Here is a 121,896-nt window from a genome sequence, read left to right as displayed (position 1 = left end):
TCCTCAGCCACTTGTGGACTTCAACTCCCAGAATTCCTCAGCCACTTGTGGACTTCAACTCCCAGAATTCCTCAGCCACTTGTGGACTTCAACTCTCAGAATTCCTCAGCCACTTGTGGACTTCAACTCCCAGAATTCCTCAGCCACTTGTGGACTTCAACTCTCAGAATTCCTCAGCCACTTGTGGACTTCAACTCCCAGAATTCCTCAGCCACTTGTGGACTTCAACTCTCAGAATTCCTCAGCCACTTGTGGACTTCAACTCCCAGAATTCCTCAGCCACTTGTGGACTTCAACTCTCAGAATTCCTCAGCCACTTGTGGACTTCAACTCCAGAATTCCTCAGCCACTTGTGGACTTCAACTCCCAGAATTCCTCAGCCACTTGTGGACTTCAACTCTCAGAATTCCTCAGCCACTTGTGGACTTCAACTCCCAGAATTCCTCAGCCACTTGTGGACTTCAACTCCCAGAATTCCTCAGCCACTTGTGGACTTCAACTCTCAGAATTCCTCAGCCACTTGTGGACTTCAACTCTCAGAATTCCTCAGCCACTTGTGGACTTCAACTCCCAGAATTCCTCAGCCACTTGTGGACTTCAACTCTCAGAATTCCTCAGCCACTTGTGGACTTCAACTCCCAGAATTCCTCAGCCACTTGTGGACTTCAACTCCCAGAATTCCTCAGCCACTTGTGGACTTCAACTCTCAGAATTCCTCAGCCACTTGTGGACTTCAACTCCCAGAATTCCTCAGCCAGCTGCCTGGGGGATTCTGGGAGTTCAAGTCCACAAGTCTTAAAGTTGCCACAGGTGGAGACCCCTGATCTAGAATAGAGTCCTTGACTTACAGCAGTTCCTTTAGTGACTGTTCGAAGTTACAACAACACTGAAAAAAATGACTTATGGCCTTTGCGGCATCCCCATGATCATGTGATCAAAATTCAGGCGCTTGGCAACTGGTTCTTATTTATGACGGTTGCTGTGTCTTGGTGTCATGTGACCTTCTGGGAAGCCAAGTCAATGGGGAAGCCAGATTCACTTAACAACCAAGTTACCAACTTATCCACTGCAGTGATTCCCACCCCACTCCAGAGGAAGGATGCTGCCAAATCCCCATTCCCACCCCACTCCAGGGGAAGGATACTGTAAAATCCCCATTCCCACCCCACTCCAGGGGAAGGATACTGCAAAATCCCCATTCCCACCCCACTCCAGGGGAAGGATACTGCAAAATCCCCATTCCCACCCCACTCCAGGGGAAGGATACTGTAAAATCTCCATTCCCACCCCACTCCAGGGGGAGGATACTGCCAAATCCCCATTCCCACCCCACTCCAGGGGAAGGATACTGCCAAATCCCCATTCCCACCCCACTCCAGGGGGAGGATACTGCCAAATCCCCATTCCCACCCCACTCCAGGGGAAGGATACTGCCAAATCCCCATTCCCACTCCACTCCAGGGGGAGGATACTGCCAAATCCCCATTCCCACCCCACTCCAGGGGAAGGATACTGCCAAATCCCCATTCCCACCCCACTCCAGGGGGAGGATACTGCCAAATCCCCATTCCCACCCCACTCCAGGGGAAGGACACTGCCAAATCCCCATTCTCACCCCACTCCAGGGGAAGGATACTGCCAAATCCCCATTCCCACCCCACTCCAGGGGGAGGATACTGCCAAATCCCCATTCCCACCCCACTCCAGGGGGAGGATACTGCCAAATCCCCATTCCCACCCCACTCTAGGGGAAGGATACTGCCAAATCCCCATTCCCACCCCACTCCGGACAGGGCCGGATAGCTCAAGCTGGTAATAGCCTGTTATTAAGAACACCGAAGCCTGCAATTATTGCAGGTTCGAGCCCGGCCCAAGGTTGACTCAGCCTTCCATCCTTTATAAGGTAGGTAAAATGAGGACCCAGATTGTTGGGGGGGCAATAAGTTGACTTTGTAAAAATATACAAATAGAATGAGACTATTGCCTTATACACTGTAAGCCGCCCTGAGTCTTCGGAGAAGGGCGGGGTATAAATGTAAACAAAAAAAAAAACTCCAGGGGAAGGATACTGCAAAATCCCCATTCCCGCCCGATCAGCTGGGAGAATAGATGGGGAGGGGGGCCAGTCAAAATTTTTACTACCGGTTCTCCCAACTACTTAACATTTCCGCTACGGGTTCTCTAGAAATAGTCAGAGTTGGGCTGTGGTAGCTCAGGCTGGTAAGAAGCCTGTTATTAAAACACAGCTGCCTGCAATTACTGCAGGCTCGAGTCCCACCAGGTCCAAGGTTGACTCAGCCTTCCATCCTTTATAAGGTAGGTAAAATGAGGACCCAGATTGTTGGGGGGGGAATAAGTTGACTTTGTAAATATACAAATGGAATGAGACTATTGCCTTACACACTGTAAGCCGCCCTGAGTCTTCGGAGAAGGGCGGGATATAAATGTAAATAAATAAATAAAAAAAGAACCTGCTGAAACCCACCTCTGCCTCCCCCTCCCCCGCATTCCCTCCTTTGCAAGCCTTGCCGGTTTTTCTCTCGCCCGAGTCGCTTTCGCTTTCGGTTTTTGAGTGTTAAAGATAATGGACTTCCCTCCAGGGCGGAGCAACCTAAATGTAAACCAGGTTGCAGATTTCTTTCCCCCCATCTCGCCTCTGTCAGTCTCTCGGAGCAGAAGGAGGAATCCGCGCTTGGGATCGCGATGGGGCTTTGGCGGGGGTTGCTCGCGTTGCTCCTGGTGGGAGCCTCCTCCGGTAAGGAGTTTTTTGGGGGATGCGCGGGGGGGTTCGCAGACCCCTTGATTTAGCTGGCTGGGATTTATTCAGGGAATCTCTCCCTCCCCCTTCCCCGTTATTGAGCGATCGGGTGAATGCAGGTGAATATCCCGCAGAGAATCCTCTCCTTGGATCGCCTTCCTAAAGGAGAAGCGCTCACGTTTGCCGTCCTCGGATGCGAGCCTGCTTGTTCCTATGGATCCCATTCTTCCCCCCCAGCCCTGGATTCTGGAATAAAACCATTTTATTTGCCTCCAACGATGTTGGATCGTCTTCGCCCATTCCGGATCCACCTGGCTCCCGATCCGGGACCGCCTGTTATAATAATAAACAGATCCAAGACAAAGTTAGAACAGCTGATCTTGTGACATTGTGTACTTAGCTAGGTAGGACTCTGGGGGAAAAGGGAGCGGGGGGGGAGGGGAAAACGGTGTCATTAACCCCCTCCAGATACAGGATCAAATCTCCCTTTGGCTTCCAGTGATTTCCTAGGGCAGAGGTCTTCAAACTTGGCAGCTTTAAGACTTGGGGACTTCAACTTTCTTTCTTTCTTTCTTTCTTTCTTTCTTTCTTTCTTTCTTTCTTTCTTTCTTTCTTTCTTTCTTTCTTTATTTTGTCACAACAATATATGTAACTATCAGACAGAAAGGTTATATAGTATATAAAGGTATAAGCATATATATATATGTATGTATGTATGTATGTATGTATGTATGTATGTATGTATGTATAAGCATATATATATATATATATATGAAGAAGAAAAGAAAAACAATAGGACAGGAACAGTAGGCACGTTTGTGCGCTTATGCACGCCCCTTATGGTCCTCTTAGGAATGGGGTGAGGTCAATAGTAGAAAGTTTTTGGTTAAAGCTTTTAGGATTATGAGAAGAGACCACAGAGTCAGGTAAAGTATTCCAAGCACTGATGATTCTGTTACAGAAGTCATATTTTCTGCAATCTAGATTAAAGCGGTTGACATTAAGTTTAAATCTATTGGTTGCCCTTGTATTATTGCAATTAAAGCTGAAGTAGTCTTTGACAGGAAGGACATTACAATAGATGATTCTGTGAGTTAAACTTAGGTCTTGTCGAAGGCGACGGAGTTCCAAGTTTTCTAAGCCTAGGATTTCAAGTGGTGGGATAAGGTATTTTGTTGTTTTCAGAGGAATGGAGAACTCTTCTTGTAAAATATTTCTGGACACGTTCAATTGTATTGATGTCAGAGATGTGGTGAGGGTTCCAAACAGGTGAGCTGTATTCTAGAATTGGTCTAGCAAATGTTTTATATGCTCTGGTTAGTAGTGTGGTGTTTTTGGAAAAGAAGCTACGCAAGATTAGGTTTACAACTCTTAGAGCCTTTTTTGCTATGTATTTGCAGTGGGCTTTGGCACTTAGATCATTTGACATGAAAACTCCAAGGTCTTTAACGGGATGGGGGTCATCTGTGAGGTAATGTCCATCAAGGTGGTAATGTCCATCACCAAAATGTTGGATAACCATCTGTCTGAGATGGTGTAGGGTTTCCTGCCTGGGCAGGGGGTTGGACTAGAAGGCTTCCAAGGTCCCTTCCAACTCTGATGTTATGTTATGTTATGTTAAGCGAGAATTCTGGGACTTGAAGACCCCAAGTCTTAAAGCTGCCAAGTTTGAAGAGCCCTTGTCCTAAGGGCATTTCCCTCTGGTTTTCCATGGTTTTCTTCAGAGACTATGTTTGGTTTCCTCAGCTTCTGAGAGAGCCAGGGTGATCTAGTGCAGGGATCTCCAAATGTAGCAAACTTTTAAGACTCGGGGACTTCAACTCCCAGAATTCTTCAGCCAGCCATGCTGAATTCTGCAGAATTCTGGCTGAGGAATTCTGGGAGTTGAAGTCCCCGAGTCTTAAATGCTGGCTGAGGAATTCTGGGAGTTGAAGTCCCCGAGTCTTAAATGCTGGCTGAGGAATTCTGGGAGTTGAAGTCCCCGAGTCTTAAATGCTGGCTGAGGAATTCTGGGAGTTGAAGTCCCCGAGTCTTAAATGCTGGCTGAGGAATTCTGGGAGTCGAAGTCCCCACGTCTTAAAAGTTGCCAAGTTAGGAGACAGACCCCTGTGGTGAAGGCACCAGGCTAGAACCTGGGAGGCCACATGTCCTGCCTCAAGGTTGCTTGGATGCCTTTGGGGGCAAACTCTTCTTTCCCAATCTTAGGAAGAAGGGAGGCAAGGGCAATCCACTTCTGAAAATGTTATCTGCTGTCATGGCACCTGGACTTTAATAATGATAACAGTAACAGTTGGTAGGTACCTTGGAGGTCATCTACTCCAACCCCCTGTTAACGCAGGAGACCTATACTAGGGACTTGAACTTGAATTAGATTCGAATCTTAGCCACATTTGCTTTTCCTTTTGGTTGGAAATGTTTCCCTGCTTTTCCAAGCAAGCTTCTTCAGTGAAAAGAAAACGGACGCTCTTTTGAGGACCATAATGTTCACATTTTCGGCAGGGAAGGTTTGGGAGAGGAGTGGAATCCATTTACGCTGAAATGGGAAGCTTTTCCCTCAATAGAGGGACGTGGGGGGGGGGAGGCTTCAGACATGAGCTGCTTCCCCACTTTTTAACGCTGCTCTCGCGTCAGTCCCCAGGAAGATTTATTTATTTATTTATTTATTTATTTATTTATTTATTTAATCATATTTTTATACCGCCCTATCTCCCAAGGGACTCAGGGCGGTTTACAGCCAAGTAAAATATACACATAAATACAAGTTAAAACCCCAATTTAAAAAACTTATTAAATATGGCCGAATATTAAAACCCCAATAAAATAGTAAAACCCCATTAAAACTGTTCTATCCTTAGAACAATTAAGGAGGGTCTGAGGCGTGGTCATTAACAACCCTTTTTATTTAATACGGAAAGGAAACAGCGAACAAGTAGAACGAACCAAAATAGGCAACTGAACTACGGCTGCCTGACAGCAGCTTAAATTCTGACAGGCGAGCCTGGCGGGCCAATCAGGGTGAAGGCAGGTTCCCGCTTCTTTAGCCAGCCGCGTCTTATCCAATCGCTGGCGGCTAGCAACAGGCACGCTTTTCCCCGGGTCGTATCTCCGAGGACATAACACCCCTCACCCCCCAGACAGCGCAAGCGTAATCATCCAAATACGCCGGACGACGTCGGCTCCGCCCCGATCTTCTCAGTTCAGGGGCGGCTGCCGTCAGGGTAGGAGGAGCAGGGCTGTTCTCCCTGTGCGCCGTAGGGGACTGCGCAGATGGACTCAAAGGAGGCCGGGACATCGCTGGAGTGCCTGGAATTGCAGGTAAGGTGGCCGTCGAGATCGCTCCGGGTGTAGAAGTTTGTGTGTGTTCCGGCTGGGCCCTCAAGCCCCCTGGAAGGGCGCCATCTGCTGAAGTGGCGGACTGTCGGCCAGGGGTTGGATTGGCCGCCCCGGGTGTTGGATTGGCAGACTCTCGGCCAGGGGTTGGGCTGGCCTCCCCGGTGACTCTGCGGCGCAGCTGATTCACATGGCGGCGCCAGTGACGACCGTCTTCCAGTTGGACCCTATAAGAATAGGGTCCGGTTAGATGTGTGATGCGTCCTGGAAGCCACCTGTTGTCGGCCCCGAAATTCTCTGCATAGATTGAATCCCCTACCTGGAACTCTCTGTGGCGAGGGCCCACTGCTCTGGGTGTTTCGGGGGTATAACTTGGGTGTAGGCGATCTAGGGTGGTCCTCAAGCGCCGACCCATTAACATTTCGGCCGGGCTGCGGTTAGTTACTGGGCACGGGGTGGTGTGCTGCGCCAAAAGGTATTGGCATACCTTTTGGTGCCAATTGGAGGACCCCAGGCGGCTCAAAACTTCCTTGGCTGACCTGACTGCCCTTTCAGCCCGGCCGTTCCCGGCCGGGTGGAAAGGAGCCGTGGGGGCATGGCGGATGCCAAGCCGCGCCAAAAACCCCTGAAAGTTTGCCGAGGTGAATTGGGCTCCGTTATCGGTAACGATGACGTCGGGTAGCCCGTGGGTGGCGAACAGGCCATCCAAAATTCGAATAACAGCCCCTGCTGTGGGGGAGGGCGTTAAGGCGATGTCTACCCACTTGGAGTACGCATCGACTAGGATTAAGAAAGTTTGGCCCAAGAAGGGCCCCGCGAAGTCCACATGGACTCGAGCCCACGGGCTCCTGGGCATTTCCCACTCTCTCACGGGTGCAGCGGCCGGTGCGGATCTGGAGGACTGGCATTGGGGGCATTTTGCAACCCAGGCCTCAATCTCCTGATCCATGGCTGGCCACCAGACGTAACTACGCCCCAAGCCCTTCATCCGCACAATGCCGGGGTGGGCATCGTGCAGGCAAGTTAGAATGCGGCGCCTAAGCTCGGGGGGAACTACCACTCGATTTCCCCATAAAAGGCAACCCTTGAGCACGGACAACTCATGCTGTCTGCGGACAAATGGCTGGAATCCGGGGGCCACAGGTCCCCGTGGCCACCCCCTGCGCACCCAGTCCAGGACTAAGGAGAGGACTGGATCTTTTGCAGAAAGTGTTGCTATATCGGTTGCGGAGATGGGCACATCCCAGTCCTCAATAAGAAGGACAGTGGAAGATGGGGCCGGGTCTGATTCAGCGACAGGGAGGGGGCAGCGGCTGAGCGCGTCAGCGTGCCCAATAAACTTCCCTGGCTTGTACAGCAGCTGGTAGGAGTAGGCTGCTAGAAACTCCACCCAGCGGGACATGCGCGGGGATAAGATCTGGGGGGTCTGTCGGTCCCCGGCTAGCAACCCCAATAACGGCTTATGGTCGGTGATCAGTGTAAAAAACCGACCATAAAGGTAGTCATGGAATCTCTTGATTCCGGCTACCGCGGCTAAGGCTTCCCGATCGAGCTGACTGTAATTTCGCTCGGAAGCCGACAAGGTGCGAGAATAAAACGCGATAGGGGCTTCTGTCCCATCCGGGAGTAGGTGGCTTAAGACGGCACCCACGCCATAGGGTGATGCGTCGCATGTCAGGGAGAGAGGCAGACACGGGTCGTACTGTATCAGTACCGCCGCGGATGACAGGGTGTCCTTGACCGCCCGGAAAGAAGCGGCGGCCGCATAGTCCCATTTCCACGGGGTTTTAGACGTCAAAAGCCGGTGGAGGGGCTCAGCTAAGGTGGCCTTATGGGGCAGGAATACTGAATAAAAGTTAAGTAGCCCCAGGAACACTTGTAATTCCGCCTTGTTTTTTGGCGGCGGAGCGTTCCTGATAGCTTCGACTTTGGATGGGGCAGGGTGGATTCCCTGAGAATCTACCAAGAAGCCTAAAAATTCTACCCTTGGCACCCCTAAGCGACATTTGTCCTTCTTTAACTTCAATCCGGCAGCCGGAACCGGGCGAGCGCAATCTTCGGCGAGTTCTGATCGGTCAATGGCGAGATCAGAACATCGTCGAAATAGGGCACAACTCCGGAGCCCTGTAGCACCCCCTCCATTAGGCCCTGGAACAGCCCAGGGGCTATACTGACCCGGAACTGCAGGCGGTTGCACTTGAAGGCGCCCCGGTGGGTGACAATCGCCTGCGCCATGGCAGTCGAGTCCTCTACTGGAAGCTGTTGGTACGCCTGGGCGAGATCTAGCTTAGCAAACACTCTGCCTCTCCCTAACGAGTGAAGCAGATGTTGTACCACCGGAACGGGGTAGGGGTTTGCCTGCAGGGCTTTATTAATAGTGCACTTGTAATCGGCACAGATCCTAATGGATCCGTCCGGTTTCATGGGTATTACAATGGGGGTCTCCCAATTTGAATATTCAATTGGCTCAAGTACTCCCTGGGCAATGAGTTTGTCTAGCTCTTTATCCACTTTGGGACGGAGCGCTAGTGGCACCCTCCGCGGCTTAAGGCGGTGGGGCTACCTGGGGATCCAAATTGAAATTAATTGGTCGACCTGTATATTTGCCCAAGCGGCTGTCAAACACATCAGCAAATTCGGAAAAATGTGAGCCGGAACATCGTGCTCTGTAGCGTGGACCCCCGATACATCAAGGTGCAGGGCAGCAAACCAGTCCAAACCCAGGAGACTTGGAAGGTTGTCCCTGACAACCACGATAGGCAGGTGACCTTGAAATGAGCCATGTGTGACATGAACGGAGGTGCAACCCACGATTGGAATTGGGTTACCCTGATAATCTCTTAAGTTAATAGGGCAGGGCTGGAGGCGACGCTTGGGAAACCCTGGCATCATGCGTCGCAGGGTAGGCCACGCTAAGAGTGACTTAGACAAGCCGGTGTCCACCTCCATTTTGAGGGGGACTCCTTCGATCTTCACTCTGAGGTAAATTTTGTTGGCGGGAACTCCGGTGAATGCGTGGCTGACGGTGACAGCTGCGACGCTCTCCTCCTGGTCAATGGCACGGCACTCCTCGCGATAGTGTGGCGGATTTTTAGCCCCCATCTTTTTCTTGACTTGGCCCTGGTTTCCCTGGTAGGCTGGGAGGGATGCCCGGCAGACCCTTGAGAGGTGGCCCTTCCGGCCGCAGCGGCGGCAAATAGCCGTTTTAAAACGGCAGTCTGAACGGTGGTGATTTCCCCCGCATCCCAGACAATTCCCCGGGGGGGTGCTCTTAGAGTCCTTGTCCCACCTCTTTTTCTGGGTCGTCTTGAGGCGGCTCACGTTGTCATCTTCATAGGATGGCACATCTTCTTCATCCTCTCCGTAGTGGACTGTTTGCGTCTTGCCTTGACAGCGGTTCCTGTGTTGAACGCTGGATCTCTAACGCTGACTTCTCCGACATTTCGGAGGCTCGCGCTTCATCCATGGCCACTTTCAGCGTCACGTCCGTGCGGGCTAGCAAGCGGCGCTGCAGTCGCAGGTCTCGGACCCCGGTAACCAGCTGATCTAATAGCATTTCGTCTAGGTCGTGAAACTCGCACTGCAGCGCGGCGACACGCAGGGAGGCCATATATTCGTTGATAGATTCCCCCTCTCTCTGGAACATTTGTCTAAACGTGTGTCGCCTCGCGATGCGAGAAGGTGCTGGGGAATAGTGCCCCTTTAGCTTCTCCAGTAGCGTCTCCCATGTAACAGAAGCTACTGGTTGTGGGGCCGTAAGGGCTCTGGCTGTGGCAAAAACCACCCTACCACAGGAGCTCAAAAAATAGCCCCGTTTCCTGTCGCTTGAAATATTGGAGAGATCATTCGCCTGCAGGAAGCAGTCGAACCGCTCAATGTACTCCTCCCAAGGTTCGTTAGCCGGCTCGAACGGCGAGAACGTGGGCATTGGATTTGTCATGGCAGGCTGTCAGGCAGCGTGAAGGGTTGTCCGGCAATTAAGCTGACCGTTGCCTCAGGCAGTGGATCCCATCCTCGTCGCCAGTGTTCTATCCTTAGAACAATTAAGGAGGGTCTGAGGCGTGGTCATTAACAACCCTTTTTATTTAATACGGAAAGGAAACAGCGAACAAGTAGAACGAACCAAAAAGGCAACTGAACTACGGCTGCCTGACAGCAGCTTAAATTCTGACAGGCGAGCCTGGCGGGCCAATCAGAGTGAAGGCAGGTTCCCGCTTCTTTAGCCAGCCGCGTCTTATCCAATCGCTGGCGGCTAGCAACAGGCACGCTTTTCCCCGGGTCGTATCTCCGAGGACATAACAAAAACCAACTTTAAAATTTTAAATTCTAGCCCAGTCCTGCGCAGATAAAAAGATGTGTCTTAAGCTCGCAGCGAAAGGTTCGAAGGTCAGAAAGTTGGCGAAGTCCTGGGGGAAGTTCGTTCCAGAGGGTGGGAGCCCCCACAGAAAAGGCCCTTCCCCTGGGCGTCGCCAGCCGGCACTGCCTGGCTGACGGCACCCTGAGGAGTCCCTCCCTGTGAGAGCGAACGGGTCGGTGGGAGGCAATCGGTGGCAGTAGACGGTCCCGTAAGTATCCCGGCCCAATGCCATGGAGCACTTTAAAGATAATTACCAAAACCTTGAAGCGCGCCTGAAAGGCTACAGGTAGCCAGTGCAGTCTGCGCAGGAGAGGTGTCACATGGGAGCCACGAGGGGCTCCCTCTATCACCCGCGCAGCCGCATTCTGGACCAACTGGAGCCTCCGGGTGCTCTTCAAGGGGAGCCCCATGTTGAGACCCCAGGTTCCCAGTTTCACCAGGAAAGCTTATACTTAATAAGGAGAAGGAATTAGGACTTCAAACTTCCCCAATATTCTCTAACTCTCTGCCTACTCATCAGCCTATTCGCCCCGGAGGATACTTATGGAAGTTTATTCATTCCAAAGCACATATATGGAGTCGCACAACCATCCGGCTCAGATGGAAGAAGTTACTTGTGACAAGATTAGAGCCGTGATGGTGAACCTACGGCACACGTGCCACAGGGGGCACGCGGAGCCATATCAGTGGGCACGTGAGCTCAGCTCTGGCATGCATTCACTCACTGGCCAGCTGATTTTTGGGCCTTCTGGGCCCACCAGAAGTCAGGAAAAAGGCTGTTTCCAGCCTCTAGAGGGCCTCCTGGGGGGAGGAGGCCGTTTTTCACCCTCCCTAGGCTCCTAGAAAGGCTCTGGAGCCTGGGGAGACCAAAAAATGGGCCTATCAAGCCCACCATGCCAAAAGCGGGGAGGGGGGAGTGCGGGGGGTTCTCGCATGCATGCGTGGGGGTTGGGGTGCATAGAATTATAGGTGTGGGCATGCATGCGCACAACCCCCCTGCACTCCCCCCCGCTTATGGCATGCGATGGCAAAAAGGTTAGCCATCACTGGATTAGAGCATGTAGAGAGTGTTAGCCTAACTCAGCTTTTGATTCTCTGCAGAGCTGAGCTCCATAATGCACAACTTGCAAAGATAAAGCCTCCAGGCTAACTGCCAAATAGCCTAGCTAAAGTGAAATGCAAAATGTCAATTCTGCCTGTTGTAGATTAGATTAGATTAGATTAGATTAGATTAGATTAGATTAGATTAGATTAGATTAGATTAGATTAGATTAGAATTCTTTTATTGGTCGTGTGACGGGACACGCAAGGAATTTGTCTTGGGTGCGTATGCTGTCAGTGTACATAAGAAAAGATATATTCGTCAAGAACCATAAGGTATAACACTTAATGATAGACATAGTCATAGGGTACAAATAAGCAATCAAATCATATTAGGAAGCTATCAGTATAAATAGTAAAGATACAAGCAATTAAGTTAAAGTCATACAGTCATATGTGGGAGGAGATGAGTGATGGGAACCATGAGAAGATTAATAGTAGTGCGGATTTAGTCAATAGTTTGACAGCATTGAGAGAATTATTTGTTTAGCAGAGTGATGGCGTTCGGGAAGAAACTGTTCTTGTGTCTAGTTGTTCTGTTGTGCAGTGCCCTATAGCGTCGTTTTGAGAGTAGGAGTTGAAGCAGTTTATGTCCAGGATGCGAGGGGTCTGTCAATATTTTCACAGCCTTCTTTTTGATTCGTGCAGTATACAGGTCCTCAATGGAAGGCAGGTTGGTAGCCATTGTTTTTTTCTGCAGTTCTAATTATCCTCTGAAGTCTGTGTTTTTCTTGTTGGGTTGCAGAACCGAACCAGACAGTTATAGAGGTGCAAATGACAGACTCAATAATTCCTCTGCAGAACTGGATCAGCAGCTCCTTGGGCAGTTTGAGCTTCCTGAGTTGGAGCAGAAAGTATCTTATTTGAAGATAGCAAAGCTCTGGGCTAGATACCAGAAAATCTCATTCCTTTCCGTAAGACTCATTGTTTTAAGCGCTGAGAAAATCATGATTATAATCCGTAGGGATTAGATTTCTAACACAATGACGTTCTATGCAAGCTGTGTGTAAAACTATAAGAGGAAGGAAAAAGTTTTTTTCACATGTACCTGCGTTTCTGTTTACACGACTGTTTAAAGTGAGAAAGAGATAAGGTTGCCCAGTTTTGCGTTGGCCAAAAATAAAACTGGTTATCAGTTGCCTCGTGTTCAGAGTTTCATTGGCTTTATCGGTTTCTGAGCTGCACGAAAACCTTAACACTTGCATAAGCAGCAAACATTTCTAACCAATTGGAAAATAAAAGAAGACCAGTTGCCATGACTCCACTTCCCAACAACTCTACCTGGATAACTGAGAATCTTCAGGAACATTATTCTGAAACGATTGTAACAGAACAACAGTTGAAAGGGACCTTGGAGGTCTTCTAGTCCAGCCTCCTGCTCAGGCGGGAGACCTCATACCATTTCAGACAATTCCTGTCCAATCTCTTCTTAAAAAGCCTCAAGAATGATGAAGCACCCAGAATTTCTGGAGGCAAGCTGCTAATTGTTCTGACAGTCAGGAAATTTCTCCTTAGTTCTAGGTTGTTTCTCTCCTTAATTAGTTTCCCTCTGTTGCTGCTGCTTCCGTCCTCAGGTCCCGCTGGATCTCTTCCAAACTAATTAATTGGTTGATTGATTTTGCGTGATCAGTTTTGTTGTTGACTCTTAGCAACCGCGTCTCCATGACAACCAAAACTGACTCTCAGCATGTCAGCCTCTAGCCTTGAGATAGCCAATTGGCCTGCCAATCAGAACTAGGAAAAAGGTCACTGCTGAATTTTTCAAGGTTTGCCAAGGTTGGTTTGGTCTTTCTTCAGGATCAAATATCCATTTCAAGCCAAGCTCAACTCCTCATGTCCTTATGGACTTAACCTTGGGGGCAAAAAAACAAAACAAAAACATATTGTGATCTGCTGCTTTTAAAGTGAGATTGTGTACTTTCATTTCAGAGTATTTTCATGGAATTATGGGTTTGATTTATTGCCTTTTTTGGTTGCCTTTTAAATTCTTTTAACAATAAGCGACTTAAAAATTCATAGCTGGATAAAGGTAGTCCTGGACATAGCTAGCGTCACTTAGTGACCATTCAATTTTACAGTGACTTATGGCCGTTTTTCACACTTAGCCACCATTGATCACTTGATCCAAATTAAGAGGCTGGTTGCAGTGTCCTGGGATCATGTGATCCCCTTTTCTGAAGTCATCGGGGAAGCCAGTTTTATTTAAAAACTGCATTATTAACAACTGAAGTGATTTACTTAACAATGGTAATAACAGAGTTGGAAGGGACCTTGGAGGTCTTCTAGTCCAACCCACTGCCCAGGCAGGAAACCTTACACATCTCAGACAAATGGTTATCCAACATTTTCTTAAAAATTTCCAGTGTTGGAGCATTTACAACTTCTGCAGGCAAGTTGTTCCACTCATTAATTGTTCCGACTGTCAGGAAATTTCTCCTTAGTTCTAAGTTGCTTGTCTCCTTGATTAGTTTCCTCCCATTGCTTCTTGTTCTACCCTCAGGTGCTTTGGAGAATAGTTTGACTCCCTCTTCTTTGTGGCAACCCCTGAGATATTGGAATACTGCTATCATGTCTCCCCTAGTCCTTCTTTTTATTAAACTAGACATACCTGGTTCCTTCAACCGTTCTTCATATGTTTTAGCCTTCAGTCAAGTGGTGGCAAGGAAAGTCATAAAATGGAACTAAACTCACTTAACGAATGTATCATTTAGCAATAAAAATCTTGGGCTCAATTGTGGCTGTAAGTGAAGGACTATCTGTAATAGCTTTGGTCATTTGAACCTTGTCATTTGTGACTGAGATCCAAAGGTTTGGTGGCATCTTAAATATCAAATAATAGCAATAGCACTTAGACTTATATACCACTTCATAGTGCTTTTACTAAGTGGTTTACAGAGTTAGCATATTGCCCCCAACAATCTGGCTTCTCATTTTACCCACCTCGGAAGGATGGAAGGCTGAGTCAACCTTGAACCGGTGAGATTTGAACTGTTGAACTGCCATTAACAGTCAGCTGAAGTAGCCTGCAATACTGCACTCTATTGCACTTTCAATACTGCGCCACCTCGGCTCTATTCCAATAGTAATATTGCACAAGTTTTTGTGGCTAATATTTCAGTTCACCAGAGCCATAGACCAGAAAGGGATGATTTTGGGTTGATGCTAAACCGTGGGATGACCGTGACCAGCACGTGACGCATCCGGCCGATGGGCTGAGAGTTTGACATCCCTGCTCTAAGCGGTTTACAGAGTCAGTCTCTTGCCCCCAACAATCTGGGTCCTCCTTTTACCCACCTCGGAAGGAGGGAAGGCTGAGTCAACCTTGAGCTGGTTAGGATCTAACTCCTGGAAGTTGGCAGAATTAAACTTGCATTCTAATGACGGGGCCACCCACAGTGTGGGATGCCAGAATGAATGAGGTTTCAAAGGAAATCATTAAGACAGGTATTGGTTTCCACCGCAGACATATCTGGATTGATGAACAGTTTTGAGATGAATCAACATTTTGAATCATTAGGAAGAAAATAGTATTGTGAATTGAGTCAGGATCTTTCTTTCTTTCTTTCTTTCTCTTTCTCTCCCTCCCTCCTTCCTCTCTCTCCTCTCCTCCCCTTTCTTTTTATTTTTCATATGTCTTTTCAATGTGAGCCAGCTATTGATCACTTTTGATACTTTTTTTTTTTTCTGCAAATGCTTCTGGCTGTATCTTGTGATCTTGTCCACATGTCTTAAAAGTTGTCGTTTGAGAAACACTGTTTTGAAAGATCCTGAATGTTGAAATCTCCGTGCATAGGGAATCCAGTAAACTCCTTCCATCCTGCTCCGATCTCCTTTGAAGCGGTTACTACGGGTGGCATCTGTTAACATACTAATTTGAGTTTGGGTCATCCTTTTCAATCCCCTTGTAAGGCAATCCTTGTTTTTCCATGTCTAGAATTGTAATATAGATTTGCATTTCTGGGAAAAGAGAAAATGAAGAGTTAAACCTTTGACCCTGCTTAGAGTGTAAGAATTGACAATGCTCATGTTGGTGCTGCCATCTTGTGGCGGGAAAGAGGACCTCTGTTGTTTCGGTGTCACAGTTAAGAATTGTGTACTGAAAACACAAAATGGGCTGAAACTACGTAGAAATTCCTCCCACCCCACTTCCTCAAGGCTCAACTCATTCTTTCCCCCAGAAGGGACATTCTGAGGGTTTTTCTTAACACGGTACAGAACATAGACACAAAGACTGCATTTATTTTCCTCACATAAAGCTGTTTTATTGTACAAAATTACAAAATCCTATGAGGAACAGTTGTGGGTATTGGGTGTTTCTAGCATTTGCGAACTGGTAGCAAAGCAGGGGTGAAATGCTCCTGGTTTGGACCGGATCGCCTGATATGGTAGCAATGGCGGCAGGTGGTTCGGAGAACCGGTAGCAAAAATCTCTCCCCCCTCTTTCCCCCCACATGCCCAGCTGAGCTGCGCGAACATCAGAGGTTTTTTTTTTTTTACTTTTAAAAGCATTTTTTCTTCGGCCGAAAAAAATGCTTTTAAAAGTAAAATTAAAAAAAAGCCTCCGTTGATCACGCGGCTCAGCTGGGATTGTCAGAACCTTTTCAAAGCATTTTTTCTACAACTTCTTCGGCCAAAGAGGCTGTAAAAAAAAAAATTGCTTTGAAAGGGTTCTGGTGATCAGGCAACTCAGCTGGGATCGTCAGAGGAGCCTTTTATTTTTTTTATTTTTTTTGGTGTTTCTGACTTTTATTGTAAAATAAATGCATATAGAATAGAATAGAATAGAATAGAATAGAATAGAATAGAATTTATTTTTTTTTGGGGTGGAAGAATTATTTCTTCCAGGGCAAAATTTTTTATTTTCCATAATAATTCCCACAATTTGACCAGTGTACAATACAATCACTTATCCAACAATCGATCCTATACTCAAATTATACTCAATCAGGGCTGCTCGACCGCCACTCCCTCCCTTAATCCTTTCTTCCCTTCTCATCCTTCTTCTACTTTCCCCACCATCCTTCTCCTCGCTTTCCTACTTCCCCTCCTCTTTCCCACTTCTCACTTCCATCCTTTCTAACCCTCTATCTTCTCCTCCTTCTCCTCCTATCCTTTCTTCTCCTCCTTCTTTCCTACCTACCTACCTGCCTACCTACTTTCTTCCTTCTTTACTCCTCTTTCCTTACCCTTTCCCTTCGGGAGTGGTTACCGAGCAGTCCCGACTTTACACCATTCCAACTTGTTTAATTCTACCATTATTCCTGTACAATGGCAATCAATCAATTTATAATCTTCCCCTCCCCCCCCCCAGACTTCCCAGAACAGGATACAGGGTATTGTAACTAACAAACATAATCTAAAATATAACATAAAACATATTCCATTTCACACCATCACACCATCACACTATCAATTCCCTTCTTTCTTAAACTCTAATACATAGCAATTCCTAACTTCACTCAAAAACTAATTGATATTTTTTAATCTGATACTTATTTTGAATATAATCAATCCACTTTCTCCATTCCAAAATATATTTTTCTTGTGTACAGTCTTTCAAGTAGGCAGAAATTTTTGCCATTTCTGCTAAATTTGATACTTTACTAATCCATTCTCCAATTGTAGGTAAGTCTTCTTTCTTCCAATATTGTGTAATCAATAGTCTTGCGGCAGTTATTAAATTCAAAATCAGTTTGTCAGAGGAGCCTTTTAAAGGAGCCGAAGAGGTTGTAGAAAAAATGCCTTTAAAAGTTAAAAAAAAAAAGTTGGCCACGCCTACCTAGTCACATTACCCCCCCCACCAAGCCACGCCCACAGAAATTTTACATTTCAACCCTGTAGCAAAGGTAAGTGAATATCACCCCGAGTCACACCCACCTGGCTGCAGTGAGTTGTCCCATTCCCACCTCAATGATGTTACCTAGTTTGTTTAATGAAACATCTGCAAGAAATCAACCAAGCTCAGAGAGCACCAAGGACTCTCATTTTGGTACAGGGGTGAAATGTAAAATTTGTTACTACCGGTTCTGTGTGTGTCGCTTGGTGGGGGGGGGTGGTAATGTTACTGGGTGGGCGTGGCCAACTTTTTTTTGTTTTAACTTTTAAAAGCATTTTACTGACTCGAGTCGGCTTAGCTTGGCTTTACCATCAGCCAAAATCTGCATGTCCCAGATTCAGAGGCAGAATCATAAAGCATTTGAAGCAGAAAAATGACGGCTTTCTGGTTTGAGGGTCACTGTGTGAAGATTGGAGGAATCTGTCAGGTCTACCATCATATTGTAAAGGGCCTCTGTGGTTCAGACTGCTAAGACAGTCTGTTATTAACAACAGCTGCTTGCAATTACTGCAGGTTCAAGTCCCACCAGGCCCAAGGTTGACTCAGCCTTCCATCCTTTATAAGGTAGGTAAAATGAGGACCCAGATTGTTGGGGGCAATAAGTTGACTTTGTAAAAAAATATACAAATAGGATGAAGACTATTGCTTGACATAGTGTAAGCCACCCTGAGTCTTGGAGAAGAAGGGTATAAATGTAAACAAAACAAAAAAATCTGCAAGAAAAGCAACCAAGCTCAGAGAGCACCAAGGACTCTCATTTTGGTACAGGGGTGAAATGTAAAATTTGTTACTACCGGTTCTGTGTGTGTCGCTTGGTGGGGGGGGGGTAATGTTACTGGGTGGGCGTGGCCAACTTTTTTTTGTTTTAACTTTTAAAAACATTTTACTGACTAGAGTCGGCTTAGCTTGGCTTTACCATCAGCCAAAATCTGCATGTCGCAGATTCAGAGGCAGAATCATAAAGCATTTGAAGCAGAAAAATGACGGCTTTCTGGTTTGAGGGTCACTGTGTGAAGATTGGAGGAATCTGTCAGGTCTACCATCATATTGTAAAGGGCCTCTGTGGTTCAGACTGCTAAGACAGTCTGTTATTAACAACAGCTGCTTGCAATTACTGCAGGTTCGAGTCCCAAAAGGGCCAAGGTTGACTCAGCCTTCCATCCGTTATAAGGTAGGTAAAATGAGGACCCAGATTGTTGGGGGCAATAAGTTGACTTTGTATATAATATACAAATAGCATGAAGACTATTGCTTGACATAGTGTAAGCCACCCTGAGTCTTCGGAGAAGGGCGGGATATAAATGCAAATAAAATAAATAAATAAAAATAAATATTCTGGTGTCTGGCCATTATGCTGGGGCGGGTGGGTATACCTGGGATTTTTCCACTTCTGCTCTGTGCCTGGGAATTAGGGAAGGGGACAGTCTTTGGAGACGGGATAGACTCCTTCCCGGCAGGTTTTTGCCAGGTTCCAAGGGCCTCATGCCTTGAGTGTGCCTGACACCTCAGCGTTCTCAAAACATCTTCTCAGCATCACATTGGCTGCCGGTGGACTGGTCATGGGGTGGGAGGGGGTTGGGATTGGGAAACTGAAAGAATTGCTTTTGCTTTGTGTGGGAACTTCAGATTCTGCCTGATTTTACTGCAGTAAACGTTCTTTTGATTTAATCCAAGAAGAATTGTTTTCCTGAGGGGGCCGACTGGGGCAGGCCTGAAAGAATGTCCAGAACTGACGATCCCCTGTTTTCTCATTTTCCCTCTTCCTTGTTAGTCTCTGTCAGACACTCTCTCCTCTATCAGTACGTGGTGGTATCTGAACCCAATGAGGGGCTGCCCCAGTTCTTCACGGTGGGCTATCTGGATGACCAGATCATCACCTACTATGACAGCCGGAAGAAGAAGAAAGAGCCAAAGGTGTCCTGGATGGAGGAGGTGGAGAAGGAGGATGCCAACTATTGGAAGGAGGGAAGCGAGATCTTGGACGCCACTCAGCAGGTGCTCCAAGAAGACCTGAGGCATGTTCAAAACCGCTACAAGCAGAATGGAGGTGAGCCAAGGCGGGATCGACATTTGGGGCCTCTGGGGTGTGGCGGTTGATAAATAAATCGTGCATGCAGAAATAATCGGTCTGCAAGACCTGTATTCATCAATTGGATTAGAACAGGGGTCTCCAACCTTGGTTCCCTTTAAGACTTGTGGACTTCAACTCCCAAAGCTGGCTGAGGGACTCTGGGAATTGAAGTCCACAAGTCTTAAAGCAGCGGTTCTCAACCTGTGGGTCGCGACCCCGTTGGGGGTCGAATGACTATTTGCCAGGGGTCGCCTAAGACCATTGGAAATATGGGAAGTATACTTGCGAGTCGAAGAATCGCACTCCAATGGTTTATTTATTTATTTATTTATTTATTTATTTAAATTTTTATACCGCCCTTCTCCCGAAGGACTCAGGGCGGTTCACAGCCTGATAAAAAACACAAAATAATACAATATAAATACGATTAAAATATAATTAAAAAACTTATTAAATTGGCCATGATTAAAATTTAGAATAAAACCCATTAAAAACCCATAAGTTTAAAAACTAACCCAGTCCAGCGCAGATGAATAGGTGAGTTTTAAGCTCGCGACGAAAGGTTCGGAGGTCCGGAAGTTGTGAGTCCTGGGGAGTTCGTTCCAGAGGCGGGAGCCCCACAGAAGGCCCTTCCTGGGCGTCGCCAGGCAACACTGTCGCTACCGACGGCACCCTGAGAGTCCCTCTCTGTGAGGCGCGCGGGTCGGTGAGAGGTATTCGGTAGCAGCAGGCGGTCCCGTAGATAGCCCGGCCCTATGCCATGGGCGCTTTGAAGGCGTTCACCAACACCTTGAAGCGCACCGGAAGGCCACAGGTAGCCAGTGCAGCCTCGCAGGATAGGTGTCACGTGGGAGCCACGAGGGCTCCCTCTATCACCAGCGCAGCTGCATTCTGGACTAACTGAAGCCTCCGGATGCCCTCAAGGGAGCCCCATGTAGAGCATTGCAGTAATCCAGGCGAGGCGTCACAAGGGCGTGAGTGACTGTGCATAAGGCATCCCGGTCTAGAAAGGCGCAGCTGGCGCACCAGGCGAACCTGGTGGAAAGCTCTCCTGGAGGCGGCCGTCAGGTGGTCTTCAAAGACAGCCGTTCATCCAGGAGAACGCCCAAGTTGCGCACCCTCTCCGCCGGGGCCAATGACTCGCTCCCAACAGTCAGCCGTGGACTCAGCTGACTGTGCGGGATGCGGCATCCACAGCCACTCCGTCTTGGAGGATTGAGCTTGAGCCTGTTTTCTCCCCATCCAGACCCGTCGGCTTCCAGACACGGGACAGCACTTGATAGCTTCATTGGGGTGGCCGGTGTGGAAAAGTACAGCTGGGTGTCATCAGCGTACAGCTGGTACCTCACACGAAGCCACTGATGATCTCACCCAGCGGCTTCATGTAGATGTTGAACAGAAGGCGAGAGAATCGACCCCTGCGGCACCCACAAGTGAGGCGCGCGGGCCGACCTCTGCCCCCGTCAACACCGTCTGCGACGGTCGGAGAGATGGGAGGAGAACCACCGATAAGCGGTGCCTCTCACTCCCAATCGCTAGCCCAATCTGGCTTCAGGCGCGATAAACTTAATAGGGGAGGAGTTTCCGCTTTAATGTCTCCGTCCTCAAGGCAATTGCAAGCAGTTCAGATCACTAGCCAATACGGCTTCAGGCGCGATAAATTCAAAAAAACAGTTTGCCGCTTTTTTTCCCCTTCTGCGGCTGCTGAGGCGCACTGAGGTCGCTGCCTATCACTGCGATATGGTTGGGGGTCGCCACAATTGCAATTACTACAAGTGCATGTCCCACCAGGCCCAAGGTTGACTCCGCCTTCCATCCTTTATAAGGTAGGTAAAATGAGGACCCAGATTGTTGGGGGCAATAAGTTGACTTTGTATATAATGTACAAATGGATGAAGACTATTGCTTGACATAGTGTAAGCCTCACTGAGTCTTCGGAGAAGGGCGGGATATAAATGCAAATTAAAAAAAAAGTATTTTACATTTTTATTAGGTTTTTTTTTTTCCATTTTTAATCATGATCCTTTTTGTGTTTTAAAATGATTATTGTCTGTATCAAGGGTCTCCAAACTTGGCACCTTTAAGACTTGTGGACTTCAATTCCTAGAATTCCTCAGCCAGCCATGCTTCAATTCTGGGGGTTGAAATCCACAAAGCTGCCAGGTTTGTAGACCTCTGGTCTATATATTTGACTGATTGTTGTATACTACCCTGAGTTGCTTTGTGTGAGAGAGGCGGCTGGGTGAACGAATGAATGAATGAATTCATTTATTTATATTTCACATTTCTTAACTGCCTGCCTCTTTCATGAAGAATGGTTGCAGGATTTAGGTTTGGCTAGTCTAGAGAATAGATAGTGAAGAAATGGAGGTAGTGACAGATTTTATTTTCCTGGGCTCCAAGATCACCGCAGATGGGGATTGCAGCCAAGAAATTAAAAGACGCTTGCTCCTGGGGAGGAAAGCTATGGCAAATCTAGACAGCATACTAAAAAGCAGAGACATCACCCTGCCAACAAAAGTGCGTATAGTCAAAGCTATGGTTTTCCCAGTTGCAATGTATGGCTTTGAAGGTTGGACCATAAGAAAGGCTGAGCGCCAAAGAATCGAGGCCTTTGAACTCTGGTGCTGGAGAAGACTCCTGCGAGTCCCTTGGACTGCAAGGCGAACAAACAAGTCAGTTTTAGAGGAGATCAACCCTGACTGCTCTTTAGAAGGCCAGATCATCCAGGAGAACGCCCAAGTTGCGCACCCTCTCCATCGGGGCCAATGACTCGCTCCCAACAGTCAGCCGTGGACTCAGCTGACTGTACCGGGATGCCGCATCCACAGCCACTCCGTCTTGGAGGATTGAGCTTGAGCCTGTTTCTCCCCATCCAGACCCGTCGGCTTCCAGACACCGGGACAGCACTTGATAGCTTCATTGGGGTGGCCGGTGTGGAAAAGTACAGCTGGGTGTCATCAGCGTACAGCTGGTACCTCACACGAAGCCACTGATGATCTCACCCAGCGGCTTCATGTAGATGTTGAACAGAAGGCGAGAGAATCGACCCCTGCGGCACCCACAAGTGAGGCGCGCGGGCCGACCTCTGCCCCCGTCAACACCGTCTGCGACGGTCGGAGAGATAGGAGGAGAACCACCGATAAGCGGTGCCTCTCACTCCCAATCCCTCCAGCCGGCGCAGCAGGATACCATGGTCGATGGTATCGAAAGCCGCTGAGAGGTCTAATAGGACCAGGGCAGAGGAACAACCCCTATCCTGGCCCTCCAGAGATCATCCACCAACGCGACCAAAGCCGTCTCAGTGCTGTAACGGGCGGAAGCGGACTGGAGCAGGTCTAGATAGACAGTTTCCTCCAGGTACAGGGGAAACTGATATGCCACCATACTCTCTACAACCTTCGCCGGGCGGGTTGGAGACCGGACGATAATTACCTAAAACAGCCGGGTCCAGGAAGGCTTCTTGAGGAGGGCCTCACCACCGCCTCTTTCAAGGCGGCCGGAAAGACTCCTCCACCAAAGAAGCGCTCGTAATCCCCTGGAGCCAGCCTCGTGTCACCTCCTGAGTGGCCAGCACCAGCCAGGAGGGCCACGGGTCCAGTAAACATGTGGTGGCATTCAATCTACCCAGCAACCTGTCCATGTCCTCGGGAGCCACAGGGTCAAACTCATCCCAAACAATATCACCAAGACCGCCCTCAGACGCCCCGTCCGAATCGTCACAATTTTGGTCCAGGCCGTCCCGAAGCTGAATGATTTTATCGTATAGATAACCGTTAAACTCCTCAGCACGTCCCTGCAACGGGTCATGCCGCTCCCCTGGTGAAGGAGGGAGCGGCCACCAAACAGGGCAGCTGGGCGGTTATCTGCCGGCGCAATGAGGGAGGAGGCGTAGCGCCTCGCTTCCTCAGTGCCACTAGGTAGGTCCTAGTATAGGATCTAACTAGTGTCCGATCAGCCTCTGAACGGCTGGACCTCCAAGAACTCTCTAGGCGTCTTCTCCGGCGTTTCATCCCCCTCAGCTCCTCGGAGAACCAAGGAGCCGGTTGGGATCTGCGCCGGGTCAGAGGCCGCAGAGGCACGACACGGTCTAAAGCCCCAGCCGCAGCCCGTTCCCAGGCTGCGGCTAGTTCCTCTGCCGTGCCGTGAGCCAGACCCTCAGGGAATGGCCCAAGCTCCGTCCGGAACCTCTCTGGGTCCATCAGGCGCCTGGGACGGTACCAACGTAATGGTTCCGTCTCCCTGCGGTGTTGGGTAGCGGTCAGAAAGTCCAGGCGAAGGAGAGGGTGATCTGACCATGACAAAGGCTCTGTGACTATATCTCCCAAGTCCAGATCCTTCAACCACTGACCAGAGATAAAAATCAGGTCCAGTGTGCCTCCCCCGATGTGAGTAGGGCCATCCACTACTTGAGTCAGGTCCAGGGCCGTCATGGAGGCCATGAACTCCCGAGCTACTGTCGATGACGAGCCAGCAGATGGCAAGTTAAAGTCCCCCATGACTAAAAGTCTGGGGGTCTCCACTGCCACCCCGGCAAGCATCTCCAGGAGCTCGGGCAGGGCCGCTGTCACGCAGCAAGGAGCCAGGTACGCGACCAGCAAGCCCATCTGACATCTATGACCCCTTGTTGACTCCACAAGCCAGCTGCAGGCTCTTCAAATCGCTGGCCGAATTCGGCTTCAGGCGCGATGAATTAAAAAAGAGAGAAATCTTTGCTCTGATATCTCCCTCTCAAGCCAACTGCAATCACTCCCAATCGCTAGCCCAATCTGGCTTCAGGCGCGATAAACTTAATAGGGGAGGAGTTTCCGCTTTAATGCCTCTGTCCTCAAGGCAATCACAAGCAGTTCAGATCACTAGCCGATACGGCTTCAGGCGCGATAAATTCAAAAAAACAGTTTGCCGCTTTTTTCCCCCTTCTGGGGCTGCTGAGGCGCACTGAGGTCGCTGCCTATCACCGCAATACGGTTGGGGGTCGCCACATCGTGGGGAATTGTATTAAAGGGGTCGCAGGACTATAAAGGTTGAGAACCACTGTCTTAAAGGGACCAAGGTTGGAGACCCCTGGATTAGAACAAGGATGAACAGCTATGGCGTCTTTACAACCTGTGGACTTCAACTCCCAGAATTCTGGCTGGCTCAGGAATTCTGGGAATTGAAGTCCACACGTCATACAAACGACATAGTTGCCAACCAGGCATTAAATGAAGAAGGAAGTGGGTAGTGGTTCCTCCTTTTTTTTTTAATCTCTTGCATATTGGAGGCATGTGGGGTCTCGGGGTGGGGAAGCGTGAGGGCAGCCCCACATACAATAAGACACACCAACATTTCCACCCTCTTTTGTGGGGGGGAGTGCATCTTATACTCGGAAAAGTACAGTACCTCTGGTGGCTCAGACTGCTAATACAGTCTGTTATTAACACAGCTGCTTGCAATTACTACAAGTGCAAGTCCCACCAGGCCCAAGGTTGACTCAGCCTTCCATCCTTTATAAGGTAGGTAAAATGAGGACTCAGATTGTTGGGGGCAATAAGTTGACTTTGTATATAATGTACAAATGGATGAAGACTATTGCTTGACATAGTGTAAGCCTCCCTGAGTCTTCGGAGAAGGGCGAGATATAAATGCAAATAAAAAAAAAGTATTTTACATTTTTATTAGGTTTTTTTTTTTCATTTTTAATCATGATCCTTTTTGTATTTTAAAATGATTATTGTCTGTATCAGGGGTCTCCAAACTTGGCACCTTTAAGACTTGTGGACTTCAATTCCTAGAATTCCTCAGCCAGCCATGCTTCAATTCTGGGGGTTGAAATCCACAAAGCTGCCAGGTTTGTAGACCTCTGGTCTATATATTTGACTGATTGTTGTATACTACCCTGAGTTGCTTTGTGTGAGAGAGGCGGCTGGGTGAACGAATGAATGAATGAATTCATTTATTTATATTTCACATTTCTTAACTGCCTGCCTCTTTCATGAAGAATGGTTGCAGGATTTAGGTTTGGCTAGTCTAGAGAATAGATAGTGAAGAAATGGAGGTAGTGACAGATTTTATTTTCCTGGGCTCCAAGATCACCGCAGATGGGGATTGCAGCCAAGAAATTAAAAGATGCTTGCTCCTGGGGAGGAAAGCTATGGCAAATCTAGACAGCATACTAAAAAGCAGAGACATCACCCTGCCAACAAAAGTGCGTATAGTCAAAGCTATGGTTTTCCCAGTTGCAATGTATGGCTTTGAAGGTTGGACCATAAGAAAGGCTGAGCGCCAAAGAATCGAGGCCTTTGAACTCTGGTGCTGGAGAAGACTCCTGCGAGTCCCTTGGACTGCAAGGCGAACAAACAAGTCAGTTCTAGAGGAGATCAACCCTGACTGCTCTTTAGAAGGCCAGATCATATGCACCAAGACAAATTCCTTGTGTGTCCAATCACACTTGGCCAATAAAATTCTATTCTATTCTATTCTATTCTATTCTATTCTATTCTATTCTATTCTATTCTATTCTATTCTATTCTATTCTATTCTATTCATTCTATTCTATTCTATCCTGAAGATGAAACTGAAATACTTTGGCCACCTAATGAGAAGGAAGGACTCACTGGAGAAGAGCCTAATGCTGGGAAAGATTGAGGGCAAAAGAAGAAGGGGACGACAGAGAACGAGATGGCTGGATGGAGTCACTGAAGCAGTAGGCATGAGTTTAAATGGACTCCAGAGGATGGTAGAGGACAGGAAGTCCTGGAGGAACGTTGTCCATGGGGTCGCGATGGGTCGGACACGACTTCGCAACTAACAACAACAACAAGAAAAGAAAAACTGGGGCGGACATGATAGCAGTATTACAGTATTTGAGGGGCTGCCACAAAGAGGAGGGAGTCAATTTATTTTGCACCAGAAGGCAAAACCAGAAACAATGGATGGAAACTAATCAAGGAGAGAAGCAACCTGGAAAAGGAGAGACTTCCTAACAGTGAGGACAATTAAACCAGTGGAACTGCTTGCCTCCAGAGGTTGTAGGAGCTTCGTCACTGGACGTTTTTAAGAGGACGCTGGACAGCCACTTAACTGAAACGGGACTGGAAGTTGGCAAACGGGCTGTTTTCGGCCTCCAGAAGATCTCCAGGAGGGGGTAGGGAAGGCTGTTTTTGCCCTCCCCAGACTCCTAGAGAGGCTCTGGAGCCAGGTGAGAGAGAAAAACAGGCCTCCCACCCGAGGCCCTCCAAAGGCAGGAAACAGCCTGTTCCCCTGCGCACACCGGAGCTGAACTCGCGTGCCCACTGATATGTCTATGCGTGCCACCTGTGGCACGTGTGCCATAGGTTCGCCATCACGCGTATAGGATCTCCTGCTTGAGCAGGGGGTTGGACTAGAAGACCTCTAGGATCCCTTCCAGCTCGATTCTGATTGATTGACTTCAGATTAATAAATAAATAACATTAAGAAGATGTAGATTTACTCTCCATAGTGAAAGTAGGATAAGATCCAAAGTGTGGAAGCTTTACAGAAGGCCAGCCAATCTCAGGGAATGGAAAGTCTTGACTGTCAATAAGTATTTAGCAATGGAATAGCTTAATAGCTATTGGTGGTGGTGTTGCCCACTTTTGGTGGGATGAAAGGAAAGTGAGCATCTACAAATAGGTAGTAATAAACTTAGTCCGTGGAAAAACAAACTTTATTCGAACAGCTGGGTATTATTTCATTCCCAGCGTCATTCAACTCAAAGTAAAACAAATGCCTCCCAAGACAAGTTCCTCAGTTATCTCACGAACCTTCGTCCAATTAGGCAAACTGCCAAAAGCCCTTCCTGGCAAACGTCCAGAAGCCACAAAAACAAAGATGTACATGAAACAGAAGACGAAGTAGAAGACGCAGCTACAACCTTGTTTTCTGGCAAAGCTGAAATACCGGTGCTGGTCTGTTTTAAGCTTATGGGAGGGGCCAATCATCTCTTGGCCCTACTCCCGAGTTGTCCTCTCTGCTTGAGCTGCTCTCTTCTGGCAGCTCTTCTCATGCGTGCATTAGGAACAGGCTCCTCCTGTTCCTCTGCCTCACTACTATCAGTCTCTGGAGGCTCTGGAGTCCGCACCTCACTTCCCGATGGCCTTGGCCTCACCTCAGCCTCATTGCTGTCCAACTCCGTTGCCAGCTCCGTAGGCTGCTGATGGACCACAACAGGGGGTTTCTGGGGTGGGGGACACCCAGAACCTTCCTTACCCCTTTTTGTACTTTTTTTTTCAGGGTTTCACACATGGCAGACCGCTTATGGCTGTGAACTCCAGGGAAACAGGAGCAAAAGAGGTTATTCACAATATGGCTACGACGGGAGGACCTTCCTCTCCTTCGATAAGGAGACCCTGACCTGGGTGGCTCCTGACCCCCTCGCCCAGATCACCAAGAGGAATTGGGATTCTAATCATCAGTGGTCCCGGAGAAATAAAATCTACCTGGAGGAGGAATGCATTGAGTGGCTGGAGAAGTACCTGTCCTATCGGAAGAAGGCGATGCTGCCGAGCACAGGTGCGTGCCCTGGGGCAGGAGAAATAACAGTGCTGGATTTATATTAGATGAGATGAGATCCTAAGCCACTGTTTCGTAACCATAGCAATCTGAAGATGTGTGGACTTCAACTCCCAGAATTCTGGGAGTTGAAGTCCACACGGTGTTGTGACCCAGGCCCGAGTAGGTAGTAGGAAACTCAGTCAGGAAAGTAGTAGGAAACAAACTTTATTAGAACAGCTGAGAATTAACTCACTCTCAGCGTAGTCCAACTAAATTAAAGCAAATTCCTCCCAACACAATTCCTCAGTCCTATCACCAACCTTGGTCGAATTAAGCAAACTGCCAAAGGCTTTTCTTTGTTCAGTTCAGAAGACACCGATATGAAACAAATGCAGCATGACAAAGCTATCAACATTGTTTTCTGGCAAAGCCCAAACGCCATTGCTGGTCTTTTAAGCCTTATGGGAGGGGCCAATCATCTCTTGGCCCTATTCCTGAGTCGTCCTCTTTGCTTGAGCTGCTCTTGCCTTCTGGCAGCTCTTCTCATGCATTATGAGATTCTTGTGCATTATGCATTCTCGTGCATTAGGAACAGGCTCCTCCTGTTCCTCTGCCTCACTGCTGTCAGCCTCTGAAGGCTCTGGAATCTGCACATCCCTCCCCGATGATTGGCCCCTCCCATAAGGCTTAAAACAGACCATCACTGGGGTTTGAGCTTTGCCTGAAAACAACGTTGGTATCTGCGTCCTCTGCTTCGTCTACATCTTTGTTTTTGTGGCTTCTGGACGTTTGCCAGGAAGGGCCTTTGGCATTTTGCCTAATTGGACCAAAGTTTGCAAGAGAACTGAGGAATTTGTGTTGGGAGGCATTTGTTTTACTTTGAGTGGAACGCACTGGGAATGAAGTAATTCCCAGCTGTTCGAATAAAGTTTGTTTGTTTTTCCATGGTGTCGTGTCCCACTCCTCCGCTGACGGCCGGGTCAGGGAAATCCGAATCAGGCGTGCCTCTGCAGCTCTGCCAAAGTCCTTGCAAAGTTCTCAAGGCAGGCAGGAGACCAGAAAGTGATTTCAGCAAGATAAGGTAGACTTTGCCTGACTCAGAGAATGCCAGAAAGCAGATCCTTTATATAGGCCATGGGGTGTGGCTCCATGACTCAGCACTTATCCCGGCCTGCCCCTCCCTTCCTTCTGTTGATGCCGCCTATCAATTCTCCTGAAGCGAGGGTCACTCCAGTTTGCAGCTGTTGGTAATTGACCTTCCTCAGGCTCACATGCTGTGGGGGAGGGGTCGGGGTCTAGTTGCTCCGTTTGCCTGGGCATGGAGCCAGGGCTGGGGGCTGGAGGCGCTTCTTCTTCCTCAGCCTGTCTGGGCATGGAGCCAGGGCTGGGGCCGGGAGGCATGCTAGGACATTGCTCAGCGTTCGGAAGCAGATAAGAAGGCCCCGGCTGCGGGGAAAGCGGACGAGGCACAACACATGGACTCAGTTTATTACTACCTACTTGGGCCTGGGTCACAACAGGGTCACCTGAGTAGAGAAAATGGGTGTGGAGCCCAAATCCTTCGATTCCCCACCATCCAAAGAAGCTCCTTGGCTCAGAAGTGAAACCTCTTTAAAGAAAAATAAGAAAGTCCAGTTGCCTCTTGGGAAAAAGCACTTTTTGGGTTGCAGACCGAACTTACAAAGAACGTCTTCTAAGTTGCTCACTTGCCATCTCTTTCCTTTCCCAGCCTCTTCCCCAAAGCCCTCTTCTAGGCAGCTTTTACGAAGATCTTGCACTCAGTGTTAAACCTCTGCTCCTAAAATCACAGGGTAGCACCGTGTAGCATTTCAGTTCCAAAGGCGAAGAGATGCCTTGAGTAGTGGTGTGGCCAACATTTCAAGCCGCTGTCAGATCCATGTATCTGCCATTCTTCGGAGGAAGGGGGAGAGAGTTTGGATTTTGATACATTTAGTTTCTCTTTTCTTTCTACCTGTCCTATTTCTTGCCTCGTCTTTTTGTATAATCTTTCACCTGATTTATAACCGTTGCCTGGCGCCTTAGATGCCTGGAAATTTCTCACCTCCTGGGCAGTGGTGAAATTCATTTTTTTAAATGACCGGTTCTGTGGGCGTGGCTTGGTGGGCGTGGCAGGGGAAGGATACTGCAAAATCTCCATTCCCTCCCCGCTCTTGGGACCAGCCAGAGGTGGTATTTGCCAGGTTATTTTTATTTATTTACATTTATATCCCGCCCTTCTCCGAAGACTCAGGGCGCTTACACTGTGTTAAGCAATAGTCTTCATTTTATTTGTATATTTATATACAAAGTCAAGTTATTGCCCCCAACAATCTGGGTCCTCATTTTATTTACCTTATAAAGGATGGAAGGCTGAGTCAACCTTGGGCCTGGTGGGAGTTGAACCTGCAGTAATTGCAGGCAGCTGCTGTTAATAACAGACTGTCTTAGCAGTCTGAGCCACAGAGGCCCCAAGGTTCTCCGAACTACTCAAAATTTCCACTACCGGTTCTCTAGAACCTGTCAGAACCTGCTGGATTTCACCCCTGCTCTTGGGGAATGTAAGGGGAAGATGGGCCATGTGGATTGCAACGCCCGGAAGATGGCCCTGAGAAAATTCTCTTATCTCTTTCTCAGAGCGGCGGGTAGGATAGCAACTTCACACCTGCGGATTGGCTGAATCCACATCCGGACTGTTGGCAGAGGTTCCTAATTTCCTTTATCCTAGTTGCATGCCCTGGGGGACCTCAGAGCCTGCTTTGATTCTGTCCTGCTTTCACCTCTTTTCAATAAAAGGTTCCTTTTGAAATACAAAGTTTCAAGAATCTTAAATAACAGGGAGAAGCTGGACCTTACAGCAGCTCCAGAGTTTTTGGTGTTTTTTTTCTTTGCTAAAATTGTGTACATTTTCCAGGCAGTCCTGGAAAAAGACACAAATCAAAGACGAATTTACTTATTCTGCCAGCTGTTGTGGAAATTCAGTGTTCATTCTGGCCGTGTATTTTCTGCAGAGACCCCAAAGGTGACAGTGACCAGAAGGAAGGAGTTGGAGGATGGGATGGAGACGCACATCTGCCATCTCCACGGCTTCTACCCCAGGGAGATCGATGCCTCCTGGACGAGGGACGGGGAGGTCTGGCTGGAGGACACCTTCTATGGGTCTGTGGCCCCCAACGTGGATGGGACCTACCACTACTGGCTCAGCGTCCGGATCGATCCCAAAGAGAGGGACCGCTATCGGTGCCACGTGGAGCACGACAGCCTGCAGGAGCCTCTGGATGTGGCCTTGAAGGGTGAGAGGCTCAGTTGTGGACACCCCGAGGCTCGATTGGATCGGTAACAACTAGCTGGGGACATCCTGGGAGGCGGCACCAAGTGACCAGAGTGCACAGGATGGTTGCAGGAGTGGTAACTTATCCAGCGGATCATCGCCAGATAAGAGACCTGCTGGAAATTAGGGGGGGGGAAGGGGCAGCTCAGGAAAAGGGGGCTATAGAGAGAGGAGGTGTGTGGCATGAAGGGGAGAACAAAGGAGAAGAAGGAGAATTAAAAAAAGGGGGAGACGCCGCATGAAGGGGAAAAGAGACAGTGGAGACCGAAGCAAAAGTAATTTGGAGGGAGAAGAGGAGAAGGAGTGTGGATAGCAGGTAGAGAGGAGGAAGTGTTTCTCAGCTTGCCCTGCCATCACCCTGCCTCTTATCCCTGATTGGAGGGGCCAGTGTGGGGGGTGACGGGGCCAGAGAGGGAGAGAGAGAGAGAGAGAACAAGAATGAAACTGGTCCAGAGAAAGAGAGAGCGCAAAGATGACCCAGAGAGAGGAAGCGAAGGCAATCCAGAGAGAAGGGTCGAGAGAACGAGCCCGCAACCAGAGTGGTCACCAGACGCACCAGGGGGCTGCAGAGGAGAGCCGATCCATGCGAGAGAGTGATCCAGTGACCAGACACACCAGGAGGCTGCAGAGGAGAGCCGATCCATGCGAGAGAGTGATCCAGTGACCAGACGCACCAGGAGGCTGCAGAGGAGAGCCGATCCATGCGAGAGAGTGATCCAGTGACCAGACACACCAGGAGGCTGCAGAGGAGAGCCGATCCATGCGAGAGAGTGATCCAGTGACCAGATGCACCAGGAGGCTGCAGAGGAGAGCCGATCCATGCGAGAGAGTGATCCAGTGACCAGATGCACCAGGAGGCTGCAGAGGAGAGCCGATCCAGGCGAGAGAGTGATCCAGTGACCAGATGCACCAGGAGGCTGCAGAGGAGAGCCGATCCATGCGAGAGAGTGATCCAGTGACCAGATGCACCAGGAGGCTGCAGAGGAGAGCCGATCCATGCGAGAGAGTGATCCAGTGACCAGATGCACCAGGAGGCTGCAGAGGAGAGCCGATCCATGCGAGAGAGTGATCCAGTGACCAGATGCACCAGGAGGCTGCAGAGGAGAGCCGATCCATGCGAGAGAGTGATCCAGTGACCAGACGCATCAGGAGGCTGCAGAGGAGAGCCGATCCAGGCGAGAAAACGAGCCAGTGACCAAAGGGTGGACCAGACACGCCCGAAGGAAGCAGAAGCAAGTTGACTCACTGAAGGACAGTGGAGATGAGCTGAGCTGGGCAAGTGGAAGTGCCTGGGTGAGCGATCAGAGAGAGAGAGAGACCCCGATACATTAAATCAGTGACTGAGAGCGGAAAAGCAACAGGTTACCTGGGAGAAAGGGACAGAAGGAGTGGGACTTTTGCAGCCCTTTTGGGGGTAGCACTACAACGGTGTATGTGTGTGTTCGTCTGGAATCTCCTTCTAGCCTTTCTCTACTGCGGATGGGTGGAGTGACCCCATCCAGGGACATGAGCCAAGTGAGGAAAAGCAATAGACTCCACCGCCATCACTATGTGGTGTGAGGAGATAGAGACAAGTGTAGCAATTAACATCTCTGGGGCAAAAAAACCCCAAATGCTCAATAGTAGTAACTGTGAGAGGGATCTTGGAGTCCTAGTGGACAATCATTTAAATCTGAGCCAGCAGTGTGCAGCAGCTGCCAAAAAAGCCAATGCATAAACAGAGGGATAGAATCAAGATCACATAAAGTGTTAATACCACTTTATAATGCCTTGGTAAGGCCACACTTGGAATATTGCATCCAGTTTTGGTCGCCACGATGTAAAAAAGATGTTGAGACTCTAGAAAGAGTGCAGAGAAGAGCAACAAAGATGATTAGGGGACCGGAGGCTAAAACATATGAAGAATGGTTGCAGGAACTCGGAATAATAATAATATTATTATTATTATTATTATTATTATTATTATTATTATTATTATTATTATTATTATTATTTAATTTGTATACCGCCCTTCTCCCGAAGGACTCAGGGCGGTTTACAGCCAGGTAAAACAACAATCAATAACACAATACAAATAAAAGAATAATTAAAAAACTTATTCGAATTTGGCCCCAAATTTAAACTGGTATGTCCAGTTTAATAAAAAGAAGGACTAGAGGAGACACGATAGCAGTATCTCAGGGGTTGCCACAAAGAAGAGGGAGTCAGACTATTCTCCAAAGCATCGGAGGGCAGAACAAGAAGCAATGGGTGGAAACTAATCAAGGAGAAGCAACTTAGAACTAAGGAGAAATTTCCCGACAGTTAGAACAATTAATCAGTGGAACAATTTGCCTGCAGACCTTGTGAATGCTTCAACACTGGAATTTTTTAAGAAAATGTTGGGTAACCTTTTGTCTGAAGTGGTGTAGGGTTTCCTGCCTGGGCAGAGGGTTGGACTAGAAGACCTCCAAAGTCCCTTCCAACTCTGTTGTTGTTGTTGTTGTTGTTATTAAGGCTGTTACACCTGACCCCATAGGTCTCGCCTTTAGTGAAGACATTGGGTACCCAAGAGGAGACACACACTTTGGTTACCATAGGTGCAGCAAGGGCAGGGTCTGCCCAGGCTATGGGAAGTCTGACATCCATCCAAACCCAGACTGGTAGCCACTATGCGGACTCTGGGTACATGAAACTGCATACCTTTTCGGGGATACAACCAGTCCCAGATGGGGAAGACGAATACAAAGCATGGATGGAACAGGTGAAGAATGGGATGTATCGTACACCCAAAAGAAGCAGAGGTTCAGAAAAAGCCTGAAGGGTCCCTCTGCAGAAGCCATTAGAAGCTTAACACTTGGCGGAAGGCAATTCACATTGCACGTTTACCTCTGTTTACTACAGGATGAGTCTGGGCCTGCCGAAACAGTTTCTAGCCTGCTGGTTCTAGCCGGTTCGAGCAAATGTACTAGAAGAGAGGTAAAAGGCAGTCTGAATACATCAGATGCTTGAACAGGTTGCTATGTCAGATTGTGTAGAACAGTGGTTCTCAACCTTTATAGTGCTGCGACTCCTTTAATACAATTCCTCATGATGTGGCGACCCCTTTAATACAATTCCCCATGATGTAGCGACCCCCAACCGCAAAATTATTTTCGTTTTGAATTTATCGCGCCTGAAGCCGTATTGGCTAGCGATCTGAACTGCTTGCGATTGCCTTGAGGACAGAGGCATTAAAGCGGAGACTCCTCCCCTATTAAATTTATCACGCCTGAAGCCAGATTAGGCTAGCGATTGGGAGTGATTGCAGCTGGCTTGAGAGGGAGACATCAGAGCAAAGATTTCTCTCTTTTTTAATTGATCACGCCTGAAGCCGAATTCGGCTAGCGATTTGAAGAGACTGCAGCTGGCTTGTGAAGTCAACCATTGGAGCGCGATTCTTCAACTCACAAGTATACTTCCCATATTTCCGATGGTCTTAGGCGACCCCTGGCAAATTGTCATTCGACCCCCAACGGGGTCCCAACCCACAGGTTGAGAACCGCTGGTGTAGAAGAAGGGGATGGAGCCAATTGAAGTGGAATGGACCAGGATGAAGCAATTTTCATGGGGTGTTTTAATTCTCAGATCCAATCTGGAATCAGCTAAAGACCCTGGCCGAGGGGAACACCTGGGGGTATCATGAGCTCATAAGGAGATTTAGGGCAACAGAAGTGGTGAGGAAGTCAAAGAGGCCACACCTGATTCATCACCAGGCACGGGGATGAGGAGAACTGAAGATGACTATGCTTGCTCACTGCTACGGAAGCCCAAATATCTCAGAAACGAAGACAAATACCTCATGGAGAGCAAGGGGTGGTTCATACTTGAGTGGAAGCTGGGCTGGGTCAGCCAATGGGGGAGGGGAATAGGCATTTAATATAATATAATAACAGAGTTGGAAAGGACCTTGGAGGTCTTCTAGTCCAACCCCCTGCCCAGGCAGGAAACCCTACGCCATTTCAGACAAATGGCTATCCAACATTTTCTTAACAATTTCCAGTGTTGGAGCATTCACAACTTCTGCAGGCAAGTTGTTCCACTTATTAATTGTTCTAACTGTCAGGAAATTTCTCCTTAGTTCTAAGTTGCTTCTCTCCTTGATTAGTTTCCACCCATTGCTTCTTGTTCTACCCTCAGGTGCTTCGGAGAATAGTTTGAGTCCTTCTTCTTTGTGGCAACCCCTGAGATATTGGAACACTGCTATCATGTCTCCCCTAGTCCTTCTTTTCATTAAACTAGACATTTTTGCCTCAGCTGAGAAGCTAGCAAAGCATGTGATCTATTATTACTATGGGAGTGCAGGGCACTACAGACATACTTGTACAAAGCTATCCAAACCACGACGTCCAACCTAGTTTGGAAACTACAGAAGGCCCCCAGTGAGGGACCCAACTGAGAAGCTGATCCCAGAAGAGAGAATGTTGAAGGTAATCCCGGAGGTGATCTCCATGAAGGCCTCGAGGCAGGCTTAAGGGAGGATTGTGGTCAGAATCTGGAATGTTACTGACTTCCCTGAAAGGTTTACAGAAAGGTTACAGAGGAATTATTGAGTCTGTCATTTGCACCTCTATAACTGTCTGGTTCGGTTCTGCAACCCAACAAGAAAAACACAGACTTCAGAGGATAATTAGAACTGCAGAAAAAATAATTGCTACCAACCTGCCTTCCATTGAGGACCTGTATACTGCACGAATCAAGAAGAGGGCCGTGAAAATATTTACAGATTCCTCACATCCTGGACATAAACTGTTTCAACTCCTACCCTCAAAACGACGCTATAGAGCACTGCACACCAGAACAACTAGACACAAGAACAGTTGGCCATCACTCTGCTTAACAAATAATTCCCACAACACTGTCAAACTATTTACTAAATCTACACTACTATTAATCGTCTCATAGTTCCCATCACCAATCTCTTTCCACTTATGACTGTATGACTATAACTTGTTGCTGGCAATCCTTATGATTTATATTGATATATTGACCATCAATTGTGTTGTAAATGTTGTACCTTGATGAACGTATCTTTTCTTTTATGTACACTGAGAGCATATGCACCAAGACAAATTCCTTGTGTGTCCAATCACACTTGGCCAATAAAAATTCTATTCTATTCTATTCTATTGAAGGACCAAACGTTGTTGAGACAACTGTGTCTGGTCACCCCTGTCATATTGCCTGATACAGGACAAGAGACTGAGGGTGAGGTTTCAATAGATTGGTTCTACCTGAAGAACACACAGTTTGCCCCAGAGTGACTGGAGAGGACTAGAGACCAACTTTGGAGCTGACGACATCTGTTCTCGAAGGATGGATTTGACTTGGGGTGCACTAGGAGCACCCAATATTGAATCAGTCTAAGGAAGATAAGCCATTCTGAGCGAGGTCTTGGAAGATTCTATTAAGTCACTTTGATCCGGGGTCTCCAACCTTAGTCCCTTTAAGACTTGTGGACTTCAACTCCCAGCAAAGCTGGCTGAGGAACTCTGGGAGTTGAAGTCCACAAGTCTTAAAGGGACCAAGGTTGGAGACCCCTGACTTAGATGATGTCAGAGAGTATCTAGCAGAGTTGAAGAATACCAGGATCATCTGAGAATCTTGGAGCCTCTATGCCTCTCCCATAGTAGCGGTCTGAAAGAAGAATGGGTCTCTGAGAATGTGCATAGATTACTGTACCCCCAATTGGAAGACCATTCCAGATGAGTACACTACCCCCTGGATTGAAGATGCTCTACATTGCTTCTCAGGGGCAAAGTGGTTCAGTATGCTGGGTCAGAGAAGTGGCTACCATCAAATTCCCATGCATCCAGATGATGAAAAATCCAGATGAAAGAGTAAACTGCTTTCATCTGCCTCTTGGGGTTCTGTGAATTTAATTGAATGTCTCAAAGGTTATCAGGGGCCCAGCGACATTTCAACGACGTATGGAGCAGACAGTAGGAGACATGAATCTGATAGAGATGCTGGTGTACCTAGACGATATTGTGCTTGGTGAGACTCTTGAACAACACGAGAACCTGGAGAAGGTTCTGAGTTGGCTCCCATGAAGGAGGATTTTTTTTTTTATTGGCCAAGTGTGATTGGACACACAAGGAATTTGTCTTGGTGCATATACTCTCAGTGTACGTAAAAGAAAAGATACCTTCATCAAGGTACAACATTTACAACACAATTAATGGTCAATATATCAATATAAATCATAAGGATTGCCAGCAACAAAGTTACAGTCATACAGTCATAAATGGAAAGAGATTGGTGATGGGAACTATGAGAAGATTAATAGTAGTGGATCTGTATACTGCACGAATCAAGAAGAGGGCCGTGAAAATATTTACAGATCCCTCACATCCAGGACATAAACTGACGATCCCAGCTGAGTTGCCTGATCGCCAGAACCCTTTAAAAGCGTTTTTAAGCTTTTAAAGTTATGATATATCGGAAAAGCTTATAAAAAGCAAAAAAATGTTTTTATTGTTTGGTTTTTATAGATGATGAGATGCGAGAGAGTGGGAGAGGGATATGAGATGAGAGAGAGAGGGAGAGATGAGGAAGAGAGAGGGGGAGGGAAATAGATATAGATACACGATTGTGTTGTTGGAAGTTTTTGTTTCTATAAAGTGCTGAGAGTCACAAAATTGCAAACTGCTGTTTTTGAGCTAAACAACTAAAGAGGAATATCAGCTGCCTTCATGCTGGGCTGGTGTGAGAAAAAGGCAGCATCATGAAGACGTGTCTTCTAACAATGGGTTAGCAAGGTGGGTTATGGGTTATGCACGGTCACTCATGCCCTCATCACTTCTCGACTGGATTATTGCAATGCTCTCTACATGGGGCTACCCCTGAAGTGTACTCGGAGACTTCAGTTAGTCCAGAATGCAGCTGCGCGGGTGGGTAACACCACTCCTGCGCAGTCTGCCGGGTGCGCTTCAAGGTTTTGGTTACCACCTTCAAAGCGCTCCATGGCTTAGGGCCCGGGTACTTACGGGACCGCCTGCTGTTTCCACATGCCTCCCACTGACCCGTACGCTCTCACAGAGAGGGTCTTCTCAGGGTGCCGTCCGCCAAGCAGTGTCGGCTGGCGGCCCCCAGGGGAAGGTCCTTCTCTGTGGGAGCACCTACCCTCTGGAACGAACTTCCCCCCCGGTTTACGCCAATTGCCTGACCTTCAGACCTTTCGCCGGGAACTGAAAACTTATTTATTTATCCAAGCGGGACTGGCCTGATTTTTAAATTCTAAATTTTAAATTTTAAATTTTAAATTGTAATTTTACTGGGTATTTTATAGGGTCAATTGGACGGTTTTAATTTCGGCCTTTTATTGAATAAGCTTTTTAATTGTTATTTTAATATGTATATTAATTGTTTTAAATGAAGGCTGTACACCGCCCTGAGTCCTTCGGGAGAAGGGCGGTATAAAAGTTTAATAAATAAATAAATAAATAAATAAATAAATAAATAAATAAATAAATAAATAAATAAATAAATAAATAAATAAGGGGTCTTCCTTCTACAGTTAGAGGGACACAAAGATGAGATCCTTAGACTTATTAAATTTGGGAATTTCCGGTCCTTGGGCTGCATTAAGTCTCTCCTTTAATTGGGAGGATTGTTTGTGGTTCTCCTTCAATCTGCTCTTTCTCCCAATTCAGTTCCAGAATCTAACATGGGGCTCCTCATCGGCTGCATTGTTTTGGCTGGTCTTACCCTGGTGTGTCTGATTGCTGGGATCCTGGTATTCCACAGTAAGTATCTTTTTTGGGGGGTGATTGAAGAGAAATGGGGAGATTCTCTTGAATCTCTCCCTTTGGGTGGGGGGCTTTTTCTGGGCTTCCTTCTGTTTTCTTGCCTTCAGAAGTTGTGGGTGTTCCAACACTGGAAAAGGGACTGGACAACTATTTGACTAAAATGGTCAAATAAGGGTAGGCTTCAAAAATTTTAGCAAAGGGTTCTCTGCCCTGTTACTGGGGGGCTGTGGCCTAGTCGGCCTCCTGCACCATGACGCGAGGTGGTGATATTTGCCCTCCCCAGGCTCCAGAGGCTTTTCTTGAGCCTCCAGGAGGGCAAAAACGGCCTCCCCAGACCTGTTCCTGGCCTTGCCGAACTTCCGGAAGGCCCATTTTTCGCCTTCCCCGAGCTTCCATGCACGCCCTACACTTACAGTACCTGTATCCAAAACAGGCCATGTGGGGACTCCTGGGAGAGGCAGGGAAGGTGGGCGGGGCCAGCCAGGGATTTGGGGGTTCTCCGAACTGCACAGAATCTTAGCTGGAGGTTCTCCCGAACCCCTGCGAGCCCCCAGCAGCCCTCCCTTGTATAAGGTCTCCTGCTTGAGCAGGGGGTTGTTATTCCCTGTCATTTTCTGAGCTGCGAAGAGGCATCACAGTTCTGTCTTACTCAAAAGCTTTTGTCCAAGGGCAGCAGATAAAGATTTCAATGAAAATTGGGTGCTTTCCCTTCCCCCATTTCTCCTCCCATCTTGGAGGCAGCAAGTCTCTCTCGGGGAAAATCAAATGTTTTGTCGTGTCCCACTCCTCCTCTGACGGCCAGGTCTGGGAAGTCTGTATCAAGCGTGGCCACGAAGCCTCTGCAGCTTTGCCAAATTCCTGTCAGAGTTCTCAGGGCAGGCAGGAATCCAAGGTGTGACTTCAGCAACCAGATGAGACTTTGCCTGACTCAAGGAATGCCAAAAAGCAGATCCTTTATATAGGCCATGGGGTGTGGCTCCATGACTCAGCATTTATCCAGGCCTGCCCCTCCCTTCCTTTTGCTGACGTCGCCTCTCCATTCTCCAGAAGCGGGGATCTGTCCACGTTTTGTCAGCTGCCGGCAATTCTAGCTCGTGGCTGGCTTCTTGCTCACACGCTGTAGGGGGGAGGTTTATTTGCTCAGTCTGTCCGGGCATGGTGCCAGGGCTGGGGGTTGGAGGCATGCCAGGCCATTCTTCTTCACTATCAGTCTCTGGCTCAGATAACAGGAGATGGGAGGGGCCCAGCTGCGGAGAGGGGGGCGGGCAAGGCACAACATGTTTGTAGTCTGTAGATCAAACTCGCAGCCCATGGGCCGAATACATCCCGCGCTGGCCGCACCCGCCTCCGGTTTAGCAAAGGGGGGGAAAGTCACAAGACGTCACGTGACGATGACAAGACCACGCGAGTTTGACACCATTGCTGTAGATCTTCTTGTGTCTGTTGATTGCTAGGAGAGGTTGTGACTCAGCAACTGTGAAGACCTCCCTTGGGGCTCTTCCCCTACAGAGACAGAGACTGGATGATCTCTGGTGGAGTCTCTTTTTTTCACTGATTTTTTTTTTCCTTGCAGAAAAACATGAGGATGGCTACAAAGCAGCAACAAGTGAGTGGTTTTTTCCCCACTTGACATGTTAACTCCCACTCAGAGCAGGGATCAGAGGCTCCATCCGTTGAGTGTGTATGTGTTCCCTGTGAATCCAAATGTCCCGAGCAGCTTTATAAAGCTGCAGAGGACCGAGAATTAAGCTAAGGAGGATGGGCTGGGCTGTTCTTGTGAGCGGAGACTCCAAGAAGAAACATCTGATATGAGAAACTCATGGAACAGTGAGAAGACCCAGCTGAGTGGAAGATCCCTCTGATTGAGAAGTTGCTCTGTTTTTCCAAGCAGGCAGAAAGGAAAGGGTTGGCTGTAGCGCGATCAGGAAGCTCCGTAAAAGTACTGATCAAAAAGAGGCATTTAGAGAGAAAAGGAGCCTTGGTGGATGCCAGCTGGATCTCCTCTTGGTCTCCCACCAAAAAGGCTCTCTAAGTATGAACTGATTGGAAAAAGTCACTTTGGATCCATCTGTATTGTCAAGGAATTGCATAGCACCTGTTCAGGTGAAGTCACTAACACTGACACAAAGTTGTATTATATATATGACAAACGAGTCCTTAACACGAGGAATGACACCAGACCCACACTCACGAGGTCCACACAGGATGTCACCACCACACATCCACCCAGAAAGCAGACCCAAACTCACACTGATCAGGAAGCACGACCAAGGACCAGAAGCCAGACCGCAGCTGCAACATTAGCCATTTCAAACCCCTCCAATCCATATATGCAGCAGACTGACACCCACTATGAAGATGTAGCACGACCACGACCACGAAGCCAAACAGCAGCAGTGCAGCTCACCAGCTCAAATCCCCCTGCAACTCAGACTAATTTGAGCACAACCAAGCCCCCACCCAAACAGGACACACCCCCATCCAATCAGAGCACAAAAAAAACCCCATCCAATCAGAGCACAGCCAAGCTCCCACCTAATCAGTTCAAACCCCACTAGCAGTTAAAAGGAAGAAACAGCTGCGATCACATTGCTCCCAGAAACGAAGCTGAAGCCTGAAGATGACGAATGAGACTTCGTCGAAACGTCGCCAAGACACTTCCAATTTTACGCGGGAGAAAACCCGAATAACCAAAGACCTACATATAGATAGATAGATAGATAGATAGATAGATAGATAGATAGATAGATAGATAGATAGATAGATATAAAATACATAAATATATAAATATATACATAAGTCTTTGGCTATTCGGGTTTTCTCCCGCGTAAAATTGGAAGTGTCTTGGCGACATTTCGACGAAGTCTTATTCGTCATCTTCAGGCTTCAGCTTCGTGCTTCTGGGAGCAATGTGTGATCGCAGCTGTTTCTTCCTTTTAACTGCTGGTGGGGGTTTGAACTGATTGGGTGGGAACTTGGCTGTGCTCTGATTGGATGGGGGTTTGTGGTCATCCAGAAAGAAACACGCAAGATAGTCAGGGACACAGGAATTTCATGAGGCAAGTTAAAACAATATACAGAAGACAGAGAAGGAAAAAAGGAGGGAAAAAAGGGAAACTCCCCCTTTATACTTATGGCAGCCAATCATAGCGTAGATTGCCTCATGCACGAGTTGGCACTTTCTAACCACTACAACTGTGTATTTTGGCCAATTGTACGCTTTACTGTTCCAGCTATTAAATCCAATATCTTAGCACTCCCCCAATTTATAGCTGGACAGCATTTAAACCAAGTTGTTTTATTAAGGGCCATAATAGCTCAGGCTGTTAGAAGCCTGTTATTAGAACACAGCAGCCTGCAATTACTGCAGGTTCAAGCCCGGCCCGAGGTTGACTCATCCTTCCTTTACCTACCTTTATAAGGTAGGTAAAATGAGGACCCAGATTGTTGGGGGGGGCAATAAGTTGACTTTGTAAATATACAAATAGAATGAGACTATTGCCTTATACACTGTAAGCCGCCCTGAGTCTTCGGAGAAGGGCGGGGTATAAATGTAAATTAAAAAAAAAAATTAAGATCCTTGTATTTTTGTATGTTTATTGGCTTTGTCATGAGGTCAGCTAAATTAATTTCTGACGGACAATAAATTAGATCTATTGTATTTTCTTTCGCTGCTTCTCTGACATCACAATATTTTATGTCAACGTGCTTGCTTCTGGTTTTTATTCTCCTGTTGCCATTTGTATACATGTTGTGTTGACTTCAATATCCTTTCACTTCAATATCCAAATCCTTTAACAATTATATACACCAGGGGTGTCAAACTCGATTTCATTAAAGGCCACAGCAGGGTTGTTGTCGTGTCCTACTCCTCCTCTGACGGCCAAGTCGGGGAAGTCCGTATCAAGCGTGCCTCTGCAGCTCTGCCAAAGTCCTATCAGAGTCCTCAAGACAGGCAGGAATCCAAGGTGTGACTTCAGCAATCCAGATTAGACTTTGCCTGACTCAGAGAATGCCAGAAAGCAGATCCTTTATATAGGTCATGGGGTGTGGCTCCATGACTCAGCACTTATCCAGGCCTGCCCCTCCCTTCCTTTTGCTGATGTCGCCTCTCCATTCTCCGGAAGCGTGGATCTATCCATTGCATCGTTTCGTCTCCAGCTGTTGGTAATCCCAGCTCGTGGCTGGCTTCAGGCGCACATGCTATCGGAGGGAGGTTTGTTTGTTCGGTTTGTCCGGGCATGGTGCCAGGGCTGGGGGCTGGAGGCATGCCAGGACATTCTTCTGTACTATCAGTGTCCAGCAGGAGATAAGAGGGGCCCAGCTGCAGCGGGGGGGGGGCCGAGCGAGACACAACAGTTGTGTTTGACCTTGGGAGGGCCAGGGGGCATGGCCAGCTCGATGTCACTCGTGTAGGGGGCGCCTGTGGTGGTCCAAGTGCTCTGCCAATGAAAAACGGGTTCCCGAGCTCCGTTTTCGGCTGCGACTGTTGTGACCCAGGCCCAAGTAGGTAGTAGAAAACTCAGTCAGTGAAAAAACAAACAAACTTTATTCAAACCGCTGAGAATTACTTCATTCCCAGTGTAGTTCAACTAAACTAGAGCAAATTCCTCCCAACACAAATTCCTCAGTCCTACCGCAAACCTTGGTCAAATTAGGCAAACTGCCCAAGGCCTTTCTTGGCAAAAGTTCAGAAGTCACAGATACAAAAATAAATGCAAGAAGACAAAGCTATCGACGTTGGTTTCCGGCAAAGCCCAAATGCCGTTGCTGGTCTGTTTTAAGCCTTATGAGAGGGGCCAATCATCTCTTGGCTCTACTCCCGAGTCGTCCTCTTTGCTTGAGCTGCTCTTGCCTTCTGGCAGCTCTTCTCATGCGTGCATTATTAGGAAGAGGCTCCTTCTGTTCCTCTGCCTCACTACTATCAGTCTCTGGAGGCTCTGGAGTCCGCATCTCACTCCCCAATGGCCCTGGCCTCACCTCAGCCTCATCACCATCCAACTCCGTTGCCAGCTCCACAGGCTGCTGGCGGACCACAACAGCGACGGCCTCTTGCAACCCTCTGCCAGTGAAAATGGAGCACACGGCCCTCCTGAGCTTCATTTTTTGCTATTCCCAAGGCGGCCTCACAGACCAGATCTAAGCATCCTGTGGGCCGGATCTGGCCTCCGGACCTTGAATTTGACACCCCTGGTATACACCATGTTATCTCTGAACGTATTTCTGAAAATATCCTGGATTCTGCTCGGGCTGCGGAAATGGCAACTGAAGTCTGTTTTCTATATTTTCAACCCAATCAGTGGGAGTTCCAACCAAACATTGCAAACCACAAATCTTGACATTGACTTTCTATCTTGTACCTCATTAGCCCAATCACTGTCTACACTACATTTCCAATCCCAATTCACCTGACGATTGTAAATGCAATCCCAAATCCATGGTTTGTTTTAAATTAGTTTTGCGGGCCAGCAAGGGAGGGATGGGATGGTTCCCCACATGGAGCAGGCAAGCACGCAATGCATGCAGCTGCATTTGTGCGAGCAGCAAGCACACACGACAGTGTTTGCCCATTGCTCACGCATGTGGCGTGCATGCCACTTCTGCAGCCAGGTTCTGAAAGGATGAAGTCCTGGTGGTGACCTTAGGGACTCCTGCTTTACATTACATATTATTTTAATTTCTAACCAGTGTTGCTGTATAGGCTTTAATCATTTAAGATTGTGATGGCCCAGTTCAGCTCTACTGCGCATGTGTGCGTGACTCCTGCCAGCCAGTTGGTTTTAGGGTCTCTGCCACTCATGAGTGGGAGACAGGGGGTGGAAGAGGGGTCACACACACATGCAGGGTGGGTGTGCACCAGTGGTGGGATTCAGCCAGTTCGCACCACTTCGGGAGAACCGGTTGTTAATTTTCTGAGCAGTTTGGTGCACTGGTTGTTGGAAGAAATCATTAGGCATCACTGATTTAAGAGCCATGGTGGTGCAGTGGTGAGAATGCAGTACTGCAGACTACTTCTGCTAACTGCTGGCTGCCTGCAGTTTGGCAGTTTGCGTTTCAGCGGCTTAAGGTCGACTCAGCCTTCCATCCTTCCGAGGTTGGTAAAATGAGGACCCAGATTGTTGGGGGCAACTCTGTGAGCCGCTTAGAAAGGGATTGTAAAGAGAGGGCTGTAAAGCACGGTGAAGTGGTATATACTGTAAGTTCTATTGCTATTGCTAAATTCAATATCGTAACATATATTCATGATCACCGTGCCCTCCGGCTGAAGGATTGATGAACTGTTATGCAGGTAGTTCTTTTTTTTTTTTTTTTGGGCAAAATTTTTTTTATTTTTTTTCCCCATAATAATTCCCACAATTTGACCAGTGTACAATACAATCACTTATACAACAATCGATCCTATACTCAAATTATGCTCAATCCGGACTACTCGACCGCCACTCACTCCCTTAATCCTTTCTACCCTTCTCATCCTTCTTCGACTTTCCCCACCATCCTTCTCCTCGCTTTCCTACTTCCCCTCCTCTTTCCCACTTCTCACTACCATCCTTTCTAACCCTCTATCTTCTCCTCCTCCTTCTCCTCCTATCCTTTCTTCTCCCTCCCTTCTTTCCTACCTACCTACCTACCTACCTACTTTCTTCCTTCTTTACTCCTCTTTCCTTACCCTTTCCCTTCGGGAGTGGTTACCGAGCAGCCCCGACTTTACACCATTCCAACTTGTTTAATTCTACCATTATTCCTGTACAATGGCAATCAATCAATTTATAATCTTCCCCTCCCTTCCCCCCCCCCGAGACTTCCTAGAACAGAATACAGGATATTGTAACTAACAAACATAATCTAAAATATAACATAAAACATAGTCCATTTCACACCATCAAACCATCACACTATCAATTCCCTTCTTTCTTAAACTCTAATACATGTCAATTCCTAACTTCACTCAAAAACTAATTGATATTTTTTAATCTGATGCCTATTTTGAATATAATCAATCCACTTTCTCCATTCCAAAATATATTTTTCTTGTGTACAGTCTTTCAAATAGGCAGAAATTTTTGCCATTTCTGCTAAATTTGATACTTTACTAATCCATTCTCCAATTGTACATACAATTGGAGTATGCAGGTAGTTCTTGACTTACGACCACAATTGAACCGAAAATTTCTTTGGGTAAGCGAGACACTTGTTCAGTGAGTTTTGCCCCACCTTACGACTTGCCACAGGTACTGAGTGAATCGCTGCACTTGTTAAATTAGTATCAGGTTGTTAAGTGAATCTGGATTCCCCATTGACTTTGCTTGGTTGCTAGGTTGCAAAAGGGGATCACATGACCCCAGGACTCTGTTGCCAAGCGTCTGAATTTTGATTATGTGACGATGAGGCTGCTGTCATGGTTGTAAGTGTGAAAAATGGCCATAAGTCACTTTTTTCAGTGATGCTGCAACTTCAAATGGCCGTTAAATGAACTGTTGTAGGTTGAGGACTATTGTCGTGTCCCACTCCTCCGCTGACGGCTGGGTCAGGGAAATCCGAATCAGGCTTGCCTCTGCAGCTCTGCCCAAAGTCCTAGCAAAGTCCTCAGAGCAGGCAGGAGACCAGTAAGTGACTTCAGCAAGATAAGTTCGACTTTGCCTGACTCAGAGACTGCCAGAAAGCAGATCCTTTATATAGGCCATGGGGTGTGGCTCCATGACTCAGCACTCATTAAGGCCTGCCCCTCCCTTCCTTCTGTTGCCTCCGCCTATCCAATCTTCTGATGCGAGGGTCACTCCAATCAGCTGTTGGAAGTAAACTTTCCTCAGGCTCACATGCTGTGGAGGAGGGGGAGGGTCTAGCTGCTCCGTTTGCCTGGGCATGGAGCCAGGGCTGGGGCCGGGGGATGCTCCCTCCTCTGCAGCCTGCTTGGGCATGGAGCCAGGGCTGGGACCGGGAGGTGCCCCCTCCTCTGCAGCTTGTCTGGGCATGGAGCCAGGACTGGGGCCGGGAAGCATACATTCCTCCGTGTTCGGGAGCAGATAAGCAGACCCCGGCTGCGGTGAGAGCGGACAAGACACAACAACTATGTGTATACATATTAAGGATTCTTTCCTGTGTCCCAGCTAAAGGAGCTTGATTCAATCCTTTTGAATGCATTTTTGGGTCTCTCCCTCCCTCCCTCCCTGTGTGTGTGTGTTTGTGTGTGTAAGAGACAGAGAGCAGCAGCTTGAGTCAGATTTGAGTTTCTCCATCTCCTTCCTTCAGCCAAGAAACTTACCTCCCACTTTTTTTTCTTTCTTTTCCAGCAAGTGGCAAAGGATCCAACAGGTTGGACTGGGGTAAGTCAGAGGGAGTTGCTCCTGAATAAACAAGAGCTATTATCAGGGGTTCCAGTTAACACACTCAATGGAATCAAAACTCCAAGGCAGCCCACATGGTGCGTTTATGCACGCCCCTTACAGACCTCTTAGGAACGGGGTGAGGTCAACAGTAGACAGTCTAAGGTTAAACTTTTGCGGGTTTTGGGGAAGTAACCACAGAGTCTGGAAGTGCATTCCAGGCATTGACCACTCTGTTGCTGAAGTCGTATTTTCTGCAATCGAGTTTGGTGTGGTTTACCTTAAGTTTGTATCTATTGTGTGCTCGTGTATTGTTGTGGTTGAAGCTGAAGTAGTCATTGACAGGTAGAACATTGTAGCAGATCATTTTATGTACTACGCTTAAGTTGGACCAAAGGCGATGAAGTTCTAAGTTGTCTAAGCCCAAAAATTTCAAGTCTGGTGACATAACTCTGTTGCGAGCGGAGGAGTGGAGGACTCTTCTCGTGAAATATCTCTGGATTCGCTCAATTGTATTAATGTCTGATATGCATTGCGGGTTTCAGACAGATGAGCTGTATTCAAGAATTGGTCTAGCAAATGTTTTGTACGCTCTAGTTAGCAGTTCAATATTAGCAGAGAAGAAGCGACGCAAGATTAGGTTAACAACTCTTAACGCCAATGATGTTACAATGACCTCTGACACTTAGATTATTAGAGATGAGTATTCCAAGGTCCTTGACAGAGTGAGATTTCCAGCTTCCTTCCTTCAGACACGGAAGGCAGCCTTACATGGCTCTTGCTTTAGTTCTGGCCCTTTAGTTCTGGAATGGGAAATAAGGAAACCACCAGAAAAAGCCAGGAGCCCTAACCGTTAAGAGACCTGTTTTGATCACATGGCCTGGTCTCCTTTTAGAGATCCATGAAACTGCAGAGGTTTAATGGTGAGGAGAAAGGGACCTCATTACAGGACCAGGACAAAGCAGAGACTCACTCTGTGTCTTTCTCTCCAATGCAGGAAGGAACCTGGCCATTTAGCAGCTCCCTCGCAGGTGAGTGGCCCCACTGGGGTCTGTGTGGGGAGGAGGAAGGGAGCGAAATGTGGGCTTTGAGGTCCAAAGACCAACTGATGGTGAAGATACTTTGGGAAATCCCTCTTCTCTCTCCTGCTCATCTCAAGCGCTGCAAGGGAAGGAATTTGGGGGTGATCCGGAGGGGCTCTGGAAAGGGGGGGGCTCTGCCTGCCCCCAAACTCTTCCCCTGCAAGGCCAGACCTCCCAGGATCTGATTGGATGAGGAGGCTCAGAGACCTGCAAAGAGAAGGTCGGAATGTCCCCAGTATAAGGGAGAGGTAGGGGGCAAATGAAGAACTTCTTGAGGGTCCTACACTCATGGATGGAGTGGGGGCTTCTCCCTCCTCGAGTCCATCTGAGAATCCCACCCTCCAGATGCTGAAGGAAGACCTGGACTTTCTGGAGGCCATGAATCTATTTACATTTGTTTCTGGAGGCAACATGGGAGTTGAATTGGATGTGTGTACTTAAGGGCAGGGGTCTCCAACCTTGGTCCCTTTAAGACTTGTGGACTTCAACTCCCAGAATCCCTCAGCCAGCAAAGCTGGCTGAGGAACTCTGGGAGTTGAAGTCCACAACTCTTAAAGGGACCAAGGTTGGAGACCCCTGCTTAAGGGGATGCATCCATACATGTGGGGCAGATTCTCACCCACCTCAGGAGCCAGTCCCAGCCCTGCCCCTCCTTCTTACACTTTGGAAAATCCCACCCAGCTGATCCCTCTCTTGAAGCTGCTGTTTCCATTCCTTCCCTGGGCTGATCTTCGCTGATCCCTCAGCCTGGACTGTGTGATCGTTCCTCTTGGCTTCCTCTCAGACTGACCTTGCCTGCTTTTTCCCTCCTCTTTGCAGGATGAGTGGACAGTCCCAGCATGAGGAGAGTAGGAAATGACTCCTCCCTCAAGATGGCCTGTTGAATGGTCAGGGATTCTTTTTCTCCCGCTGATGAACAACTGATTTTGCCACCAAGCTATTTATCTGGTCGCTTTCCTCCTGGTTTTATGAACTAGAGACTAGGAAGGACCCAAGATGTTCAGGATCGTTTCGGACGATCCTGAACTGAAGGAGAAGGGGTGGTGGCGTCTAGATGCCCACAAAGAGCCATCTTTTTTTTTTAAATTTGCATTTATATTCCGCCCTTCTCTGAAGACTCAGGGCGGCTTACACTATGTTAGCAATAGTCTTCATCCATTTGTATATTATATACAAAGTCAACTTATTGCCCCCAACAATCTGGGTCCTCATTTTACCTACCTTATAAAGGATGGAAGGCTGAGTCAACCTTGGGCCTGGTGGGGCTTGAACCTGCAGTAATTGCAAGCAGCTGTGTTAATAACAGACTGTCTTAGCAGCCTGAGCCACCAGAGGCCCTGATCATCTAATCTCTTGCCACCTTTTCCCTTCAGCTGCTTGTCTTTCTTAAGCACACCTGGGTTTTTATTGCACTTACATTTTACATGACTGGTTGACTTCTGACCTACTTTATAATCTCTTGCTGGACTTTTATAACCTTAAATTTACATTTAGACAGGATTACACTATAAATTTTTGCTCTTTCTACTTTTTTTTTTTTAAGACAAGAAGAGCCTTGAACCTTTTAATTTTTTATGGGGAAAATTTACATTTAGACAGGATTACACTGTCTAAATGTAAATTTAGACAGTGCAATAAGATTCGGTGTAATAAGATCTGGTCTTTTTTTTTTGCCTCCAAAAGAGGCACCAGGTCTTATTTTCGGGGGATGTCTTCTACTGTCTCACCTCACGTCAGTGGCACCAACAGCCCCACCCAGCAGGAGGCTGTGTGGCCACTGCCAGCCCACTTCTTCTGTGGCTGCTTGACGCTGCTCACGCACAATGCCCCCAGCCTCTGTTTCGCTGTCAGAGGTCCTTCAGGAAAGGCCTCTTTAGCCGAGAAATGAGCTCTGACGGCGCCTCTGGCGGTGAAACAGAGGTCGGGGATGGCGTACGCATCAATCCGGAGCTCGTTTCTCAGCTGCAGAGGCCTTTCCTGAAGGCCTCTGACAGCAAAATGGAGGCCGGGGGCATTGTGCATGTCAATTCCAGAGCTCTTTTATCAGCTTCAGAGACCTTTCCTGAAGGCCTCTGACAGCAAAACGGAGACCGGGGACAACGTGCACAAGCGGCAGCAAACAGCCACAGAAGAAGTGGGCCGGAAGGCGAGGCAGGTGTTAGGGGTGCGTGAAGCCCGGCTGCAACTGTCCAAAGATAAGCAGCTCCACCCCACCATCCCCACCCTAGCTTGATTTTTACCCATGTGCCTCACCCCACCTGGTGCAACCAGGTGCAATGGAGTGGGTGGGATCTTAGCTAGGGCTTATATTGGGTGCACATGTAAAAATCAAGCTAGGGCTTATTTTTGGGATAGGTCTTATTTTTAGGGAAACACGGTAGGTCCTTTTAAGTATCATAAAATTCTATGGCATCAGTTCACATCATTAAACCATGAATGCCCCAGCCCCATGAAGACCCAAATCTTCCATGTAGACCATGTAAACAAGTTCTCATTGTTATGAGAACCATCTTGCGCACACCTGTTGATACGACCTTGATACGTTTTCAGAGTCTTGCAAGCTCCCATAGAGGTTTGCAAGCAGAGGTTTCGTTTCTCCAAATTAACCCATTTATAGTCAAATCCCCCACCTCCCTTATTGTAATGACCAACTGAAATGGAGAGGCACGGAGCTGCCTATGTTTCACTCGGGGCCTCTGGTGGCTCAGCAAACTAAGTCTGTCTGTTATTAACACAGCTGCTTGCAATTACTGCAAGTTCAAGTCCCACCAGGCCCAAGGTTGACTCAGTCTTCCATCCTTTATAAGGTAGGTAAAATGAGGAACCCAGATTGTTGGGGGCAATAAAAGTTGACTTTGTATATAATATACAAATGGATGAAGACTATTGCTTGACACATTGTAAGCCGCCCTGAGTCTTCGGAGAAGGGCGGGATATAAATTCAATTAAAAAAACAAAACTCTTGACATGCTGCCCACTCAAAAGAAGAACGGACCTGGAAAGGCAAAAATTAACACATATGCATATATACATCAACAATGACAAGCAATTACAAATGGCTTTTCTGGGTTTGGGTGTTTTAACAACGGTTCTGTGGCAAAAGCATAGGCAGCTCCATGCCTCTTCAGTTCAACTTGTCACCCCTGTTACTACTGTAGTGTGTTTCCTACATATATTTTAGTGGTGGGTTGCTACTGGTTCACCCCAGATCGGGTGAACCAGGGGTGAAATCCAGCAGGTTCTGGAGAACCGATAGCGGAAATTTTGAGCAGTTCGGAGAACCAGTAGTGGAAATTTTGAGTAGTTTGGAGAACCGGAAAATATCACCTCTGGCTGGCCCCAGAGTGGGGTGGGAATGGAGATTTTGCAGTATCCTTTCCCCTGCCACGCCCACCAAGGCACGCCCACAAAACCGGTAGTAAAAATGTGGATTTCACCACTGGGGTGAACCAGTAGCGGCGGGAAGCACACCCACATGCCCACGAGCGAACTGGTAGCGGCAGGATTTGAATCCCACTACTGATACATTTGTTAACCGGTTAGCAAAAAGTTCATCTGTTTCTTCTGCTTGGTTGGGTGGCCTGTAGTATACACCTATGGCAATGTCATTCTTTTTCCCTTTTATATTGACCCGTATGCATTTTAGGAGGCTTTCATTCTTGGTTTTGGGCATTTCTATAGAGATGTAATTATCTCTTATATATATAATGCAACTTCACCTCCTCTCCTGTTAGGTCTGTTTCTTTTGAACAGTTTATATCCTTCCATCCGTACATTCCAGCCATGAGTTTCATTCCACCAAGGTTCCCTAAGGGCAACTAGATCATACTTCTACTTTGAATTTTAACTTCGCTGTTGTTCAACTTGTTAACAATGTCTTCTTTGATATATGTAATGTACGATAGATCAATTAGGGTTGCAAACGAACCTGAATGCATTGCATTCAGTTTTGATCACCACGATGTAAAAGAAGATGAGGAGACTCTAGAAAGAGTGCAGAGAAGAGCAACAAAGATGATTAGGGGACTGGAGGCTAAAACATCTGAAGAACGGTTGCAGGAACTGGGTATGTCTAGTTTAAGGAAAAGAAGGACTAGGGGAGACATGATAGCAGTGTTCCAATATCTCAGGGGTTGCCCCAAAGAAGAGGGAGTCAAGCTATTCTCCAAAGCACCTGAGGGCAGGACAAGAAGCAATGGGTGGAAACTAATCAAGGAGAGAAGCAACTTAGAACTAAGGAGAAATTTCCCGACAGTTAGAACAATTAATCAGTGGAACAATTTGCCTCCAGAAGTTGTGAAAGTTTTTAAGAAGATGTTGGATAACCATTTGTCTGAAGTGGTGTAGGGTTTCCTGCCTAGGCAGGGGGTTGGACTAGAAGACCTCCAAGGTCCAATTCTTCCAACTCTGTTATTATATTCTAAATATACAAGCATATAAATTTCAGACCTGCTTTGCAAGGGAGGAATAGAATAGAATAGAATTTTTATTGGCCAGGTGTGACAAGGAATTTGTCTTGGTGCATATGCTCTCAGTGTACATAAAAGAAAAGATATCTTCATCAAGGTACAACATTTACAACATTTACAATATGAAGATGAAGATTCAACTTCATCTTCGTATTCAACTAGTGGGGGGGATGTTAAGTTTTGCAATAGTGGCGGATATCTGTAGCTGAGCTGTAAGAGGAGGGTGAAGATTCGTTCTCTGAGCTTGTGGGTTGGTGGGGGTGTGAGGGTCTTTTGATGGGTCAGCTGTGAGTCATCAGTCTGGTCTTGTGATGAGATTACGTCAGATCAGGGTCGGGTTAAGAGTGCTGTCTCTGGTTGGCTGCGTGGTTGATTTTCTTTTCTGGATCTTGTATTTTAATCTTATGAATAAAATAAAAATTGTCTGGAAAAAAAAGAAGAGAGGAGAGAGGAAAGAAGAGGGGACCAACCTACTTCTGAATTAGGGTGGACTTTTACGAGGAACCCTTCAGCCTCTCCCCCCCCCACACACCCACAACAAATGCTGGAACCAGGATAGATCATCGTTGCTTTTATCATGATTTCTAATCTTTTTTATTATTATTATAATTGAGGAACAGAGGAGAAAACCTTATGTCTTTATAATTGTGGAATCAAAAGGATTTAAATTGGATTTAGTAGATATCATTTTTATAGAGTAGAGTAGAAAATAGAATAGAATAGAATAGAATAGAATAGAATAGAATAGAATAGAATAGAATAGAATAGAATAGAATAGAATAGAATAGAAAATTAGAGTAGAACAGAACGGAACATAAGTTGAACAGTACTTAACCACAATGCAGGTAGACACATTCTGTGTAGCAGCACTGGGGATTTGTCGCAAACTCGAGCCTTCTCCACTATAGTTACATTACATAACAAATGTAGCAAACTCTATACACTGCCTAGCCTTTTCCCTTTTAGCCTTGAATCTACAAAGGGATACACCGTTTATGGATTGTAATTTTAGTATAGTTAGACCATGTATCATTGACAGACTGGATTTTATTATTATAGATTTTAGTTGTTATATGTTATTTTATACTAGAATTTTTAATTCTGTATTTACCAACAGTTTTCATTTGTCCTGGTCTCTGGTCTAAGACTGTAATAATAAACAGAACAGAACAGAACAGAAGGAATGGAATGGAATGGAATGGAATGGAATGGAATGGAATAGAATAGAATAGAATAGAATAGAATAGAATAGAATAGAATAGAATAGAATAGAATAGAATAGAATAGAGCAGAGCAGAGCAGAGCAGAGCAGAGCAGAGCAGAGCAGAGCAGAGCAGAGCAGAGCAGAGCAGAACAGAATAGAATTCTTTATTGTCCAAGTATGATTGGACACAAAAGGAATTTGTCTTTGGTGCATAAGCTTTCAGTGTACATAAAAGATATAAATGATAAATCATGATCATAATCATCATAAATACATTCATCATGAATCATAAGCTACAACACTTAGTGATAGTCAAAGGATAGTCAAAGGAAGTTGTGAATGCTCCAACACTGGGAATTTTTAAGAAAATGTTGGATAACCATCTGACTGAGATGGTGTAGGGTTTCCTGCCTGGGCAGGGGGTTGGACTAGAAGGCCTCCAAGGTCCCTTCCAACTCTGTTGCTATATTATATTATATTATATTATATTATATTATATTATATTATATTATATTATATTATATTATATTATGATATATATTATATTATATTATATTATATTATATTATATTATATTATATTATATTATATTATATTATATTATATTATATTATATTATATTATATTATATTATATTATATTATATTATATTATATTATATTATATTATATTATATTATATTATATTATATTATATTAATTATATTATATTATGGGCCTGGGTACTTACGGGACCGCCTGCTGTTACCTCATGCCTCCCACCGACCCATACGCTCTCACAGAGAGGGACTTCTCAGGGTGCCGTCCGCCAAACAATGTCGGCTGGCGGCCCCCAGGGGAAGATCCTTCTCTGTGGGGGCTCCCACACTCTGGAACGAGCTTCCCCCAGGTTTACGCCAAATACCTGACCTTCGGACTTTCCACCGCGAACTGAAGACACACCTTTTTATCCGCGTGGGGCTGGCTTGAATTTTAAATGTTAAATGTTATTAATTTTAAAAGGGGTTTTTTAGTGTATGGTAAATTTTTAAATTTTCAGGCTAATTTAAATAAGTTTTTTAAATTCCGTTTTAATTGTATTTTGTATTGTTCGTTTTATTCTGCCTGTACACCGCCCCGAGTCCTTCGGGAGAAGAGCGGTGTAAAAATCAAATAAATAAATAAAAAATAAATATATTATATTATATAATATTCTATTATATTATATTATATTATATTATATTATATTATATTATATTATATTATATTATATTATATTATATTATATTATATTATATTATATTTTATTATATTATATTATATTATATTATATTATATTTTTTTATATTATATTATATTATATTATATTAATTATATTATATTATATTATGGGCCTGGGTACTTACGGGACCGCCTGCTGTTACCTCATGCCTCCCACCGACCCATACGCTCTCACAGAGAGGGACTTCTCAGGGTGCCGTCCGCCAAACAATGTCGGCTGGCGGCCCCCAGGGGAAGATCCTTCTCTGTGGGGGCTCCCACACTCTGGAACGAGCTTCCCCCAGGTTTACGCCAAATACCTGACCTTCGGACTTTCCACCGCGAACTGAAGACACACCTTTTTATCCGCGTGGGGCTGGCTTAAATTGAATTTTAAATGTTAAATTTTATTAATTTTAAAAGGGGTTTTTTAGTGTATGGTAAATTTTTAAATTTTCAGGCTAATTTAAATAAGTTTTTTAAATTCCGTTTTAATTGTATTTTGTATTGTTCGTTTTATTCTGCCTGTACACCGCCCTGAGTCCTTCGGGAGAAGGGCGGTATAAAAATCAAATAAATAAATAAATAAATAAATAAAAATATTATATTATATTATATTATATTATATTATATTATATTATATTATATTATATTATATTATATTATATTATATTATATTATATTATATTATATTATATTATATTATATTATTATATTATATTATATTATATTATATTATATTATATTATATTATATTATATTATATTATATTAATTATATTATATTATATTATGGGCCTGGGTACTTACGGGACCGCCTGCTGTTACCTTATACCTCCCACCGACCCATACGCTCTCACAGAGAGGGACTTCTCAGGGTGCCGTCCGCCAAACAATGTCGGCTGGCGGCCCCCAGGGGTAGATCCTTCTCTGTGGGGCTCCACACTCTGGAACGAGCTTCCCCAGGTTTACGCCAAATACCTGACCTTGGACTTTCCATGAACTGAAGACACACCTTTTATCCAGCGTGGGGCTGGCTTGAATTTTAAATGTTAAATGTTATTAATTTTAAAAGGGTTTTTAGTGTATGGTAAATTTTAAATTTTCAGGCTAATTTAAATAAGTTTTTAAATTCGTTTTAATTGTATTTTGTATTGTTCGTTTTATTCTGCCTGTACACCGCCCTGAGTCCTTCGGGAGAAGGGCGGTATAAAAATCAAATAAATAAATAAATAAATAAATAAATAAAAATATTATATTATATTATATTATATTATATTATATTATATTATATTATATTATATTATATTATATTATATTATATTATATTATATTATATTATATTATATTATATTATATTATATTATATTATATTATATTATATTATATTAAGACTAAATAAGCAGTCAAAATCATACTAGGAAACTAAATAAAACAATATAAATCATAAGATACAAGCAACAAGGTTATAGTCGTAAGTAGAAAAGGAGATAGGTAATGGGAAGGATGAGAAAAATATTAGTAATACAGTCTTAGTAAATAATTTGACAGTGTTGGGGGGATTACGGTAATTGCTTAGCAGAGTGATGGCATTCGGATAAAAACTATCCTTGTGTCTAGTTCTGGTGTGCAATGCTCTATAGCGCCATTTTGAGTGTAGAAGTTGAAACAATTTATGTCCAGGATGTGAGGGGTTTGTAGATATTTTCACAGCCCTCTTATATTATTTTATAATGCATAATAGTATCCCCAATAATTTTTTAAAGTGCATTTTGAGATTTCTGTCATTAAAGTAGTTAATGTATTTTAATTAAAAAAAATAAGAATTGCACAGTTCATTGACTATATATATATTTGACCATCCAAGTTTGACAAATAATCATTATACTGAGTGTAGCATTCAAACACCTTTTTTTCCTCCAGTTTTTATCCAGATTGCCATTAATGGATTTTCATTATGTAGAAAAATGGAACATGAAATTGATTGCACAGCCAGGCTTCTTCTCCTGTAATCATTTGTAAACATAGTGCAAGAATAGCAAAATTGCTTGCTGGAAATACATGACTTTGTTGTCTTCTCACCTGAGTTTGCTGCCTGTTTTGGATGGTTGGATTTTACTCACTTTGTCTCTCAAAGATCCCAATTTCACTTTGAGTGCGTGGAAGAGGAAGAACCAAGGCAACACAATTCAATGCAATTCAACCTTTATTGTCAACACACGACACGTGTACAATGATGTCAGAGTGTGCACAGGGTGACTGCTAGTTTGAGACAATCCAGGAGCAAAATACAGGACACAGAGTTTTGGTCATTACGAACAGTGGTTTATGTACAAGACTTCTATATACAGACATACACACAGTAGGCACATACCAGGCAATCAATCAATCTTCAACTCTACACGGAGAGCTACAATGCAGATATAACACAACGAGGGCAGAGGTACACGAGAAAGAGAGATGTCCATTAATGGCCTCCCTTATATAGACAGCTTCTTAAAGCAGCAATAACCCTGCTGACTCATCCTCAGTTCATCATTCTGGTCCAAAGCAGTGGTGGGTTGCTACTGGTTCACCCTGGATCGGGCGAACCAGTAGCGGTGGTGGCAGAAGGCTCCGCCCACCTGCCTGGACGTCTCTGTGCATGCGCGCACACATGCGCGCCCACGAGCAAACTGGTAGCGACATGATTTGAAACCCACTACTGGTCCACAGCCTTACAATGGCTGGCCAGCTTTAAATCTGCAGTACACTGACAAATGAGATTGGCTGAGTCGCCCTACATGCACCCTCCCCCAACATAAATACATATCAATAACTCACAGTGAAAGAAAAAAAATCCCTAACCCGGAACAAGAATTGGGGGAGGCTCCTGTGTGGTCCTTGGCAGAGGTGGGTTTCAGCAGATTCTGACCAGTTCTGGAGAAACGGTAGCGGAAATTTTGAGTATTTCAGAGAACCGGTAAGTACCACCTCTGACTGCCTCTTAAGTCCCAGCTGATCGGGAGGAAATGGGGATTTTGCAGTAACCTTCCCCTGGAGTGGGGTGTTGTGTCTGCGCCCCCTGAGCAGGGCCTGCTGCCAGAAAGTGACTTGGACAGTGAGGGGGAAGGGCCGTCAGGACTTACCTCAGGAGCACCAGCTTGCCTGGCTCAGCTCCAGGAGCCAGAAACAGGCCAGGTGGAAGAGATCTCCATCCCCTGACTCTTCTCCCCCCCTGGCCACGCCTGCAGACCCAGCTGACGGCAATGAGGCTTGGTTTTGTAGGCAGGAGAGGAGGGAACAATAGAAGCAAGTGTGGGGCAGGCCTAGGTAGTGCTGAGTCATGGAGCCACACCCCACAGGATATAAAAGGCAGCCAGAGCTGCTGTGTCTCTTTGTAACAGGCAAATCCACTGATTAAGAGCTGAAGTTTGTTTCTAGGTGACTCACCAGCATCATGGAAGATAACGGAGGCTCTTGGCAGACGCTGGCTGTTCTGCTGCCAGAGCCGATAGTGACGGCTAATTAAGCCATCATTCGGACGGAGGCGAGGGAGGACAGAACACGGGGAGGGAATGGAGATTATACAGTATCCTTCCCCTGCCACACCCACCAAGCCACACCCACAGAACCAATAGTAAAAAAATTTGAAACCCACCACTGGTCCTTGGGGAAGAGGCAGCCATTTTGCTCCTGTGTCCAGATGTTTCTCTAGCATCACCAGCTGATCTGTAAAATGGCCATTTGGACTTGGCTTGGTGGTGGCAGCAACAGAGGCTCCTTTTCCCTCAGATACTCCTTTGCCCTCCAGCTGTTGGCCAAGTGACCCCAGTATTTCTCCGCACTTATGACATCTGTAGCATGTTGCTCGATGGCCCTATTCAGGGTCACCCGATCCCTTGTAGGGAAGGAGAGCTCAGACGGTCATCCTCGGAGCTTTGCAACACCTAATGGACATTTTTTTTAAATTTGCATTTATATCCCGCCCTTCTCCGAAGACTCAGGGCGGCTTACACTATGTCAAGCAGTAGTCTTCATCCATTTGTATATTATATACGAAGTCAACTTATTGCTCCCAACAATCTGGGTCCTCATTTTACCTACCTTATAACGGATGGAAGGCTGAGTCAACCTTGGGCCTGGTGGGACTTGAACCTGCAATAATTGCAAGCAGCTGCTGTTAATAACAGGCTGCATTAGCCTGTTGAGCCACCAGAGGCCCAAATTGCTCAGATTCCTTCTTAGCTTGGAGGCCAAGCATGGTGCAATTCCATCAGAGATGTCCAAGAAAAAGAAGGTATCCTGTTATCTGGGAGCAATTTGATCCTGCTGGACCTATGGAAGTGGACAGGATCCTTGGGGCTGTCAGCACAGTTACGTCCTTGCTTATTAGAATCTTGTCCCTCCAGGTTATTAAAATCTTCCAGGATGGTGACTGGGTGGGTGCACCAGGCCTTATTTTCGGGGGATGTCTTCCATTGACTCACTTCACGGAGGCGCTGCCGACAGCCCTGCCCAGCAGGAGCCTGCTTCCGGCCCGCTTCTGCGGCTGCTTGCTGCCACTCGTGCGGGGCACCCCCAGCCTCTGTTTTGCCATCAGAGTCCTTCAGGAAAGGCCTCTGCAGCCGATAAAAGAGCTCCGGATCATAAGTGCAAACTGATTTCCAAGTGGCCGAGATACGATCATGTGATCTGGGGGATGGTGGCAGTGTGGCAACCATAACTTCAAAGAAATCGATGTGGCAATCATCACTTCTAAGAAATATTAGAGGAACTGGCCTGGAATGGGAGAGCGACACAGATCCTGCAGGCCCTCCTGCGTTTTTGTCCTCATACTGACCGTCACATTCAGCAACAGAAGGCAAGGATTCACGCCATCAGAATAGAGCTGGAAGGGACCCTGGAGGTCTTCTAGTCCAGCCCTCTGCTCAAGCAGGACACCCTATACCAGGGGTCCCCAACCTTTCGGACCTCAGGGACCACTAAATTCATAATTTTAAATCCCGTGGACCACTAATATGATCTGCTTAATGACCGGCTGGGTGTATGTGTGGCTAGGTGGTCATATGACTGGGTGAGCATGACCAACTTGATGTCACTCATGTCGAGGGGCACCTCGCCGGCCTCTACTCGCCCCAGCACCTGGAGGCCCAGAGGGATGACATGGCCAGACCAGTTCCAGGCCATGATGCAGTCCCACTGGAATAAGGTCCTCCAGCTCTTCGTCACCACCAACAGCACTTCCCTCCAGCCTTTGTCCAAAGCCCCACATCAAGTTGGAATTTCTCCCCCCCCCAACATCTGACCCACGCAAAAAGACCTTGAAGGGGGAGGCTCTCTGAAGCAACACAAGCGTTCATTGCACGTATCCAGTCCAGGGGCCGTAATTTGAGGATCCCTGATTTAGTGCAATATAAAAAATGCAAATAATTTTTTGGGGGACCACCAAAATTTTCTCGCGGACCACCAGAGGTCCATGGACCACCGGTTGGCGACTGCTGCCCTATCCTATTTCAGACAGGTGGCTGTCCAATCTTTTCTGAAAAAACCTCCAGTGAGGAAGCACCCACAACTTCTGAAGGCAAGCCGTTCCACTGGTTAATTGTCCTCACTGTTAGGAAGTTTCTCCTCAATTCCAGGGTGCTTCCCTCCTTGATTAGTTTTCATCCATGGTTTCTTGTCCTGCCTTCTGGTGCTTTGGAAAATAAGTTGATCCCCTCTTCTTTGTGGCAGCCCCTCAAATCCTGGAATACTGCTATCATGTCACCCCTAATTCTTCTTTTCTCTAGACCAGGGGTTGGCAACCTGCGGCTCTGGAGCCGCATATGGCTCTTTCATCCCTCTGCTGCAGCTCCCTGTCACTCAAAAAAGTGTCACAACCGCCAATGTGCGACACCTGCTGGCACATGATTTACTGAGCTTTTCAATCCCCAGTAGGCCAACTATGGATAAATCTAAAAAAAGAAAAGGTAAAGGTAAAAAACGATATATGCAGCGTTATCTTCATTTTAGATATCAAAGGGATTTTTTTGTGGCTCCCAGTGTTTACTTTTCTGTGGGAAACGGTTCCAAATGGCTCCCGATCCCTGCTCTAGACTAATCCAGGGGTGAAATACTACCGGTTCGCTCCGGTTCGGGTGAATCAGTAGTGATAAAAACTACCGGTTCGAGTGAACCGTTAGTTTAAAAAAACTACCGGTTCCTCCAATCCGGTATTTCTGACAATCAGCTGTGCTGCGCGGTTTAGCTTTGCTAGAAAACAGGAAATCCTGCTTTCTAGCGAAGCTAAATCACGTAGCACAGCTGATCTCCCCCTGCTGTTCTACTTACTTTCCCAAGCCTCCTTTTGGCGCACGGCACACATGCACGGTCAGCATACCGGTAGCAAACAGGTTCAGATTTCACCACTGGGCTAACCATACCGATTCCTGCAACAGTTCTTCATAGGTTTTCAAGGTAGTGGAGGTGGAGGTGCTTTATGATGGCACCACCATCATGTTACTTCCTTGCTGTCTTCTCTCTTTAGTGGACCAACTGTTTCCTTGATTTTTTTCTTGTTATTTATGTGTTGGAAGAAATTTTTTTTATTATCTTTGACTTTTGTTGCAAGTCTTTGTTCATTCTGAGCCTTTGCTTTCCTGACTTCATATTTACAGATTCTGGCTATCTGCTGATATTCTGCCTTAGTTGTGTGTCCTTCTTTCCATTTTTTGTACTTGTCTTTTTTGTCTTTCAATTTGTCAGAGAGATCTTTGTGCAGCCATGCGGGTTTCTTCTTGGATTTCTTGTTTTTCTTTCTCATTGGTATTGTGCTGGTCTGGGCTTTTATAATCATATTTTTCAGAGTTTCCCAAGATTCTTGAGTTGTTTTCTCCTTTAGGATTTTTTTATTATTATTATTATTATTATTATTATTATTATTATTATTATTATTATTATTATTATTATTATTATTATTATTATTTTCATCTTCTTAGATTTTCATCTAAGGAATCTTTCCCAAGTTATCTCTGAGTTTATTAAAATCAGCTCTTTTAAAATCTAAGACTCTGGTATCATTCTATTGCTTGTGTTTGTGATGTTGAATTATTGTATGACATGGTCACTCTCACCCAAGGTTCCTGCAGTTTCAACTCCCTGGACAACTATCTGTCAAAAATGGTTTGGGGTCTCCTGCTTGAGCAGTTGGATTAGATGACCTACACGAGGTCTCTTCCAACTCTGTTATTCTGTTCTGTTCGGATTAAAAATAAGATATCCTTTTTACCTGTGTCAAAAAACACTCCCCAAAGTCCCTGGTTTTAGGAAATTAAATGTATTATTTCCCAAACGAAGGATATGTTTGGGGCACTTTTGGCAAATTAACACAGGAACTCCAGCATTCCAAATATATTGAGAGTTTTGAAACAGTTGAAATAGCTTTTCTATCACTGCTTGATACTCAGTTGAATGGCCCTCAAAGATGAAATTTAAGATGAAGCATCTTGGGAGAGGTTGTGTTTTCTCCGTCCCTCCATCCCTCCCTCTCTCTCCCTCTCTTTCTCTCCTCTTCCTTCCTCTTTCCCTCCCTCCCTCCCTCCCAAGTAACCCTACTCTATTATTAGAGAAAAGGAGGAAACTGGCAAGCCAGGGGTTTTTCCAGCCTGACTCAAAACTTCCTTTCTGGGTGGTACAAGAGAGAGAGGAGATACAGCTGGGGCCAGGGTCATGGCAGACTCTGCAGCACAAGATGGAGGATCTGCCCTCTGGGGCTCCCCAATGCACCACACTTGTGCAGAGGTTGTCATTTGGGGGGCTGCCTTGGAGGAACTTCCAGGCAAATTATTACTTGCCTGTTTTGTCCACTGGAAGGCTTCAACCCACTGTCATCCAACTGGACTACCTTAGAGGGTTGTTGTGAGAGTAATGGAAGGAGAAAATATTGACTCTCTGGAGTTGGAACTTCTTAACCAAAGGCTCTTGCAGAAGGACAGTCCTGGTTCTTACCAGAATCCAAAGCGTCTGAGAAGACACCATAATAAATATGATACTGAAGTCTTTAAAAAGTAAACATGTTCAGTGGATGCCCTGGCAAATATGGATGATGTCCCTGTGTTTCCATGTCCATCTATGTCCATCCAGTAGTTTGTGCGTGAATCTCTCGTTTGCACAAGATGCTGCAGTTTAAACTAACCAGGCTCTGAGAGCAGACAAAACTACTCCTGCTGTAAACCCAGACAGAAAAGAGAGGATCTAAAGGTGAGGCTCACCCTGCAGATGGACAATTTCCAGAGATCACCAGCAACTGGAGGGTCCCCGTAATGGCCTGGGCCTTCTTCAGTGGTACAAATACAGGGATTAAGGGAGACAGAAGGTCGCTCTTCTTCTCCCCAGGCATTGCCTTATTCTCACTCTGTACATGCTCCATGGAAGGCTGACCACAGCAGGAGATGCTTCAAGCCCCGATAATCCATTGCCTCTTACACACAGTTTGCTCATCACAGGAAGTCATGACTTCTTTATTGAGTAAATGTGGCCATCATAAGAACAACAATCATAACCTGAAGAGGAATTTATTATTTTTAGTCCAAGGGTTGCCCAGAAAAGCCACCAAAACCAATCTTAGTTCAGTGCAGGAAAACCGAAGAGCTTTGAAGCTTCCTGACGATTCAGGTCATCGCAGGAGAATAAAAAGAAAGAGGGAATCAATTAATGCATTGTTCTGCATTTGGCATCCCGGACCTTTTGCGATAAAAAGAGGCGTCTTCGCCTTGAAGGTTCCCCAAGCGCCTTTGAGCATTTTCATCCAGAGCAGCGGTTGTCAACCTGGTCCCTACAGCCCCCTAGTGGGCGTTCCAGCTTTCATGGTGGGAGGTAGGGGTTTTGTCTGATACTGAAGCACTTTCCTTTTTTTTTTTATTTAATTGACTTTTTTAAAAAAAATTCATAGCATTATTTAAAAACATTTTCATTAGGTTTTCATAAAATTCCCCGTGACAATTTAAATTTCCGAAAATATACTATTTGTATCGCCCGCACATAAATTTAGTTCACGTTACGGAAGTGAAACTAAATGGTGCTATAGTGTGACCGTAAACAAAAGAGCCTCGTCCCAGAATAGCTCGCGCATCTCCCCCCACACTACCCAGCTGTAACAGACAAGCAGAGCTGGTAGCCAGCGCCCCCCCCCAAACCCAATCCACAATGCGTGAGAGGCATGCGCAGACGACAATACATGGTGCATTACTGTGGAACTGGTGGGCGGTTAGAAAATTTTACTACTGACAGAGATAGAAAAGTGGGCAGTAGGTATAAAAAGCTTGACTACCCCTGATCCAGAGCAAAGGTCAGTTGGGGGTTTCTGACCTCCACTTTATTTTTTTATTTATTTTATTTATTTATTTATTTTGTCACAACAATATATGTAGGAATCATACAAAAGATTATATAGTATATAAACATATATGAGTAAATATAAGGAGGTATAAGCATATATAGAAAGAAGAAAAGAAAACAATAGGACAGGAACGGTAGGCACGTTTGTGCGCTTATGCACGCCCCTTATGGTCCTCTTAGGAATGGGGTGAGGTCAATAGTAGAAAGTTTTTGGATAAAACTTTTAGGATTATGGGAAGAGACCACAGAGTCAGGTAAAGTATTCCAAGCACTGATGATTCTGTTACAGAAGTCATATTTTCTGCAATCTAGATTAAAGCGGTTGACATTAAGTTTAAATCTATTAGTTGCTCTAGTATTATTGCAATTAAAGCTGAAGTAGTCTTTGACAGGAAGGACATTACAATAGATGATTCTGTGAGTTAAACTTAGGTCTTGTCGAAGGCGACGGAGTTCCAAGTTTTCTAAGCCTAGGATTTCAAGTCTGGTGGGATAAGGTATTTTGTTGTTTTCAGAGGAATGGAGAACTCTTCTTGTAAAATATTTCTGGACACGTTCAATTGTATTGATGTCAGAGATGTGGTGAGGGTTCCAAACAGGTGAGCTGTATTCTAGAATTGGTCTAGCAAATGTTTTATATGCTCTGGTTAGTAGTGTGGTGTTTTTGGAAAAGAAGCTACGCAAGATTAGGTTTACAACTCTTAGAGCTTTTTTTGCTATGTAGTTGCAGTGGGCTTTGGCACTTAGATCATTTGACATGAAAACTCCGAGGTCTTTAACGGGAATGGGGTCATCTGTGAGGTAATGTCCATCTAGTATGTACTTAGTTTTTGGGTTCTTTTTTCCTATATGTAAGACTGAGCATTTGCTGGTTGAAATTTGGAGCCTGATCACACAGCTTCGAGGGGCTGTGGGGGGTCTGAACGGGACGCCCCTCCCCCCACCGCCTGCGCCCTGATAACTCTCCCGCCCTTTTGACCCCCGCAGATCTGCCCTTCCCCCCATGACGAAGAATTCCTGGAATGAGATGTTGTTGAACGTTTAACTTTCTTGCGTAACTTTCCCTTCCCTTTTCCAGATTTCCTCAGAAGTTTTCCCCGGTTGGTCTGCCTAGCAACCAGAGACGTCATAGGAACGGGTTTTTTTTTTTTCCTACTGGTTGAGCTCGGCCAATCGCCGGCTCGCTTTGGATTGTTGCGCTATTGATCAATCCGAGCGCCTCTTGCTTTGCCTTGGACTTTTCAGAAGAGCGCAGCGCAGGCGGAGGTTTCGGGACAGAGCAGAGGATGGCTCGGCGCTCTGCGTCCCTGTGGCTCCTGGTGTTGGAGGTGTTCGCTTTGCAGCACATGTGTCTCGGTGAGTGCCTTCCAAGATGTATTTATTTATTTATTTATTTTATTTTGTCACAACAATATATGTAGGTATCATACAAAAAGATTATATAGTAAATAAACACATATATGGGTAAATATAAGGAGGTATAAGCATATATATAGGAAGAAGAAAAGAAAAACAATAGGACAGGAACGGTAGGCACGTTTGTGCGCTTATGCACGCCCCTTATGGTCCTCTTAGGAATGGGGTGAGGTCAATAGTAGAAAGTTTTTGGATAAAACTTTTAGGATTATGGGAAGAGACCACAGAGTCAGGTAAAGTATTCCAAGCACTGATGATTCTGTTACAGAAGTCATATTTTCTGCAATCTAGATTAAAGCGGTTGACATTAAGTTTAAATCTATTAGTTGCTCTAGTATTATTGCAATTAAAGCTGAAGTAGTCTTTAACAGGAAGGACATTACAATAGATGATTCTGTGAGTTAAACTTAGGTCTTGTCGAAGGCGACGGAGTTCCAAGTTTTCTAAGCCCAGGATTTCAAGTCTGGTGGGATAGGGTATTTTATTGTTTATATGTAAGGGGCTCAAGCCCCTTTTCTGCTGGTGGGAACCATCCGTCCGTCCGTTTGTCTGCCTGCCTGCCTTTCTCCCTCTTTGCTGCCATTCTCTCCCCCGCTCCTCATCTCCCGAGCCATTCTAGGAACAGGACAAGACGGCCCCTCCAGATGTCACTCAAGTTTACCTGCCCAATTCTTTCCGTCCCACCTTGGAGGTTCTGGGATGGGAACGCTCGGACGCGACAAGGTCAACTCGCAAACTCCCTGGCTGCCTTTGCACCTCCCACCCCCACCACTAGGGGCACTTCTACCATTAATAAGTTGCCCCCACTTGGACCAAAAAAAAAAAAAAGGTTAAAAGTTCCAAGGCATTTTTCTCCCTGGGGGCGGGGGGGAGCAGCTGGGTGACCAGGTGGGGTTTCCTGCTGCTTCTCCTCTGTGGGTGACTCTCTGCCTCCTCTTCCTCTTCCATCATCTATTCTACAATCTATTCTACAATTCCTCTTCCATCATCTATTCTTCCATCATCTATTCTACAATCTGAAACTGAACACACTCAAAACCATAGAAATGGTGGTAGACTTTAGGAGAAACCGTTCCATACTTCCACCTCTCACAATACTAGACAACACAGTATCAACAGGAGAAACCTTCAAATTTCTAGGTTCTATCATATCGCAAGATCTAAAATGGACAGCTAACATCAAAAATGTTAGATTCGGGCAATAACGAGGCAGGAGACCAGGATAGTGACAACAGCTCTTTACTATATGGTGAACCCAGCAGCCAGTGCTGGAAAAACCTCTCTTTATATATAGTTTAGCGGGAGGCTTCAACCAATCAGCAACGTGCTATTTTCCCGCCAAAACTTTTAAAGATACATTACACTCCTTCCCTCCCAGAGAACACTTTACCAATATTTGCATAAAATTAGCATCTTATTTTTCTACGTAATCACGCAGGTAGACTGGGCGTCTCCTGACTCTTTCGGACCTGCGCAATTCACTTTCTGGGAGTGAGTCGAGCTGACCGGAGGGACTGTTTGTTCCTCTCAGCTCCTCCTCTAGGCCATCCGGCCTTGGATTATTTGCAGAGTCGTCCCTGCTGTTTTCAGGAGGAACTGCTGGCGCCGCTGGACCTCCTGGAACTCAGATAAGTCCCGCTTTGCCACGGGTTTGAGTCAGTTGTGGATTCATTCGTTGGGTGGTCAGGGCCTGTTTCGTCTGTTTCTGATTTACCGGTTATGCTTCCTTATCTGGTCTATGGCGCTTCCATACCCGGCCATCCTCTATCTCTACTAGATATGATTTTGGTCCTGTTATCTCTAGGATTTTTCCTGTTACCCAGGTCGGACCTCGCTGTAGTTGTGTGCCCACACTAGGTCGCCTACTGCCATCCTCTTGTTTTACCCTGTGCCCCTTTGTAACTGTCTGGTGTAGTTTGGGTTTAAACGGTCTAGTGGGCACCTGAGCTTCCGACCCATTAATAGCTCTGCGGGCTTCTGCCAGTTGTGACACAGGGGTTCTGTGTTGGACAGCCAGGAAGGTATCGATTTTGTTTGCCAGTCGCCTGGCCTGATTCTGGACAATGCTTTTGCGTCCGAACGGAACATTCTGCAAGGCCATTCGTCGCAGAGGGTGGAAAGGCGCCGAGAGGACATGCCGGATGCCCTCTTCTGCCAAATATCCTTCAAACTGGGTTGCCGTGAATTGCGGGCCATTATCAGAGACTAACGGTCGGGCAGCCTGTGTTCTAATAGGTGCCGAGGACTGAAATCACGGCCTCGCTGTCATGGATCTCATGAGAATGATTTCCAGCCATTTGGAGTAGGCATCGACTACTACCAGAAAGGTTTGGCTGTGAAAGGGCCGGCAAAATCGATATGGATCCTAGACCAGGGCCCTGGGGTCTCTCATTCCCCAATCGGGGCCGTTAGTAGCGGTCTGGACTCCTGGCAGGCCTGGCATTTCCCTACCCTTTCAGCAATTTCGAGTCCATTAGGGCCACCACACATAGCTTCGCTAGACCCTTCATTCTCACGATCCCTGGGTGACCTTCGTAAGGAGATCCAATACCTTTTCCTCAATTTCTCCGGGATCACCACCGATCCCCCATAGCAGGCACCCCTTGAGCTGAGAGTTCCCCACGTTTTTACAAACTCTTTAAACGCCGCCCGCAGCGGGCCAACCTCTTTGTACCCAACCAATTACAGTTCTTATTGTAATGTCCTTATATCGAAGCCGAGCCACCTCTTTGGATGTGACTGGGCCAGAGTCCAAAGAGTCAATTAGCAGAACTGGTATCCCGGACCTTTTGCGATAAAAAGAGGCGTCTTCGCCTTGAAGGTTCCCCAAGCGCCTTTGAGCATTTTCATCCAGAGCAGTGGTAGTCAACCTGGTCCCTACAGCCCTCTAGTGGGCGTTCCAGCTTTCATGGTGGGAGGTAGGGGTTTTGTCTGATACTGAAGCACTTTCCTTTCTTTTTTTTTAATTTAATTGACTTTTTTAAAAAAAATTCATAGCATTATTTAAAAACATTTTCATTAGGTTTTCATAAAATTCCCCGTGACAATTTAAATTTCCAAAAATATACTATTTGTATCGCCCGCACATAAATTTAGTTCACGTTACGGAAGTGAAACTAAATGGTGCTATAGTGTGACCATAAACAAAAGAGCCTCGTCCCAGAATAGCTCGCGCATCTCCCCCCACACCACCCAGCTGTAACAGACAAGCAGAGCTGGTAGCCAGCGCCCCCCCCCAAACCCAATCCACAATGCGTGAGAGGCATGCGCAGACGACAATACATGGTGCATTACTGTGGAACTGGTGGGCGGTTAGAAAATTTTACTACTGACAGAGATAGAAAAGTGGGCAGTAGGTATAAAAAGCTTGACTACCCCTGATCCAGAGCAAAGGTCAGTTGGGGGTTTCTGACCTCCACTTTATTTTTTTATTTATTTTATTTATTTATTTATTTTGTCACAACAATATATGTAGGAATCATACAAAAGATTATATAGTATATAAACATATATGAGTAAATATAAGGAGGTATAAGCATATATATAGAAAGAAGAAAAGAAAAACAATAGGACAGGAACGGTAGGCACGTTTGTGCGCTTATGCACGCCCCTTATGGTCCTCTTAGGAATGGGGTGAGGTCAATAGTAGAAAGTTTTTGGATAAAACTTTTAGGATTATGGGAAGAGACCACAGAGTCAGGTAAAGTATTCCAAGCACTGATGATTCTGTTACAGAAGTCATATTTTCTGCAATCTAGATTAAAGCGGTTGACATTAAGTTTAAATCTATTAGTTGCTCTAGTATTATTGCAATTAAAGCTGAAGTAGTCTTTGACAGGAAGGACATTACAATAGATGATTCTGTGAGTTAAACTTAGGTCTTGTCGAAGGCGACGGAGTTCCAAGTTTTCTAAGCCTAGGATTTCAAGTCTGGTGGGATAAGGTATTTTGTTGTTTTCAGAGGAATGGAGAACTCTTCTTGTAAAATATTTCTGGACACGTTCAATTGTATTGATGTCAGAGATGTGGTGAGGGTTCCAAACAGGTGAGCTGTATTCTAGAATTGGTCTAGCAAATGTTTTATATGCTCTGGTTAGTAGTGTGGTGTTTTTGGAAAAGAAGCTACGCAAGATTAGGTTTACAACTCTTAGGGCTTTTAGTTGCAGTGGGCTTTGGCACTTAGATCATTTGACATGAAAACACCAAGGTCTTTAACGGGATGGGGGTCGTCAGTAAGGTAATGTCCATCTAGTATGTATTTAGTTTTTGGGTTCTTTTTTCCTATATGTAAGACTGAGCATTTGCTGGTTGAAATTTGGAGCTCGATCACACAGCTGCGAGGGGCTGTGGGGGGTCTGAACGGGACGCCCCTCCCCCCACCGCCTGCGCCCTGATAACTCTCCCGCCCTTTTGACCCCCGCAGATCTGCCCTTCCCCCCATGACGAAGAATTCCTGGAATGAGATGTTGTTGAACGTTTAACTTTCTTGTGTAACTTTCCCTTCCCTTTTCCAGATTTCCTCAGAAGTTTTCCCCGCGGGTCTGCCTAGCAACCAGAGACGTCATAGGAACGGGGTTTTTTTTTCCTACTAGTTGAGCTCGGCCAATCGCCGGCTCGCTTTGGATTATTGCGCTATTGATCAATCCGAGCGCCTCTTGCTTTGCCTTGGACTTTTCAGAAGAGCGCAGCGCAGGCGGAGGTTTCGGGACAGAGCAGAGGATGGCTCGGCGCTCTGCGTCCCTGTGGCTCCTGGTGTTGGAGGTGGTCGCTTTGCAGCACATGTGTCTCGGTGAGTGCCTTCCAAGATGTATTTATTTATTTATTTTATTTTGTCACAACAATATATGTAGGTATCATACAAAAAGATTATATAGTAAATAAACACATATATGGGTAAATATAAGGAGGTATAAGCATATATATAGGAAGAAGAAAAGAAAAACAATAGGACAGGAACGGTAGGCACGTTTGTGCGCTTATGCACGCCCCTTATGGTCCTCTTAGGAATGGGGTGAGGTCCATAGTTGAAAGCTTTTAGGATTATGGGAAGAGACCACAGAGTCAGGTAAAGTATTCCAAGCACTGATGATTCTGTTACAGAAGTCATATTTTCTGCAATCTAGATTAAAGCGGTTGACATTAAGTTTAAATCTATTAGTTGCTCTAGTATTATTGCAATTAAAGGTGAAGTAGTCTTTAACAGGAAGGACATTACAATAGATGATTCTGTGAGTTAAGCTTAGATCTTGTCGAAGGCGACGGAGTTCCAAGTTTTCTAAGCCCAGGATTTCAAGTCTGGTGGGATAGGGTATTTTATTGTTTATATGTAAGGGGCTCAAGCCCCTTTTCTGCTGGTGGGAACCATTCGTCCGTCCGTTTGTCTGTCTGCCTGCCTGCCTGCCTGCCTGCCTGCCTGCCTGCCTGTCTTTCTCCCTCTTTGCTGCCATTCTCTCCCCCACTCCTCATCTCCCGAGCCATTCTAGGAACAGGACAAGACGGCCCCTCCAGATGTCACTCAAGTTTACCTGCCCAATTCTTTCCGTCCCACCTTGGAGGTTCTGGGATGGGAACGCTCGGACGCGACAAGGTCAACTCGCAAACTCCCTGGCTGCCTTTGCACCTCCCACCCCCACCACTAGGGGCACTTCTACCATTAATAAGTTGCCCCCACTTGGACCAAAAAAAAAAAAAGGTTAAAAGTTCCAAGGCATTTTTCTCCCTGGGGTGGGGGGAGCAGCTGGGTGACCAGGTGGGGTTTCCTGCTGCTTCTCCTCTGTGGGTGACTCTCTGCCTCCTCTTCCTCTTCCATCATCTATTCTACAATCTATTCTACAATTCCTCTTCCATCATCTATTCTTCCATCATCTATTCTACAATCTGGAACTGAACACACTCAAAACCGTAGAAATGGTGGTAAACTTTAGGAGAAACCCTTCCATACTTCCACCTCTCACAATACTAGACAACACAGTATCAACAGGAGAAACCTTCAAATTTCTAGGTTCTATCATATCGCAAGATCTAAAATGGACAGCTAACATCAAAAACATCATTAAAAAAGGACAGCAAAGAATGTTCTTTCTGAGCCAACTCAGTAAGCTCAAACTGCCCAAGGAGCTGCTGATTCAGTTCTACAGAGGAATTATTGAGTCTGTCATTTGCACCTCTATAACTGTCTGGTTCGGTTCTGCAACCCAACAAGACAGACACAGACTTCAGAGGATAATTAGAACTGCAGAAAAAATAATTGCTACCAACCTGCCTTCCATTGAGGACCTGTATACTGCACGAATCAAGAAGAGGACCATGAAAATATTTAGAGATCCCTCACATCCAAGACATAAACTGTTTCAACTCCTACCCTCAAAACGACACTATAGAGCACCGCACACCAGAACAACTAGACACAAGAACATTTTTTCCCCGAAGGCCATCACTCTGCTAAACAAATAATTCCATCAACACTGTCAAACTATCTACTGAATCTGCACTACTATTAATCTTCTCATAGTTCCCATCACCAATCTCTTTCCATTTATGACTGTATGACTATAACTTGTTGCTGGCAATCCTTATGATTTATATTGATATATTGACCATCATTTGTGTTGTAAATGTTGTACCTTGATGAACGTATCTTTTCTTTTATGTACACTGAGAGCATATGCACCAAGACAAATTCCTTGTGTGTCCAATCACACTTGGCCAATAAAAATTCTATTCTATTCTATTCTATTCTATTCTATTCTATTCTATTCTATTCTATTCTATTCTATTCTATTCTATTCTATTCTATTCTATTCTATTCTATTCCTTCATTTCCTCCTTTCTCCTCTCCCTCCACATACACCCCCTCGGTCTCTTCCTTTCAGATTTAATAGCATCAGAGTCCCCCTCGCAGAATCCCCCTAACTTTGTCCCTCTGGGTCCTTTTTTCAGGCTCCTCCTCACATTCCCTCAAGGTCATCTACTACGCTGTCTTGGAGCCCAGCCGGAGGCTGTCCCAATTTGTTATTCAGGGCTATGTGGACGGTCAGATCTTTTCTCGCTATGACAGCAACAGCAGGAAGATTCACCCTCGAGTCCCCTGGATGGAGAAATCGGGGAAGGACATTCCCCAATACTGGCAGACTCTGACTGATATAGCGCGTACCTACAATGATCTGTTCAGAGAACGCCTGGAGAATCCGAGGACTCACTACAATCAGAGCAAAGGTGAGTGACGAGTAAGGTGGCTCTTCCTGCCCGATACTCCCTGCCAATTGCAGCAGAGGAGAAGAAAATGGGTCTCTCCCAGATTAAAGGCTGATTCCTTTTTTAAAATATTATTTTGAAAAAATGTTTATTGCTTTAAAAATTATTATTTTACCCTTGCCCCGTAACCAGTATTGGGGAAGGATATTCCCTAATATTGGCACTTTCTGACCGATGCAGCATGAACCTACAGTGATCTGTTAAGAGAACGCCTGGAGAATCCATGGAATGAAGGTGGCTCTTCCTGCCCCATATTCCCTGCCAATAGCAGGAGAGGGGAAAGTATGTTTATTTTTTTAAAAAATATGATTTTATCCTTGCTCCATAACTGAAGTTTTATGTGGATGTTATACTTATTAAAGGTGGATGGGCAATCAAAATGTCATAGATATATATAGAGATAGAGATGGATGGATGGATAAATAGGGCATCTGGTGGCTCAGACTGCCAAGACAGTCTGTTTTTAACAGCAGCTGCTTGCAATTACTGCAGGTTCAAGTCCCACCAGGCCCAAGGTTGACTCAGCCTTCCATCCTTTAGAAGGTAGGTAAAATGACGATCCAGATTGTTGGGGGCAATAAGTTGACTTTGTATATAATATACAAATGGATGAAGACTATTGCTTAACACAGTGTCAGCCGCCCTGAGTCTTCAGAGAAGGGCGGGATATAAATGCAAATTTAAAAAAATAGATAGATAGATAGATAGATAGATAGATAGATAGATAGATAGATAGATAGATAGATAGATAGATAGATAGATAGATAGATGATAGACAGACAGACAAAAAAATAAATCAGTATAGGACAGGAGTGGTAAAAAACAAGATAAAGAGGAGGAAACAAGAGTGAGCTTGGCCTTCGGAGACAGAATGGGACATAGTCTCCCGACATTGGCCCTGCCCAATGTCCTCAAAGGTCCTAACTAGACCCTCGGTAGACATCCAGCTGTGAGGGAGGAAAGGAATGACAGGTTTCCCTCCAGTGGTTCTTAAGAGGCTCCTGGTGGCAGGTCTTTCTTTCTGTTTCCACACCAGAGAATTTGAGGGATCAAGTTCACCTTGATCCTCCTGGGGACACCAGATCCCCACCAGAGTTCCCATCCAAGAAGAAGCATTTCTGTCATTCCCTTATTTGAGGGGTAAGTAAACAATCAATCAGAATAGAGCTGGAAGGGACCTTTGACGTCTTCTAATCCAACCCTCTGCTCAAGCAGGAGACCCTATACCACTGGTGCTATTCAGCAGGTTCTGACAGGTTCTGGAGAACTGGTAGCGGAAATTTTGAGTAGTTCGGAGAACTGGCAAATACCACCATTGGCTGGCCCCAGAGTGGGGTGGGAATGGAAATTTTGCTGCATCCTCCCCCTGGAGTGGGGATTTTGTAGTATCCTCCCCCTGGAGTAGGGTGGGAATGGGGATTTTGCAGTATCCTTTCCCCTGCCACACCCACCAAGCCATACTACGCCCACCAAGCCATGCCCACAGAACGGTAGTAAAAAAAAATTGAATTCCACCCCTGCCCTTTACCAAGTATAGACTCTAGAAAGAGTGGAGAAAAGAGCAACCAAGATGATTAGGAGACGGGAGGCTAAAAAAACAAGCAATGACCGGTTAGAGGAACTGGGCAAGGTTAGTCTGGTGAAGAGAAGGACCAGGGGACACATGATAGCAGTCTTCCAATATTTGAAGGGCTGCCACAGAGAGGAGAGGGTCAAGCTATTTTCCAAAGCACTTGAAGGCCAGACAAGGAATAATGGATGGAAACTGAATAAGGAGAGATTCAACCTGGAAATAAGGATAAATTTTTGGACAGTGAGAACAATTAACCAATGGAACAGAAGTTGCCTTCGGAAGTTGTGAGAGGTCCATCACTGAAAGCTTTCCAGAAGGGACTGGACTGCAATCTGTCAGAAATGGTGTAGGGTTTCCTGCTTAGGTGGGGGTGGGGTGGGGGTGGAGTAGATGACCTACAAGGTCCCATCAAACTCTGTTAATCTGTTAAGTGTGCCCCAAAACCAGGAGCCTCTTCATCTCCGGTTGGAAGAAGAAGTCAGGGAGGTCAGGGAGGTTGTGAGTGGGACTCTTGAAGGGGCATAGGTCAACTCAATGCATCAGTACTATCCTGGGGAGGGGAGAGGGACATAAAAGAAAGAAGCCAGCCAATTGGAGCCCTTCCTGAACAGCCAGAGTTTCTGTGGCTTCAAATCAGGCTTTACTCTTTTGGTGGGGCTCCCTTAAGAAGGGAATCCCACACCTTCTGCATCTCCGGGGACGGGGGGGGGCAAAGACTCACTTTCAAAGAGCCTTAATTTGGGGATCATTGCAAGAAAATACATTTGCTTCTAAGGAGCCTCTCTTGGGGGTTTGAAATGGGGTTTGGGGGTCCCCTCTGCCCCTCAATGCACTCTGCCCAGAGACTGATGGGTGTGTGTGTGTTAGGGTGAATAGAGAGACTCAATGTCTCATCCAAAGGGACTGAGTAGCTTCATGGGGGAAAATCTATTTTCCAGTCGTTATTCATCCTTTTCTTGTTGGCTCCCTCCTGAATCAAAATCCCTGCAAATGGAGATGTCTGTCTCTCCGGAGGATTCCTCAAACCATAATCCTGTCCTCCTTTCAGATCTTCGTACGCTACAGGGCAACACACGCTGTGAACTCTCGGGAAATGGGAGTGAACGATACTTTTGGACGGAGGAGGTTTATAATGGAGAAATCAAAGCCACCGTTCTCTGGTCTAAGTATCTCTCCAGTGGAGACTGCATTGGGTTGCTAGAGAGGTGCCTGTCTTATGGGAACGAGACGCTGATGAGAACAGGTGAGTATATGAACTAGGCTGGACTTTCCTCCTTTCTGATCTGATTTCTTGCACACAATCAGACCCCTTGGGTCCCTGGTCTGCTGCCTGGATGCCTGGGAGGGAATTCTCCCCCTTCCCCTCCAGCAGGTCTCCAAGATCCAGGAAGCCATTCAATGGACCAGGAAATGTGGCCTCTGCTTGACGGGTGTCTGTGTGAATCAGGCAGCAAAAGCACTAAAGTGTGTCCTGTTCACAGCCCACAATCAGGCAAAAGGCCACTTGGACATATTTGCTGCGGGACAACTCACTACTGGACAATTCCACATGGGAAATCTCAATGTGATAAATGCTATACGCCACTGTTAGACATTGTTTCCGTTTTTGTCAAGCATTTAAGCATTTCCTAAAACTCTTGGAGATGCTGCAGTTATAGACTGTTAAATCCCTGCGTTAAAACCAAGTGGTGGGAGATTTTTCTGCCCATCAGAAAATTGGAGGGGGGGGGCTCAAAGTTAATTCCAGTGATGCCGTTTCTGCAGAGATCCCAGTAGTGACTGTGAGCAGCAGGTCAGAGGTGGAGGATGGGATGGAGACACACGTCTGCCGGGTCCACGGCTTCTACCCCAGGGAGATCGATGCCTCCTGGAGGAGGGACGGGGAAGTCTGGCTGGAGGACACTTTCCATGGGTTTTTGACCCCCAATGCGGATGGGACTTACTACTATTGGCTCAGCATCCAGATCGATTCCAAAGAGAGGGACCGCTATCGGTGCCATGTGGAGCACGACAGCCTGCAGGAGCCTCTGGAGGTGGCCCTGAAGGGTGAGAGGCTGCAGGGAGGGAAAGACTGGGCTCTCTGGAGGGTTGTGGGAGAGAAATCTGACCCCAGCTTTGTCCAGATGTGAAGTTGAGTTCTCATTGATTGGTTTTTCCCATATATGAGGTTGGTGGACCTGCAAGCAACAGTCCATAGAATTGGATTCCAGTGATGTAAAGGAAGCAACAAATCCCATCACAACAGTTGGCCAATCCTCATGAAATCTCCTTAGATCCTCTCTTAGCCCCTGTCCCTGTAAATAACAAATTGCTGCCCTAAGAAAGAAGTGTACACATTATTTGATGATCAGGGATTTATTGAAAGAATGGTCAGCAGGATTTCTTCATGCTACAGTTAGAGGGACATGAAGAGAAGCCCCTTAGACTTTTGCATTTGAGGAATTTCCATCCCTTTGGCTGAATTAAGTCTCTCTCCCCTAATTGGGATGATTGTTTGGGGTTCTCCTTCAATTATCTGCTCTTTCCCTCAATTCAGCTCCAGAATCCAACCTGGGCCTCATCATCGGCTGCGTTGTGGCTGGTCTTGTCCTGGTGGGGGTGATTGTTGGGAGTTTGATATTCTTGAGTAAGTATCCTTTTTTGGGGGTGATTGAAGGAAGATGGAGAAATCATCCTGAGTCTCTCTCTTTGGGGAGCTTCTTCTGGGCTTCATTCTCCTGTGATTTCCTAGCCGTTTTGGGGAGCATCTGAGATCTGGCATCTTTTGGGGACTTCAGTCTTGACTGAGCTTTAAGTCTTAAAGGCAGTATCAAGTGGATGATTTGTGTTCTTTATATGTTAGCTCCAATTCAGAGCTGGGATCAGAGGTAGCAGTGTGTGCGTGTGTGTGTCTGCCTAAACACAAAAGCAGCTCCTCCTAAAGTTGCAGAGTTGTGCTGCCTTTGTCTTTCTCCCAAGAACTAAGTGGAGGAAGGTGGGCTCCCTTTTTATTACAGCCAGGCTGTTCTAGGGAATGGAGCCCCCCAAGGAGGAACATCTGATACAAGGAATTTTCAAAATGGTGAGGAGACTCAACTGTCTAGATGATCCTTCTGTGCGAGAAGCTGCTTTGCTTTCAAAGAATGAGGATGGAAAAGGCTCAGCCATAACATGGTCAGGAAGGTCCCCAAAGGTAGTGATCAAAAGGAGGCATTTTGAGAAAAAAGAAGCCTTGGTGGATGCTAGCTGGATCTCCTCTTGGTCTCCCACCACAAAGCTCTCTAAGAATGAAATGATTGGAAAAAGAAACTTTGGAGCCATCTGTATCCTCACACTGGCTGTGCCTCTGGCTGAAGAACTGTTCGACTGGAGACTGGAGACAGGCAGGGATTTGGAAGGGACCATGGAGGTCTTCTAGTCCACCCCCCTTCTCAAGCAGGAGACCTTATACCATTCCAGACAAGCAGCCAGCCAGTCTTTTTTTTTAATTAAAATTATTTTAAAATGTTAATTTTGAATAGGCTGAAAACAACAAAATTGTTTTTATGCTCCCACACAAATACGTTCCACAAATTGCCTGCCAGGAGACTGTCAGGGAATTGCGCAACCGGTATCTAAATGGAGTCAGAGACGCTGACATGAATTTGTTGATTTATATAAATATATTTTACAACTATATACACAGCAAGCAAGATAGCCAGGCAAACAGGAGCATCGTCAGGTAAATCAACACAGCAGGAACGCCGTGAGGTAAATCACAGAGAGCTCACACAGCACACGGAGGAAAAAAGGCGGGAAACAAAGAACCTCCCCCTTTACACTCACAGCAACCAATCACAGCTTAGATTGCCTCACGCAGTGGCCAGCTGTCTTCCACCAATTAGCTTCCACTGTGTTTTTTTTACTCATTTTCCAACCCTTCATTGCTCCAGCTGTTTAAATTAAATATCTTAACCGAGACATTTTAAAAACATTTTAAACTTTGTCTGAGCTAGAACTGGGAGCCTTCCGAGCGCACCAGACTTCAGTTTCCATCATCCCCTGTTACAAGGACCTCTAGCCTATCCTCCACATCTGGAGGCTGCTTTTGTCAGCTGAAAACAAATGCTTTCACAATAGCCGCCCATATCACAAGTTTCTCTGAGCAACATGCAGCAAAGCTAAAAAGAAATAGCTGGTAAATGCTAAAACAATTCATATTGTAATTATTATTCAAACGATAAATATTTTTTAGAAAGAAGATATGGTAGGAAAAGATATCTTAATAATTCCACAATAATTAACCCTGGGGTCCCCAGGCCAAAACAAGGTTTTGAGGGCTTCCTGTGAATTTTCAGAGTGAGATCTGAAAGCTGACATGGCAGAAAACAGATGATAAAATCTCCAACGGTGAGGTGGGGATTAAAAACAAGGCACCCCTTTTACCTGTGCCAAATAAAAAAGAGTCCCCAAATTTCCTGGTTTTAGGAAACTAAATTTATTATTTCTCAAATTATTCCCAAGGAGCTGCTGATCCAGTTCTACAGAGGAATGATTGAGTCTGTCATCTGCACCTCTATAACTTTGTGGTTTGGTTCTGCAATCCAACAAGAAAAACACAGACTTCAGAGGATAATTAGAACTGCAGGAAAAACAATGGCTACCAACCTGCCTTCCATTGAGGACCTGTATACTACATGGGTCAAAAAAAGTCCAAAAACAAAAGGGCTGTGAAAATATTTACAGACCCCTCGCATCCTGGACATAAACTGTTTCAACTCCTACCCTTAAAACGACGCTACAGAGCACTGCACACCAGAACAACGAGACACAAGAAAAGTTTTTTCCTGAACTCTGCTAAACAAATAATTCCCTCAACACTGTCAAAATATTTACTATCTTCATCGTTCCCATCACCCATCTCCTTCCACTTAAGACTGTAACTTTGTTGCTTGTATCCTTATGATTTATATTGATATTGATTGTTTCCTGGTTGCTTATTTGTACCCTATGACTATCATTAAGTGTTGTATCATTAAGTGTTAAATTTGTACCCTATGACTATCATTAAATGTTGTAAATGTTGTACCTTGATGAAGGTATCTTTTCTTTTATGTACACTGAGAGCCTATGCACCAAGACAAATTCCTTGTGTGTCTAATCACACTTGGCCAATAAAAAAATTCTATTCAGTTCTATTCCATTCAAAAATTAAGGATGTGTTTGGTCAGATTAACGCAGGAACTCCAGTGTTCCAAATGCATGGAGAGTTTTCAAACAGTTGAAACAGCTTTTCCATCATTGCCTGATCCTCAGTTGAATGGCCCTCAAAGGTGCAACTTGAGATGAAGCATCCTTTGGAGGGGTTTGTGTTCTCCTTTCCTCTCTCCCTCTCCTCCTCCCTCTCCCTATTCTTTCCCCTTCTCACCTCTCCCTTCCTCCCTCTCTCCCTCTTGAATAACCCTACCCTAGAGGAAAGGAGGAAGCTCGCGAGCCAAGGGCTTTTCCAGAGCTTCCTTCCTGGGTGGTGGGAGATTCAGCCAGGGCCGGGCTTGTGGGACACTCTCCAGTCCGAAGATCTGCCTCTGGGGGTCCCCAGTATACCACACATGCTGAGGTCATCAGTTGGGGGGCTGCCTTGGAGGAGCTTCCAGGCAAATTATTACTTGCCTTTTTTGTCCACCAGGAGGCTTCAACCACTGTCAACCAACTGGCTTACCTTAAAGGGTTGCTGGGAGAGGAATGGAAGGAGAAAACATTGCCTCTGTGGAGTTGGAACTTAACCAAGGGCTCTTAGCTTGCAGGAGGACAGTCCTGGTTCTTACCAGAATCCAAAGCGTCTGAGAAGAGACGGTAATAAACATGATACTGAAGTCTTTCAGAAATAAACATGTTCAGCAGATGGCCTGAAAAGTATGGACTATGTCTATGTGTCCAGTAATTTGTATGTGAATCTCTTGTTTGCACAAGATGCTGCACCTTAAACTAACCAGCCAGTTAAAACAGAGGAAGGTTACGCCTGCTGTGAACCCAGAGAGAAAAGAGAGGACCTGAAGGGGAGGCTCATCCTGCAGACGGCCAGTTTCCAGGGACACAAAACAAATTGGAAGGTCCCCCTAATGACCTTGGTCTTCTTCATCAGTAGAAATACAGAGCCATGAAAGGAGCATTTCCTCTTCTCACTACCAGAGGTAACAGCATTCTACCAGTTCTGGAACTAGTAACCTTTGAAATGAAGAACATTTTACAGTATCCTTCCTGGAGTAGGGTGGGAATGAGATTTTAAGTATCCTTCTCCTGCCACACTTAAAAGTGCAAGCCAATACAAAAGCCATGCCCACAGAACTGGTAGTAAAAAAAATTTGAAACCCACCACTGCTCTGTACATGCTCAGTGGAAGACTGATCACTACAAGAGATGGTTCAAACCCTGAAAAAACTCTTACTTATACTTTGCTCATCATGAGAAATATAAAAGCCTCACCATCAGTTCTTAATCAATCAATTTCTAAAGTTGGCCAGCATAATAACAATGATCATAACTTGAAGAGGAATAAATTATTTTAGTCCAAGAATTCCCTAGAAGAAAGTAGGGAGCAACATCTTAATTTATACCTGGAAAACCAAAGTTCTTTGAAGCTTCCTAAAGATTCGAGACTTTGTTGGGGAATAACCAGAAATAGGGAATGAATGTATTGTATTTTGTACTTCTGAGCTTTTCTCACAGAAAGACACATGTTTGCTTTGAAGATGCCCCAAGAAACTTTTGAGCATTTTCATGCAGAGCAAAAATCACCTGGGGTTTCTAACCTCCACCTGATTAAGAATAGAATAGAATAGAATAGAATAGAATAGAATAGAATAGAATAGAATAGAATAGAATAGAATAGAATAGAATAGAATAGTTGGGTTTCTGACAGATGGCTGTCCAGTCTATTCCTGAAAGCCTCCAGTGATGAATTACTACAGATCTCAAATGCAAATTGATAAATGCAGGGGCTGCCACAAAGAAGAGGGAGTCGGGCTGTTCACCAAAGCACCTGAGGGTAGAACAAGAAGCAATGGGTGGAAACTGATCAAAGAAAGAAGCAACTTAGAACTAAGGAGAAATTTCCTGACAGTTAGAACAATTAATAAGTGGAACGACTTGCCTTCAGAAGTTGTGAATGCTCCAACACTGGAAATTTTTAAGAAAATGTTGGATAACCATCTGACTGAGATGGTGTAGGGTTTCCTGCCTGGGCAGGGGGTTGGACTAGAAGGCCTCCAAGGTCCCTTCCAACTCTGATGTTATGTTAAATGCGAGAAGCATTGTTAACAAATTACCTGAATTTATCCTCTTGTTAAACAGTGGTACATTCGATATCATTTTTGTTTGTGAAACATGGCTGAACTCATCCCTTCCTGACTCCATTATCTCAAACAAAGAATATCAAGTTCATCGATCAGATCGTGAAATCCGAAGAGGTGGTGGAGTGGCTATCTTTTACAAAAAGTCACTGAATCTAAAAAATATTCAAGTTTCACACAAACTTTCTCTCCCTGAAACTATTGTATGCGACCTATCCCTTAACACCACTCTTCGATTCTTACTATGCTACAGAGCCCCTGACTATGACATTACCCATGCAAATATGCTAACCTCACTGCTAACATGGGCTACCTCTTGCCCATACCCTCTCATCTTCCTGGGCGACCTAAATCTACCTCTCATTAACTGGATAACTAATGAATGTACAACTGATCCAATCCATACTACACTATACAACGCTGTTACAAACCTAGGTCTTGAACAACTTGTAACTAACAATACAAGACTCAACAACTGCCTTGATCTCATCTTCTGCAACAACCCAAACTCAATTTATGGACTACAAATTAAAGAACCTTTTTCCAATAGTGACCACTGCACGATTGATTTTCGTCTCAATATACGTCCATACTCAAATCATCATAACAATAGTATCCCCATCTACTACGACCTTATAAACAACGATCTTTCATTTCTGGACTGGCAAAATCTGTTTGCAAACTGCATAACTGCTGAAGACCACTATAGAGTTTTCCTACTTGAAATCAATAGAGTCATCAAACTATATGTACCACAAATGACAACCATGATCAGGAAAAACAAACTACCCATATCAATAAAAAAGCTTCAATCAAAAAAAAATCCCTCTGGAAAAGAAACAAAAAAGGCTTTGTAGTAAATTTCAAAACACAGAAAACATATGCAACCAAATAAAAACTGAATGCACAAATTACACACCAAACAAGAAGGACCTTCTGCACAAATTCCAATCGTGCCTTTTATAATTTTGTTAACAATAAACTTAAAGACACAAGATCCATCCCACCACTAAAAGATTCTAACAACAAAGAATGCAATGACGAAACAGTTAAAGCAAACCTCTTCAACATATTGTTTGGCTCAGTTTTTGTTAACAGCGATGACACATATCCGACATTCCACAAACGCATACCAGCAATGAACATGATGACTTAACTCATATAGATTTCACAGAAGAAAATGTTGGAAAAGCTCTTCATAACATAAAACCATCGCTATCTATTGGACCCGATGGACTATGTGCCTACTTCTTAAAAACTTTCCATTAATATAGCAGAACCCTAAGCATAATCTTTGATAAAGCCTTCACTACCAGTTCCCTTCCCAATCTTTGGTCACTGGCCACAGTCATCCCTATCTTCAAAAAAGGAGACCCCAGCTTAGTCGAAAATTACAGACCAATCTCTCTATGCTGTCGCACCTGCAAAGTCATGGAATCAATCATCAACCAATCCATTACCTCACACTTAGAAAAACAACCTACTCTCCAATAAACAATTTGGTTTCAGGAAAAATTATCATGCAACTTACAACTTCTCCACTGTAAAACATATGGACTACAAATCTTGATCAAGGCAAAACAATAGATGCAATCTACATAGACTTCTGCAAAGCTTTTGACTCAGTAGTACACGATAAACTTCTCCTAAAACTAAAATCCTATGGCATTTCAGGACCCCTTCACAAATGGATATCTGCTTTTCTGTCTAACAGACAACAAGTGGTCAAAATTGGCAATGCTCTATCAAATCCTGTTCCTGTCAAGAGTGGCGTTCCTCAAGGCAGCGTCCTTGGACCAACACTCTTCATACTATACATTAATGATCTTTGTGACCATATCTCAAGTAATTGTGTTCTCTTTGCTGACGATGTCAAACTATTTAACACCACTGATAATACATCTATCATTCAAAAAGATCTTGATCATCTAACTGCTTGGTCTAAAACTTGGCAACTCCAAATCTCAACCAGCAAATGCTCAGTCTTACATATAGGAAAAAAGAACCCAAACACTAAGTATATACTTGATGGACATTACCTTACAGATGACCCCATCCCGTTAAAGACCTTTGAGTTTTCATGTCAAATGATCTAAGTGCCAAAGCCCACTGCAACTACATAGCAAAAAAGGCTCTAAGAGTTGTAAACCTAATCTTGCGCAGCTTCTTCTCCCAAAACACTACACTACTAACCAGAGCATATAAAACATTTGCTAGACCAATTCTAGAATACAGCTCACCTGTTTGGAACCCTCACCATATCTCTGACATCAATACAATTGAACGTGTCCAGAAATATTTTACAAGAAGAGTTCTCCATTCCTCTGTAAACAACAAAATACCTTATCCCACTAGACTTGAAATCCTGGGCTTGGAAAACTTGGAACTCCGTCGCCTTCGACAAGACCTAAGTTTAACTCATAGAATCATCTATTGTAATGTCCTTCCTGTCAAAGACTACTTCAGCTTTAATTGCAATAATACAAGAGCAACCAATAGATTTAAACTTAATGTCAACCGCTTTAATCTAGATTGCAGAAAATATGACTTCTGTAACAGAATCATCAGTGCTTGGAATACTTTACCTGACTCTGTGGTCTCTTCTCATAATCCTAAAAGCTTTAACCAAAAACTTTCTACTATTGACCTCACCCCATTCCTAAGAGGACCATAAGGGGCGTGCATAAGCTTATACCTTTATATACTATATAATCTTTCTGTATGATAGTTACATATATTGTTGTGACAAAATAAATAAATAAATAAATGAAGCACCCACAACTTTCGGTGGCAATCTGTTCTATTGGTTGATTTTTCTCACAGAGAAAATTTCTCCTTATTTCCAGGTCGAATCTCTCCTTGATCAGTTTCCATCTGTTATTCTTTGTCTGGCCTTCAGGCGCTTTGGCAAATAGGTTGACAAAAAAACCCACCTCTCATTCAACGAATTAAATTTGGAAGTTCTCTTCCCCTTAGGCCCCTTTGCCAGCTTTACACATCTGTACTTCCTGGTGGCTGATAACTACTACAGAAACAGATTTCAAGCCCATTGTTATCCATATCTATTCAGAAAACCCAAAAGCTACTGTCGCTTTTGATTGTTTTAGTATCCTTGGTTTTCTTTTCTCAATTTTATTCTGGAAGGTGATTCTCAGCTGCGAGAGGCTATTCAGATTAGAAAACTTAGAACTCCGCCGACTTCGACATGACCTGTGTTTAACACACACAATCATCTACTGCAATATCCTTCCTGTAAAAGACTACTTCAGCTTCAATTGCAATAGTACAAGAGCATCCAATAGATTCAAACTTAATGTCAACCGCTTCAAACTTGATTGCAGAAAATATGACTTCTGTAAGAGAGTTGTTAATGCTTGGAACTCATTACCTGACTCCATAGTCTCTACTCAAAATCCCAAAATCTTCAACCAAAAACTGTCTACTATTGACCTCACCCCATTCCTAAGAGGACTATAAGGGGCGTGCATAAGAGCACAAAAGTGCCCACCGTTCCTCTCCTATTGTTCCCTTTCATTATATCAAATTAACATAGCTGTTGCATACTTTTACTTATAGAATAGAATAGAATAGAATAGAATAGAATAGAATAGAATAGAATAGAATAGAATAGAATAGAATAGAATAGAATTTTTATTGGCCAAGTGTGATTGGACACACAAGGAATTTGTCTTGGTGCATATGCTCTCAGTGTACATAAAAGAAAAGATACGTTCATCAAGGTACGACATTTACAACACAATTGATGGTCAATATATCAATATAAATCATAAGGATTGGCAGCAACAAGTTATAGTCATACAGTCATAAATGGAAAGAGATTGGTGATGGGAACGATGAGAAGATTAATAGTAGTGCAGATTCAGTACATAGTTTGACAGTGTTGATGGAATTATTTGTTTAGCAGATTATATATATATACTTTTGTTTCATGATGTGTTGTTTTTATTTATGACGATGTTTGTGTATACTGTTATGACAAAATAAAAAAAAATGAAAGGGACGCCCCCTCCGCGCCTGCGCCCAGTTTACTCTCCCCCTCTTTTGAGTCCCGCACTTCTGCTCCTCCCCCAAGAGGAAGAGTTCCTAGGAAGAGATTTTCTCCAATGCCTGAATCAGATAAAACTTTCGCTTCCCTTTGGCAGCTTTTCTCGCCTAGCAACCCTTGACGACATAAGAATGCATTTTTTCTATTGGCCAATCGCCGGCCCGTTCTGGATTGTGGCGCTGTTTATCACTGTGAGCGCGTCTTTCTTTGCCTTAGACTTCAGGAGAGGGGAGCGCAGGTTGAGGATGGCGGGCAGGATGGCTCTGCGCTTTGCGCCCCTCTTGTTTCTGGCGTTGCTGATGGTCGACTTCCCGGAGAGCAGCTTCGGTGAGTCCCTTCAAAGATGTGAAGGATCTTTCTCTCTCTCTCTCTCCCCTCCCTCCCTCCCTCTCTGTGTCTGTCTGTCTCCCACTGTCATCAAGGATGCGGTGTGAATGCAACAGGATTAGAATCCTGCAGGGAAACGCGCCTCGAATTATCTTGATGTCCATCTTGATCGTCTGCCTGTCCTCAACCCCAATATCCCGAGAGCTTCTGGCACAGGCAGGGATTTGCCTCCCAGGAGGTTCCTTCCATCCCGAAAGTTCCCAACATAGGGGCATTTGCTGAATTACAATATGACAAAATGTTATAGTTTTATTATTATGCCATATTATTATTTGATTCAGCTTGCAGAAGTAAAAATGCTAAAAATTGGTTAAAAATAAATTTAAATCTTGAGATCTAAAGGATGTCGATTGTTTTTTTTTCCTAATTTGTCTGAGTTTCAGTAGGCAAAATGGCCACGTGCTTTGTTTAAATTCTTCTGTAGTTAGAGTTGTGTTAATCTATGCGCGGTTGCAAAAAATCTTGGATAAAAAGTTTTAAACAGAGATCCTCGATTTTAGCTTGATTTCATACTCCTTTTTAGTTACTGCCTGTCAAGGGAAAGTTCTCTTTTCAATGCTCAATTAGCAATTCCAGGACATTCTTTTAATTTTCATGATTTAAGTTTTCGTGTGGTCCACGGCATTTCATGCCCTACAGTGGTATTACATTTATCTATACCACAGGTGTCAAACTCGTTCGTGTTACGTAACGTATCATGATGCATTGCTATTTTTTTTTGCCTTTGTGCAGCTGGGTTGGGAGTGGCCTGCATGTGACACATCTAGCCCATGGGCTGTCAGTTTGACAGGCATGATCTATGCCTTATTTTTCTGTTTTCCTGTTACATACTTTTGTGGATTTGATTCTCCTGTTAGTTTAGTTTTTGTAGTTATTGGAGTAGACCTGATTCTACAGTGGCTCTTTTTGTATGTTGCCCTTGTTCATCATATTATTTCCTTTTTTCAGTGGTAGTATTATTCTTGCTGATTTTTGGCCATAACAAACTTTCCTTTGAATCTATCTATCTATCTATATAAAAAGAATGTATGTATGTATTGTATGTATGTATGTATGTATGTATGGTATGTATGTATGTATGTATATACGTTCCAGCATAACTCTGGAACGGCTCGAGCAATTCCAACTAAAATTGGTACACAGATGACTTACTCTCTGGAAACAAGTACTGTGGGGGTAAGACACCCCTGGAGTGTCTGTGTGTGTCTGCATGCACATGTGTCTGTGTGTGACTATGTGTGTATGTTCCAGCATAACTGAAATCCCTCAAGCAATTTCAACCAAATTTGGTACCCAGATGACTTACTCTCTGTAAGACACCCCTGTGGGGGTAAGACACACCTGCTCTGTGTGTGTGTGTGTGTGTGTGTGTGTGTGTGTGTGTGTGTTTATGTTCCAGCATAACTCTGGAACAGCTCAAGCAATTTCAACCAAACTTTGTACACAGATGACTTACTCTCTGGAAAAAAAATTGAAAAATTTTTGAAAAAAAATTGAGACTTGCATTCTTAATCACGATCATTAAGTCACAGGGTCAGTCTATTAAATACTGTGGAGTGGATTTGTGATCACCATGTTTCTCCCACAGATAACTTTACTTTGTTTGCTCAAGGGTGGGTTCATCACAGAATTTATTTATTCTTGCTGCTGGAGGTGAAATTAAAAATGTTGTTTATAATCAAGTTTTGTCTTAAATTAATATTATTCTTAATTTGAATAATATTTTACTTTATAATTTGTATACTGTGGTTATACTTTTAAAACCCTGTGAATAAAATTGCTTTGATTTGACACTAAATATAGCATTGCTTTTAAAAGTAAAAAAAAAAAGCCTCTGACGATCGCGCTGCTCAGCTGGGATCATCAGAGGCTTTTTTTTTAGGTTTTAAAAGCATTTTTTTACAACCTCTTTGGCTGAAGAGGTTGTAGAAAAAATGCTTTTAAAAGTAAAAAAAAAAGCCTCTGACAATCAGGCAACTTAGCTGGGATCGTCAGAGCCTTTTAAAAGCATTTTTTAACAAACTCTTTGGCCGAATAGGTTGTAAAAAATGCTTTTAAAAGTAAAAAAAAGGCTCTGATGATCACACGGCTCAGCTGTGATCGTCAGAGCCCTTTTTTACCTTTTAAAAGCATTTTTTAACAATCTCTTTGGCCAAATAGGTTGTAAAAAATGCTTTTAAAAGTAAAAAAAAAAGGCTCTGATGATCGTGTGGCTCAGCTGGGCATGGGCGGGGGGACGGGGCAGGGATTTTTGCTACCAGTTCTCCAAACCACCCACCGGCATCGCTACCGGATCGGATGATCCTGTCCAAACCGGGAGCATTTCACCGCTGGCTGGACCCCCTTTTCTCCCTGTGGGGCCACTTCAGCTTCCTTGGGGCAGAGAATGAGCAATCCAGGAGATGGTTTGAGGGAGGCTTTGCTAGAAGGAAAGGCACAATTGGGCTGGGCAAATAGATTTGCTTTTCCCTTGGCCCTTTTTTCCCTTCCTTCCCTTCATCACCCCCAATTTCTCTGCCCTCCTACTTTTCACACCCCACTCCCAAAGCTACTTCTTTGCCTCTCAGTTGTTTCCTTTCTCAAATTGGGGCCTGTTGTGCTCCATTGGATCTGGGCCCCTTAACTCTATCCTTTGGGTTTCTTCCAGGCTCCTCCTTGCACTCCCTAAAGCATTTCTCCGCTTGCACCTCGGAATTCAGTCAGGGGCAACCCCACTTTTTTCTTCTGGGGTATGTAGACGATCAGGTCTTTGTCCACTATGACAGCAACAGCCAGAGGATGCAGCCTCGAGTCTCCTGGATGGAGAAGATAAAGAAGGAGGATCCCCAGCTTTGGGACAGAGAGACTCAGAGCATACGTGATAATGAGGAGCTGAGCAGAACAAAACTGGAGTTTCTGAGAAGTGGCTACAATCAGAGCGAAGGTGAGTGATGGATCGGGTGGCTCCTCCGGCCCCATATTCCCTCTGCATTTTTTGAAAATCTTTTCAATATACCGGTGTGGGTGGGTGGGTGGGTAACATAACATAACATAACAACAGAGTTGGAAGGGACTTGCAGGCCTTCTAGTTCAACCCCCTGCCCAGACAGGAAACCCTACACCATCTCAGTCAGATGGTTATCCAACATTTTCTTAAAAATTTCCAGTGGGTGCATTGCAGTTACTAAAGTCATTTTTAAAGTTATTCATATGTATCTGTCTGTATATATTGATAGATTCGGAATAAGAATAGATCTGGAAAGCACCTTGGAGGTCTTCTAGTCCAGCCCCCTGCTCAAGCAGGAGACCCTATACCAGAGATGGCTAACCTTTTTGCCATCGCGTGCCAGGAGGCAGGAGGCGTGGGGGAGAGTTGCATGTGTGCGTGCCCACACCCACAATTCTATGTGCCCCGCTCTCACACATACGCATGCGACCCTCCCTCCCCCCTGCTCCTGGCACGCGATGGCCCAGTAGGCCCATTTTTCTCTCTCACCTGGCTCTAGAGCCTCTCTATGAGTCTGGGGAGGGCGAAAACGGCCTTTCCCAACCACCCCCGGAGGCCCTCCGGAGGTCAGAAACTGGCTGTTTGCCAACTTCCGGTTGGACAGGAAGTGACATTTTTTGCTGTCCCCGGCCTCCAGATACTCCTAGAGAGGCTCTGGAGGCTGAGGACAGTTAAAAAGCCACTTCCTGTCCAATCGGAAGTTGGTAAACGGGCAGTTTCCGGCTTCCGGAAGGCCTGGGAGGGTGGGAAAGGCCATTTTCACCCTCCCCAGATTCATAGAGAGGCTCTGGAGCCAGGTGAGACAGAAAAACAGGCCTCCCCTCCCCCCCAGGCCCTGCGGAGGCAGGAAACAGCCTGTTTCCCTACTTCTAATGGACCCAGAAGGCCCAAAAATCAGCTGGCCGGCGCGCTCATGTGCCCCGGAGCTGAGCTCGCGTTCCCACTGATATGGCTACGCATGCCACCTGTGGCACATGTGCCATAGGTTCACCACCACGGCCCTATACCTGTTGTGACCCAGGTTCCTGGACCCAGACTCCTGGACTCGGATGATTCAGAAAGTGAGGGAGAAGACCTGGCAAGCCCTGCTTCTCTTGAGCCCTCTCCCTCCCTGGCACCCACTCAAAGGGAGGAGGAGGGGCCGGCAAGGCCTGATTCTCTGGAGCCTTCTTCTGATTGTAGCGCCCAAGAACAGTTTTGGAGTGATGCAAAACTGCGCAGACGTGACCGGCGCGCGCAGCAGAAGCAGCGTTGGGATAAAGCCAAGTAATGATTGTCATGCAGTGACATCTGCAGAGACTATAAATAGGAGGCGGGACTTCCTGGTTTTTTGTCTTGGACAAAGCAATGAATTTGCGCGGGCAAACTGTATCAATGGAGGGAAGAATATATTCGTGAGTAATTCTGGCCTTATCTGTAATTTCCTCGTTATCTCCAGAAACTTGGCAGGCCGGTGGGTAGACGTGGCCAGGACATTTATCTATGTAAATAAATTAGAAAAGGAGGCCTCTGACTGACTCTTTGCTGGGAGTATTTGGGGGAGGGAAACAGAACAATACCATTTCAGACAAGTGTCTGTCCAGTCTCTTCTTAAAAGCCTCCAGTGATGAAGCACCCACAACTTCTGAAGGCAAGTTTTTTCCACTGCTTAATTGTCCTCACTGTTAGGAAGTTTCTCTTCAATTCCAGGTTGCTTCTCTCCATGGTTAGTTTCCATGCATTGTTTCTTGTCCTGCCTTCTGGTGCTTTGGAGAATAATTTGACCCCCCTCCTCTTTTTGGCACCCTCTCAAATACTTGAATACTGCTATCATGTCCTCACTAGTCTTTCTTTTCTCTAGACTAGCCAAACCCAAATCCTGCAATCTTGTCAGTTGCTCTTCTTTGCACTTTTTAAGTCTCAACATCTTTTTTTGTAATGTGGCGACCACAACTGAATGCAGTAATCCAGGCCTTGCTCCTCCTCCCTTCTTTTGTTGGAGTTGACTGAGTTGTGAACTGTCTTTATGAAGCCCTCTTGAGGTGTCCCTCCCTCTCTTCTTGGTCCCCCCAAAACACCCTTGCCTGAATTTGGGGACAACACCCAGATCCTCTTCCCACTTTAGGATCCCTTCTTCCACCCCCAAGTTTCGCCAACAGAGCAGAGAGAAAAATGGAGGAGGCTCCATCCCTTCATTTCTTCTGCAACTCCATTTTTCCCCCCCTTGGGATCCTCCACTGCCTTTTCTAATCCCGGGAAGCTGAAAGGAGAATGTCTGAGCCAGGGGTCACCAACCTTTCAGACCACAGGGACCACTAAATTCATAATTTTAAATCCCATGGACCACTAATATGATCTGCCTAATGACCAGCTGGGTGGGCATGGCAAGGTGGTCATGTGACTGGGTGGGCGTGGCCAAATCAATGTCACTCACATCGAGGGGCGCCTTGCCAGCCTCTACTCGCTACTCCTCACCTGCCCGCCCAGCCTACTTAGGGCCCCAACAGGAAGCAGTTGTTGGAGCTAAGCAGCCACCATGAGAAAGAGTTGGCAAAACAGCTGGCTCAGTTCAAATTGGATCTGACCAAGAAGGAGGCTCAGCAGAAGCACCTCACTGAGGACTACGAGCATAGGCTTTCCAAACAGAGGGAAGACCTGCAGGAGTGCAAGGCCAGGGTACCGGCGCCTGGAGGCTCAGCGGGCTGAGATAGTCAGCCACTTCCAAGGCATGATGCAGTCCCACTGGAACAAGACCCTCCGGTTCTTCGTCACCAGCGGCACTTCCCTCCAGCCTTCACCCAAAGCCCCGCACCAGGAGGCTGAAGCTGTTCTGTCCCCCCTCGCCTCCATCCGAGTGATGGCTTAATTAGCCGGCATTATCAGGTCTGGCAGCAAACTAGCGCGCGTCTGCCAAGCGCGTCTGCCCTTGATGCCGATGAGTCACTCAGGAATAAACAGTACTTCAGCTTTAGTTAAGCAGTTGATTTTGCCTGCTACGAAGAGGCATAGCAGCCCTCACTGGTTTTATATCCTGTGGCTCCATGACTCAGCAGCCTGCCCCACCCCTGCTTCTGTTGTTCCCGCCTCTCCTGCCTACAAAACCTAGGGTCCAGCCAGGCCTGATTGCCATCAGCTGGGTCTGGAGGTGTGGCCTGCGGGGGGGAAAGAGTCAGGGCCTTCTTATCTCCTCCACCTGGCCTGCCTCTGGCTCCTGGAGCTGAGCCAGGGGAGCCGGTGCTCCCGAGGTAAGTCCTGATGGCCCTTCCCCCTCACTTTCCAAGTCACTTTCTGGCAGGGGGGCGCAGACACAACAGAAGCAGACCCCAAGTTGGAATTTCTGCCCCCCTCCATTCTGCACAAAAAGACCCCAAAGGGGGAGACTCTCTGCAGCAACACAAACGTTCATTGCACGTACCCAGCCCAGGGGCCATAGTTTGAGGACCCCTGATTTAATGCAATATAAAAAATGCAAATAATTTTTCTGCGGACCACCAAAGTTTTCTCACGGACCACCAGTGGTCCCTCGGACCACCGGTTTATTTTTATTTTATTTTATTTATTTATTTATTCGATTTTTATACCGCCCTTCTTCCGAAGGACTCAGGGCGGTGTACAGCCAAAAGTAAAAACAGACAATACAATATACAATTAAAATACAAATTAAAAAACTTATTTTATAATTGGCCTAAAAAAACTTTAAAATATATAAAACTAAAACCCCTTAAAATTAATAATAGAAAATTTAAAATCAATAAAATTTAAGCCAGCCCCGCGTGAATGAAAAGATGTGTCTTCAGTTCGCGGCGGAAGATCCGAAGGTCAGGTATTTGGCATAAACCCGGGGGAAGCTCGTTCCAGAGTGTGGGAGCCCCCACAGAGAAGGACCTTCCCCTGGGGGCCGCCAGCCGACATTGCTTGGCGGACGGCACCCTGAGAAGTCCCTCTCTGTGAGAGCGTATGGGTCGGTGGGAGGCATGCGGTAACAGCAGGCGGTCCCGTAAGGTTGGTGACCGCTGGTCTGAGCTGCCTGTTTCCTGATGAAGTTCAGGGGTTTAATCCTGGGGGAGGGAGGGGGGAGGGGAGGGGAGGTACAGGTTGAGTGAGGGAAGAATGAGGACAATAGCTAGGAAGGAAATCAGGGTGTGAATGATTCACTATTGTCTTAAAGTCTCTGAGGGGTGGGACGGGGTGTGTGTGTCTCTCTCTCTCTCCTGAGGACTCACGAAATCATCGGCTTATCCCTCTTTCAGGCTTTCACACACTGCAGTGGATGTACGGCTGTGAACTCCGGAGTGATGGAAGCAAAGAAGGGCTTTTGCAGTATGCCTACGATGGGAGGACCTTCATCGCCTTCGACAAGGAGAACCTCACCTGGGTGGCTCACCAGCCCCTGGCTCAGATCATCAAGAAGACATGGGATGATATGCCGGGATCTAATCAGGGATGGAAATCCTACCTGGAGGAAGATTGCATTGAGTGGCTGCAGAAGCACCTGTCCTACGGGAAAGAGATGCTGCTGAGGACAGGTGAGCGTCTGGAATGTCTTCCTTTATGAGGGGTCCTTGGTGTTCTCTGAGCTTGCTTTGTTTTCTTGCAGTCATTTCATTACCTTAACTAGGTAATATTATCAGTAAGGAGTGCTGTTTGCTGTCAGTTTATATAATATAATATAATATAACAACAGAGTTGGAAGGGACCTTGGAGGCCTTCTAGTCCAACCCCCTGCCCAGGCAGGAAACCCTACACCATCTCAGTCAGATGGTTATCCAACATTTTCTTAAAATTTTCCAGTGTTGGAGCATTCACAACTTCTGCAGGCAAATCGTTCCATATATTAATTGTTCAGGAAATTTCTCCTTAGTTCTAAGTTGCTTCTTCTGGTGACTTGCTTGACTGTGTGGGTAGGGGCGGTCTTAGAGATTCTTTGGTTGGGTGTTTACTCGTAGTTCTTTGGCAGTTGCTGATCACGGGTGGAGAGGTGCTGGAATCTTTTTGTTCTCTTCTGGGCTGGTTGATTGTCTCTTTACAGCTAGTCAATCCATCTGAAAATACTTGCCTACTGTTGCTGCAATCTTTCCTGCCTAAGCAAGGGGTTGGACTCGAACAGGGGTCTCCAACCTTGGCAACTTTCAGACTTGTGGACTTCAACTCCCAGAATTCCTCAGCCAGCTTTGCTGGGAGTTGAAGTCCACAAATCTGAAAGTTTTTTTTAATTTATTTACATTTATATCCCGCCCTTCTCCAAAGACTCAGGGCGGCTTACAGTGTATAAGGCAATAGTCTCATTCTATTTGTATAATTACAAAGTCAACTTATTGCCCCCCCAACAATCTGGGTCCTCATTTTACCTACCTTATAAAGGATGGAAGGCTGAGTCAACCTTGGGCCGGGCTTGAACCTGCAGTAATTGCAGGCTGCTGTGTTCTAATAACAGGCTTCTTACCAGCCTGAGCTACCACGGCCCCTACAAAGTTGACAAGGTTGGAGACCCCTGGACTAGAAGACCTCCAAGGTGCCTTCCAACTCTGTTATTCTATTCTATTCTTTTGCATAGTGTATAGATACTATTAATATCTATATGTCTTATTGATGGCTCATTTGTCAGAGGGCCAGGCTTCTAGAAATCCCCTGGCATTTTGGGATTTGGCCTGGATTGTCACATTTTTTCCCCAACTGAAACGATGGTGAAACCTGTCTATATGTTGTGAAATGAAAGAATTTTCATCGTGTCTTCTGATTGACAGTTGGTGTTTTATTTATTTATTTATTTTATTTGTCAAAACAATATATATAAGTATCATACAAAAATATTATATAGCATTAAACATATATATGAGTAAATATTAGGAGGTATAAGCATATATATATATAGGAAGAAGAAAAAGAAAAACAATAGGACAGGAACGGTAGGCACGTTTCTGCTCTTATGCACGCCTCTTATGGTCCTCTTAGGAATGGGGTGAGGTCAATAGTAGAAAGTTTTTGGATAAAACTTTTAGGATTATGGGAAGAGACCACAGAGTCAGGTAAAGTGTTCCAAGCACTGATGATTCTGTTACAGAAGTCATATTTTTTGCAATCTAGATTAAAGCGGTTGACAGTGCCCGAATCCGGCCGCCGCCGAGGCCAGGGGCCAGGTGTTCGAAAAGGACACCTGCCGCACGGACGGCTCGCCAGGGTCTCCCAGCCGACATACAGGACTGGGGGACCGATGCTGGCGCGTCCTAGGCTCGGCGGGGTTTGGAGGCCACAGGCCACGGCCATTACTTTGGTCGTCGCCTGGGCGCTGTGTGACACCGGGGCTTTGGATTTATAACTGCAGCAGCCTGGTGGTGAACAGGAGCGGAGAATTGAGGAATGGAGAAGGAAGGGATATCGGTGGCAGTGGAGTGCTCCGAGTGCGGGGGTTTTTCTCCCCTGCGGCTGGAAGGAGCACGAGTCATTCTGGAGAGAGGAGAACTTAAAATAAGAAGATTACGGTTTGTGGAGCTCTGGAGAGAAGAGGTGATGGAGAAATTTAGGAGGGAGGGTTTGAGGCCCCCCCTCCCTCTGGGGAACAGTGGTGGCGTCCAGCTTCCGCCTTCACTATGAGAATCTTGATGACATCACTTCCCTTCAGCTTCCTGGTTGACTAACTGTACTCTGGACTCGTTGCTCCTGTGAGTGCCCCCTGGTGGATCCGGAGGAAATTACAAGGATACTGTGCTTGCCTGAGGATTTTGAATTTTTTTTTTTTAAATGGCAAAAGGTCAGAGACCAACTGCTGGAGAGATGGAGAATTCTGGAAAAGTTATCCAATATGGACAAGAAACTGGATGATTTGCAAAGAGCGAAATAAGGGAGAATTGTGACTATCCAAAAGGATTTAAAGGATACTCAACAAGTCTCAGCAGAAAACAAGCAGAAAGTGGAAGGTCTGGAGGGTGAGATGCGGGCAGTGCAGAAAGAGAGGAGGCGACAGGCAATGCTGTGCTTGGACTACAGATGGATAAAATGTCCATCTGAAAATACTTGCCTACTGTTGCTGCAATCTTTCCTGCCTAAGCAAGGGGTTGGACTCGAACAGGGGTCTCCAACCTTGGCAACTTTCAGACTTGTGGAGTTCAAGTCCCAGAGTTCCTCAGCCAGCTTTGCTGGGACTTGAAGTCCACAAGTCTGAAAGTTTTTTAATTATTTACATTTATATCCCGCCCTTCTCCAAAGACTCAGGGCGGCTTACAGTGTATAAGGCAATAGTCTCATTCTATTTGTATAATTACAAAGTCAACTTATTGCCCCCCCAACAATCTGGGTCCTCATTTTACCTACCTTATAAAGGATGGAAGGCTGAGTCAACCTTGGGCCGGGCTTGAACCTGCAGTAATTGCAGGCTGCTGTGTTCTAATAACAGGCTTCTTACCAGCCTGAGCTACCACGGCCCCTACAAAGTTGACAAGGTTGGAGACCCCTGGACTAGAAGACCTCCAAGGTGCCTTCCAACTCTGTTATTCTATTCTATTCTTTTGCATAGTGTATAGATACTATTAATATCTATGTGTCTTATTGATGGCTCATTTGTCAGAGGGCCAGGCTTCTAGAAATCCCCTGGCATTTTGGGATTTGGCCTGGATTGTCACATTTTTTTCCCAACTGAAACGATGGTGAAACCTGTCTATATGTTGTGAAATGAAAGAATTTTCATCGTGTCTTCTGATTGGCAGTTGGTGTTTTATTTATTTATTTATTTTATTTGTCAAAACAATATATATAAGTATCATACAAAAATATTATATAGCATATAAACATATATATGAGTAAATATTAGGAGATGTAAGCATATATATATATATATATATATATAAGAAGAAGAAAAAGAAAAACAATAGGACAGGAACTGTAGGCACGTTTGTGCTCTTATGCACGCCCCTTATGGTCCTCTTAGGAATGGGGTGAGGTCAATAGTAGAAAGTTTTTGGATAAAACTTTTAGGATTATGGGAAGAGACCACAGAGTCAGGTAAAGTGTTCCAAGCACTGATGATTCTGTTACAGAAGTCATATTTTTTGCAATCAAGATTAAAGCGGTTAACGGAGACGACTTCCGGTGTCCAGGGGCAACGGTCGTCTGGAGGCTTCTCCTGCCCCCAGTGCCCGAATCCGGCCGCCGCCGAGGCCCCCAGGGGCCAGGTGTTCCGAAAAGGACACCTGCCGCACGGAAGCCGACATACAGGACTGGGGGACCGATGCTGGCGCGTCCTAGGCTCGGCGGGGTTTGGAGGCCACAGGCCACGGCCATTACTTTGGTCGTCGCCTGGGCGCTGTGCCCGGTGACACGGGGCTTTGGATTTATAACTGCAGCAGCCTGGTGGTGAACAGGAACGGAGAAGAATTGAGGAATGGAGAAGGGAAGGGATATCGGTGGCAGTGGAGTGCTCCGGTGCGGGGGTTTTTCTCCCCTGCGGCTGGAAGGAGCACGAGTCATTCTGGAGAGGAGAACTTAAAATAAGAAGATTACGGTTTTGTGGAGCTCTGGAGAGAAGAGGTGATGGAGAAATTTAGGAGGGAGGTTTGAGGCCCCCCTCCTCTGGGGAACAGTGGTGGCGTCCAGCTTCCGCCTTCACTATGAGAATCTTGATGACATCACTTCCCTTCGGCTTCCTGGTTGACTAACTGTACTCTGGACTCGTTGCTCCTGTGAGTGCCCCCTGGTGGATCCGGAGGAAATTACAAGGATACTGTGCTTGCCTGAGGATTTTGAATTTTTTTTTTTTCAAATGGCAAAAGGTCAGAGACCAACTGCTGGAGAGATGGAGAATTCTGGAAAAGTTATCCAATATGGACAAGAAACTGGATGATTTGCAAAGAGGCCAAACGGAAATAAGAGCAGAAATTGTGACTATCCAAAAGGATTTAAAGGATACTCAACAAGTCTCAGCAGAAAACAAGCAGAAAGTGGAAGGTCTGGAGGGTGAGATGCGGGCAGTGCAGAAAAGAGAGGAGACGACAGGCAATGCTGTGCTTGGACTACAGATGGATAAAATGTCTTATTTCCTTAGGTTTCAAAATTTGGAAGAAGTGGACCAAGAAGATTTGAGAGATGTTGTGACTAAATTGTTGGGAGAATTTCTTGGGAGAGGTGTTGATTTCATGAATTGGGATGTGGATCGAGTTTATAGAGTTAATTCACAATATGCACGCATGCAGTTCCCAGAGAGGTTCATGTCAAATTTGTGAGAAGAGAGACGAGAGATGAAATTCTTAGAAAACATAGGAGTGGGGCACTGACTTACAGGGGCAGGAGATAGCCATTCTGAGGCAGATTCCCAGACAGGTCGTGAAATGAGAAAGAAATATTACTTTTGTCAAGCAAATTGTACCAGAAGGGAGTAGGCTTCAGATGGCTGATGCCAGAGGATTGATGATTTTCCGGGAGGGCATTACGAAAAAATTAGTACAATTGCGGAGGCTATGGCCTACGTGGAGGAACACAAAGCCCTCCTGGAATCAGATGACCCAGGAATTGAAGAAGGGGAGGTTATAGACCATGGGGCGGTGGCGGCTGCCGCTGTTGCGGCCCTGGAGTTGGGTCAGGCTGAACCCAGAGTTCTGAGATCCAAAATTAGGAAGTGATAAAGATATTTGGTATTGTGTTGGTTTTCCTTATTCTCTTTTGTATGATATTCTGTTTATTCTTGACCCTTCTTTATTGCGTATGTAAGATTTGTAAACTTAGCTACTTCGTGTCACCTGCTTGCCATATGGCTGTTGTATGTGTTAAAAAATTTGAGCAAAATTCTTATCCTGGATAAGAAAAATGAAAATTTACCATACCTGATATGTATTTGTATAAACCTTTTTTGACCAATTAAAACTTTTTGAACAAAAAAAAAAAAAAAAAAAAAAGATTAAAGCGGTTAACATTGTTCATGGATACGCTCTGCCAGTCTTCTGCCTGTTGGTCCTACGTAGCGGTTGTTGCCGTTCTTACACTGTATGTTGTGGGTGACTCCTGTTTTTTTTTTCCTTCTGGGGTTGTTGGGTCTTGTGGTTTGCTTAGGATGTTTTGAAGGGCTTTAGTTGGCTTGCCTGCTTCTTTCCCTTGTCTGGAGCTCTCCAGGATGAGGGAAGCCCTGTTTAGGCAGCCATTAAATGGACCAGGAAATGCAGATTCTGCCTGGTGGGTATCTGTGTGGATCAAGCAGCAAAAGCTATTAAGGGTTTTCTGTTCAAAGCTCACAGCCCAAATGAGGCCACTTAGGGTTCTTCAGTGAAAGTACTCTTATGTCAGCGTTCCAGAAAACTCCTCCTGCAGAAAAGACTCCGAAACCAACATCTTTCAAAGTTCTTTTACTAGCATAGGTAAACTGGCACAGTTGGAGGAAAACCAAAACTGAGGTATCCGGTTCGTCCCTCAAAACCCCAAAATCTCCACCCTCATGGCACCTCTGCCGGTCACATGCTCCAATCCTCAACCATCCCGTGTCGAAGCATCACTCCAGCCATTCCTTTTCCAGATGCGAACCCAGCCTGACCTTGACCGGCAGGAAAAAAATGTTGTTATGTCTAATCATCCCTTGCACTACCACCCTCCTCCCCTCCTTTCCCACAGAGGAGAATTGTGGCAGCGTATGGAAGCCTTCGGCCTAGTACGGCTTCCAAAGCTGACACCTTAGCTAAAAGGTATCCAAATGAGATGTGCACCCTTAATTTCCTCCCAGTAACTGTTGCTGGAAGACATATCCATCTGGTTCAGTTCCAAGCGGGGAGAAAGACACTGGAAACGGGGAGGGTGATCGGAAAGACGGTTTTTAATGAAGCAGAACCATCAAGCACATGGGCCTGGTGCAGCTGACCACATGGAGTGGAGAGTGAGGGTTATTTATACCCTCTCTGGGCTTTGAAATTGAGCTTCCTGTTCCTGTGGCAAGAGCATGTATTCTATTGGATGCTGACAGACTCCCATGGGGCTATGCAGGGGTCATAGCTGAGGTTGTCTGAACTCCCAGGTTTGGTGGGTTGAAACTTGGAGGGTGATGGTGTAATGAATTGTGTCTTAATGGCTTTCCGCCGCCATTGCTACTGGATTGGCCGATCTGGTCTGAACCGGGAGCATTTCACCACTGGCCCACACCAACCTATCTGCACCTACTTAAGTGTGCTGAATCATCTGCACCAACCCAGCCACACCCACTCTTTTCACGCCCACCTGGCTATGCCCATTGAGCTGCTGCCTTATTCCGCTCCCTGCCCTGGGAGGATTGTCTCTCTTTTCCCTTGGCATCACCATCTCTGCCCCACCCCTTTGAGAGGGACAATCATTTTTCCAAATTGACCAGTGTGAGATCCCAAAAGGCTCCTCCATGCCTTTGCTTTCATTCTGGTTCTCCCTCTCTTGATATCGTGGTTGCGTCCCATGGAAAGAGGCCTGGAACAGCTTACAATTTGAGGAAGTGGAAGTGTCTGTGTCATTTTTTTTTAAAAAAAAACAAAACTCAAAACAGCAGCTCTGATATCGCTCGCCCTCATGGGAACAGTTCAAGTTTGTTTAAGAGCTCAAAGCGGTCTGAGTGAAATTTCCGTAGAGCCACAATCTGCTGCAAAATTTAGGCTGAGTCACTAAAAATCAAGAATCGCTTGTGCTAGAGTGAAGTTAGGAATTGACATGTATTAGAGTTTAAGAAAGAAGGGAATTGATAGTGTGATGGTTTGATGGTGTGAAATGGAATATGTTTTATGTTATATTTTAGATTATGTTTGTTAGTTACAATACCCTGTATTCTGTTCTGGGAAGTCTTGGGGGGGGAAATGGGGGAGGGGAAGATTATAAATTGATTGATTGCCATTGTACAGGAATAATGGTAGAATTAAACAAGTTGGAATGGTGTAAAGTCGGGATTGCTCGGTAACCACTCCCGAAGGGAAAGGGTAAGGAAAGAGGAGTAAAGAAAGAAGAAAGTAGGTAGGTAGGTAGGTAGGTAGGAAAGAAGGGAGGGAGAAGAAAGGATAGGAGGAGAAGAAGGAGGAGAAGATAGAGGGTTAGAAAGGATGGTAGTGAGAAGTGGGAAAGAGGTGGGGAAGTAGGAAAGCGAGGAGAAGGATGGTGGGGAAAGTTGAAGAAGGATGAGAAGGGTAGAAAGGATTAAGGGAGGGAGTGGCGGTTGAGTAGCCCGGATTGAGCATAATTTGAGTATAGGATCGATTGTTGTATAAGTGATTGTATTGTACACTGGTCAAATTGTGGGAATTATTATGGAAAATTTTTTTTAAAAAAATTTGCCCTAAAAAAAAAAAAAGAATCGCTTGTGCTTGAATATTATCCGGATTGGGAGCATTTGTAAAACTCTTGGAGATGCTGCAGTTGTGGCGTGTTGAATCCCTAAATTAAAACTAAGTAATAGGAGACTTTCAAGTTTCTCATCCACCTTTCAGGCTCTGGAGGGGCTCAGAGATCATTCTTTTCCCGCAGACTCCCCGGTGGTGACAGTAAGCAGCAGAATGGAGACTGAGGATGGGATGGAAACGCACGTCTGCCGAATCGACGGCTTCTACCCTCAGGCAATTGATGCTTCCTGGACAAGGGACGGGAAGGTCTGGTTGCAGGACACCTTCCATGGGACTGTGGTCCCCAATGCGGATGGGACCTACCACTGTTGGCTCAGCATCCAGATTTATCCCAATGACAGTGACCAGTACCGATGCCATGTAGAGCATGACGGCTTGCAGGAGCCTCTGAACGCGGCCCTAAAGGGTGAGAGGCTGCAGGGAGGGGAAGGCTGGGCTCTTTTTCAAGCTGAAGGATTGTGGGAGAGATATTTGACCCCAGCTGTGTCCAGGTGTGAGCATACTTGAACTTTAACATAACATAACATAACATAACATAACATAACATAACATAACATAACATAACATAACATAACACAACACAACACAACACAACACAACAACACAACACAACACAACACAACACAACATAACATAATAACAGAGTTGGAAGGGACCTTGGAGGTTTTCTAGTCCAACCCCCTGCCGAGGCAGGAAACCCTATACCATCTCGGACAAATGGCTATCCAACATTTTCTTAAAAATTTCCAGTGTTGGAGCATTCACAACTTCTGCAGGCAAGTCGTTCCACTTATTGATTGTTCTAACTGTCAGGAAATTTCTCCTTAGTTCTAAGTTGCTTCTTGCCTTGATCAGTTTCCACCCATTGTTTCTTATTCTACCCTCAGGTGCCCGACTCCCACTTCTCTGTGACAGCCCCTGAGATATTGGAACACTGCTATCATGTCTCCCCTAGTCCTTCTTTTCATTAAACTAGACATACTGAGTTCCTGCAACCATTCTTCATATGTTTTAGCCTCCAGTCCCCTAATCATCTTTGTTGCTCTTCTCTGCACTCTTTCTAGAGTCTCAACATCCTTTTTACATCCTGGCGACCAAAACTGAATGCAGTATTCCAAGTGTGGCCTTACCAAGGCATTATAAAGTGGTATTAACACTTCACGTGATCTTGATTCTATCCCTCTGTTTATGCAGCCCAGAACTGTGTTGGCTTTTTTGGCAGCTGCTGCACACTGCTGGCTCATATCTAAATGGTTGTCCACTAGGACTCCAAGATCCCTCTCACAGGTACTACTATTGAGCAAGGTACCACATATACGGTTCCTGTGCATTTTGTGGGTTTTCTTTGCCTAAATGTAGAACCTTACTTTTTTCACTGTTGAATTTCATTTTGTTAGTTTGCGCCCAATGTTCAAATCTGTCAAGATCCTTCTGTATCTTGATCCTATCTTCTGGAATGTTGTCTATTCCTGCCAGCTTGGTGTCATCTGCAAATTTGATGAGTTCCCCATCTATCCCCTTTAATCCATTGGTTTTCCCTGTGTTTGAGGTTGGTGCATCTGTAGGGAACAGTCCATAGAATTGGCTTCAGGTGATTTACTGGAAGCTACAGAATCCCCTCCCAATCCTGATGAAATGCTCCCAGATCCTATCTTAGCCTTTCTTCCTTCCCTGTTTCCTGCCTCCAGCAGAGGAGCAGCAGTTATGCTGAGCACCAGAAACAGATTTTGTTCCTAAAGGACAAAAAAAATCAGGAGGAATTTGTAGCCCTTCTCGGACTGCCAAATTTTATTAACACGTGTCAACTGCAGCTGACTTCATGAAATGCACCGGGTAGCTGGACTGGTGTATCAGTAGTCAGAAAAGAGGCTGCCTGGTTTTTGGCACCTTTCCTTTTGTAAAAAAAAACCAAAATATCAGGATGTATTGCTGCTGAAGAGAAATTATACACATCTATTTATTTAATTTCTTACTTGTGTACTTATTTAACATAACATAATAACAGAGTTGGAAGGGACCTTGGAGGTCTTCTAGTCCAACCCCCTGCCGAGGCAGGAAACCCTACACCATTTCAGACAAATGGCTATCCAACTTTTTCTTAAAAATTTCCAGTGTTGGAGCATTCACAACTTCTGCAGGCAAGTTGTTCCACTTATTGATTATTCTAACTGTCAGGATATTTCTCCTTAGTTCTAAGTTGCTTCTCTCCTTGATCAGTTTCCACCCATTGCTTCTTGTTCTACCCTCAGGTGCTTTGGAGAACAGCCCGACTCCCTCTTCTATATGGTAACCCCTGAGATATTGGAACACAGCTATCATGTCTCCCCTAGTCCTTCTTTTCATTAAACTTGACATACCCAGTTCCTGCAACGGTTCTTCATATGTTTTAGCCTCCAGTCCCCTAATCATCTTTGTTGGTCTTCTCTGCACTCTTTCTAGCATCTCAACATCTTATTTATTTATTTATTTATTTATTTATTTATTTATTTATTTATTTATTTATTTATTTATTTATTTATTTATTTATTTTCTCTATGTCTGGACTGCCTAGCTCTGTGAAAGAGGGACTCTGGGTAGTCTACAAAAACGTCAAAATATAAAAGGAGTATACAAAAATTAAAACGTTAATATTAAAATTTCAAAATTAAAAATTTAGCAATAGCATTTAGACTTAGACTTATATACCACTTCACAGTGTTTTACAAGCCCTCTCTAAGCGGTTTATGGAGTCAGCTTAATTGGCCCCAACAATCTGGATCCTCAGTTTACCCACCTCGGAAGGATGGAAGGCTGAGTCAACCTTGAGCCTGGTGAGATTTGAACTGCCAAATTGCAGGCAGCCGGCAGTCAGCAGAAGTAGCCTGCAGTACTGCATTCTAACCACTGCGCCACCATGGCTCTTAGAGGGATTAATCATCAGGGATTTTTTGGAATTTCTGAGTCTCATCATAAAACCAAAAGAAAAAAAACTACATCAAACCAAGTCTAACCCCCTTTAGGGCTGTAGCCCAAGCTCTGTATAACTGTAACCATTAATTGAAAAGATTCCTGTTGCATAGGCTTTTAGCAATGCATCAATTTTAATTGAACCTTCATGCGTGGACCTGATTTTTAACACCCGACAAAAACAGATCAGGAGGGAGAGAGAAAAAAGAAAGGGAAGAGAAGAGGAGGAAAGGTAGGGGAAATAAGAGTAGGAGAGAAGGTTAGATAGGGAAGAAGAAAGGAGGAGGGGGAAAAAGGAAGAGAAAGTAGAGAAGGAGTAGGAGAGGAAAGAAGAAAGGAGGGAGGATGAAAGGAGGGAGGGAAAGGAGTGAGAAGGAGAAGAAAGGATTGCTGTGAAAAGCAAAAGATGAAATGGAAGAAAGGCAAGCCCGAATATATTTGAATATATTAGGATAAAAATTGAAATAGTTAAAAAAAAAAAAGAATGGAAGAGAATGAACACGAATAAAAATGGAGAAATTAGAACTTGAGGGCGATAGAAGATGTGACTTAATAAAATGAGCAAGGAAATATTAGGAAATGAATAAAAACTATGAAAGAAGGACATTTTGGCAAAAACTATAATTAAGTAAAATGTATTTGAATACATTGAATTGTATAAGATATGATATGGCCAATACTCTGTTCATAAATCATGTGTGTGTAGGGGGGGGAAACTAAAAAACTTGTCAAAAAAAACCAGATCAGGTGACCTCTAAAACAGAGGTCTCCAACCTTGGCAACTTTAAGACTTGTGGACTTTAACTCCCAGAATCCCTCAGCCAGCAAAGCTGGCTGAGGAATTCTGGGAGTTGAAGTCCACAAGTCTTAAAGTTGCCAAGGTTGGAGACCCTTGCTCTAAAACATGACAGGGTCATCAGGACGCTTCACAGGATTAAATGTTTATGGTAAATAGGCATTTTATTTAATAAAACCTCATTGGGAAGCAGTCAAAGGCCTCTTAAAGCTCATCAAAGAAGGCCAGATGCCCTGATAATTATGGGCATCCGCAGCTAACTCAAAAATCTTCCTCCAAGAACCGCTCATTTAGATGAATAGAAGGTGCTCAGCTAAGACTCTTTCTTAAGACTAAAGAGTCTTAAGAAATGTGTAGCGATGGTGCTGGTTGGGTACGTGATCGATCTGCCCTGAGATCCTCTCCCTAATCTAGGGGTGTGTGTGTGTGTGTGTATGTGGGAGACAAGAGGATCCCACATCCTGGAAGTTAAGAGCTCAAAACGAAAAGGCTGAAACTATGACTATCGTGTCACTTCGTAACCAAATGTCAGAGATTTTCTGTAAAATTTGTTATTAACAGTTCTGTGGACGTGGCTTGGTGGGGAGGGTGGGTAATGTGACTGGGTGGGCGTGGTCAACTTTTTTTTGGTTACTTTTAAAAGCATTTTTTCTACAACCACTTTGGCCGTAAAGAAATGCTTTTAAAAGCCTCTGATGATCAGGCAACTCAGCTGGGATCGCCAGAGGAGCCTTTTAAAAGCATTCGAGCGAAGAAGTTGTAAAAAAATGCTTTTAAAAGCCTCTGATGATCCTAGCTGAGCTGCCCGATCATCAGAGGCTTTTTTTTTTTTACTTTTAAAAGCATTTTTTTCGGCCAAAGAAAAAATGCTTTTAAAAGTTAAAAAAAAAGCCTCTGATGATCGCGCGGCTCAGCTGGGCGAGGGAGGGGTGCAGGGATTTTTGCTACCGGTTCTCCGAACCACCCACCACCATCGCTACCGGATCGGGAGATCCGATCCGAACCGGGAGCATTTCAACCCTGATTCATTCCTTTCTCCTCCTCCAGGGGGATAGATCAATCTTACAAGAGATAAAGAAAATGAAACTGTATGCTTAAAAAAAAAAAAAGAATAGGTGATATGAATGCTTTACATCAGGGGTGTCAAACTCAATTTCAATGAGGGCCGCATCATAGTTGTGCTTGACCTCGGGAGGGGGGTCGGGGGCATGGGTCAGGGTGGGTGTGGCCAGCTTGACATCACTCGTGTCGGGGGCGCCTGTGGTGGCCCGAGCGCTCTGCCAATGAAAACGTTTTCGCTGGCAGAGGCACTGTGGGCCAGTCCTTCACTGTTTCCAGGGTGTCCCCGTGGGCCAGATCTAAGCATCCCGCGGGATGGATCCGAGCCCCAGGCCTGAAGTTTGACACCCCTACTTTACATTATAAAATGTGAATATAAGAAATTAAGGAAAAAGACAGCATGCAGACCTGCCGAATTCCATCCAGAGGCATGACATATTGGGGTAGCCTGTAAAAAGTTCAAAAACATGTTCCTTATTTCATGAAGTTTGTTTCTATTATTGTGTTGCTGACGATTTCGTTTCTATAAAACTGCCGAGAGTCACAAGACTGCAAACTGCTTTTGAGCTGAAATGCTAAAGATGAATATCAGCTACTTTCATGTTGGACTGGGGTTGAGAGGAAGGCAGCTTCACGAGAACATCTCTAACAATGGTCAGCAAGGCATTTGCATGTCACCCTTAGAAGGACATGAGCTCTTCATCCTTTTAATTTGGGGGATTTCCAATCCTTTGGTTGTGTTATGTCCCCTAATTGGAGTGATTGTTTGGGGTTCTCCTTCAGTTATCTAACAGGAATGCGGTGGCTCAGGGGCTAAGACGCTGAGCTTGTCGATCGAAAGGTCGGCAGTTCAGCGGTTCGAATCCCTAGTGCCGCGTAACAGGGTGAGCTCCTGTTTCTTGTCCCAGCTTCTGCCAACCTAGCAGTTTGAAAGCCAGTAAAAAATGCAAATAGAAAAAATAGGGACCACCTTTGGTGGGAAGGGAACAGCCTTCCGTGCGCCTTTGGCATTGAGTCATGCCGGCCACATGATCACGGAGACGTCTTCGGACAGCGTTGGCTCTTCGGCTTTGAATCGGAGATGAGCACCGCCCCCTAGAGTCGGGAATGACTAGCACATACTGTACGTGCAAGGGGAACTTTTATCTTTACCTTTTCAATTATCTGCTCTTTTTCCCAATTCAGCTCCAAAGTCCAACAAAGGGTTCAACATTGGCTACCTTGTGGCTGGTCTTGTCCTGGCATGTGTGATTGTTGGGACTTTGATACCCTTCAGTAAGTATCCTTATTTACAATACTGTAATTGGGGAGATTCCTCCCAAATCTCTTCCCTTTGGAGAGCTTCTTCTGGGCTTCCTTCTGTCCTGTTTTCCCAGCCCTCTTGGGGAGCATCTGAGATCTCAGCCTCTTGCTGGGACTCCAGTCTCCATTCAGCTGAGTCTGAGATTCAGGCAGTCCTGTCTTCCTCTGAGTTGGGAAGAGGCATCCCAGTTCCTTTGTCCCTTTCAAACGCTTTGGTCAAAGAGCAGCAGAGAAGGATTTCCAGGAAAATCTTCCTCCTCTCCCAGCTGCTGCTGTTCCTTCCCACAATTCCCCTCCATCCATCTCAGAGGCAGCAGGTCTCTCTTGGGGCAAATCAGGTGGTGTGCTTCTAATCTGTGATTGTTAATAATAGGGGAGATTGTGTCTAAACCAAGGGTCTCCAACCTTGGCAACTTTAAGCCTGGTGGACTTCAACTTAGGACCGGGATACTTACGGGACCGTCTACTGCCGTCTTCTACCTCCCAGCGACCGGTGCGTTCCCACAGAGAGGGACTCCTTAAGGTGCCGTCAGCCAAACAATGTCAGCTGGCGGCCCCCAGGGGGAGAGCCTTCTCTGTGGGGGCTCCTACCCTGTGGAACGAGCTTCCCCCTGGACTTCGACAATTACCTGACCTTAGGACCTTTCGCCGCGAACTTAAAACCTATTTATTTTGCATGGCTGGACTGGCTTGATTGTTAAAATTTTAATTTAATTTAATGGGTTTTAAATTTCTGTAATTTTATAGGGTGTAATTTGTATTTTAAATTTCTTTGGCCAATTGAATAAGTTTTTTAAGGGTTGTTATTAATATTGTATGTGTTTGTGTTTGTATTTTATTTGCTTGTTCACTGCCCTGAGTCCTTTGGGAGAAGGGCGGTATACAAATTAAAATATTACTTTTATTATTATTATTATTATTATTATTATTATTATTATTATTATTATTATTATTATTATTATTATTATTATTATTATTATTAATCTCCCAGAATTCTGGATTCTAGGAGTTGAAGTCCACCAAGCTTAAAGTTGCCAAGGTTGGAGACCCCTGGTCTAAACAACTGCTAAACTCTCTCCTGGGTTTTTTTCTACAGAGGGAGGGATTGGATGATCTCTGGTGGAATTGGATTATTCTTTGTGAGCTTTCACTAATTTTTGTCCTTACAGAGAAACTTCAAGCTAAGTACAGAAGAGCACCAAGTGAGTGATTCGTCCTTTTTATATGTAATCTTCAACTGAGGCAGCATCAGCTGAAGACTTGCATGTGTATATTTGTGTATGTCCAAACACAAAAGCAGCTCGTGGAGGTGTAGAGTTGTGCTATCTCCCTCTCCCTCTGAAGACCTAGGCTTCCTAACAGCCCCTTCCTAACAGCCAGACTGTTCTTGGGAGTGGAAACCCCAAGGAGAAGCCTTGGGGGACAAGAAGGCGAGAAGACCCAGCTGCATGGAAAGATAACCTCTGATTGAGAAGCTCTCTAACAATAGTTCAAAGGGACCTTCTAGTCCAGTGATGGCAAACCTTTTCGGGACCAAGTGCCCAAACCGGAATTACATGCATGTGCATGCAAGTATGCAAGCCAGAGCCCCGGAAACCTGAAGACCAGCTAGTCGGCGTGGGCATGCCTATTTTTTTGGCCGGTTTCAGGCCATATTTCGGGCCGTTTCTGGGCTTTTTTGGGCTGTTTTGAGGCCCAGAAATGGCCCGATTTTTTTTTTTTTTTTAATTATTATTATTATTATTATTATTATTATTATTATTATTATTATTATTATTATTATTATTATTTAATTTCTATACCGCCCTTCTCCCGAAGGACTCAGGGCGGTTTACAGCCAGGTAAAAACAACAATAAATAAATACAATACAGTTAAAACCAATGTTAAAAAGCTTATTCAGTTTGGCCCATAATTAAAATAATTAAAATACATTACAATCATAAAAAAACCCCATTAAAATTAATAATAATAATAATTTTATGCCAGTCCTGCGCGGAAGAATAAATACATCTTCAGCTCGCGGCGGAAGGTCCAGGGGTCAGGAAGTTGTCGAAGTCCTGGTGGAAGCTCATTCCAGAGGGCGGGTGCCCCCACAGAGAAGGCTCTCCCCCTGGGGGTCGCCAGCCGACATTGTTTGGCTGACGGCACCCTGAGGAGACCCTCCCTATGAGAACGCATAGGTCGGTGGGAGGCAAGCGGTAGCAGTAGGCGGTCCCGTAAATAACCCGGTCCTAAGCCATGGAGCGCCTTAAAGGTGATAACCAACACCTTGAAGTGCACCCGGAAGACGACAGGCAGCCAATGCAGCTTGCGCAGGAGAGGTGTTATATGGGAGCCACGAGTTACTCCCTCTATCACCCACGCAACTGCATTCTGGACCAACTGGAGCCTCCAGTTTTGGCCAGTTTCAGGCCATTTTCCAGTGCTCTGGCACCCGTGAGGACCCGGTAGCCAGCACGCATGTGCGTGGCGGAAACCAGAAGAGCAGCTGGCGATGGCGCACGTGCAGAGGTGGGTTTCATCAGGTTCTGATCAGTTCTGGAGAACCGGTAGTGGAAATTTTGAGTAGTTCGGAGAACCGGTAGTAAAAATTCTGATTGGTCCCCACCCCTATCTATTCTCTGCCTCCCAAGTCCCAGCTGATGGGGAGGAAATGGGGATTTTACAGTAACCTTCCCTTGGACTGGGGTGGGAATGGAGATATTACAGTATCCTTCCCCTGTCACGCCCACCAAGCCACACCCACAGAACCAGTAGTAAAAAAATTTGAAGCCCACCACTGTGCGTGTGCCCACAGAGAAGGCTCTACATGCCACCGGTTCACCATCACGGTTCTAGTCCAACCCGCTGCTCAAGGAGGTGATCCTATATTAATCCAGAGAAATGGCTGTCCAGTAACCCACAACATCTGGGAGCAAACCCTTCCACTGGTTACTTGGCCTCTGTGGCTCAGACTGGTAAGACAGTCTGTTATTAACAGCAGCTGCCTGCAATTACTGCAGGTTCAAGCCCCACCAGGCCCAAGGTTGACTCAGCCTTCCATCCTTTATAAGGTAGGTAAAATGAGGACCCAGATTGTTGGGGGGGGGGCAATAAGTTGACTTTGTATATAATATACAAATGGATGAAGACTATTGCTTGACATAGCGTAAGCCACCCTGAGTCTTCGGAGAAGGGCGGGATATAAATGCAAATAAAGAAATTTAAAAAAAAAACTTGCTCTCACTGTCAGGAAATTTATCCTTACTGGATCGGTCTTCGATGAGTTTTCATCCATTACTTTTTGTTTTGCCCTCAGGTCCTTTGGAGGATAGATTGACTTCCTCTTCTCTTTGACAGCCCCTCAAATATTGGACGCCTGGTATCGTGTCACCCCTAGTTCTTCTCTTCATTAGACTAGGCCGGGGTGTCAAACGTGTGTTCATCATGTCAACGTCACGTGATGTATTGCGAGGGTGGGGGGGAGAGAGAGGGAGAGGGTTGGAATCAGATCTGAGTTTCTCCATCTCCTTCCTCTAGCCAATTGACCTTCTGGCTTTCTTTTCTTTTTTTCTCCAGCAGGTGACGAAGGATCTGACAGTTCGTGCCTGAGTAAGTCAGAGGGAACTGTTCTTGAATGAGCAAAAATGTTCTAGCTCTTAAGAAGGCTTTTGGGGGGTTTGAAAACGGTTTGAAAATGGGGAGGCCCCTTTTAAAGGGCATCATAATACATCCTTCATGCGTTCCCTTTCAGATCTGGTTCTGGTAAAATAATTAAAATAATTGGAGCCAATTTGTTTTGGTCATGAAAGCACCAGACTAGAAACCAGGAGACTGTGAGTTCTAGTTTTCCCTTAAGCACAAAAACCAGCCAATCCCTCTCTCTCAGCCCAGCAGGGGTCTCCAACCTTGGTCCCTTTAAGACTTGTGGACTTCAACTCCCAGAGTTCCTCAGCCAGCTTTGCTGGCTGAGGGACTCTGGGAGTTGAAGTCCACAAGTCTTAAAGGGACCAAGGTTGGAGACCCCTGCCTTAATAGAATAGAATAGAATTTTTTTTATTGGCCAAGTGTGATTGGACACACAAGGAATTTGTCTTGGTGCATATGCTCTCAGTGTACATAAAAGAAAAGATACGTTCATCAAGGTACAACATTTACAACACAAATGATGGTCAATATATCAGTATAAATCATAAGGATTGCCAGCAACAAGTTATAGTCATACAGTCATAAGTGGAAAGAGATTGGTGATGGGAACTATGAAACGATTAATAGTAGATTCAGTAAATAGTCTGACAGTGTTGAGGGAATTATTTGTTTAGCAGAGTGATGGCCTTCGGGAAAAAACTGTTCTTGTGTCTAGTTGTTCTGGTGTGCAGTGCTCTATAGCGTCGTTTTGACTTAAAGGGTTGTTGTTGTGAGGAAAATAGGAACAGGAAGAAATATCAGGTGTGTTCATTGCCTTGAGTTATTTAATTAAAAAGTGGGATATAAATAAATAAGACAGACCTGGAAATAGGGATAGGTACGGTAAGTCTATTGAGATTGCATCTTAAATAGATGTTGTCACCTCTTTTCCACCTATTACAATCTCTTTAAACACCATTGGGAGAATTGTGGGTTTTCTCCTTTTTCGCTCAGAAGAGAAATTTGTTCATGAACAAGCAATCGTATCAGCATAGGAATAGCATAGAATTGGAGAATTGGTTTCTCATTGAAAAGGGGCATTGCGTTTTTGTTTGTCCCAAAAGGGTTACCAGAGTCCTTTTTGCTTTCCTTTTTAATAATTTTGCTCTCTCCTTTTATTTATTTATTAATATTTATTTATTTATTTATTTGTCAAGCGTATATAAGATTACAGATAAAGCATAACGTGATTGCGAATACGTGAAATGTATAAACGTGATTATGAATACGTGAGATGGTTACGAATAAAAGGGGGCATTAGGATAGGGACGGTAGGCACATTGGGGCATTGATGCACGCTCCTTACAGACTTCTTAGGAACGGGGTGAGGTCAGCTCACTTCCTCCTTTTACTCTGGACAAAATCAAGTCTTCCTCTTTTCTCCAACTGCCTCTCCAACTCACCACGACCAAGTTGCTGCCGCCCACTCGCCACAGGACAATTCAACAACTCTATTTAATTATTTAAAATAATGTAAACATTATTTTAATTTTTCTGAATGAAGGCGAATGCACGTGTCCCAGGATAACGTTGCAGGAGCCAATCTGGGTCGGTCAGCAGGACTAGAGGTTTTGTCTTCTGAGCTTTCGGACTCATGCTGGAGCCTGTTGTGACTTGTCCTCCCTCCCCTCCTCAGCCGGGCCCCTCCCGTCTCCAACCGGGCCTGTTATCAGACTCCGAGTCTGATAATGAAGATGAACGGCTTGTCATGCCTCCAGCCCCCGGCCCTGGCCCCATGCCCGGAGAGGATTCCAAGAGTGAACGGACAAGCCCGATAAACTTCACTTCTACAGCGTGTGAGCAGGAAGCCAGCCAGGTGCTGGAATTAGTGACAGCAGATCCAGCTGAAGACAATTCAGCGTAGGAGGACCCTCACTTCCGGAGATCTGAGAGGCGACGCCAGCAGAAGGAGGGGTGGGGCAGGCCTGGATAAATTCTGAGTCATGGAGCCACACCCCACAGCCTATATAAAGGACCTGCTTTTGGCATTCCAATCTTGAGTCAAGCAAAGTCTTAGCTAGTTTGCTGATATCGGACTCTATCGCTGAAGTCACAACTTGGACTCCTGCCTGCCCTGATAAACCTCGAAGGAACTTGGCAAGCTGCAAAGGCTTCGTTGCCAAGTCTGTTACGGACTTCCTGGACTCGTGCGTCAGAGTGGGAGTGTGACACGACAGAGCCCATCTTCAGGGAACATCTCTCTAGTAAAGTGTGTGCTGTTCTTGTATGTGGTATTTATAGTTTTTTGTTCAAAAAAAGTTTTATTTTGACATTCTTATCCAATAACATATCCAATAACATATTTAATGTACCATCATATACAATTAATCGGGTCTGCCCGGTCACCACCCCCTTCCTTTTCCTTTTACTCTCCTTCTCTACCTTCTTCTACTTTCCATAACCATCCTCCCCCTCTCTTATTTACATCCTCTCCTCTTTCCTCCCTACTCCTTTCTTCTCCCTCTTCCCCTCTTCCTTCCTTTCCTCCTCCTCCTCTTCTCTTTCCTCCTTCTCTCTTCTACTTCCTTCTTTCCCATCATTCTAAAGTAGTAGCCAGGCAGGTCCGATCTTACATTAATTATACATCTTCAATCATCTTTGTACATTAACTATCAATCCATTTTCTGCCCCTCCCCTCCCTTCCCTTCCTCCCCACCCCCAGGACTTCCGAGAACCGAATACAGGGTATAAAACTAACAACAAAAATTAAAATCTAGCACAAATCATAATCCATAGTCATTCCTTAAAACCTCCACTCCTTCCAAAGACAAAGAAGATACTTTTCTTCCAATCCATTATATATCAGACCATTCCACTCCTAGAGTTCTCAAAGTTTCCGATTGAGTTAGTGTTTATTCTTGAATAAAGTACATAGTTTTAATATCCAACCTTCATCAATCAATATCAAAACAACGTTCCATCTTCCAATATTCACCAAGGGTTCTTCTAAAATGTCTTTCTTCCTAAGCAGTCTCTCAAAAATAGTTCATATTTCCAACTTAGTTTCTTTAATTTTTCTGTCCAACCTTCAAGGGTAAGCAATAGTCCATCTTTTCACATCTTTAACATTTATATATCGACAAATAATATTACAAATATCCAAAGTATCAATTGTAATAATTAAAATCTTCACTTTACCTTACTTATATCAAATAACATTATTAAAATTACACCTATAACTTATCCAAAATATATCTATTATAACAATTACATTCTAATTAACATTACATCCATCTCTTAAATATAATATTTAATCCAAATTCCTAAATTTTACTATCTATCCTCCAAAATTAAACAATATTCCATCTTCCTATTCCTTTATACCTTTAATATATCAAATAGTACCCCTAAAATTACACATTTATATCCACAATAAATCATTTACAAAAATTAACCATAATCATATATAATAAAGTTAAACATTCTCCCTCCCCTTCTTCTGTCTTACACATTTTCGACCATCTATTCACCATTCAACTTAACATCTGTTAACAAAGAATTCCCAATCTTTAATACATTAGTATAAAAATCTCGTGCTTTACAAATTGTATTGAGAAAATACTTTCTTCCTCTATAATTCAGTGTTAAACCAGCTGGAACCTCCCATCTAAAATATATCTGATGTTTCTTAAGCTCATCCACCAGAAAGGCAAATTCTTTTCTCTTTCTTAACATTTTAGGAGGAATTTCCTTCATCATTATTATATCTTGTCCTAATATTTGAAATCTATTTTTATAAAATGCTTGTAAAATTCCATACCTAGTCCTCTTATTTGTAAAATAAATAACCACATCTCTCGGTAAACACTTCTGCCTTGCCCACCAAGAATTAACACGATAAATTTTTTCAATATTAACTTCAAAATCTTCTGGTTCCACTCCTTCTATCTGAGCAAGGGCCTGAATAAAAATCTCTTTCAAATTTTCTCCTTTACACTCTTCCATTCCTCTCACCCTTATAGCATATTCCATTAATTTATATTGTAATATAAGCCTTTCTTCATCTACTTTATCAGCCTTAACCTGAATATCATCTATTTTATTCTCTAAATTCAAATTAATTTGAACTTCATCTATTTTCCTTTGCAAATCTAAATTAATTTGATTAAATTCATTCAATCTTTCTTCTGTCTGTGTACTAGATAACAATAATGGAGTAATTGATTCCTTTAATTTTTTCATCTCCCTCTTCTGCTCTTCCACCAAATCTTTAAAATCCAGTATTTCTTTCTCCATTTCATTAAATTTTTGATCTATTTCTGAAAGATGAGCCTCCATAAGCTCCTGTAAAAAATTCCTTAGACTTTCTTTAATATCCTCTCTCAATTTCCGTACCTGAAGTGAAGAAATTTCCAATATTTTAGAAGTGGTTAAATCTCTTTGCTTAAAAGCCATTTTTAAACTAAGTAGTATCAAGAAGAAGAGAAAGAGAAGAAAAAAAAAAGGGGGGGGGAATAAAAAGAAAAAAAAACCAATAAATTTTTCTTCTTAAACACTGTAAGAAAAAGATAATAAAAAAAAAGAATAGATTTTTAAAAAAAGAATTCCATTTAAAAAAAAAAATATCTTGTTATTTTCTTCTTAAAGGTTCCACGCCAGCAATTGTAATCAGCATTTCCTTAGCTTTCACTTTCAAAACACAAAACGCCATCTTTCAAATACAAATAACTTCTCTGTCAGGGAGTTAAAATCATCTTACAAACAAATGCCAGCCCTCCTGCTTTCGGCTCTTTCCGTGTTGACAATTTATCAATAATCCTCTTCAGTCACGGAGATGGACGCTGCGTTTTGCTCTGCTTTTGCAGATGCGTTCTGGATTCTGGAGCTTTTTTTGAGCTATAGAAGGAGCGTTCCCATCAAACCACCAGAAATCATTCTGGGGCTTTTCTTGGGGGCTCAACTTCAGCTCAAATGCTCATCATCCCCCTCCTTGCCCAAGGGTAGAGATTTACGAGCTGTTGACAGCAGATTAACGCTGTCTAAACAGCTCTCACAGAATCACAAAGAACGGGCGGACTGAGATTGCCCGCCATTTAGCGCAGCGGAGCCACCCGGAAGTCCTGGTATTTATAGTTTTTGTTGTAAGTGGCTTTTGAGGTGGATTGGGGCGTGTTGATGGCTGGCTTTTAAGTCATTATTTAATTTTTGTCATTGACGTTTCATTTTGTCCCTCCTTTTGTATCCTTTCTTTAACGATTCTATTCCATCATTTCTTCAATATTGTGTAACTTTTGTTTCTGCGGTGAGTTGGCTGCGGTAATTGTCTCATGGTGACTTGGCCGTGGCGAGTTGGCCGCAGTGAGTTGGCTGTGGCGAGTTGTCCTAGACCAGGGGTCAGCAACCTGCAGCTCTGGAGCCGCATGTGGCTCTTTCACCCCTCTGCTGCGGCTCCCTGTCACTCAAAATATGCGTCACAACCGCCAATGTGCGATGCCCGCTGGCACGCGATTTATTGAGCTTTTCAACCCCTGGTAGGCCAACCATGGATAAATCCAGGAAAAGAAAAGTTTCAGAAGAAAACAGAACATTTAATTCAACTACATATGCTAGTTTTGTGGCTGCTCAAGAAATAGTCAGGCACGGGAAGGGTTTTGTGGCTCCCTGTGTTTTCTTTTCTGTGGGAAATGGGTCCAAATGGCTCTTTGAGTGTTTAAGGTTGCAGACCCCTGTCCTAGACCCCTCTTGAGGCTGCTGTTTCTGCTCCTTCCCTGGGCTGATCTTTGCTGACCCCTCAGCCTGGGCGGTGGGATTCCTCCTCTGGGCTCCCTTCCAGACTGTCCCTACCTGCTTTTTCCCTCTCTTTGCAGCACGAGTGGACAGTCCCAGCATGAGGAGAGAGGAAAGAAGATGGGATCAGCCTTCTTCTGAATTAGGCCGGACTCTCAGGAGGAGCCCTTCAGGGCTTTCCCAATATGCTTGAACCAGGATATATATTTTGGGACGTTCATCATTGCTTTTATCATTGAAATAAATAACATTTTTATTCTGAATGAGGATCAGAGCAGAATAGGAAACGTTGGGTGCTTATAATTGTGGAATGACAAAGATTCAAAATGGGTTTAATAGATATAATTTGCAATAATTATGTGGTCTTTTGTGACAACCTTTAATGGGCTTTTGCTAATTGGAGAGATTGTAGAGATGAGTGTTTAGAGAAAAGGGTGAGGAATGGGATGAAGAGGATTTATTATTATTATCAAGCTTCTATGCTGCCCTTCTCACCAAGGCAACTCTAGGCAGCTTACAGTCATATAATAAAAACACAATATAAAACATTTTAAAAATGAATAATAACCATAGATCTAAAATTCAGTTACTTGGTTTTACTTTAAGGAAAGATTGATAAGTTGTTTATTCTGATCATACTTGTGTGGAATGAAAGGGGAGTTTTCCTCTCTTTTCTGGTTTTCTTTGTATTAGTGGTATTAGTTTTATCTGTATAATATAATCTTCAATAAAATATTATTTTAAAAGTATGCATTCTGAAATGTCTGCTATTAAAGCAGTTCATGTTTTTTTTTAAATTAATTATTGCAGAGTGAATTGACCATATGTTTGATCATCCAAACTTTAACAAATAATCAACTTACCAAGTCAGCCAAGGCATTATAAAGTGGTATTAATATTTCACGTGATCTTGATTCTATCCCTCTGTTTATGCAGCCCAGAACTGTGTTGGCTTTTTTAACAGCTGCTGCACACTGCTGGCTCATATCTAAATAGTTATCCACTAGGACTCCAAAATCCCTCTCACAGTTACTAATATTGAGCAAGGTACCACATATATGGTACCTGTGCATTTTGTTTTTTTGGCCTAAATGTAGAACCTTACTTTTTTCACTGTTGAATTTCATTTTGTTAGATATTTATTTATTTATTTATTTATTTATTTATTTATTTATTTATTTATTTATTTATTTATTTATTTATTTATTTATTTATTTATTTATTTATTTATTTATTTATTTATTTATTTATTTATTTATTTATTTATTTATTTATTGTTTCAATTTCTATACCGCCCTTCTCCCAAAGGACTCAGGGCGGTTTACAGCCAAAGTAAAGACAGTTAGTACAATTTTTAAGACCAGTTTAAAAGGAAAATTTAGAGTTGGTTGAAGAACTTAAAACCAATAAAACCCCTTATTAAAACCCCACTAGGCCAGTCCTGCACGGTGAAACAAAAATGTTTTCAGCTCGCGTCGAAAGGTCCGAAGATCAGGGAGTTGACGGATACCTGGTGGTAACTTGTTCCAGAGGGTTGGTGCCCCCACAGAGAAGGCCCTCCCCCTGGGCGCCACCAGCTGACATTGACTGGCCGACGGCACCCTGAGGAGAACCTCCCTATGGGAGCGCACTGGTCGATGGGAGGTCGCCGGTAGCAGCAGGCGGTCCCGTAAGTAACCCGGTCCTATGCCATGGAGCACTTTGAAGGTGGTAACTAACACCTTGAATTGCACCCGAAAGACCACTGGAAGCCAGTGCAGCCTGTGCAGGAGAGGTGTTATATGGGAGCAACGAGTTGCTCCCTCTATCACCTGCGCGGCTGCATTCTGAACTAATTGGAGTCTTCGGGTGCTCTTCAAGGGAAGCCCCAGATAGTGCCCAATGTTCAAGTCTGTCAAGATCTTTCTGTAACTTGAGCCTATCTTCTGGAGTGTTGGCTATTCCTGCCAGCTTGGTGTCATCTGCAAATTTGATGAGTTCCCCATCTATCCCCTCGTCCAAGTCATTGATGAAGATGTTGAAGACTACTGGGCCTAAAGCAGAGCCTTGGGGTACTCCACTGCATACCTCTCTCCATGTGGATGTAGTTCCATTAAGGACTACATGTTGAGTGCGGTTGGTCAGCCAGTTACGAATCCATCTGGTGGTGGTGCTGTCTAACCCACATTTTTCTACTTTATCTAGTAGTAGGTTATGGTCTACTTTATCAAATGCTTTACTGAAGTCCAAGTAAATTATATCGACAGCATTCCTCTGGTCTATTAATTTTGTCATTTTGTCAAAGAATGCGATAAGATTAGTCTGGCATGATCTGTTTTTGACAAACCCATGTTGGCTTTTGGTTATTACTTTGTTTGCTTCTAGATGTTTGGTGATTCGTTGCTTGATTATCTTTTCCAGAATCTTCCCCGGTATTGAGGTCAGGCTGATAGGTCTGTAGTTTCCTGGATCTGTTTTTTTCCCTTTTTTGAAGATTTATGGATTTTCACAATTTAGAAAAATGGGATGGGAGATCGGATTGTGCAGCCAAGCTGCTTCCTTGCAGGTTTGACCATCTCTTGACCCCAATGTCTGAAAGAAAAACCAGATCTTTACAAATTGGCCAGCAGCATTCAGTCTGGTCTAATTTCAAAGGAAACAATGTTCCAGTGGACAGGTGGGAGACCCATCTGTCAGACTACCTCTGATTATAGCTAAGAAAGAAAACACCTTGACTTCATTTTGAATTAAAGACAAGTACTTTTACTAGCTACAGTCATGATGGCAGCGTATAAAGTTGGATCTGAGACAGAATAAGGCTAACACATCATATCCCCCCCAATTGTCCCTCCTCCTTCAGGAGGTCAGGCTGGTCTGGTCCAATGCCAACTCCTTCTCGGCCCCTCGTGGTAATCTTCTTCCACAGGTCTCTAGTTGTCAGTCATTCGAGGAATGCAGTTTCAGTTGGGAAAACCCCGCGTTATTCATCCTCAGCCGTTAATCCCCCCCCCACAAGGTTATGTCAGCCGACACTCATAATAGGCTCCCTTCCCCTACCCTGTACAGTGATATGATACATCTGATTCCTATAATTGTTAGATAATACAGCATAAACATTTCACATTCTATCTACTGCTATAAACTATTCAAAAGTATATGAAGATTAGAGCGGAGGCTGACACCCATCGTCCTGCCGTTCCTTGATAACATTCACAGCACTTCAAAAAACAACCAAACATAAAGAATTACAGATAATAATAAATCAAACTGTATGAAAGTCTTTTTTTTTTTGCCCCTTTTCTGGGGAACACCCCCCCCCACTGCCAACCTAATTCCAATTCATCCATTCAATTCAATTCCAATGTATTGTGGTTTTATTTCTTTTTATTTAGCGTATGGCATCTACAGAAGTCATGCAATCACTGGTACAACACTTTTCCTGTAGGATTTGTTTTTGGAATTAATTTGGACTAAGCTGAGAATGAAATAATTCTCAGCTGTTCTAATAATTGTTTAGGACCGATTGCTCTGATTAAACCAGAAAAGCTTGAGAATCTTCTGTATTGAGATGTGATTCCTTCTCCGATATTTCTTTGCTTCACATGCCCAGTTTCTAGAGACTCACCAGTAACAGTAAACAGAGTTGCAAGGGACCTTGGAGGTCATCCAGTCCAACCCCCTGCTCACGCAGGAGACTTATTGTAGGGATTCAAACCGCTGACCTTTCTGATCAACAAGCTCAGTGTCTTAGCCACTGAGTCACCTAGTCAACAATGGGAAAGCTCCCCTAATGCAGGGGTTTCCAACCTTGGCAACTTTAAGGCTTATGGACTTTAACTCCCAGAGTTCCTCAGCCAGCAAAGCTGGCTGAGGATCTCTGGGAGTTGAAGTCCACAAGCCTTAAAGTTGCCAAGGTTGGAAACCCCTGCTCTAATGGCCTCAGTCTTCTTTATCAGTGAAAATACAAAACCAGAGCCTCTTCCCCATAGGCAGGGCCTAATTCTTATTCTGTACATTCTTACTGGAAGGCTGACTACAGCAGGAGATGGTTCAAACCCCCCCCGGAAAAAAACCCACTGGCTCTAACTCATATTCTGCTTATTATGGGAAGTATAAAAGCATCATCATCAATTCTATAAAAAGGCAGGCCTTCACTTTGAAGTCCCCCCCCCCAAATGCCCGTTTTCATCCAGAGCAAAGATCATTTGGGGTTCCTGACCTCCATCACCTGATCCTCACCTGATCCTCAACTGTGCAATCTGGGCAGGATCTGAAAGGGACGCTCCGTCCCCCTGCAAACAGATAACTCTCTGACTCTTTTGACCCCCCGCAGTTCTGCCCCTCCTCCACGGCAAGGAATTCTTGCAAAGAGAGATTCTTGAATGCTGACCCAGATGAAACTTTCACTTCCCTTTT

The 121,896-nt window shown here is 45.0% G+C and overlaps 3 protein-coding genes across 13 annotated transcripts in view; 2 read left to right on the top strand and 1 right to left on the bottom strand.

The window, feature by feature from the left end:
- Positions 1-2,609: 2,609 nt before the first annotated feature.
- LOC131189851 (major histocompatibility complex class I-related gene protein-like) lies at positions 2,610-66,033 on the top strand. 6 transcript variants are annotated; one of them, XM_058166392.1, is made up of 9 exons: positions 2,610-2,755; positions 19,154-19,429; positions 27,689-27,967; positions 30,958-31,239; positions 38,951-39,043; positions 40,620-40,652; positions 47,335-47,367; positions 48,365-48,398; positions 65,795-65,809. In XM_058166392.1, exons 1-8 carry the CDS (start codon positions 2,704-2,706, stop codon positions 48,382-48,384), a joined length of 1,068 nt encoding a protein of 355 aa, XP_058022375.1. In that variant the 5' UTR covers positions 2,610-2,703; the 3' UTR covers positions 48,385-48,398; positions 65,795-65,809. The 6 variants fall into 6 exon arrangements, with proteins under 6 accessions (XP_058022375.1, XP_058022374.1, XP_058022373.1 ...); XM_058166391.1 differs by lacking the exon at positions 65,795-65,809 and adding an exon at positions 57,283-57,332; XM_058166390.1 differs by lacking the exon at positions 65,795-65,809 and adding an exon at positions 49,269-49,583.
- Positions 66,034-70,681: 4,648 nt separating this feature from the next.
- LOC131190460 (uncharacterized) lies at positions 70,682-111,987 on the top strand. The gene is made up of 12 exons (XM_058167783.1): positions 70,682-70,921; positions 73,072-73,347; positions 76,008-76,202; positions 76,724-77,005; positions 77,496-77,585; positions 86,312-86,659; positions 89,367-89,642; positions 93,935-94,210; positions 102,129-102,410; positions 107,991-108,080; positions 109,277-109,309; positions 111,407-111,987. Exons 1-12 carry the CDS (start codon positions 70,852-70,854, stop codon positions 111,442-111,444), a joined length of 2,256 nt encoding a protein of 751 aa, XP_058023766.1. The 5' UTR covers positions 70,682-70,851; the 3' UTR covers positions 111,445-111,987.
- Positions 99,828-121,896, bottom strand: part of LOC131189846 (H-2 class I histocompatibility antigen, Q9 alpha chain-like) — a 47,998-nt gene continuing 25,929 nt past the window's right edge. For 2 of the 6 annotated variants that reach the window (XM_058166366.1, XM_058166370.1), the window contains one exon: positions 120,847-121,896. This exon is cut by the window's right edge and continues 1,550 nt beyond it. Coding sequence is in view for 1 of the 6 variants with exons in the window: in XM_058166367.1 (XP_058022350.1) it covers positions 113,110-113,225 (116 nt within the window). In the remaining 5 variants the exon portion in view is untranslated. Of the gene's footprint in view, positions 99,848-100,175; positions 100,195-112,517; positions 113,226-120,846 lie in introns of those variants that run through there. The other 4 variants (XM_058166374.1, XM_058166373.1, XM_058166367.1 and 1 more) reach the window with 4 other exon arrangements.

The sequence above is a fragment of the Ahaetulla prasina genome, chromosome 2, assembly GCF_028640845.1.
Source record: "Ahaetulla prasina isolate Xishuangbanna chromosome 2, ASM2864084v1, whole genome shotgun sequence".
Lineage (NCBI taxonomy): Eukaryota > Metazoa > Chordata > Lepidosauria > Squamata > Colubridae > Ahaetulla > Ahaetulla prasina.
Note: the sequence above shows the minus strand (reverse complement) of the source record. Positions and strands in the feature narration are given on the sequence as shown.

What these genes read in the sequence shown, in the direction of transcription:
- LOC131190460 (XM_058167783.1), top strand. Translation starts at nt 70,852, where the DNA reads ATGGCTCGGCGCTCTGCGTCCCTGTGGCTCCTGGTGTTGGAGGTGGTC. An exon ending in TCTGGAGGTGGCCCTGAAGG is followed by an intron (nt 77,006 to 77,495) that starts GTGAGAGGCTGC and finishes CCCTCAATTCAG; the next exon opens with CTCCAGAATCCAACCTGGGC. An exon ending in AGAGATGCTGCTGAGGACAG is followed by an intron (nt 94,211 to 102,128) that starts GTGAGCGTCTGG and finishes CTTTTCCCGCAG; the next exon opens with ACTCCCCGGTGGTGACAGTA.
- LOC131189851 (XM_058166388.1), top strand. Translation starts at nt 2,704, where the DNA reads ATGGGGCTTTGGCGGGGGTTGCTCGCGTTGCTCCTGGTGGGAGCCTCC. An exon ending in CCTGGTGGGAGCCTCCTCCG is followed by an intron (nt 2,756 to 19,153) that starts GTAAGGAGTTTT and finishes CTTCCTTGTTAG; the next exon opens with TCTCTGTCAGACACTCTCTC. An exon ending in TGGGATCCTGGTATTCCACA is followed by an intron (nt 39,044 to 40,619) that starts GTAAGTATCTTT and finishes TTTTCCTTGCAG; the next exon opens with AAAAACATGAGGATGGCTAC.